The sequence below is a fragment of the Urocitellus parryii genome, chromosome 6, assembly GCF_045843805.1.
Source record: "Urocitellus parryii isolate mUroPar1 chromosome 6, mUroPar1.hap1, whole genome shotgun sequence".
Classification (NCBI taxonomy): domain Eukaryota; kingdom Metazoa; phylum Chordata; class Mammalia; order Rodentia; family Sciuridae; genus Urocitellus; species Urocitellus parryii.
Genome location: NC_135536.1, coordinates 118,741,822 through 118,883,180, shown reverse-complemented (window position 1 = coordinate 118,883,180; position 141,359 = coordinate 118,741,822). Strand labels below are relative to the sequence as shown.

The window sequence follows — 141,359 nt, the reverse complement described above, 5'->3', positions numbered from 1 at the left end:
ACTGCCCGTCCCTTGATGGAATGTGGCTGGATGGGGCCGGTCTTCCCTGGACGTGGGGAGTTGTAGAGTGGGCTTTGAGCTTCTGGTGTTTCTGAAGGTGAAGCACTGATTTATTTGGAAACACAGCTTCTACTTTCTGAAGAGACAGCGCCATTTTCATTCTTCACTGCCTGGGGCCAGGCCTGTTGGAGAATTGGACACAGGCCGGATCTTGCTGAGGGAGAGTGTGGCCCAGCATGTTTGTCAGACCACTCAATCCCGAGCAGCCCTCCCTCCTGCCAAGGGGGCCAGCACAGGAGGCCAGAGATGGGGCCAGACCTGGGGAGACACCACTCTCTGCTCACCTGGGTCCAGGGCTCTCCTATCCTCGTGGAGACAAGGCTCCCCCTGGGCTTGGCTCTCTTCTTCTTCTTCTCCCCAAAGTCCCCCGGGTCTCAGAGTTGAGCGGCTAAGGTTAGGGGAGATGAGAGGGTAGGGGACAGGTGGGGCCGCCCCCTGCCTAGTAATGCTCCCCTCACCTTCCTAAACTCCCAAGGCCTGATTCCCATGGTCTGTCTCCTCCCCCGACCTAGGAACCCTCAAAGGCAGGAACACACCTGTCACCTTTCATTCCTCCCTAAGGTTTTTCTCCCCTGGTCACCTGATTTAGTGAGTTTAGAATGGCCCCAGAGCAGGCATCCCATCCCCTTTCTGTCCAATGTAGGAGGCCCATGTGGCCACGGGGAACTTAAAATGTGGCTGGTCTGGATGGAGCTGTGCTGAGAAGGTAAATGTACCTTGACCTCAGGGGTCCAGAACAATCCAAGAATGGAAGACATCTCATGAATAATTCTTAATATTAATTACACACTGAAATGATCGAATTTTGGATGCATTGGGTTAAATGAAATTTATTTTAAAATGTATTTAATCTTACTTTTTAAAATGAAGTGACGACAAAGTTTAAATTCCATGTGTCTTGCATAGGCGCCTCATTAGAGGTCTTTGTATTGGCCTGTGTGGGTCGGAGGCAGGGCTTTAGACTGCTCCGAACACAGAGGGAGCTTGGGACCCTTCGGTGATGACATTGAACCCCAGAAAGAGTTTCCACGTCTTTTCCGAGAGCAAGTTCTGGGGTTGTGGAGGACCCGGTGGCAGGGCTAGGATCTGCCCAGTACAGAGGAGAGGGCTTCCCCGCTCCTGGAGGTGGGGAGCCTATGCCTCCAACCAAGCCCTGAGCAGGGAGGTCCCAACACACAGGGGTCCCAGTGCTGAAGGGCTCTGGAGCAAGCTCCTCTCAGGGTGCCAGTCCTATCCCCACCAATAGAAAACTGGTGCCGCAGGAGAGGCCAGGGCCTCAGCTTCCTCATGCAATAAATAATAGCTCCATGGGAGAGTTGTGAGGATTCAATGGGTGAATACGTGTGAAAGAATCCGAATACTGTACGGCACCCAGGAAGTGGTTGGACACACAGCCAGTGCTGCCAGTGCCTTTGCTGGATCACTCAGGGGAGGAGGGCACAGACAGGGCAGGCAGGCTTGAGTCCCAGTTCTGCCATGGCCCTACTCTTCTCAGTGTCACCCCCATCTGGTCCCATGAGGGTTACCAGGACCCCACTGGCCCAGGGCAGGCTCCAGTGAGATTGTCCCTTCCTCCTGAGGTGCTTGTCATTACCCCTAGAAGGCTGTGTGGAAGATTGGAGTCCCACACTGGTCTGGCCGGCCAGGGAAGGTGACCTTGAGCCCTGTGGGGTGGGGGTGGGCCAGGCTGGTAAGGGGCTAAATAACTGGAGGACCCAGGAGCCTGTGCTCAGCCAGACCCTCAGAAAGCCTGGTCTTAGCTCTGTTGGAAATTCTTAAGCTGGGATTTCGGTTTAATTACATATTGATTAAATGGAACAAAGGCGCGGGGGCTCCAGGGAGCTGGCTCTGTGAGCGCCTGATGGAATTTCAATCCTGCTCTTTCCCTGCCTCCCACTCTCTCACAGCCTGGAGCTTCCCCTGCTGAGGAGGCCGGCTCCTCGGCTCCTTGTGGCATCTCTAGCCCTGCCTGGAAGAGGGGCAGCAGGTGACCCTTGGCCACAAAGTGCTGGGTTTTCTGCACCAGACCCCAGCACTCACCTGTCTATTATCCCAAACTCCAGTCAGGCCCTGAAGAGCACCCGTGACAGAGCCAAGGTCATGGCCAAGGTTAAAGGCAGATCTGGGCCTTGAATCTGAGTCTTTGACAGGATCTCTTCCTGTGCCCTCCAACACAGAGAGCACAGCTCTCTGGGAGGTATAGGGTGGCTTGGGGACCTGACTCTGTCCAGGTTCTCCGGGACTCCGTAGGGAGAAGTCCCTGAAGACGCCCTATTCAGCCAGTATTGACTGAGCACCTGCTCTGCACAGGTTCTGTTCTAGGCACCGGGGAGTGAGTCTGCTGTGCTCTCTGACCTCCATGGAACCCTCAACCTGCCTGGAGAACCAGGCCTCATCTTCCTGAGCAGATGACCGCTGGCCTGAAGCTCAGGGAAAGAGAAGGGAGCCAGGGCTGGGCAGAGAAGGGAAGGCACGCCCAGGAGAGGGCACAGCACCAGCCGTGGAAGACTGGAGACAAAGGGAGGCGCTTGGGTGGAACCAAGGAGGCCAGATGGAGGAATGAGGCAGGTGGCAGTGGTTGAGCTGAAGCAGGAGCAGGACTTCTCAAGAGAGGCCTGTGGTTGACACAATGGGGCTTCGCAGGCTCCTCCTGTTTTCTCCCAGCAATGCAGTTTGTGCAGTTGATTGCAGACTGGGAACCGAGTTGCTAATTGGTTTTATTCCCTAACTGGTGACTGGTTCAGAAAGGGCTCAAATGGTCCAGTTCAAACCAATGAAAGGCTGAGATGAAGAAGGACATCTCTGAACTGCTAAACCTACAGCTCTGAGACCTATTTCTGAAAATCATGTTTTATAATCCATTTCATTTCTTTTTTTTAATTTAAATTTTTTATTTTATTTTTTAACTACACGAAAGTGGAAACATTACAATTCTTATTACACACATAGGGTACAATTTTTCATATCTCTGTATATAAAGTATGTTCACGCTGATTTATGCCTTTATACATGTACTTTGTTGGGGTTTTTTTTGCATTACAATTCTTAATACACATATATATCACAATTTTTGAATCTTTGTTTGTATACTAAGTAAGTTGACACCCAATTCATGTCTTCATACATGTACTTTGGATAATGATGTCTATCACATTCCACCATCCTTGCTAATCCCCTGCCCCCTCCCTTTCCCTCCCACCCCTCTTCCCTATCTAGAATTCCCATTTCATTTCTTTCTTTCTTTTTCTTAGGCCATTTTTTAAAAATTGGTGCATTATAATTATACAAGATAGTGAGATTCATTATGCCATTTTCGCACATGCACATAACACAGTTTGCTCCCCCACTACCTTCCTTTTCCTCCCTACTCCCTCCCCCCATGTACTCGTTCTACTCTACTGATCTCCCTTATGTTATTATTATTATTATTTTAATTAGTGCATTATCATTATACATATATAAGCAGGATTCATTGCAGTAAATTTGTACACAGATATAGCATAATTTGGTAGATTTTGTTCCCAAGTGCTTTCCCATGCTCATTAATTTCTTCATGGAATAAACTTAATACTAGTTGGATATTTTGTTACTTCCAGCTCAAAGCAGCCCAACCAATGCATCCACTTAGGCCACGGTAAGGACTTTGGAATTCACCTTAAGAGCAAAGTGGAGTCACAGAAGAATTTGAGCATGAAAACATTTTCTTTCTAAAACTATCACTCCAACAATATGAATGTACTTGATACCACGGAACTGTAGACCTAAAGATGATTAGTATGAATTCTGCTGTCATATATAATAAATTAGAACAAATTAATTAATTAATTAAGAAAAATAAAAAAATAAAAATAGTGAGTTTTATGTTGTGTGTATCTTATCACAATAAAAAAAAAAGGGGGAGCTGGGCACAGTGGCTCACAACTGTAATCCCAGTGGCTCAGGAGGCTGAGGCAGGAGGATTGTGAGTTCAAAGCCAGCCTCAGCAACTTAGTGAGGCCCTAAGGAAATCAGTGAGACCCTGTCTCTAAATAAAATCTAAAAAAGGGCTGAGGATGTGGCTCAGAGATTTAAAAAAAAAAATGGAGACAAACATATTGCTCTGAGTGCAAAGTCAAGGAGAAGGAGGGGTGAAATGAGATACCAGCTGGTGGAACAGTCTATCTAGGGAGGCAGTAAGTTCTGCATCAGGGAAGTGACTAAAGAGCGCTACCTACCATCTGTCAAGGGTCTGGGAAGGCATCCCACACCATGGGCAGAGGTTGGGCACAATGGCGCCTCTCAATTCCTACCCACTACCTGTGCTGCCGACCACTTCCCTGCTTCCCTGGGTGTTAGAGGATCCTTGGCCTCAGAGTGGCCCAGGAGTCAAAGGGAAGCAGCACTCCCTTCCCTGCCGTTTCCCTCCACAACACTTATCACCTTCAATATTGGCATCGTTTACTTATTTATCTTGCTTATTGCCCATCTCTCCCACTCAGACTGTGCTCTTCAATATGGTGGCCAGGAGCCACAGGTAGCTGTTTGATCACATAAAAGTGCCTTGTCTGAAGAGCCAAGTGCCATAACTATAAAAGATTTTAAAAACTGTGCAGAAAGCATGTAAAAGAAGCCAGGCATGGTGGCACTCACCTGAGAAACAGGCTTGGGAGGCTGAGGTAGGAGGGTCCTGAATTCAAAACCAGACTCAGAGACTTAGTGGGGCCCTAAGCAACCCTGTCTCTAAATAAAATAAAAATAGGGCTGGGGATGTGGCTCGGTGGTCAAGTGCCCCTGAGTTCAACCCCTGGTACATCCCCCCCACCAAAAATGTAAACAAATTAATTAATTTGAAAATACTGATCAAGGTTGACATGATGATATTATGGATATATTGGCTTAGGTAAGCTGTCTTACAAAAATCAGTGTCATATCACTCTTACTTTTTCAATGTGGCTACTGGAAAGTTAAAGCGCACTATGTGGCTTTCAGTCATTTTCTGCTGAAGAGCATTTTGCCAGATCAGAGGTTGCCAAACTATGGCCCATGGGCCAAACCCAGCCAGCCACCTGTTTCTGGGTAGCCCACGAACTAAGAATAGTTATTACATTCTTAAAGGATCACAAGAAAAAACAAACAAAGTATGCAACAGAGCCTCTGTGTAGACCACAAAGCCTGAAATATTCACTCTCTGACCTTTTACAGAAAACATTTGCTACATTTACTGCTGTACTGGGATGCAAAATCGACCAAGGCAGGAACTTTCATTAGTTTTGTTTGTCACTGTGTCCCCAGTGCCACTGCTGGGCACACAGTAGGTGTTTAATAAATAATGAATGAATGCGTGGCCAGACCTTACCTGGCTGCTTTTTGTTTCTGCCCTGAAAAACTGCCTTCCAGAGATCCTGGCTGCTCCCAAGGGCAGAGCTAGCCTGTACCTGGCCAGGCACCCCACAGCCAGGCCAGATGCAGGGCTGGACCCCGGGGCTGGGGCAGGGCAGGAACAACACACTCAGGGCAGCGTGCTGTCTCCTCTCTGCCTTTCAGAGGTCAAAGTCGTCACCACTGTCCATTCCTGCTGCCAAGAGCCCTAGGGTGGGGTGCGGAGGGCGCATGGGAGTTCGCCCACCCTCTAAACCAGGGCAGTCCAGAGGGCTCTGGATTGAGAGGGACTCAGCCTCGGCCCAGGCTGGAGTTTGGGCTGTTTTATTCCTCGGGGTCCATTCTTTTTCAAGGACATGGAAGGCAAGGCAATTCTAAGGCCACAAAGCCAGGCCCAGCGGTGCTTGGTCCTGCCTGTTCTGGGCAGGGCGCTGAGCTTCAGTGGATTAGACACCAGGACTTGGCCATCATGATCTGTTTTAAAAAGTGGCCTCGTGTTTGGGGACCTTAATGCTAAGCTTTTATATCCCTTGCAGCTACATTCCTTCTGACCCTCTCCACCTTCCAGCATGTGCAGGGGGGTGATTTTGGTGACACTGCCTTGCTTAGAGTCAGCCCAGAAAGAAAAAAAGAGAGATGTGTCCCCTTATTGGGCATCAGAGAGAACGGTGCAAAAGCCCAAGAGATCCTCAAGCCAAGGGGAGGCTGTCGCTGGCTCAGGGGAGCAGAATCACCCGGGTGGGAAGCAGGATCGGTTGATAGGAGGGGCCAGCTTTGCCATCAGACCCACTCCCTAGGGGGGAACCACTTAATCTTTCTGGACCTCAGTTTCCTCCTTTGTGGAGTATCTAATGGTGAGGGCGGTTGTGAGGGTCAGAAGCAGTGGCTGAGCAGAGTGGCTGGTGCATAAAAGGGCCTCCGTAAATGGCCACCGGATTGATTATTCAGGAAACAATTCCCTCACCAGGGGCCAGAGAAGGAAGAGGTCTAGGCAGCTCCTATTGGCTCAGTGCGGCCAAGAAATTCCCCTTGGCTTGGAGAGACCCAGTGAGGTGTACTTGGAGCTGGGGGTGTGTTATTGAGAGAAGGAGAGAGAGTAAGAGAGAGAGGGAGAGAGGGAGAGGGGGAGAGAGTGAAACAGGGAGAGAGAGAGAGAGAGAGAGAGAGAGACATGCATGCTGTTCTCCTGCCTAAAAACCTCCTCCTCATCCTCCCTCTGGGCTCAAACCTCCTGCACAGTGGCAGCAAGAGATGCCCAGCTTTGGTGACCTCCTTCCCTCCTCCCCACACAAGCTGCAATTACAGAAGAAAAATCTGTAAAAATTAAGTGATTCTGAAGGGGCTGAGCAAAGACCTGAAGGGTGTGGGGAGGAGAGAGGAAGGACTGTGCCCTTGCTTCTTGTGCCTTCTTTTTATTGTCTTTCTCTTGCTTTCTGGCCCTTTGGGGACAAGGTGTTGGAAGGAACACCCGAAACTCCCCCCTCTTGCTTCTGCTCCACCTCTCCCAGAAGTCCCCATTGTATGCAAAGCCCTGGGTGAGCCTCATCGGCCTTCCCTGTAGGGACCCCAGCCTGGTGGGGACAGACATCTCAGGAGATTGTTGATGACAGATGACAGGGATGCTGACCCCTGTGCCTGAGGCCCCTTCTCTTCCTCTTAACATGCTGAGAAACAGGAAAGGAAGGACTTTTTCTCAATTTGTCCAAAATATAACCGCCCTCCTTGGTGGTTCCTGCAGGTGACACCAGAGAAAGAGAGCACCTTGCTCAGCTCAGGAAGACTTCAGAGAAAGCTCCCTGGTCCAGGGTGTGGAAGTGTTCTCAGGAATGCAGTGGACTGGGGCAGGGTGAGCCTTTGGTCAGGGGGAAAGCACATGTGAAGGCTGGAGATGCCACTGTTTCAAACATGGACACCTGTTCCGTGTGTGAACATGTGAATCGGGACCTATGATGGGGGTGGGGAAGGAGCTGGGCCAGGAGGCCTCCAGTGCCAACCTCAGGGGCATGGAGTCTTGACCCGTAAGTGACAGGAAGCCTTCTGAGAGGGAACATCTGTGTCCCAGTTTACAGGCAAAGGGATCGGAGGCTCAGGGTGCTGGAGACCTTGACCAAGTTCCCCAGACTGAGGGCTGGGCCCGGAGGGCAAGCGCTGGCCTCAGCCTGCCTCTGATAACAGCGTTAATGACTCTAATTCACTTTAGTCCATTAATGACTCTTTTATTGAGCAGAAGCAGGCGCCGGGAGTGCGTGGGTGTGAGCCGCTGTGCAGGCGCCTCAGAGCTGTGCCCCAGAGAAGATGGCCATCTGAGCCTCCCTGGACAGTGATCTGGGAGACCAGGGTATTGTCCCTGTCCCTGTCACCATCTGGGCTACAGCGCCCTAAGACACCCCTCCAAGCTCATGTAGTCTTCATTTAGAGGGTGGATGGCGGACACTGTAGTTGCCTGGACCTAGCCTCAGTCCTTCTTGGGGTACTGATGTGGTGGGGAACTGGAAAGCAGGACCAGCCCAGTTGAACAAGTGTCTCTTCCCATGTGGCAGAAAGTGCAGGAGTGGCCAGAGGCAGAAAGGGATTCCCCCCTGCATCTGGCTGCCTACCCCTACCCTTGTCTTTGATCCCACAGTCTGGCATGGGGGTCGGGGACAGTATGAGTGGGCTGCCGGGAGGAAAGAGGCTAAGCCATGATGCTCGCTGTTCCAGAAACACTGGTAGTAAACATTGTTAGAAAAAGAGGTTTTATTCTAAGCCAGCTTTAAGGAAGATGGAAGCAACTTAATTGTTTCAAAGTCCCATTTCGGAAATCCCTGAAAATTAGCAGAACTTTGAAAGAAGAGTCAGGGAACTGACAAGAGGCAGGAAATGTCTGTGTGTGGACTGAGCCCGCCTGCGGCAGGCTGGCCTGAGTGGACAGTCTCCGTTTCTTCTGGCGCCTGTCAGGGTGTGGGTTGCAGCCCTCTAACTGCCTTCATTATGTCCCATTATGTCATCACGGCCCCAAACCATCTTACAGGTTTTTGCTACCTTCTTCCCGGGCCAGTGTCTGCATCTTCTTAATTTGGTGGTAGTGGTGGAAATCCCAAAGTCATTCCGTTTCACCAGTGAGAGGTGAGGCCTTGGCCAAGAGCACCAGCCAACAATGAGGATCCTAGGGCACAGGAGGATCCCTAGGTTGAGGAGGGGCTGGCCAGAAATTACTGCCTAACTCAGCCTAGAGTAGAAATAAACCATGCATATGCATGAGGCCTCATGACTATGCATGACAGGAAGAAGCCTAAATGCTCCCAGGGCTTGGGACAAGGTAGGGATCTCCTGCCCCCATCCCTGCAGCCCTAATGGCTTCTGTGGCTGGTCGTTGTTGAAGGAGCAGAAGAAGGTCACTGCCCTGCAGCAGGCCTCACTTTTCCCATCTGCACAGTGGTGACAAATTTCTGCTTACATGGCCTCCTAGAGACGTGCAGAAGGCCTGGCAACAGCCATCACTAAATTGGATTTCTCTAAAAAGCTCAACAAGGGGATTCAGAGGCAGGGATTGCCCAGAATCTTTAGTCAGGGTCCCAAAGAAGCAATACTGCCATGTGAGCCCCATTTCACAACGCTAAAACTGCAGCCCAGAAAGGAAGACAGACTTGACAGAGGTCACACTGGTAGGTTCTAGGGCCTGTGGCCGACTTTAGGACCCCGGACGGGACTGCTTTTCCTCAGCCTGGGCGCCATGTTGCTCCCGTCACTTCACCAGGGCTTTCTGAGCCATTTGTTTTTATGTCTGTACGTCGGGTGGCCTGCGAGCAGGGCTGGCGTCCGCCTGTGAGTATAAAACTGACAAGAGGCGCTGGCAGAGTGTGGAAACTGTCAGCAGAGCAGCCGCCTGTGAAATTAACATGATATCAAAAGCGTCAATGTTTATTTACTGGAAATATCTGGACAGGATGCAAAGCAGGCCTGCAGCTGGTGCCTGAGGGTGAGGGTCACCCTGCTGTCCCTCCTCTGCAGCCACTCGGTCCCGATGGCATAACCAACTGACCCCCATCTGAGACACCCCCTCCCCTTGTCTTCTTGACTTGCTGAGGAACCAGGTCTCAGGGAGAAAGTGAGGCTGCAGTGACATTTATCCCAAAGTAATCCCTGTCATTGTCCCAGAGTTCCAATGATGGTGTCCAGGATCTAGTGAACGGGGAGGTCCTTGCTGAGGCCTGTGCTCTCTGGACATCTCCAGAGAAGTCAAAACTCCTGTTGTGTTGGTCATCTGTCCCTCCCCCAGGCTCAATGGATTGGGTCAGGTTGAGGTCACCCAACTCAAACTTAGCCAATCAGAATGTGTCTCATGGGATTTGAAATCAGGGCACAAAGATTAGGTTAGCTGCAGGGAACTGAAGTCAAAGGTGTGCTGCCTCCAGGCAGGGGCTGCCATTTTGGGGTAGGGAAGTTCAGCCAAGGGAAAGCTTGGTTCATAGGGACAGGAAGGAGGTGGAGCTAACGTGCAGAGGAGACTAGAAATGAGAGCCTTCCAGCTCCAGATAGAGAGAGACACACACAGGCATTTTTCAGCTTGGAGAGGAAGGACGGCAGTTGATTCTACAGTTGTGCTTCTTGAAATTTCTCTGTAACCTTACAAAGGGCACTTTGTTTGAAAGAGGCAGAATTTTCCCTGAAGATGGCCCTAAGACAGACTGACATGCAGAGTAAGATGACAAGAAATAAACTAATGTGGAATTAGTTGGAAAGGAATAAGGGGCAGGGACTGGCCCATGGTATGTGGTAACAGAGCTGCTAATTCTCTTGTGCTCCATGGTTATTGGGACCCAGAACTTGGGCCCAATGAGAGCCAGGCTCAGGGGACCATAGAGAAAGACAGAATCAAGGATTTGGTTTTTGGTTTTGTTTTGCTTTTTTTTGTTTTATTTTTTTTTATTTTTAGTTGAGGAGGGCCACAATGGCTTTATTTTATTTATTTATTTTTATGTGGTGCCGAGGATCAAACCCAGGGCCTCACATGTGCGAGGCGAGCACTCCGCCACTGAGCCACAGCCCCAGTCCAAGGGCCCGTTTCTTGCCAAGACACTCTCCCCACCTGCCTCTGCTCTTCCCAGCATCCTCTGTGAACTGAAATCATGGCTCTTGGTGGCCCAGAGACTCACCTTTTCCAGAACGAACTCAAGAAAAATCTACGTTGGCACTCCCTGGCTCCAAATTCAAGTATCCCAGGAAAGGACTGTGTTTGGCTATACTGGGGGCAAATGGTTCCTCATCCACTCGCAGCAGCGAGAATATGTGGGTGTGACGGGCCCAGCTTGGGTCAGCTGTCCTTCTCTAGAGCAGGCTGTGTCCAGAGCAGTGGGTTCTATAAGAAGGCAGTGGTTCCTACTCAGCCCCTTATGGCTGGGGGTGAGGGTGGAGGAACCCACACCAACAGGGGCTCTCTGAGCAGACCGAGCTATGGATGGCCACTCTGTTTTTCAAGCGTGGGGATCTGAGGAGGGGTCAGCTCAGTTTTCACCACCTACCTCTCTCAGGAGAAGCACAGGGGACTGGTTGGTCTCTGCTGATGACAACTGTGTAGTGCTGGGCTGAAACCTTACCCTCCTCCGCCTTTGCAGTCTGGAGCTTTCCAGTCCCTGGGCCTGGTCTCCCTTCACAATCGCCAAGCTGATGTGCCGGTGCCCAAAGTCTCCTCTTTCCTACATTTTGACAGTAGCCTCTCCTGAGATTGTTTGGGAAACACTGGTTTAGGCCCTGGAGGGTGAACCTCTCCCTTGGCTGGAAATGAGACCAAAGTAGAGGAACGGATGGCATCTGCAAGATAGATTCAGTCACCAGGAAGTCATTACACAGTGTTCTGTACCTTGGCTGTGCATTAGAGATACCCAGGGAACTCCCCAAACCCTCTCACCTTGCCCCAGCAGCACCCGAAAGTGGTGAGAGCAGAGCCTCTGCAAACGGGAGCTAGCCAGCGCAGTTAAAATTCAAGTTCCCCTGGTGACTTGGATGTGTAGCCAGGCTTGACAACCACTAGCCTGGGGAAAACTATCATTTTGACTCCACCTACACTCCTGCTTCAATACATTGCCCCTCCCAAAGTCTGGAAGAGTGGCTCTTCCTGCCCTCTGGTTCTACCTCTGCAGATTGGATCAAGGACACCTGACCTAATCCTGGCTCATCACAATTTCTCTTGGGAATTGGAGTTGACTAGGAAGGCTGTGAGCTCCTGTGGGGGGGAATGGAGGCTGTCATTTTAAGGTAACTGGGTTCAGTCAGGCACCCCTTGATTGACAGTTAAGGGAGCCACTCCTGCAGAAAGGGACAGGTGATCCAAGCTATTGTGCAACCAGAAGCTGAATCAGGAGAAAAGAGAAGCTGTACATGGTGGTACACATCTGTAATCCCAGCAGCTTGGGAGGCTGAGGCAGGAGGATTGAAAGTTCACCGCCAACCTCAGCAATTTAGTGAGGCTTCAAGCAATTTAGCGAGACCCTGTCTCAAAATTTAAAAATAAAATAAAAAGGGCTGGGGATGTGGCTCAGTGGTGAAGCACCACTGGGTTCAATCCTGAGCACCAAGAAAAGAAAAAGAAAAAAGAAAGAAAGAAGAAGAAAGTGAAGAAGTGCATCCCTATCCTCCACTCCCCCAGGCTCAGGCTGGCCTGGGCTTCCCTGAGCTTCTGTCCTACAGGAACCACCTTGTTAGAGGACATCTGTAAAAGGGCTGCTTTCCTTGCAGCCAAATCGTTTTAAATACAGACAGCCCTGAAAGACAACACTTAGCTCAGCCCTGAGTCCCGCTCCATTCTCTGGAGTGTCCAGGGAAGGACAGCAACTGGCACCAGCCAGGTCCTTTCCATGGGCACTGTGTCCAAGTTTCCCAACAACCCTGTAAGGGGGGAATGATTATCCTCCTTTTTTTTTTTTTTTTTTTGCAGAGCCGTGCAGTAATGTGCCCCAGGGCGCCTGGCTGATTAGTGTGGAGCAGAGGCATAAACCAGGGTGCGCCAAATCACTTCCAACCGATCTCACCAGAAGCCAATTATGCAAAGCAGGGCAGAGTGGAGGACCTGCTGCGGTGAGGGAATGGGGGCTGCTGCTGGTCTGCCCCCCCTGCCCCCAGTGGAGACAGGGCTTGAGGGTGGGGCTGACCATTTGAGGATAACTCTCTTGGACCTTGGCCCTGGGCGAGAAGCTGCTGGAGAGGCAGGGTCCACACACAGGGCCTGCCGGACAGCTGCCATCACTCCTGGGTCATCATCATCATAGCTACTGTGTGGGCTACAGAGCAATCCACAGAGACTGCTCCTGCCCTGCCCACTGTGACTTCTCATCACATCTGGTGCTCATGTCGCTCATCCTAATTTTTAAATGTTACTTGAGTGAATCAGTGGCTGGGGTCTGTCTCCCTCACCACACATTAGGCTCCCTAAGGGTAGGAACTTTGCTCATCTCCTTCTTCCTATTGTTCTCGTGCCCATCCCAATGACAGGTGAGAGTAGATGCTCAGTGTGGGAGGAAAGGAATGTTCCAGAACAAAAATATATACCCCATTTTATAGACTGGGAAAGTGAAACCCAGGGAAGAGAAATGGATCAGGGTCACCCAGGGAGTAACAGCTGAGCTGGGCCAGAACCTGATCCAGAGTCTGGGGGTGGAGGAAGCCCCAAGAGACCAGTGGCGGTGAGATTCAGGAGGGATGTAGGCGTACACCATCCTGACAGATTGAACGTGGGATGAGAGAGGTCACAAAGGCCCCGAGTAGAAGCGCTTTTCCACAGTCAAGACCCCTCTGACCAGGAACAAGCTGCCCTTCTGGAGTTAGTGAATGAGCAGTGGCAGCTGTCCTCAAGATTGAGAGCTGTGGCCCTTCCAGAGTGGGCAGCAGATGGGCCATGAGCTGGAGAACATGAATGGCCTACAGGGCCTTAATACAAGGCCTGCTAGAAATTATGCTGGATTTCAAGGTTGAGACAGAGAAAGAGAGGGACAAAGAAAGAGAGCTTGTCCATTCCGTAGGAAAAAGACAAATACGACTGGCTGTCACTATGGGCTCTTAATTTCCACTTTGATGGGACAGATCTCCCTTTTGGATAGGGCACCTGGTCTTGGAATGGGTCAGGTCGCATGGCAGGGACAAACCCTCCTTGTCTGCCCCTGTGAGTTCCAGGGTCCAGGGACCCATGATTGTTCTGAAAGGCCAAGGACCGGAAGCTGTGTAGGAAATCCATAAGAACAATGACACTAGGAGCAGACATTAATTGGCCACTTATTCTGTGCCAGTGCCTGTTCTAAGGAACTCGCAGGCATGACCTAATCTGTTCCTCACAAGCCACATGGGCAGCCTGCCCAACATCACACACTGGTAGGTGGCAGAGCCAAGATTTGGACCCAGCTCAGCTGGCCCCAGCCCCCATGCTTTTGAACCCCTACACGCCACCTGACTTCATGGAATGTTATGTTTCAATGTGATTCAAAACCTCAGGGTCTGGTTTTGCCTGTGGCCATCTTGGTGAGTCCTGACACAGGGGATTGATTGATTTAGAATGGGGGAGAGGGGGCCCTATACCATGAGCTGAAGATTACCAGAAAAATAAAATAAGTGGTGTGTGTGTGTGTGTGTGTGTGTGTGTGTAGAGAGAGAGAGAGAGAGAGAGAGAGAGAGAGAGAGAGAGAATATGAATATGAATGTCCAGTGGGGGGGAGGAAGGAGAGGGCTGGGAACATCCCAGGCAGAGTTTGGAGGGACAGCGGTGGGGCCTGGAGAATTTTGGAGCAGCTTGGGCATTTGAGGAAGAGAAAACGAGGTCAGTGCAATCTCTTCAGAATTCTCTAGAGAGAAGACATCCTGAATCATCCAGGCTCTCTGGAGTCTCTGGGCCAAGTTCCCTGGCAGACCTGGTGCTGCCAGCCTCACATGGAGCCTCTGGCCAGGATGCTCACTGTCCCCAGTCCATCCAGAGGAACCAGTGTGGCTGGGACTTACCTCAGTCTCAATATCTAGCCTCTGAGACCCCCCACGACTCCTGCCCTCAGCCTACCCCTGCCTTCTAACTCTAAGAAGGAGGGCTCAGGGCGGAGGGGTCCGGTGAGGCAGGGTCTCCATGGCCACGCCCCTGCCTGGTCCCTCTAGGCCTTTTCCTAGCAGCGCAGGCTGGTCGCCTAGGAGACAGAGCCAGGCGCGCTCTCATTGGCTGGCAAGGGCAAGGCGGGTGGGAGCGGGGTTCCAGGATGCTGCTCCCGTGCAGGCACGTGTGCGTGTGTTCGTGGTCTCATGTGTGTGTTCAGGGTGACTGAACACAGGGCACAGGGGCCAGACTGGCTGCACTGTGGTCCCAGGAAGGGATGAAGATGCGCTGCGGATGTCTGGGAAACCCCAGTGATTGGAGCTGGGGAGCTCGGTTGGGGTATGGCTCATCCAGGATCCCCCAGGCCGTGCGCCTGTCGGTATCTCTGTGTGAGTGCCGGACAGGGACTGCTTCGTGGGACTGTACATTAGTGTGAATGTACAGGGTGGGAGTGTTGAGTGCGGGGGTTACAATGTGACATATTATCTGGTGCACACCAGTGGCGTTTGCTTGTATGGGTACCTGAAAAGTTCCTGTGTGGCCACAAACTGCAGCATGTGTGTGAGGCTGGACAAATACATGCACATGTGTACCTGCTGGAGTAGAGGAGTGTGTGTGTGTGTGTGTGTGTGAGAGAGGGGGGGGGGGGAGAGAGAGAGAGAGAGAGAGAGAGAGAGAAGACGTGTGAAAACTCACTCTAAAGAAGGAGCACTCACCTAGCACGTGAGAAGCACTGGGTTCAATTCTCAGCACCACGTTAAAAAACAATAATAAAAGTATGGTGTCCAACTACAACTAAAAAAAATTCTTTTTTTTAAAAGAAGGCACTTTGGCCTCTGCCTCCTCTGTTCCCACAACTCAAAGATTTCCTCCTTAATTTCTGAGATGTGCCCTCTCATGGTCACCACCAGAAGCATCCATGTGCTTGGACAGCAAGGCCTCAGGGGACTTTGGTTGTCATAGCTCTAGACCGAGTAGCACCTGAGGCAGGTTGGGGGGGTGAGCGGAGGTGCTGGGTGACCAGAGCCGGGGCTCTATTTCTGGTGATTGATGGTTGTGGCTGGTGTGAGCACCGACAGGGAGATTGATGGCCCAGGCACAGCGCCAGGCTGTAAAAGTCATTCTGCAGAAGAGACCGTGACCGTCTCACTTCAGCAGCAGTGTGATGGGGACATCACTGAGGTCTGGGGTGAACTGTGCAGCTGGAAGGGAGAGGGGGACCCCGACAGTGTAGGCTTCTCTCTGACCCTTGGGAAGGTCAGTCCAGAGGTGCTCAAGGACTGGCATAAGGTCACCCAACAATGCCTTTCCGCCTCTCAGCGCTGAGCTGTGGACAGGGCTGGAGACATGGACGCCCCCACTCAGCACTGGGCACTGCTGAGGGGCAGCTGCACACCCCTCCCACCCTGAGTGTTCCCTGTGTCCTTGGCAAGTCCCAAGCTAGGCTCTGGGGCTGGCAGGCAATGGAAAGAACGAGGCTTTACTGTGCCGGCCTCTCTCCTCTTTACAACGCAATATTATTTTTAACGAGCTAGGTAAATGTCTGTGAGTCAGAGCAAAGTCAGACCCTCCAGCTGCCCCTCCTCTGGGACTGGGCACCTCCCCCCGCCCCACCGGGGCCTGTCTGGCCTTGTGTTTCCCACGGGAAGGTTTTCTGGGTGGTGTGGTGCTTGCCTCCTTATGGTCACCTCTCAGTTTGACTAAATTAGAGTGGGGCTATTTTGTGACCTTGGACCTGTCACTTCTCAGCTCTTTATTTTGAGACAGGGTCTCGCTGAGTTGCTGAGGGCCTTGCTAAATTACTGACGCTGGCTTTGAACTTGTGATTCTCCCGCCACAGCCTCTGGAGCTGCTGGGGTTATAGGCATGCGCCACTGCACCCAGCACATTTTGTGCCTTCTGTGTCACACCTTGGCTGTCCGACTTTGGGAGTGGCTCAGTCTCTGAGACTCGTTCTTCTCATCATCAAAATAGGGGGACAGTCATGCTGATCACTGCCCTTAGGCTGAGCTCTGGGTGCAGCACACTGAGAGAGGCGGATCATGGGCAAGGCACACCTGTTCTCTGTACCGCCTTCAGCTTCCCCTTCCTCTCTGTTCCTCCCAAACATTCTGGCATGTGAGGTTGGGGTGTGAAGGAGCTGGGAGAGGGGAAAGGCTGGGACTGAACACTTGGGTATCCTTGACTCTCTGTGTCCCTCCCCACCAAAGCTCTACCCTAGTCTTCTCAGCCAGTACCACTGTCGCCTGGCATGATGTCAGGGCCAAAATGGTGGGTGCAGGCTAATAGATTTCCCGGGAGGCTGTGGTTTTTTGGCAACTCCCTTGGGCAGACAGAGGCCTGAGCTCCTGGGGACGACTCTGTTCCCTAGGGCTGTGCTCATGGACACTGTGAGCCCTAGTTTCTCAGCAGGTACTGAGACTGCCAGGTCCTCTGATCAGGCTGCTTGTTGTCACCCGGTGTATTAGGCTCTGATCTTGGGGCCCCACAGAGATAGATGTCAGGTGGACTGGGAATCCCGAGGGGAAGCTGACTGACAGCTTTGAACGCGCCCCCATGCCCCAGGTGCTCACCCACCCTGCCTCAGCGTATTCTCCACCACCCTCTCCTCCCTTTCCACAGAGAAGGCCAGGCAGCTGGCTGCGCCTGGCTCACAGAGGAGAAGCTCGAATTGGGAGTTGTTCAGAGGTCCTGGTGCAGCACCTACCTGGAGGTGGGACTCAGAAGTCACTTCTCCTTCCAAGCCTCCGTGTTTCTGTCTGAAAGGGAGCACATCAGAACCTCTTCAAGGTGGGATTCCATAAGAGAATGTTGGGACAGCGACTGGCCTGGTGCCTGGCACGAGCCTTTGATAAGCACTAGCTGTTGGGATTATTGCACTACTTACCCCCTGAACCCGCGTCCCACTTCTGCCCACTGTGGAGAGGACATTGGATGGGGGGAGCAAAGTCGGGTTCAAGTCCTGGCTCTTCACTTACCAGCTGCAGATTCTTGGGCCAGTCGCCATCCTTGACCCCCTGCTCCCGGGCAAACTGTAGAGGTCTGTGCAGCCATGACTGGTTCCTCAAAGGAAAAAGGGAGGAACTGCAGAGGGTCACCTCCAAAGGTGGCTGCAAGGACCCTCGTGCCTGTGTGCTATGTGACTGTGCAGCTCCTCCCATCAAGAGCTGGGGTCCGTCTTCCCTCCCACTAAATCTGGGGAGCCTGTGACTTGCCTTGGCCAATCGACTGCAGCCAGGCGATGCAGCAGGATGTCCTGGAAGCTTCCCTTCTCTCCATGGTGGAGATGAGCCACCAGGAAGTGTCTAGCTCGTCTGGAGAGACCATGTGGAAAGAGAGGAGCCAGCTGTCCTGCAGCCCGTCCAGCCTCCCCCGCTGAGGCGACAGACATATCAGAAGCTACCTTGGATCTTTCAGTCCCTGTCAACACCATGCAGAACAGAGATGAGCTGCCGTCCTCACCAAGCTCTGCCTACGTTGCAGACTAGGAACATAAATAAATGGTTAGGATTTTAAGTCATTAAGTTTGGGGGTGACTGTTGTGCGGAAATAGATAACTGATGCAGTCCCTTAGATCCTCCTGCACCATCTCAAACTTGGCTTGCACAAGGTTGAGCTCCTTGGCAACCTCTGATTGGACAAGGGGATGGACAGCTGACTGTGAGGCAGCCAATCTATTGGCTGGTAAGTGACCAATCACGTTTTTCCTCTGGAGAGTATGAATGAGATCAGAGACTCTAGCAAGCCAGACCAGGAAGGAGGAGGGACCAGGAGACTTTCAATGGGAACTCGGGGTGGGGGAAAATTTCAGCCTTGTGCAGGCTGTTATGTCACCAGAGGACACCAAATTGGGGAGAGAAGTAGGAAAGGCAATAGACCATGAAACTGGGTTCTGTGAGGCTCCATTAAGTCCTTGAACTCCAGCTGGTCCATGCTGTCTCTGCTTCTTGTAACACATGAACTCCAAAGCTCATGGTCCCTTGACCAGCTGGCCACAGAACTTCTGCAGGGACCAGTTAGAGGTCTACACTGATCCTCTGACCCCTTTTTCCTCATCCTTTGTGACACCCCTCTAACCTCCATCCTGCAACATACACAGATTGAGGCCTTGTCCTCCAGGGCCCCAGGTCTGGCCATTCTCTCTGTGCTGGACAGGCAGGGGTGATGGCCCAGAGTCTGCTCCCATTCTCCCCACACAGCCCTAAAGCCTTCAGTGGCAAAGCAGAAAGGATGACCAGGTTCAGGTCTACCCCAACCCCATTTGGGGTCCCAGCTCTTGAGACTCCATTGGTCCTGCACATAGCCCCTTCCACCCCTAGTCCTTGAGTTCAGTCACCACTCCCTTACTCGTCACACTAATAAAAGTGGTCACTAGTGTACCCCAAGCAGGTGCCTGTGTAGGTAGGCACTTTACAACACTAATTTCTGACACCTTGTAAACAGTGTTCTTAACCCTGTTCTTCATACAGGACTCAGTGGTGATGATGGGATTCGAACCAAGGTCTGCCTGACTCTAGAGCAGGTACCATCTGCCACTCTGCTCTGTGACTCTAGGCAGGCTACTTCCCATCTCTAGGCCCAATAGTCTGACTTGTGAGGGTCTGGGTTTGCTGATCCTTCCGGTTTGCTGTGGCCAGGGCCACTTGCTTGATAAAGGCAGGTTCTCACTTTTGTCACCCTTCCTCTCTAAGGTGTGCCTGTCTTTTGGAGGAGCAGGCCGGGGGTTGCTCTCATCTTGCTTTCCTGGAAAGAGGGCTGGACCCTCAGGATTCAGAATCTGCATTTTCCCTAGTAGTTTCTGCCGATCTCACCCCCTTGGCCCCAGGCTGAAAGGTGAGCTGTGTGGCAGGTTCCACATCTCCACCTGGACTGAGCAGAGCGGGGGAGCTGTCAGGACTGTGGGGGGATGTGGGGGCCAAGGACACTTTGTCCCCCAAACCACTCTGGCTTCAGGTTCCTAGACTTGCATGTGCCAGGGGAGAGGGTATCTGCTCTTCCTGTTTCCCCTGGAGAAAAGCCATGGAGAAAGTGGCCTCTCTAGTTTGGCTTCCCAGATGTTCCCCCTTAAACCTGGCAGGGCTCTTACAGGTACTGGGGTCCACCACCTCTTCGAGGGAGGAAGCCAGCAGGGAGCAGCTCTAGGCTGACCAGGCTTCCTGGCTCCCAGCCTGGACTCTGCCCAACAAGCTCCTTTGCTTAGGCCAACCGAGTCCCCTAACCCTAGACACTCACATTCTCCCTAACCTAAAAGCCACCTAATAATTCTCTCAAGGACTTGAGATTCCCCAGGGGGCCGCTTCCCTCCCAGTAGTCAAGAGTGAGTTGGCCTCTTGACTCCCCTACTCTTAGCAGAAGCTTGAAGCATCCCAGAGGGGCTAAGTAATGATCCCATGGGCTTCCTCTTGCCAGGGACCTGCCAGCTGGGGTTTCCAGGGCTGGGCTATTGGGGAGCCGGCGCGCTGGTCTCTCAAAGGTTCGTGGCTTGTTGGTTTCCTGAAGCCTCAGGTGTTACGACTGATGTCTTGATGCACGTGCCTCAGAACCCTTCTTCCTGCCTCTAGGGCTCCCCAAAGTGTTCTCCTGCCTTGGAATGGCTCTAGGAAGCCCTGATCCAGGTTAAGAGTCTGTGGCTCCAGGAGTCTGAAACCAGACACTGGTCCTTCCACTTTGAAACTGCAATTTCAGCTGAGCCCTCTGGTCCTCACCCTCTGCACCTGCACAAGAACTGGACTTGATAATAATCATTACTCCTACTGTCTCAGGAAAGCTTGCTGAGTCCCAGGTACTGCCCAATCAATAAACATACCCCGGCTCCCTCATTTGATCCTCCTAATGACCAAAAGTAGTACGATCGCCTTTATTTTACAGGTGAGAAGACTAAGAGGAGTTAAGTAACAATCCCAAGCACTGGTTTTAGAATTAGAACTTAAGCTTGGACCTGAGGTTCAGACCTCAGGGCCTTCTAAGCACTAGTCTAGGCTGTCACCAACGACCTCACCTTCTCCACGTCAATATTCCAGGGTCCTATAGAAAGATGATTCCGTTTTTTCCCAGGACATAAAATCACAGTCCAGAGGCTTGACCGTTCCCAGAACCAGGAAGTCATGAGTGGTGCTTAGGGGAAAGGGCATGGGCAGGGTGGCCCAGCAGTTGGCTACAAACTACATCAACTGGAGCCAGGAGCAGAGTGGCCTCTTAGAGATGCCTGCAGAATGAATGAATAAGTGAATGACACAGTGCCAACTCCATGTCATCCACTACAGGCGTGGTTTTGAAGGTGCTAGGCATGTGGCTCTCTAGTTCATGCTGGTTCAGGTGGGGAGTAAGCCCTGAGAAGAGTCCTGATTGGAGGAGGCCCTTCTGAAACATTCTGGAAGTTTCTGGTTGCTAAGGGGTCACTTCCCTATTGCTGTCCCTCCTTGTTCAGTTGAGTCTGTGCCACCAGTTCCCACATCTCCCTTGGCCTGAGGATTAACAGGCCACAGGGTCATACCAGGTCTGTAGGATTGAATTCAAGATGTCTCCAGGAGCAAAAGGAAACTTGGAGGAGAAGCCAGTTTCCCACCCCAACCCCGACCGAGTGCATTCCCTGCCCATCCAAGATTAGGGGCATGTAAGCATGTGTGCTGCAGGTCAAGCTGCTACCCAGTTCCTTCAGCCAAGGTCATTGGATTCTGGGAAAGTTACAGGTGACCCATCTGGCTCTTTACTCTGTCACCTAGGCCACCGCTTCTTGTGGCTGAGTTTGGAACATCTAGGTTTGGTCTGAATGGGCCTGGTCAAGGCGGGGGCTGTTGTCTGGCCCTCTTGTTGAGCTCACATGCAAGGACAGGTCCAAAGTATGGCCTGGTGGCAGGAGGGACAGCTGAAAGGTAGGCTAGGTGTGTGGACAGTCCTGAGGGTAGCACACAGTAGATGCTCCATAAATGCTTGTGGAAAGAAGAGGAGGAGAGATCTGTGTGCAATCCCTATATACATCCCGGCCAAAGCTAGCTGGGCTTTGCCTAGGGGCCTCCCAGAATGAGGGTGGAAGAATCCACGGTGCTCTGGGGGTCAAGAGCCTTGTCGCTCAAGCCGATGTGCCTGGCAGTGGTCTAGGCTGGTGTCCTAGGAGGAGCCTCTGGAGCTGCCTCTTCCCCTGGCACCCCGCCGCTCTGCCCCCATGGAGGTCCCCTCAGCCCGTCCCCCAGTGAGATAATAATGACCATAATGAGAACAGTCACCCACACGTGTGCACAGGCTTTACAGGTTACAAAGTGTTTCACATACATCATCTCATCAGTCCCTCACAACAGCCCTGTGAGGTAGGCAGGGCAAGGAATGCTCCCATTTGTACAGATGTGGACCCTGAAGCCCAGAGGAGCCCAGAGGAGCCCAGAGGAGACCTGCTTGAGGCTACACAGCAAGTGAGCAGCAGAGCTGGGGCCAGAGGCCAGGTGTCAGGCCGGCCTTTGGCTCCTGGCTCTCTCCACTGACTGTGCCATCCCCCAGGAGGGCCCCAGTCCCTGTCCAGAGTCCCAACCACACGGGAGCTGAGACTCCCCCAACCTCCACGCAGTAGAGCTGCCTGGCAGACAGGCCCCCAACCCCATTGGGCAGCCCTGTCCCTTCCACTCACTCCCTGCAACCAGCCAGCCCAGAGCAGCGCCCAGACCTGCCACCCTGCCTGCTCCTGATGGCGCCCCAGCATGTGGGCGGGAGGGTGGGGGCTGGAACCTCCTTTCCTGTTTTCCTGAGTGATCCCTCCCCATAGGGGAAGAGAAGAGAAAGGAGGAAGAGAAAAACAAGAAACTGAGTTGGAAGAAGGCCCTGGAGCAATCAGGACGTCAAAAGTTTGCATTCCGACTAGCTATAGGAAATAGTTTTTTTCTCTTTTTATTATTTCAAGTTTTCATAAAAATCCATAACTATTGAAACCCAAGTTACAGAGGAAGTTCGTAACTTTTTTTTTTTTAAATTGAATCATTGACTCTGCTGCCTGTCGTTCGTCGGCTCTTCACTCCAGTTTGTCAATGCAAGCCCCTGTGCAGGTGGGGTCCCCAGGCCTGGACTTCTGAGGTCCTGGTAAAAAGAGGGCAGGTAGTGAGGGCTGGCGGGGGGCAGCGGGGGTGGGAGGGAGAAAGAGTGTGTGGAGGGGCACGGAGGAGGTGGGAAGGACCGGGGAGTGAGCAGCTGCGGCCAGGCCCCTTCCCCTGCCCGGCGCGCCGGGGGTCCCTGCCCCCCGCCCTGTCCTCATATCATCTTCATGTTGAACTTGCGGGGCGCGTCGGCCGAGCTGATGCCCGCGTCTGACTTCCGGGGCACGTACTCTATCTCGATGTTGTGCTTCGTGTTGCCCTTGCCCCGGCTCCAGAGGAACAGCAGCACCAGGCAGAAGAGGACCACGCCCAGGAAGGAGATAAAGCCCATGGTGGTGGCGATGATGAGGGTCTTGATGTCGAAGGGGAAAGGCACGGTGGCGCGGGTGCTGTTGGCCTCTCCCTCACCCGGCTGGTTGGAGATGAAGGCAAACGTCTTGTTGGGCTGATGGGGCCAGTCGGGCGAGTAGCTGCGTACGTGCAGGTGGGCGGGCATGGAGTCGTTGCCACCCGCGTTGGCTGCGATGCACAGGTACGTGCCGTTGTCCTGTACCTGGGCGTAGCGCACCTCCAGCGTGCCGTCGGGGAAGACCGTGAGCCGCCCATTGCTCTTGGCCGAGACCAGGTGCTTGCGGGGTGAGAGCCAGAGGATGGCGGGCGGCGGGTCGCCATCCGCCCGGCACACGAACTGCACCGTATGGCCCTCATCCACAAACACCTGCTGGGCCTTGCGGTCCCGGATGCGGGCGCGGCGGCAGGTGAAGTAGTTGGGCAGGAGCACATCCGGGAAGTCCTTGAACTCCTTGCCCTGTACGAACTCGGGTGTGGCGCACGTGGGCTGCTGCCGGTTGAAGTTGAGCCGCCAGCGGCGCCGGAACACCCACAGGAGCCGGCAGTCGCAGGCCAGAGGGTTGGAGTCCAGGATGAGAGTCTCCAGGTTGCCCACCGAGTGGAAGGCGGACTCCTCCAGGGTGGTCAGCTGGTTGCCAGAGACGTTGAGCACACGCAGGTAGTTGAGGCCGCGGAAGGCATAGGGCTCCACCACAGCCAGCTGCCCGCCCACCAGCTGGATCTCCTGCAGCCGTAGCAGCTCATGCAACATGGAGCCCTCTATGGTGCCGATGGGGTTGTAGGAGAGGTTGAGGAAACGGAGATAGACCAGGTGGCGCACGGCCAGGTAGGGCACGGCGGTCAGATTGCAGTGTGTGATGGACAGGGACGTCAGGTTGAGGCCGTAGAGGCAGTTGGGGGTCATGGTGTCCAGATAGGGCCAATGGGAGATCTCCAGGACCTTGAGCCGGTACAACCTCTTGAAGGAGTAGTCCCGGATGGCGTTGATGTTGAGGTGCCGCAGCCGCAGGACGATGAGACCGTGCAGGTGAGACAGCGCCTCGGTGGGGATGGAGGTCAGATTGCATTTCTCCAGTGTCAGCTGCTCCAGGCTGTTGAGGCCGCTGAAGGCGCGGTGGGAGATGTAGACCAGGTCGTTGTCGCCGACCTCCAGCGACTTGAGGTTGTACAGGTCCTGGAACATGTAGTCCAGAAGGATGACGATCTTGTTCTCGCTGATGTCCAGCTTGGTCAGGTTGCTGAGGCCTGTGAAGACGCCCAGGGGGATGAGCTTCAGGCGGTTGCTGCGGAGCCCCAGCGTCCGGAGGTTGAAGAGGTTGTTGAAGGCGCCGGGCTCCACGGCGCTCACGATGTTCTCATTGAGCTCCAGCTCCTCTAGGTGCGGGAAGCTGGCAAACTCGTCCTGGTTGAGGGTCTTGATGCGGTTCTTGCCCAGGTCCAGCAGGCGTGTCTCCGTGGGGATGCCCTCGGGCACCGCCACGAAGCGCTTGCGGTGGCAGAGCACAGCACGGTCCTGGGCCGAGCACTCACAGCGAGGTGGGCAGCCTGTGGCCGAGCCTGACAGCACCGAGCCCAGCACCAGCAGGAGGATGGGCTGCCAGCAGGCCAGGAGGGGGCTGGGCATGCTCCTTACGCCCCCCGCCAGCATCCTCTCGCTCACCTGTAGCCGGAAGCAAGCACAGGACAGAGGTGGCAATGAGAAGCCAGTATTTGGTAAGCCCCCACCCTGAGCCCTCTGTGCCCCATCAGGGTATCCCTGATGCAGATAGATAGGGTGCAGAGTAACCCAGGACACCTCTTGGGACCCCATAGTGAGGTCCAGATGCCCAGGTTAGAGGGCCTCCTGCTGCCCAGCCTACTTCCCCCTTGCCTCTTGCCCTGCCCAGAGCCCTCTGGGCATCCTGAGGATAAGGTGGGTTCAGGAAAGGGACAGTGCCACCTCCTTAACCCCCCTGCTCCATCAGGAATAAAGTCAGCCCTGCTGAGCTTCCCTGGGGCTCACAAAGGGGATCAAAGTGGCTCAAGGGTAGAGATTTCTGGGGAAAGCCCTGAGAGGAGTGAGGAGGAGCCTGCCTGGCCCCCAGCAGGCTGGATGAGGGCTTCCGAGGCAGCTGGGCTCTGAGAGCAAGGTGGGCAGACACTATTCCCCTCACCACCAGCACTGCGCCTAAGCCCAAGTCCTAGGCACTCAGCACACTTCTAAAAGTACCTCTTATTCTCACCGATCTGCTCCCTGATGGGGCTCCGGGGTCAGGGTTGGGCATCCCCATCGAGAAGCCAGTAGCCAGCCCTGCAAATCCCAGCTGACCACCCTGCGGAATCTCCCAGACTCCCCTTCCTCTGGGCCCCAATGCTGACTCAGCTACGGCTCCTCAGCCCAGGGAACACGTTCTCCTGCATCCTGGCCTTGGCGCTATGGTCCTCCCAGAGGACTGCTCCCCCCCACCCCGCCCACTGAAATCCCCTCTGGAAGGCCTGATTGAGGCCCACTGCTCTGTGAAGCTTTCTTTGACCCCCAATGGGGAGAGTGCTCTTCCAAAGACCCCTCACCCGCTTCTGCCTCTCAGGGCTCTGGTCAGCTCTCCCTAGCACCAGGATTCTGTGTAGCTGCTAGAAGCAGAAAAGCAGCGGGGTTCCCACAGCCCAGGAGGGACAGCCCTGGAGGCTCTGGTCCACACTGCACAGCAAGAGCGTGAGGTTTGCTAAATGTGGGCCCCGAAGAAACGTGGCGCTTAGGCGTGGTGACAAGAGACAGTGCCAGGGATCGAGTACAGGCTGCGGGTGGAGTAAGCTAGGGGTGTGTGGGAACAGCCCCTCATTACTCTCCCATCCCATTTTCAGAAGAATCCCCCAGACTCCTCCTGCCCCAGCCTGCCCCTCCCTTCCCACCTCCACAGTGGCAAGCAGGTTGAGGGGTGTTGGGGGGGCCTAGTTCCCACTCCAGGAGCCATTGCCTCCAAGTGATAGCAGGTGGACCAGACGGTCTGTGGAGACAGAGCTGCAGATCTCCTGTTGCTGGTGGGTAAGGACCCACCTCTGCTCCTCCACCCGCCCCCAGCACCCTTGAAACTCTGCAGCTGTGTCTATTTCCTATACTCCTGGCCCTGAAAAGGGCTCGCTGCATGCCGGGGAGGCCCCGGTTGGGTGTCCCACTCTGGCTCAGCTCAGTCCTTCCTCCACCCCTCCCAAACCTCCCCACCTTCATACAGCCTCTACTTCAAGGCCACAGATCATCCATACTTGTTAGTCAAAACTGTTAAGGCAACTAAGGCTCAGAGATGCTGTGGCTGTCCCAGGACACCTAGCCAGCAGAGGGAGCAGATGTGGGGTAGGAGCTCGGGTCTGTCACATTCCAATGATATAACACACTCTGGAATGCTCCACTGGTCTTCCAGGATTGACAGGTGTTCCTGGTTGTTGATTGACTAAGTGACTGATTAACCAGAGAGGACTCAAGATTTTGTGTCAGTGACGTGTTATGGAATCTGGAAGGCTTTGTTATCCCTAAGGGCTCTGTCCAACTCCCGCCCCCAGTCCTTTCATTCTCTCGCCAGATTCTTCTGTGGTTCAGCTTCTCCCCACCCCACCCCCACCAGGCCATTTTCCACAGTCACACACGCTCCAATGACCCACCAGAAAAGCAAACATCCTGACAGGCGATCAATAAGTAATTGGGCCAGCAGCTGGGACTGGCGCAGGTGTGAGGCTGGGGACCTCAAGAGGTAAATAGGACTTTTAGCACCCAGCTCAGGGCTGAACTGGTGGGTGGTGTGGGAGCTGCTGGGAAGGAGGTTGAGGAAGGAGAGGGACAGTGAGGACACAGGCCCCCTTGAGATGCTGGAAGTCCCTCATACAGAATGCACCCGGCATTCCCCATTTTTATCACCTGACCTTGACCTGCCCGTCAACCTCCTTTCCCACCACTCTCCCAGCAGTGCTATATTCCAACCTTTAAGCTGTCCCCTTTTGGAGAACTGTCCCAGCCCCCGATCCCAGCAGTCTTTGCGTTCCCACTCTAAAGGCCCTCCCTTCCCAGAAACCCTCCGTGCCCCACTCCATCAGCCATCACCTCCCCCACGGCGTTCTCGCTCTTCTTGATAGTGACACCGTGCGAGTCTGCCTAGCATTCCTCATTCCAAAAGTGATTTGAGCCCACTGGCTCCAGTTATGAAAAGTTATGCTACAAAATGATAAAGAAATGAAAGCTAAAGAAAGGAAGCCAGGAAAGAATGCCTCAAAGTCCTGTGTATGACTAACGTGGAGCTTCCTAGTGACCTGGGCAAAGAGGGAAAACTGCTGAGAGGCCTCAGCACTCGGTGCCTCTCCTGTATGTTTCAGACTGGGCCGAATAATTACTGGTGTATTTGTCCCACCTGCTAGGGAAAGGTGCCCAAGGTGAGGCACAGAACAGGCCAGGATGAGTGTTCTTTGAAACAGAGGCATGAGTGAGTTTTTGCAGGGGTAGAAAGAAGCCTCTCTAATGGGGCTGACCCTGGAACAATAATACCTAGGTTTATTTTTTTTCCCCCAGTATCGAGGATTGAACACAGGGGTACTTAACCACTCAACTACATCCCCAGTACCCTCCTCCCCTTTTAAATATTTAGACAGGGTCTCACTAAGTTGCTTAAGTTGGCCTTGAACTTGCAATCCTCCTGCCTCAGCCTCCCGAGTTGCTGGGACTATAGGCATGAGCCACCCTGCTCTGCTGATACCCAGGGAATTTAAATGTGTTGATGGAAAAGCTGGTTTGACTCGCTCTGTCTAGCTGCCACCAACAAGCTAGACAGTTACACGCTCAGTGTGGTGGGCCAGGCTCCACAGGACAGGACAGCCCTGGTGGGCACGTCCTCTGAATCATCTCATCCTCTGTCTTTTACAGGTGTGGAAACTGAGACCTGGAGATCTTGACTATGCTCTTGTGGCCTAGCAAGATGGCAGCACGCTGGGCCTAGTCCCAGGTCTCACACCTCCATGGCATCCCTGTTACCTAGAGATGCTGGGGCCATCGTGTCTGACTGGCAACGTGTGGTTCTTGCCTTCCTGGCATGGTCAGTCCTGCTGGCCACTCCTGCGTTGCTGCAGAGAGGTGTTTTATGCATTTTAATCAGTGCTTTGGTTTGGATCCTTGCCCCCTGAAGGGTTTTCCACAAGGGCAAAAATTTAAAATTGGGCCAATAAATAAAAAAGAAAATATAAACATCAAAGGCAGGCAGGTGGGCAGCAGAGACAGCTGTGCCCAGGGCGTGAGGCACAGAGTCTACAGCAGCCCTGGTCCCAGACCGGGGGTTATTGGAGGGTGCAGAGAAGTGGGGCCATCAACCTGCCCTGCAGAGGGTGAGACCCGGGCTCTGAGCTGACCCCACAGTGGGGACGGACAAGCTCTAGTCACCACCCACACCTTCATGTGCCTGACACAGGCCACAAGTAGTTCTCTGCAGCCACTGGTCACTGTGTGACCTCAGGCAATGCCTGCACTCTCTAGCCTAGTTCCCCCATTGCACAGTGAGTGGCTGGATTCCAGGGTCCCTGAAGGAGTTGGCAACAGGAACTGGACTTCCTCCAACTGGACAAGCAGGGGAAAGGGGCCCAGGCTGCACACTGCAGTGTCACCTGAGCTGGGAGAATCTCCGTGAAGGTGGCCCCAAGTTGGTTGGGGGCTCTCATTCCAGCTGTTGCTCAAGGGCTCAGGATAAGAGGGTGACTGGTGGAGAAGGGGTGAAGGTCACCCATGGGTGGGCTTGGGGAACCTCAAAGGGAGCCACCCTGTTCCATAACCAGCATCTGGAGGCCCCTGGCGGGCAGGATTGTGTCTCCTCACAGCAGCCAGACGGGTGGCCCACAAACGCCTGCCAATCAGAAAAAGCGAGGGACTAGCATTTGGAGACCTCCAGCAATGGGCGGGGTTTGGGGCTTTTCCCACACTGTCTCAGAAACTCTCCAGCAACACCTGTTTTACAGGTGAGAAAACTGAGACTTCAGAGAGGGAAGTCACTTGTCCCAGACCAAGGCTACAAAGCTGGGCAGTGGCAGACCTCTGATCCCTGGTGGGTCTGCCTGTCCTCAGAGCCTCCCGGTGTGAAGTGGGATTCTCCAGGATCTTGCAGGCCACTCCAGGGAGGGGCCAGCATGTCATGGCCGGGTTAGGCTAAGGCCCCAGGGCTGAGGGAAGGTGCCAGTCCTCAGCGGCACACAGGCATCTTGCTTCCCCAAGTCCAGTGGCCAGAAAGCAGTCCCTTCATTGTGTTCAGCTCTAGGTGCGGCTGGCTCCATCATTTAAAGGCATGGTAATGCCCATTACAAGAAAACACATCTGCTCAGAGGCAGCCAGAACCAAGCGGTTGGGGATGGCGTGAGGGCCTTCCAGAAAGCACTCCACAGTCACCCCAGCCTGGGCCCATCCTCCCGCCGCTCCAAGCTAGAGGTCTGTGATACCTTCATGACCCAGCTCAGGGTCCCCTCCCCATCCAGGAGCTCTTCTCAACCTCCAGGTCCTCTCCAGGTCTCAGGCCACCCTCTGCCAGGCACTGCCCATGTGTTTCCTCCCCTCCAGTGGTGCTTCTGGGGCCCCCAGATTGAGAACGCCACGCAGGGCTAGGCCTCGTTCAGCTCAGCACCCCTAGGTCTGGCCTGTCCCACTCAAAGGAACAGTCAAGAGAGCCCATCCCGGGCTGGAGATATGGCTCAAGCGGTAGCGTGCTCGCCTGGCATGCGTGCGGCCCGGGTTCGATCCTCAGCACCACATACCAACAAAGATGTTGTGTCCGCCGAGAACTAAAAATAAATATTAAAAAATTAAAAAAAAAAAAAGAGAGCCCATCCCACGACTGCCCATGAGACTGTGGGGTGGCCCATGAGAATAGTGGGCGCAGGGCTCTACCAGTCTGCCAGCTTATAGTCCAGGCTCCGTGCAGGCCTCCAGGAGGAGGAGCGGCCAGCAGTCTGGGCAGCTCAGATCCCCACGCCAGAGGCAGGGGAGGGTGGCGTCCAGACAGCACAGGGCCAGCAAAGGTGCTCTGGCCGTGGTGACTTGTGGCCTGGTCAGCATCCAGAGACTCTTAATGGCTTCTCTCCTACTCCCAATCCTGATCCTATCCCTTTTCAGGCTTTAGTTGGGCTTTCCCCAGGCTAATCCCTGCTGAGGTGTGAAGGGCTGATAATGGCCAAGGTGTGAGCGCTAATGGGGAATTTCAGTCAGGGCCAAGGCAATCTAGCAGGGCTAGGGTATGAGAGGCAGCAGGGTCACCTCCTGGTATAGCAGGACAGGACGGGGCCCTGGGAAGAGGGGTCCAGGGCCCAGGCAGAGCTCCTGCAGGAGAAAGCCAGGCTGACAGAGCCGAGCTGGGCGGCCTCAGCTCTCTGTTTCCCTCCCTGGCTGGCCTGCCTGCCTTGGCCGGCCCTCCCTGCTCCCCCTCCTCCTCCAGCTGCCCCCCACGGGGAGAGAAAAATCAACCTGGAAGAAAATTGAGGTCATGTCCTTTGTCGTGTATAATTCTTTATTTTTCTCTTGCTCTTGGTTCTGGCAAAGAGTTACTGAGCCCCTGAGGTGTGTGTGTGTGTGGGGGGGGGGGAACACCAGTGTGTGTGGCCTGTGTGTCTGTGTACATGTGCGCATGCGCTGCTCTCCCTCCTCACCCCACTCCCTGGTTCTCCTGGCCCAGAGCCACTAACCCCATCTCTGAGGCGCAGTTGGAAACTCAATCTTCTCCCAACGTGCTCACCTGGTCTCTTGGCTGCCCATGGTCTACTGGAGGGTGCTGACTGGGCCTGGAATGGCTGCCTGCCTGCCTGGGCAAGTGAGGCCTGAGCAGCTACCCGGCACCCTGGCTGCCCTGGACTCCCCACGTCTTCCTGGGCAAGCACCTGGCCCCTGCACATGAGGGGGGAGTGCCCCCACCTTCCCCACACCCACCCCACCAGAGCACAGCCCATTTCTGGAGAAGTCAGCCTTCCGGCCAGCCCGCAGCCCCAGGCCATTTGTGGGATAAATTATGAATTTTAATTGTCAAAGCATCTTAGTGTTTAAAGGCTTCTATATATAGGCTCTGCCCTCCAGGAGTGGCCAGCCTGGTGGAGAGAAGCAGGGGTGGGGCAGGGCCTTGAGGAGGAGGATTCTGGGGGAGCTAAGGGCACTGGGCTTGAGGCCTCCGTCCAGCACATGTGCCTCGTGGCCTGGGGAGGCTTGGACTGCTCATGGCCCTGCCAGCCCCTCCTCAGGCTCCCTGTGCTGGGCCTGCCTCAGTGGACAGCATCCTCTGGACGGGTGCTGTCCCAGAGCTGGAAAGGTAGGCAAGTGTCTTATGTGGGGTGACCTGAGGGGGCCCAAGGAAAACCCAGGTCCTAGGCCCCCACATTTCCCTTCTTATGTCTATAAGACACCAACTCAGGCTCTTGGGGACAAGAAGGCACCCCTGAAGCCCTTGGCCCCATCTCCTGCCCAGGCCAGTGACTCCTCAGGACACTCCTGCTCATATATTCATTCCCTCACACTTTCCTGGGACCCCTGGGCACTCCTCCCAGATGCTCCAGCCCTCAGGGCTCCTCACCCTGGGAACAGCTCAGGCTGGCCTGGAAACTCGCAGCCCTGCCTAGGAGAGCCAAGGCCTTGGGCTGGGAATGGGGAGGGTATCGTCTCACAGACCCAGGGCGGGCAGGGGGAGCTGCAGGAAGTGGGGGGATTAGCATGGGATCTGGGATCAGCCACAGACTTACTATGAAGACCATGGTTGGGGAAACCCCTCTAGAGGCCTCTGGTGTGCCCAGCACTATCCTAAGCACCTTGCCTATAATCCTTGGTCTTACCCCATGCCAGCCCAGTGAGGTAGATGCTGTCATTATCTCCATTTTGCAGGTGGAAAAAACAGAAGCACAGAGAGGTTCTAATTGGCTCAAGGTCACAGAATAGCATGATGTGAACCTAAACAGTTTGGTTCCAGAGTCTACATTCAGCATCACTTCCTTACAGTGCCTGGTAAAACGAACACTCACACAGAGCACTGACTAGGTGCCAAGCACGAGCCTGTTTGATCTTGACAACAACCCGAGGAGGCTGGTTTTATGAGTCCCATTTTATTGACTAGAGAACGGAGGCACAGAGGGGAGACAGAACTTGTCCAAGTTCACACAGTGATAAGTGGCAGAGCTGGGATAGGCTGGAGGCAGTTACTCTCAGGCGGAACCCACCACTCTTGAATACAACCTCTCTCTAATTCAAGGTCAAGGGTTTGATGACCTCCATGATCTTGGGCAAGTGACTTCAGCCCTTGAGACCACAAACTCCTCCTCTGGAAAGGGAGGGTACACTTTATGCTGCCCTCAGAGGGGGAGTTCAGGCAGAGGGAAGGGAAGACATTTACAGAAAGCACACACACCAAGTGTCTCCCGGACGATCTGGCCAGTCCTGCCACATTAACCCCACTTTACTGATGAGGAAACTGAGGCTCTGAGTCATTAGTTCACCTGCTCAAGTTCCTGAGCTTGGCTGACTCCAGAGGCATGACGACCTTAGAGACCATCACACAGTTAAGAAAATAGGCCCAAGAGCATGAGGGACTTGCCCAAGTCCCATAGCATGGGTTTGGGAAGAACCTCAGGGCTGAGGCCTAGGAAGAACCCCAGTCTCCCAACTGCAGCCATTCTCTCCTTAACATCGCACAAGGATCACATGGCCTCTTGACCCAAGGTGGGGCTAGGTCAGGGCTGGGCAGTGATTTGGGTTAATTTCTCTTCAAAAGGGGAAAAAGATTCAAAAACTACCGCCTAATACATCATAAACCAAGGTCCAACAAGTTATTTACAACATGAATTGGCAAACTATCAATAATAACTTTGCCACTGTGGCACTGGCTGTTCAAAATCCTCTCTGTTCAATTGAATCCTGGCCATCTCTCTGCCCATTCTTCCATGTGGGTAAACTGAACTGTGTCAAGGAGGTGATGAGACCTCTGGTCACACACACAGAGGTGCTGTGCCCTGCTCAGGCACAACTGATGTGATCACCCACTTGCCCCATTTAAGAGAAGCTCAGACTTGGTGGGAGGAGCTGGCACCTCTGCAAATTTCCAAGAGGCTCACTGAGGCCAAAGGTGCCAGGTGTCCACTACAGGCCCAGAGAGCACAGCCAAGACCCATGGGTGGAGCCACCCAGGAGGCCCATTCTGCTCAGTGTGAGGAATCAGATGGAAGACTAGACGGCGTAGGAAGGAAGACCTACCTTAGAAGTGAGCAGCCCATCGCAAGCAGCATGCAAGCAGAGACATGGACCAAGAACACTGCAGGATGATACCTCAGCAGCCCCTCTTGACTCTGAGATGCCCCCTCTTGCCCCCAAGTAAAGGGATTTGAGATGACCCCTGTGGGCAGGAGCAGCCCTGCAAAGCCTAGGCAGAGCTTGCTGGCCAGGTCCTGCCTCCTCTCAGGGCCCAGAGCTGGTCTCTGCAGAGGGAGGCAGAGGAGGTGGCAGGGAGAGATTGATTCCCCGAAATGGGAAAAAAATAGAAAAACACACACACACCACACACCCTAATAACATGTAATAAGAGGTTGGAGATGAGGAACAATGCCCTGGTAATGTCACCCTGGCGGCAATCAATTTGGGTGTCACATGAAATAGGCATAATTATTCCGCCAGCCCTGGCGCTCGTCTCTCACCAGCTCCAGGGGCCCAGGCCCAGGCGGAGAAGGCAGCGTGGATTCAATTGTTGGTGCACCAGGCTGGCAGAGGGAGCCACTCCAAATGAGCCTGCCAGCATGGCTCTCAGCTCCTCTGGATGGCCAGGGGGCTTTTGGTCTTGTGACTGGGGACCCTTGAATGCCCAGGAGTCACCTTGCTCAGCCACCCCTTGCTCACTCCATGGGCAGAGCAGTCAGAGGGGACTCCCCAAGGAGGCGAGAGTGAAGGAGGAACTAACACATTTGTGTTGCCTCCAGCATTCATTCCCTGGGTCACCAAACCCTTGTTAAGCACTCACCAATGCCAGGCCCCGTGCCAGGTGCCAGGCTGTAGAGAGACTGGGTTTTCAGAGGGCTGTGGAAGAAGGGGGCCTGTTCATAGAATGAAGCACAGGCTCCCTCCCCCCAGCAAGCCGGGAACACCCCTTTTCATCCTGGGGTGGACACAGAGCCACCACAGGGTTCTTAGAATTTGCTGTTCTCCTTTTGCTTTCAATGTGCAGGGACTTAAGCCCTCTTTGTCCCCCCACCATTCCCATTTCCTTGGGGAGTCCTCCCTGACTGCTCCTGTCCATCCCTGAACTTGGGGCTATACAGACAGCATCTCTACAACTGGGAAAACTGAGGTTCAGAGGGGATGACCCCTAGTGAGCATCACTGCACACTGGCTACTGCCCATCTCAACCCCCATCTTCCACCAGAAGCCTTGAGTCCCAGAAATGCAAATCAAGGCCATAATGAAAGACCATTTTACAGTCAGTCAGTAAAAGCCAAGACGGCAAGAAAGGGGGGCAGTGGGAACACTCATCTCCTGCTGGGGAGATGTAAACTGGTCCAACCAATTCGGAAGATACTTTGGCACATTTCCTAGGAAAGCCAAACATGAACATGCCCTATGACCTGGCAATTCTGCTCCTAGCGAGTTGGAGAGCAGGTCCTGGTGTTCATTATACCATGATTACTACTGTTACTATTACTAGTACTAATATTGCCCTGGGAGATGGGACAAGAAGGTTTGTGGTGATATTGTTTGTAAGCACCAAAAAGGGAAACCAACCCAAATACCCATCAACAGGAGGAAAAGAAATACACTCAATTATGACAGAGCTTGATACATCAGTGAAGATGAATGAACTACAACTACTATTATTTGCAACAATACAGGTGAAGCTTAAGAAGATGATGAAGAAAAAAAAGCAAATTCCAAAGGACCGCACATAGCTGGAACAAATCTATATACATTTAAATGTATGATTTTATTTTATAAAAATGTTTTCATTTTTAATTTTATTTTGCAGTGCTAGAAATGGAACCCAGGGCTTTCTGCATGCCTGGCAGGGTTCTAGCACGGAGCTGCAACCCCAGCCCCACATATATGATTTCCAAGAGGCAGGAGAATGTCAAGTGCATTATTTAGGGTGGCAGTTGCCTCAGAAAAAGGGACCAATGGATGGGGTGTGGAGAAGCCCAGGAGATGGACATCAATATCAAGATGCCAGTGTTTGGGCTGGGGCTGGGGCTCAGTGGTAGAGCACTTGCCTGGCATGTGTGAGGCATTGGATTCGATTCTCAGCACTGCATATAAATAAATAAAAAAAGGTCCATCAACAACTAAAAAAATATTTTAAAAAAAAAGATGCCAGTGTTCGATTTGGAGAGCAGGTTGAGGTGTTCATTATACCATGATTACTACTATTACTAGTACTAACACTAAATACGTGGATTGAGGGCTGGCGCTGTGGCTCAGTGATATAGCGCTTGCCTAGCATGTGAGAGGCACTGGGTTCAATTCTCAGCACCACAAAAATACATAAATAAATAAATCAATAATTAGTTAAAGGTTAAAAAAAATGTGTGGATTGATTAGTTAACAGGTGAGGCCTGAACCAGTGAGCAAGAGCCTTGGCCCAGAGGCCAGGAAGCATTCTAGAGTGAGCTCCAGGCTTGTTGACTGGGGATCTGAGGCAAGTCACACCACCTCTCTGTTTTCTTAGCTATCAAATCAAACCTCTGTATCACCTACAAGGCTAAGATGGAGAGCATCTTACTGTTACCAACTCTGAGTAGCTAGCATTCAGTAAGTGATTGTGTGTACTGGATTCCGTTCTTAAATTGTTTTGCATATATGAGCACATTTAACTGTCAATCCCTTCATAGGTGGTAGATATTGCTGTTGTTGTCCTCACTCTATGGAAAAGGAGACCGACACTCAGAGAGATTAGGTTGCTCAAAGTCACAGAGCTAGGCAGTGGCAGAGGCAGGATTTGAATCCAGGTTTCTGGTTCCAGGGCCCATACTCCTCACAGCATCATTATGAAATGACATTGAATAAACTGAAAACACAGGAGTAGATTGCTGTCACACAGCTCTGCTGGCCTGCAGCACTCCAAGATATTCATTCATTCAATTGATGCATAAACAAAGGCCAATGTCAAGAATGCCTCAGATCCATTTGGAAATGACCCTTCCTTCTCACACTCTCTCCACAGAGAACCTTCCCTGACCCTGGAAGCCCTGCTTCCTGTGTCTCTGCAAAGCCCGCTACTCAGGCAGTCTCCCCTCCTCCTTAAGAACTAGATCACCTCAGCCCCCAGGGAGAGCCCCCTTCTCTGAGAACTTGCACGTGCCACTGAATCCCCTGCCTCGGGTCTCCAGTTCCGGCCTGGAGCATCCTTAGCAATGCCACACTCAGCTCTGGCCATCCATGCAGGCTGAGGACGCTGTAGCCCCTCCAGGTAGTTTTTGCCACGAAGAGCTACTAACAGCTGCTCCCTCCCAAGGTCTGCCCCATCCCAGGGGCCAGGCAGGGGAGCCAGAGGGATGAGTACTAGACTTGAACAGGTTGTTCAAGGCAATCCATGGGAACCATGGGCAGGCCTAGCCCAGACCCAAGCAGGCAGCTCTGACAGAAGGTGCAGAATAAACGCAGGAATGAATGAGACGGTACAATACTAGGTGTGAAGCAGTGAGGTTCCAAGCTGTGGGTGCCTGGGTGAGGAGGACCAGTGACTTTGAGCAGATGGGAAGGCTTCTTGGAGGAGGGGTCAGAAGGAGAGGGAGGACCTTTTGGGTGGGGATGCTAGACCAAACCAGGTGAGGATGGGGACATAAGTAGAGGAACTCTACTTATGTCTGGGAACAGAACAGAGAGCAATCAGAGGGTAAGCCACACACACAACAGCTAGATCAAAAGACCTCTGCCAGCAAACCAAGGCCCCAACCCTGAAACCACTACCACCTACTGCCTCCCCTCCCTGGTCCCTCCTAGCCCCACTCCCTTACTGTGCTTGACAAGCTACCTCATGCCTCTGTGGGACCCTGCCCAAGTCACACAAACTGCCTCATTTCTCAACAGGAATGTCCCCCTCCCCCCTCCAATCCCAGCCACATGGCTCCAGCCTTTTGCTTCCGAAGGAACCCAAGGAGCAGCACCAGCAGAGCTACCCTGGTAGCTTCAAGCTGAACAGAAACCCATTCTGGAAAGAGGAGGGTAGTGCCCCTCCAGAATTCCGTTTTTTAAAAAACAATATCCAGAATAGGAAAAGTGGGTGGAGAAGACCCTTAGGATCAAAGAGGCTCATGGCAGGGTATAAAGTGGTGTCTCAACCTTCCTTCTAGTTACCCCCTCCCCCCCCCCCCGTCCCCTACTCACACCCCCCCTCCCCTACTCAACCCCCCCTCCTCTACTCAACCCCCCACCCCACTCTCCCCAGGTCATTGAACCTTGGTCTGCAGCACACACCCATCCATCCATAAAAGCTCGTCCCTCAGGTTTGGGACCCACCCTAACTCCAGGCCTGGGGAGCACTGAAGCCTTAACAGAACACCACCCAGGACCAGGACCAGAACCCAGCCAGGGCCATCACACACTTCTGATGGCAGGGGGCAGAGACAAGACCCCTGGGGGGGGGCTGTCTCACCTCTGCTAAACGGCCTCCAGGAGGCAGCTAGGTGCTGCCTGGCCCGGTTTCTGAGCTCAAGGAGTTCTCGGCCTCTTCCCTCTTGCCACCCCCTTTTCTCCAGCCATGGGTAGAAAACAGGGACAGTTATGCTGTCCCAGCAGACCAAAGGCTACCACCTTCCCAGTGGTGAGAGGACTCTGAGCCCCTCCCAGGCCACACAAGGACAAACAGCCCAAGAGCAGTGGACTCTCTCTTTCCTTACCAGCGCTCCTCACTGGATCTGGGGAAGCCCCAGGCTCCCTACCTGCTGGATGCCCCAGGTTCCCTGGGCAAGGGAGGCCCCAGTGGTGAAGCCTTTGGCATAATGGCTAGCAGGGCTGAGCAGAGAACCAGGGGCCAGGCTGGGCTGGGTGCCCTTTGGCTACCCAAGCCAAGCAGAGGAGGACCGAGGGAAGGTTGGCAGGAAGGGGCTATCCCAGATGGTACTGCCTCCATCTCAGGGCCTCGGGCACTCCCACCCAACAGGGCAGAGCTGTTTCCATCCTCCCACATGACCCTTCTCCCCCACCCAGACCCCAGGACCTCTGAGAACAAAGGGGAGGTGCAGGCACAAGAAAGCTGGACTGGTACCCCACCAAAAGCCCAGAGGGAACTGTCCACTGGCCTGGCCCCACCCCTCCTCCTTAAAGTGGGATCCACCTAGAGAGAGAAGTCTCCTGGGGCTGCCTTGGAGGGCAGAAAGCACCATAGCCCACCCAAAGAGGTTGTGTGGTGGGGGAGCAGGAGGCTCCTTCCTCACCTCCCTCTTCACAGCTGGTTCCCACCTCCCACCCTCTGCCTCAGAAGGAAAAGTGGGACAGGAGGAGGTGAGAAGCCCGGCTGAAGGCAGACAAAGGGGAGGCCCCTAAAGGGTTCCTGGGTTCTCCTCTGCCCACTCCCTCTCCTCTTTACTCTGCCCCCTCCTCATTTCTCTTTCCCAGGGCTGAAGCTGGAAAGGGGCGGAAGCTCCTGTGGGGAGGGAGCCGCCATCCAGGCTGGAGCCTGAGGAGAACCCCAGTCCCTGACCTGTGTCCACTGGCTTGGGAGTGCCTAGGGAAAGAGAGGACTGCCTGGGGGGATCTGGGGTTCACGGAGACAGGGGCTTCTCCTTTGCATGACCAATGTTCAGAATGGGAGGAATGGGGTGGACACCAAAGCAGGAATGGGATGCTGGTAGGGGACCCTTCACAGCTCCCGGATCCCAGTTTACCAATCTGGAAATGTTAGGGTGGCAGAAATAAGAAAGGAGGAATTATTTCTGAGGCTTAGGAGGGGATCAGGCCTGTGACCCTCCCAAAGGAGGTCTGGGTGGACACTAGAGTGTCCTGCATCCCCAGGAGGTAGAAGCCTGGGCCGCTGGCGGCCCCCAGGGGCACTCGCCGCGGGCTGACCGCTCTTGGCTCACCACGGCAGCGGCAGCGGGGCTCACCTGCATCTCGGGCGCGCCGTCCGTCCGCTCGGCTCGGTCACCAATCGCATGTCTCTCCCGCCGGCCCGGCCCCAGCCCCTGCCCAGCCCCCTCCTCCGTCTCCTCCTCCTCTTCCGACACCTCCGCCCGGCCGTCCACGCGCCCTCGCGGGGCTGGCGGTCAGTATGTCCACCCTACGCGGGTGGGAGCCAAGCCGGACCCGGACCGGGGGCCCAGAAGTGGGAAGGCGGAGGCCGCGGCCCCGGCGGGCGGAGGGGCGGACGCGCTCAGGACGTGCGACGCGGGCTCCACGAGCCTGGTTCTGCCCCCCCGGCCGGCCTGGAGCCGCCGCCGCCGCCTCTGCCGCTGGGGCCGGGGTCGAGGCCGGGCGCGCTCCGCCGCAGGGCCGGGGCCAGGGCTAGGGCTGGGGCCGGCGGGCAGCGGACACGCATGCTGCTCGGAGCCCCGCGTCGGGAGAGGGGCCGGAGCGGCGCGGGTGGGGACTCCGCGCGCTCCGGGACTGGCCGCTGCTGCCGCCCGTGCTGTCGTCCGCCGCCCGCTCCGGCTCCCGCGCCGGCTCCCGCCCGGGCTCCCGCTCGGGCTCCGCGCTCTGCCGCGGCGCGGGGAGGGAGCGCAAGGAGCGAGCAGCGAGCCGGGGAGGGAGGAGGGACGGAGGGAGGGAGGGAGCGAGCGGCGGGAGCTGGGCGGGGGAGGAGAAGGCGCGGCCGCAAAACCAAGGGGGGGCGGGCGGTGAGGTCTCCTTTTGGCGAAGAGGGCGGAGAGCGAGGAGCGCCCCAACCACGGCCCTGCACCGATGGGGCAATGAAACTGGCAAGGGGGGCGCCGTGGAGGGGCGCGCCAGCCTCGCGTCGGAACCGGCGCCCCCGCGCTCTGGTCTTGCACAAAGCAGCGGCCCTCTGGGTTCCTGGCTCCCCGCGAGTCCCGGGTCAGCCCGGCCCAGGAGAATCGGGCCTGCGGTTCTCCCTGGATGTGTGCACCCGTTCGCGTGTGATTGGGTCTGGCCACATGCGTGTGCATATGAGCACCAGTGATCACACGTGTCAACTGGTACGACCGCACACTGCCGTGTGGACGAACACACACACGTGAACAGGCAGCGCTCCCCACCTGGCCAGGGTTGTTTGGAGGGCGGCATGAGAGGGGTCAGACTCAGAGCTTCTGTCCTGCTTTTCTCGAAATGTCCGCGAAACCCTAGAGAGGCCACATCCTAGCTGTCTTGGGACGAAGCCGGCGGAACCAAAAGCGCCAAAGGACACTGAGGAAGCCGCGCCGGCTCCGCGGTTCTAACCCGAAGCCTGGTCTTGCTTCCGCATTTGCGGCGGGGGTCCGCCCTGCCTGGATTCCTGTCCAGCAGAGGGCAGCAGGCTTCTCTGACCGGTTGTGGCCAGGGGGCACTGCACCCAGTGACCAGCAGAGGGCAGTGCAGAGCCTCAGTCTGGACCTGGCCGTTCCCACCTGGCTCCCCAAAGGTCTTGCAGGGAGGGAGAATCCTGGCCTAGGCTTGAGCTAGCTCCCAAGGAATGAGACCTCTCCTTAGAGATCCAAATCCTCCTTGATGCACAGATAAAGAGACTAGGCAGGCAGGATGTCTTGGCAAAGCCTGAAGAGTAGGCTTTGGGACTCTTTGGGACTCACCTCTTTCCACTATACACCCCCTCCATCTACTTGAAGCCAGGTGCCCTTTAATACCAACCAGTTTTATTAGAATCATCATCAATGCAGTCACCGCCAGGCACAGTGGCCCCTTCTCTTTTAGCACATTACTGCTGTCCCCATTAGCACATTAGTGCTCCTGATACCTTGAATCCACAGGGGTAGGGACTCCTGTAGGCAGAGAAGAAGCCGAGGCTGGGAGGGAGACTAGCCCAAGGCCTGTCAGTTTCTGGGGCCGACCCCCAGACCCTGCTCCCAGTGCCTCACCCTTCTCCCAAGAAGCTTGTCTGACATCTGCAGAGATGCAGAGATGCCTGATTGGCAAGGAGAGGTCACTCCCCACCACACCCCCCTAGCACTGTCTTGCTTTCCACAATTAGCCTCACACACACCCCAAAGAGTTGCACAGACCTGTTCCAGCTAAACCGCTTCTGCGTACCTCTCAGTCTCACTGCCACACCACTGCTCTGGACAGTCCGGCCTGATGAACTCTCTTTTCTTCTATGTCTATGTCCATCCTCATCCCAAGCCTAGCTAGAGCCCCTTCCCAGCAGGTGTCCACGCTGGGTCATGACATTCATCTTCCAGAAACCTTGGGAAGAGGCGCTATTGTTCCTTGTGACAGAGAGAAGGAATCCAAGGCTCAGGGATGTTAGGTGACTTGCCCATGGTCACACAGCTTCTAAGGGCTGGGAAGGGAATTTGAATCGCCTACCAGGGCTGAGTAAACCAGTAGGAGGCAGGCTTGGCAGAGGGACTTACAGGTGGGAGAGGAGATAGAGAGGCGGGCACAGGAGTCCCCCTCCCTTCCAGAGTCCAGCGAAGGTGGCTCCCTGGCCCATCAACACCGCTCCCCCCGACCCCCTTCCCGGGCTCCAGCTTCTCCACCCTGGCTGTTTGTGAGTTACCGGTGAGCTCCCGCCCTCCCGCGCCTCCTCCTCCCACCAGCCCGACAGGAATAGACGCTCCCTAGCTCCTGCGTAAAGGCTCCGCCAGACCCGCTGCGGGGCGGGGGCGGGGGCGGGGGCTATTCCTGGTGCGGCGACTGACGCAGGCAAGGCGCGGCCACAGCAGATCTCCGCCCCCGACTCACCTGCTCCCTGCCTCAGTGATCTCGGCGGAGAAATGGGGGAGAGCTCGTCGCCCCCGCCCCCAGACCCAGATGCTGGCTGAGGAAGTTGGTGTCCCAGGGTGGGGTCTTTGGGCGCCCACAATGATCTCTTTGCGTCTTGGAGGCTGCAGGGATGACGCAGAGCTGTGTCTGCGAGGAACTACCCCACAGTCCTAGTCCTCCATCTCAACAGCCTCTAACCTGTCTCCAAAAGAAACGAGCCTCTCAGGTATCCACCGACAGGAGGAATAATGGGGACTGGGAGGCTTTGGGGTGAGAACTTTTGAGGAGATGCCCTTTGAAAGGCTTAGCTGGAACCTGGGCCCTGACCTCCGTGTTACTTATGGGAACCCCCCAATCAAATGCCTCCTCCTGAGCTTCCCAAAAGGCGTTTCTCCATCCTGCCTGGAGAGCACTCTCAGGTGGCCCAGGGCCCTGGACAGCGTAGAGTCAGGAAGGCTCAGTTGAAGACTTCTTTGACACATCTAGGAGATCCTATCCAGAGCTACAGAGGAGGAGTGTCAGCCCCGCTGCCAAGTTTTCTCCTTGGTCCACTGTCTGGGCATGCCTCCTTCCTGGTTTCTGTCCATTCTTCAAGATCAAACCAAGACTGTCTCTATTCCTGCCTCCCCTCCCCAGATGAAGTGGCTTTAGAGACAAGGTCCTCTTCTCCTCCCTCTCTGTCCTCAGATTTGGAGTTCCCAAGAGCAGGTCTGAGACTGCGTGTCTCATGGATTGGCACATCACAGTTTCAGGTGACAACTCACAAGTCCCAATAAAGCAGGGGCGGATGGCTGCAAGGAGCCTGAATGCCTGCAGCAAATCAGAGGCTGGAACGGGACTGCCAGGGGACTCTGGAGGAAGGGACCAGCCCTTTAACACTTACTCAGCCTCTTCTGAGTCTGGCTGTGAGCTGTGCTTGACATTCTTCATCTTGCTGCAGGATTGGTTTTGCTGTCCCCACCATACAGATAAACTGAAGCTCAGGGAGAGCGCTGGTGACTTGCTCAAGTTTATGTATGCCTAAGAGGTAGAGCAGGACCTTGAAGCTCTGTGTGCCTGATGTGGGATCCCAGGCCCTGTTCTCCTCTCACTCTGGGAGGCTGAGGTTGCAGGAGGCAGGGCCCTGGTAGAGACGGGGTCCCTTGGGGCACAGGACAGAGGGTGGCACACACAGGCCTGCCTGCATGCCTGCTCTGGGCTGGCCCTGCCTGCATGCAGCCCAGCGGCTCACAGGATTTTTACGATGATGATTATTTCTGAAGGCACTTGAAATTAATGACGGCTCTAAAATGGCTGGGACAGCGGAGTCATTGCTGAGACCTCTAATTAGCAAGAAAAACGGAGACCAGGAGCTGGGAGGCCAGTGGGGGCTGGGCGGGCAGCACTGGGGCATGGACTGGGGTCAGGGGGTTGGGATGGAATAGGCACCAGACCCCCTTAGAGCTGAGTGCTCAGGCAAACCCTGTGTTCCACTTTATGCCACAAATTAACTTATTACCTTGCTGTGTGACCTTGAGGAGGATGTTGCCCCTCCCTGGGCCACAGCTCTCCCTGTATGCACTGGGGAAGGGGTTGCCCTGGGGTATCTATAAGCTCAGGGTTAGGCTGAATCCCAGAAGCCCAGGGGCCCACATAGCCTCTGGGAGTCACAGTAGAGGCCCCAGCCTCCCCCATGGCTCTCGTAGCCCTTATGCTCAGGTTGCTGAGGTCATTGGTCTAATGAAGTCCCAGAGATTCAAACTGGAGTGAAGGGGATTGAGAATTGGCAGGAAGCCCTGGGCTGGTGCAGCAAGGGATGGGGGTGCCTGATGGGGCCACTAGCAAAGTCCCCGCTTAGAGGTGGACCTGGAGCTGTGACAGGGCTTAGGGCCTTCCTGCCTCCTCCTGGTGAAACACTGGGTCCCACCTAGGTGTGGCTCAGAGGGTCTTTCGGGCAGGTGCCTCTTCCTGTATATCCTTCAAGGGGCAGCCAGGACAGAGAGGGGCACTGGGGCTCAGTAGGTAGGGACTTAACTCCACAGTGGCTGGCCCAACTGAATATATGGTGGTGGACTTGGAGGGACATCCATGGCGGGTCCAGGTGGAGGCCCAGAGTCCAAGGGCCTGGTTGTGGCAGATACACTCAATTAGGGCACCCTCTCCCCTGGCACCTACTGTGGACATTTCTTGTCAACAGGTTTCTCATACCCTTGAATTCTCTCCTCCTCCTTCAATCCAGGACTCTGTGGGGCTCCCTTCTTCCAGAAACCTGCTCTGAAAGCCTCATCTTTTCCACTGAACTGGGCTTCGGGCTTGGAGGACTCACAGCAGAAGTCTTGGTGGAGAAAGAAGGTACCAGGCTGGCCCTTACTTGACCTTACCACAGCCCTGCCTGCAGGGCTGGACTATCTGGTGGCTGAGATGCAAGAAATTTGTCTGAACTCCCACTTGCGCTCACCTCAGGGCCTTGGTCACCCTTGCCTCCACTGGAAAAGTTCCAGTGTGAGTGACCTTCCACCATCTAGAAGCAATGCAGCCCTCTCTCTATGGAACTGCACTGAGGATAGGAGTGCGGGGTCGGGGTGGCGGTCAACCAGTGAATGGGCCAAGTCCGCCCTGCCCACTTTGAAGTCCCTTCAGGAAAATACTTGATGTTCCTAACCTTGAGTGACCACGGGGTGCAGTTAGCTGTCCCTAAGAAGTCAGGGAAGGGGCTGGGGTTGTAGCTCCATGGTGGGGCACTTGCCTCGCAAGGGCGAGGCACTGGCTTCGATCTTCAGCATCACATAAAAATAAGTAAATAAAATAAAGGTGTCCATCTACAACTAAAAAAAGAAAAGAAGAAGTGGTCAGGGAAGTGTGAACTCCATTAAAAAAAAAAGATTAAATTGAATTGGAAGCAAAACAAAAATGCAGAGACAAAAAGCAATTTGTATAAAGAGACCACTCCCTGGCTCTTTGGGACCCTGGGCTCTGTGCCTGGCAAAGCAGCTCCCCCTGAGAGCCCGGGCTCTGCTGTCCCCACGGAGCATGTCAGGGGGAACTCGAGCTAATATGTGCAAACAGGCAGCACTATTAGCAAATCCATTCATTAAGCAGTCGTCTTGAGTTCTGTTGTGCTGGAGATTTGTTTATTAACTTAAGTCACAACCTGTTATTACTAGAGTCAAAGGCAGTGTGGCGGCTTGGGATGTGGCCAGCTTCGGAGCCAAGCAGCCTTGAGTTCCAGTTCTGATTTTGTCTCTAACTGCTGTGTGACCCTGGACAAGTTATTTCACCTCTCTGAGCTTCAGCTGCCTTGTGATAGGCAGCCCTAGGATGTTCCCCAGGGACCCCTACCTTCCCCCTGCTGTGTAATCCCCTCCCCATGAATGTGAGCCGGACCAACTGACTGACTATTCTAAAGAGTAGAATATGGTGGAAGGGATGGGGTGTCACTTCGGAGATTAGATTACCAAAAAGCTATGGCTTTCTCCATGGGTGCCCTCTGTCCATGGCTTCTCTGTCTATTCTGCCACATATGAGCAGCTCTGTTGAGAATTCCACAAGGAAAGGAACCCATGTCAACACCTACGAGCCCTGAGGATTCCAGTGAATGAGCTTAGAAGCAGGTCCTGGGCTAGGGATGTGGCTCAAGTGGTAGCATGCTCACCTGGCATGCATGTGGCCCAGGTTCGATCCTCAGCACCACATACAAACAAAGATGTTGTGTCCACAGAAAACTAAAAAATAAATATTAAAATTCTCTCTCTCTCTCTCTAAAAAAAAAAAAAAAAAAAAGAAGCAGGTCCTCCCTGAGAGGAGCCTAAGGCACGCTCTGCAGCCACCCTGCCTACAGCCTTGTAGGACCCTGAGCCAGGGGTGCTCAGTGCCACCTCTCCTGGATTCCTGCCCTATGAAACTGCAAGACAATACTTATTTGTTCTAAGCTATCACGTTTGGGGGTGATTTGTTATGCGGCACCAGCTAACTAATACATGCTCCATCTGTTAAGTGGCCTAACAGTTCCTTTCTCCCAATGCCTGGGAGCATGGAGATAATTCAGGCAAAGTGCCCCCAATGGCATAGTAACTTGGCAGTTTTCTGGTGAAGTTGAAAAAAATGCACATCTTATGACCCAACAGTTCCCATACTGAGTATGTGTCCCCGAGAAACAAGAAGGCAAGTAGGGGAATGTATTGTCTATAATGGTGGAAAATCAGAAACATGCTACATGCCCATCACCGGCAGGGGGAATGAACACACTCTGGCATAACCACACAAGGGAACAAACACTATGCAGCCCTGAGCCCAGAGACACTGGAGTTATCAATATGGGCCTGGGTGAAATCACAAATGCCATGTGGAGGAACAATCAAAGGTACATACAAGGTGGTGCCATTTACATAATTTGAAAACAAACCCCAACCCCTATCAACCGAGCACAAATACCTGCACCCACAGGAAACGTGCACACATTCATGGAATGACCAGGGCCAATTCCAGGGGACTGCTGCTTCTCAGGGAGAGAAAGGGAGGCTGAGGGGTCAGGCCTGTCCTGAACACACGCTCTGGGGTGGCTCTAAGTTATCTTCTTGCTCAACAACTCATTTGATCCTCTCAACAACCCCGTGGGGCCCATTCTGTTATCTCTTCTTACAGAGGAGAAAACTGAGGCACAGGGTCTCCAGGCAGCTACTCTCAGGCTTTCGAGTCCAGTGGGAGGCCAGGGCTTGGTTCCTCACTGTCACTAATTTAAGGGAGTCCTTGGCCTCTCCCTGGCCTCTATCATTCTATTGAAGGGAAGACCCTCCACCTCATAGGTGTAGATTGACAGATTGGAAAATTCTTTTTTTTCTTTTTTTTTGGTACCAGGAATTGAACCCAGGAGTGCTTAACCCCCAAGCCACGTCCCCAGCCCTTTATTCTATATTTTATTAGAGACAGAGTCTCTGAATTGCTCAGGGCCTCGATAAGTTACTGAGGCTGGCTTTGAACTTATGATCCTCCTGACTCAGCCTCCCGAGTCACTGGGATTACAGGCTTACCCACTGTGCCCAGCTGGGAATTTCTTGATTGCATCAGTCTGGAATGTTTGGAGAGCCCCTGTGAGCCAAGCCTGGCACCAGCTACAGAGCAGGGGAGACTAAAAACAAGGAAGTGTGGACAAGAAAAAGTGCAAATAAGATGATTCAACCCAATTTGGTTCAGTCGTACACAGACTCAGTTCCCAGATGAAGGTGGAGGTTCAGGAGCATTACTGAACCACGGCGATGTGAGAGGCCCTGCGTGGGTGCTTCTGCAGGTTACCTCATGTGAGCCTCCGCCAGGCTCTGTAAAGCAGGGACTTTCACTCTCCCCATTCAACCAATGAAGAAACAGGATCAGGAAGGAGGAACAATCTCCCCAGGTCACCCAGCAGGATTGGCAGGACATATGTCCTCCTTCCCTCTGTCCTACCCTCTGGGGCTGGGGATGGAGATGGAAGGCCCTGGCCTCGCTGCCTAGAGGGGGATCACAGCCCAGATCAGGAGAGTCTGGGGGATCTAAGAGAAGGAGGAGCCATCAGGACAGACTTCCTGGATGGGGACGGGAAGGCAGGTGCTTCGGTGGCCTCACCAGCCTCCATCTGCCCTCTGCCCTGCATACATTCATTTATTCATTCATTCAACACATGTTTTCTACAGTTTTCTCTGTGCCATGACAAACCTCATGGTCTAGCAAGCAAGTCTCAACCCAGGGTGGCACAGGTGGAGGTGAGAGAAGGTGTGCACACACAGAGCAGGTCCTGGGGGTCACAGCAGGTATCCAGGAGGCCGTGAAGGCTGCACTGGAATTGAAGGATGAGAAGGAGCCAGTCAGGTGTACGGAGGTGAGGGTGGCGCTCTCTGCACAGAGACCAGGGGTGCAAAGGCCTGGCCTGGGATGGGGGAGACAGTGGCCCTGAGGAAGGCCCGTGCTGGCCAAGGGGGTCCGGCTTGGCTGAGAGGGGGGTGCAGACTGAGGCTGCTGCACCTCTCCCAGGGAGCATGGCTGCCTGCCTCACGCTCCAGCCTGCTGGTCCCCCTGCCCTGTCGGGTAGACTGGGCCCCTCTCCAGAGGGATCAAGAGCGGGGGGGCTGGAACCGTAACGGCTCATGTAATTATGTGCAAAAACGAAGGAGGGCTTCTTAATAATTGATGGTGGGAGAGAGTAAATATCGGCAGAGGCACCGGGCTGCATCGCCCCGTCCTGTCTGGCTGAGACCCAGGGTGGCCGCCTGGCCGCTAATATGCCTATAAATTATTGAACTTATAAAGAAGAAAGCAGGTGTCACGTCACACCCATAAACAGCTTGTTAGCTAAGACGAACGAAGGGGTGGCCGACGCCTGGCATCCTGTCAGCTCCCCCACACCCTCCCTGATTACAGGGGGGGACAGATGAGGGGTGGGTGTCGGGGGGGCTGAGAGCCTGCTGGCCCCAGGCCCTGCCTCCCACCATTTGACCCATGATGGAGTCAGGTGGTGCTGGAGAGAGGCGGGCCAGAGACACAGAGAGCCAGAAATGGCAGAAACGTGCCATCGCTGGGGCGTGCGATGATGGAGGGTGGCCAGGGGGTCTGGGGAGCTGGGGTTCTGCCAGCCTCCGAGGCTGGTGCTGGGGTCAGACCCAGGGTGCACCTCCCAGGGAAGCCACCTGTCCTCTCTGGCCTGCTTTCCACTCAGGTTCCGGGTGGCACTTGGAGGGCTGTGGGGAGAGTCCCAGGAGTGTGCACACACCTGGGTGACATTGCGGGTGCACAGTAGGCCCTCCAGAGTGGGTGCTCCCCCCACCTCCCCTGCCCACCCCACCTCATAGGGACTCCTAATTAGATCAGGCCTAATGAGGCTTTCCTCTGCCAGGCTGTTTACGCTTCATTAAGGCCTGAGCCCAGGACAGTAGTGGGAGGGGGGACAGCCAAGAAGGAGCTGCCAGGACCTGGTCCACCCGGGCCTCCACCATCCACAGGTCCTTCCACCCCCAGGAGGCAGAGGAGGAAACAAGCAGGCCAGAGCTCGGAGAGAGGCCTGGGGGGGGAGGGGGGACGGGGGAGCGGGGAGCGGGGACTGCTGGTGTTTTTCTCCTCCCTGGTGAAGAGCTTGGAAGCCCACTGCCCCTCAGGCAAGGGCCTGCAGTCCAGCCCCGTGTAGGAAGGGCAGATAGGCCACCTGAGTGGTGCCACGGCAGGCTCAGCTCTGCCAAGGGCCACACAAAGCCTGGGTGGGGGCAGTCTAGGCCTAGGAGAGGCATCCCTGTCCCCTACCTGGTCCTGGGAAGCTGCCAGATCCTCCTTCCGTAACTGACCCGCGGCCACACAGGGCGCAGGACTGGGCCTGTCACTCAGCTGGGTCAGCGGGCAGGCCCCTCTTCCTACTCCTGGATACCCAGGAGAGCATTAGTTCTCTAGGTGGTTTCCTTCTCCCAGAGGAAAGGCAGGAATCCCAAAAGCTCTTATCAAATATGCCATGGGCTGGGCCTCTTCCCCGGGTGCCTCTCCACACCCTTCATGCTGTCTTGTGCAGCCTTGGTCTGGCCCCCAGGCCTGTTTTGCTGATGCACAGAGAGGCCTTGTGGGTACCCAGGGCTGCGCAGCAAGTCAGCACCACTGAGCACGGGAGCGTGGACCTCCAGCTGCTCCCCACAGCAGCTGAACTCTCAGCTCAGCACTCTGCCATCGGCTGGGATGTGGCATTTCCAGGAGCCCTCTTTCTGCCCCGATGCCCGTCTATCACTTCCCTTTGGGGCACGGGCAGTTGGGTTGGGTGCCTGTGGTGTCAGCCAGGATGATCTGGACAGAGAGTAGAGGGAGGCATTTTCTAGAGACCGATCTCAGGACTGGGTGCCCACTCTGGGCCCTAAGGACAACTCCCCACCCCCAAGTGGGGACATCTTTTGTCTAAGATCACAAAGGTCCTGGAATCAGGAACATGCCAGTCTGGTTTCCAAAATTCGATCAAACCGAATGGGACGGGCACACAGAGGTGCAGCAGGGTGGCCATCAGGAGATAAGGGACAGGAAGGGAGGCCAGCTCCCTGGCATGTGACAGGTAGATGTGGCCAAGTCTCTGGATAGTCCTGAGAGCAGGACAGCTGTGTGGACTGGACCAGGCAGGAGAACAAAGACGTCCCTGGGGTCAGGGACACCCAGAGCCCTGAAGCAGGACGGGGTGGGACCCTCTCCATCAGGTAGATGATGTGGCTCGGGCTGGCAAGTCAGAGGGGGAGAGAGCTAGAAGGCCTCCCTGCAGTCTCGGATCACAACACGGTGCGTACACTCAGACGCAGTGTGTTCACACCACCTGCTGGGGCGTGAAAACCAGCCATAAATACCTGCACTGTCGTGGTGGCTCATCAGGCAAGTGGGGAGACAGGCCTGGTGTGCCCTCAGGAAGCTCCCGGTGACTCAGAGGCTGCAGCCCCCTCTGCACACCAGACACCCCTCCCCCACCCTCTGACTCAGAGCAGCTTGTCCAGGAGCCTCATCCACCTCGTCCGTCCCGAGCAGAGCTGGGCAGGGAGGACCACTACCCGTTCCCCAGGCTGAGGGGCTGAGGAGGAGGGAGCTGGCTAACTGCAAAGACACCCCGTGCCAGGAAGCTGGGCACGATGGGATGGTCCCCAGGCACACAGGGTGGTGGGACGGGTGAAGGCGTGGGCCCAGGTCTACTCGTCACCCCTTCTCCCAGGCAGCAGGCAGAAGGTGCCACTCATTTCCTCAGCACCCAGCTCTTTCCACCCTTGAACGTGGCAGTGGTGTTTCCACATTTACTCAACGTGCTGGAGGTTGAGGGGGCTACGAGCCTCTGCCACGGCTGAGAGAAATGCCAGCTCACGCCTGAAGCGTGGGAAGCGTCAAGAACAAACTCAGGCTCCTGTGTTGGTCCTCCCATCCCCAGGCCAGTTGGTCCGTGACAAGCGCAGGGCTGCCGTCTCTGAGGGCCACCTGCACTCAGGATGGGTCCGCCCGAGAAGCTGGCTCTGGCCCCATTTTGGAAGGGCGGCAATTAGTTCTGGGATCCGAAGAGTGAACAGAAGCAAAGTTAAAGACCTCGCTGGTGACGGGCGCTGGTTGGTCTAGAGGAGGGGACAACCCAGGGATACAAGGTACCAAATGCCCCTCAGACACCTCTACTGCTTGGGGACCCAGGAGGCCCCAGTACCACCTCAGCTTGGCTGGCAGCTCAGGGTGAGCCTAGGGAACGAGTGGGTGCTTAGGCAGGCCTCAGTTTCCCCATCTGCAAGTGGAACTGTGCTGCCTGTCCTGCCACCTCCTGGGGAGCTGGGTGGTTTGAGAAGCGTCTGCGTGAGCCTGGTGGGTGTGACCGGCTGCCAAAGGGCCAACGGGGCCCCAGCCCTGCCCTACCTTCCAGTCCAGTGGTTCCCGCCTGCATTCTAGCTGCAGGTCCAGGAAATGTGCAGGGTCCAGGTGTGTGGGCTGGAAGGGACCTCTCCCAAACACACAGCCCCGCCCCATCCCGCCCCACAGCAGCGTGCAGGATGACACCCGCCCACCTAGGCACGTGTTTGTGCACCCAGAGACCAGCACACGTGTGGGATCACTCTGGTTCTGTCCCCACGAGGAGTCGGGCTTCCTAGCACCCCGCTGTCATGGCAACAGAGCTAAGTGGGGGGCAGGGGTGGGGAGGAGAAAAGGGCTGGGAGGAGGGAGGGAAGGCTGGGTAAAGCCAGAGGCTTGAGCTCCTGTCTCCTCTTGGCACCCCTAAAGCAGGTCACCCCTCAGCAGGCAGGTGAAGCAGGCAGGGCCAGAGCACTTCCAAAAGGGTCTCACCCTAGGCCACCAGTCCCCCCTTCTGTGGGTGTAGACTGGCACCAAGGCGAGTCTTAAGGGCCAGTCCCACCCCAGACATCTAGGGGCTGAGGGTCTGCCGCAGCCTGAAGAGCTCTCAGGAGAGGTCTCCTCCACAGAGCCCCCGAGACGCCTCTGTCCCCAGCAGCAAGAGGGAGCGACTGGGGGCTCTTGGGACCCCCACCACAGACCCTGGGGAAGTAACACCGGTAACACAGGCCACAGTTACCAGGCCTTTACCATGTGACAGCAGGTGCCAGGGCCCCTGGATCTATGCGCTAACTCGCTTCATGCTCTCCACGCCCTGCAAGGAAGGGTCTATTGGTCTCCAGCTGAAGAGCCCAAGCCAGGGAGAGGGAGGCCCTACTTACAAGAGGCTTTGACACTAGGTGGTTAGTGAGCAGAGCTGCGAGGAGGAGGGAGGCGGCCAGGGAGGGAGCCATCCCAGAGGTCTCTTTGGAGGAGACTGTCTCTTGGGAGTGGTAGGGGCCTGGCTTGCAGACGCACAGACGTTCTAGGAGGCAGGAAGAGCAGCACACAGTGTGGAGGCTGGCGGGGGGGGGGGTGTCTTGTATGAGGCCCATGGAGGGGCCACCCCACCCCCTGTGGAGTCAGAAGCTGAGTGGGGTCTGGAGCGCTCTCCAGGGTCTCCTCCCCAGGACCAGGTTACACTCTGCTGCAATACCACCTGTGACCAAGAGCCCAGGGGGCTCCCAGGGCCTCCTCCAGGGGCAGCAGGACAATCCCCAAATGCAATTCCAGTGCTAAGGATCACGCTGCCTTCCCTCGTTAGTGCTACCTTTGAACCCAGGCTCCAAGGGGCAGGCCCTGGCTGGTGCTGGCTGCTGGGAGCAGGTGCTGAATGCTGTTCCAGACAACCCAGGAAGGACCCTGGCAAAGCCCTGTCGCCCCCTCTGCTACCCTGCGCTGCATGATCCTCCCGTCTGCTTTGCCCCTCCCTCCTATCACTGTCCCCTCTTCTTTCCTTGTGTCTCTCTATCATTGTTCCTTTATTTTATATTCAGCCCTCAGCATTTTTCTTTGAAAGAGAACAGCTGGGCTGCTGGAGTTGCAGAGGAAATATATTTTTTTACTACTTTGCAGATTCCCCTTCTCTGTGAAAATGGATACCATCATTACTAACTGATGGACAGATGGATGGATGGTGGGGTAGAACTATTTCTTTGCTTCTTCTTTTCCTCCTCTCCCGGGTTTCTATTCTGGAGTATCTAAGAAAGACACGGTCAGACACTGGCTGGGAGGGCAAAGGGAGGACTATGGTATCAGGTGTGGGCCACTGGGGCCCTCAGTATCATCACTGTCCCCTTTTTACAGATGAGGAGACTAAGCCCCAAACTCAGATACAGTTTTTAAAATATTAACACTTAACACTAACCAGAAGAGCAAGTCTTTAAGGAGCAGTTACCGCATGCCAGGCTCTGTGCTAGACACTTCACATGCCTTCAACCTGTGAGGCCTGTACATCACTGGTGACATTATACATAGGGGAGATCTGAGGCTCAAGAAGGGAAGTCACCAGCCAGTCACATGCTGGGCCAGCAGAGCTAGAATGTCCACCTACACAAATATGCACGTGGCCACTCTGCCAGCTATGCCCCTCTCTTAACCCCCAACCAGCTGGAAAGGGGCGGAGCTGAGATTTGAATCCATATTTGTCCGTGTTCTCACCCGAGGCTGGCCACACTCCCATGTCGTGGCTGTTGCCACAAGAACTTCAAGCAGCAGTTCTAATCACAGCCCGACCCAGCCTAATCCTCACCCTAACCTGCTCCCTGTGGCTAAGAGTTGCAGAATGATTGAATGAAACCCCCCCCCCCAGCCTCTGGCCTGCCTCTTTGGGCTTCAGAGACCCTGGTCTAAAAGCAGGGGAGTGGAGGCGGTGAGTCTTAGGTAGCAACATATGAAGTGGGGCTGAGGCCCCCAGGGCCATACCCACCCATGCCCCCTTCCCAACCCTGTGCTCCAGGGATGGAGACCTCAGACAAGCCCCTGCCTCTCTGGGATCCAGCATGCCACCTGCTACCCTGCTGAACAGAGGACCCAGGAGAGGGACAATGGGAACCAGGCCTCAGCCTCAAACCTTCTGTCACACACCCAAGTGGCACCCCCCCTCCCCAGAATCCTGCACTTGCACACATACCCTGGAGCCACCACCTAGGGCTGGGGGCTCTCAGCTCTGCTCTTGTGGGTCTTGATCTGTGGAAACCCAAGTCCAAAGTTAGGGAAGGGCCTTAAAGACACTGAAGGCACCACTCACTCCTTGACGCTGCGAGGTCCGGTGGACAGACACGCAGGGACACAGGATAGCGGTTGTCCCTATTCGACTGACCAATGTAAACCTGTTTTCAGAGCTACACCCGCAGTTGCATAAGTGGCAGCATCCTAGGCAAACGTGTGGTCTATATATATATGTCCATGAATTCAAAGTAAACCTGTTAGGTGGCGATGCCTGTGCTCAGTGTCAATGCCATTCCTGAGGACTTTATGAAAACCACAGTCGGATGGAGGAGATGGATGGTGGAGATGCACCTGTGTGTGGTCAGTGGCAACGCCTGCACTTAACGTGTAAATGAATGGTTGAAGCAACTTCCTGCGGGAATCTATAACATGAGACAGACCATCAGAGATGGAGGTGCCTGGAGAAATGAGGGACCAGTTCCACCCGCACGCGGGGAGAGCAAAGACCAGGGGCATGATGGTGGAAGGACTGAGGGTTTTGAGTGTGGAGGGGGCTGCAGAATGAAGCCAGGGAGCAGGGGACAGTGGCTGCTGAGAGTTGGTCAGCTGGTGCAGAGCAGGTGGCTGGGAAAGGGCTCTGGCTGGAAAGCAGAGGCCAAGGGCATGGGAGGGCGGCTGGGGGCTTTGGAGATCTGGGGTGGCGTGCTGGGCTCTGTACCCAGGCTGGGCTTCCACAGGGTGCCTGGCCCTGAACACAGCAGCCGGCAGCACTGTCCACAGCTGGGTGAAGGGAGAACTGGGAGCAGGAAAAGGAGGGTCCTTCACTCCCCACCCCCAACTCCGCCATCCCAGAAGGCGACAGTGGAGAAACAGAACAAGAGTGTCAAGAAGGCTTAGTTCCAGACCCTCTCAGCCATCACAAATGTCAAAATGACAAATGACAAAATCCCAGTGTCACCAGGTGACACCAGTCAGTGCACCTAAAATCCCAAGCCTCTGTTCTCGCAGAAAAAAACCAGAGGCGTGACAATGCCGCTGGTCCTACATGACACGGGGGGCTTGGAGAGGGCTTTGCAAACTGCAAAGAGGTGAGGAAGGTGAGGTGACGGGGCTGTGCGGTCCCTGGGGACCTGGCTGTCAGCTGACAAGCACCGGGGAGGCCAACCTGATGTCTACAGCGTGGTGTGTACACGCGTGCACAGCGTGTGCGCACAGAGCCGCGAGTGTGTGTGTTCTAAGGCCCGAGGCTCTCAGCCACTCTGCCACGGAGGTTTGGAAGTGAAGCGGGAAAGGAGGAAGTGAGATTTCAGGGTAATCTTAGAAGCGAAAAAAAAATTATTACGTGTCAGAAGGAGTGGGGAGGCTTAAATGGCTCCCAGGTGGGACAGAGAATAAAAGAGTCCTCGCTGTTATTTTTCGATTGTCTCCATGCAGGGAAGACTGGCAGAGGGTCGCCATGGCAACCCTGGGCATCCAGCAGGGGGCAGCCTGGACTCTGCAGGTTGTGTCTGCGCTGAGCCATGAGTCAGCCCATCAGAGCCCAGAGGCCAGGGTGGGGTCCACTCCAGGCGGGACCCTTGTCCTGGATTCCCAGTCCCTCCTGCTCTGGAAGCCACCTCTGGGATGGGAAGAGCACAGACAGGAGTTGTGTAGTGAAAGAGTCAGGCCAAAGACGCAGAAGTCTTGGGGTGGGGATGGGGTGCAGGTGGGGGGCTGGAGGGGTGTTAGGGAACGAGGGGGCTGGGCAGTCTGGTCACAGAGAGTAGAGGCCATGTGTGGCTGACCCAGAGGATGGGATGAGGATTGGAGGGTGGGGAGGGAGGGTCCAGGTGCTGGAGTGGACAGGGACCATGTGGAGGCTTGGGTCGGGGCTCTCTGGGGGGCCATCCCCTGGGAGGCTTTGCTGAGTAGCCATTTTAGAGGTTGGATCTGAGCGGCACCTGGCCCCAGTAGTGGGTTTCAAAGACAGGCAGAGAGGAGTACAGAGCAGGAAGACCAGGGTCAGAAAAAAGCAGCGCTCACGTAGAGGCCCCTTTTGATGGAAAACTGAATTGGGAGAGAGAGTTCTCCACTTGTGGAAAAGTAGCTGTGAGCTTGTTGCCTCTTGCACCGCTGCAACCCGGAGCCTGACATTCAATAAATATTTTTTGAATAAGTGAATAAATGACAGAGGACCAAATGAACAGGGCTCAGAAAGCCACTTGGAAGCTCCGGGAGGCAGTTAACACCTTCTCTGCGATCATTTGCAGACTGGTATTGAAAGAGCTAAACAAGCTAATGAAACCCAAGTGACCTAAAAATGACAAGTGACAAAGTTGCTGGCCTGGGAGGCCACAGGAATCTTAACATCAGGTGGCTCAGGGCTTTTGGTAACCTAAACCTGGAAAAGTGGTAATGGTTCCTTCTTAAGGTCAAATGACAAAAGCCCCAATCAGTATCAAGTAGTGACTGCTAATGGTCTGCTTCTGCCAGGAGGGCACCACCTGTGCCTAGTTCTGATTTCTCCGCGTCATGCTCTGAATGCAATAGCAAGGATTCTGAAGCCCATGCCAGCCTGTTTGAAGGCCTTGAAGTCACACCCTCCAAGTCCTGGCAAGTGAAGAGCAGACACCTACAAATTCCAGGGTGGGTGATGGACGGTGGCCCGGCCAGCAGAGGTCTCATGGAGTCAGCAAAGCATCCTGCTGACCTGTCCACCAGCCAGGACTGGCTGCTTTTGCCCAGTCTTGTGTCCAGGAAAAGGGGCTCTGCAGGAGCTTGGGATTTTTAGGGCTTGGGGATCCTTGGGTCTCGGGGTTGGCCAGGCCCTCAGGGACTCTGGGCTGAGGTTGAGAAAGGCGGGCGCTGGGTCACTTCTCACTGCTCCTTGCAGCACCAAGGAACACCAGGGTGGAAAACGCGAATCCACTCTTCATCTGCGTGGGGACCCTGCTCCATGCACTCACAGGGAGGGGCCTCCCTGAGGACAGCCCATGTGACTGAAAGGCTGACACGGACAGACCCTGAGGTCAACCAGCATGACAGCATGTGTGGCCCCACGAACCCTGGGGGAACCTTTGGCCTTCCCTGTAAATCAAGGAATCAGTGGGACGAGAACACCCGTCACATGGCCAATGTGGGGATCCAGTAAGACAATGGACGGACGCCCAGGGCTTCGTCCACAGCGGGGTCCCGAATCCTACTATTCTTGCTGCTGATATTGACCCACTGGGTAGAAAGGGTCCCTTCCCAGAGTCCCTGGGGACTCGGAGGTCTCTCTAGGCCTTCCAGAAGCATCTGTCCTCTGCACTATGAGACTGTGGCTGATGGCCATCTGTCTTTCCTGGCAGCCCCACCATCTCTTGCCTATGGCTGCAACTGGGGAAGGAGTGCGTGCCTCATGCCTGTGTGCACATGGCTAGGACACCCAAGTCGCATGCCCTGTGTCCATATATCCTCCAGGGGACCCCTGTCTCTGGCACCCACTCCAGAAGCCCCTCACTTCCAGCTGCCGCTCAATGTTCTCCACCTGGAAACTGCTCCCACCAGGCCCCAGCTGGTGCAGGGTCTGCTCCCAATCCCCTCCCCACCAGCAAGTCCTCCGGGATTTCCGGTGGTGGTCGACGGCAGGCCCAGGGAGGGCGAGGGGAGGACGCTGCTGTGGACGCCAACCCAGGAGGCCTCCCGCAGGGCGTGTGCCTCTGGCATCCCGGAGCTCCTGCCCAAGCACTTGTCTGTCTCACCTCCGTGACGAGGGGCTACCTCAGGGCAGGGACCATGACGGGGGAAGCCTTCACTCCCACTCCAGCCATCTCACTTTGAGGAGGGCCAAAGGCTGGCTGCAACATGGCTCTGGGAACCTGGGGTCCAAGGTGCAAGTGGGGAGACTGAGGCTCCAAGAGGAAAAGGGCCTTGTCCCAGAGGCCAGGGACTCAAGGCCCAGAGGCGAGGTGGCTCTAGACTCCAGGTGTCTTGAGGTCCTGACGGCTATTCTGGCCTCACTTAAGCTCCAGTTGCCCAAGTCCCAAGCCCATGTTGTTCCCAGTGTCCCCTCCCTATCAGGCCTTGCTTACTCATCTCATGGACTCCAGGGCAGACCTGTGGCCTCCAGCCAGGGAGGGGACATCTTCCCGAGGGAGGAGGGAAGTTACAAAGTGAGAAGCTGGGTCTCCAGCCAGGTGGGCCACCCCGACCCCCCACCACTCTCAGTGTTGAACGGAACATTCGTTGAACGGAATTGAATTTACTGTTTGTTCGATTGCAGGAGATGTAATTCGATCTGGGTCTTATGAAGCCCTTAATAAAGTTAAGGTATTACTGGTATCTGCTGCTTTTTCATTTGTTAAAGGAGGCAGTGGGGTGGGGAGGGCATTCAGCCAGGAGAGAGGGACTCTATCCATTCTGTCTGCCTCAGCTGCCACCATGCCATGTTCCCCTGGGGCAGCTGCCACCTGTCTCTGTTCCAGAGGGAAGATATTCATCCTCAAGGTACCCACCAATCCTAAAAATCTATCTCAGGGAGATGATCAGGAAAGGAAAGGGAGGTTGGGTCTACTTGGAGTCAGAGACAAAGAGGAAAAGGGCTACCAACCATTCAACAAGGAAGTTCTGTGTGCCACAGCCCCCATTCCCTTTAGTCCTTCTGTGGCCACATTAAAGAATGCCTATGAAGACCCCAGGTATTCAGGTACATGGTGGGGAACTGCACTTCCCTGTCCCCTTTGAAGTTAGGCACGGTCATATGACCTGCTTTGGGCCCAAAGGAACGTTAGTGGAAGTCACAAGCCCACTTCTAAAATGAAGCTTTAAGAGCCAGTGTGGCCTTGGCCATGCCTCTCCCTGCTCCATGGTACATGCAGGCGCACGTACTGAGATGGTAAGTACCACTCAGTCTGGGATCCTGAGTGACAATGAGGAGCAGCTACTCATGTATGTCATAGTGATAAGAAGTAAGCCTGAGTTGTTAGACTTCTTTGAGATTTTTAAGGTTGTTATTGCAGCAAAACCTCTTCTAGCCTGACTGATACAGTGTTCCCATGCCCCACCAACCCAATCCCACCCACACACCCCCGTTTTCCAGATGAGGAAATGGAAGCTAAGCCAAGTTCAGTAATTTGCTGGGAGAACTAGAGGGGGTAAGAGGTGAAGTCAAGAGTCCATCCCAATCCATTTGATGGCAAGGCAATGCCCTTCTCAGGCTGGGCTTGGGTGGCTGCCCCAGGCTGGCAAGGTGTGGTCAGACCCAAGACAGTGGGGATGGGGCCCGGGGCTCAGGATCCATTTCTCCTCATCTTTTTCTCGTTACTGGGAATGGTCCCCCTGTAACCCTCACAGAGGCCCATTGGAGATGCTGGACTGGGGTCTTCAGTCTGTGGGGTCTGGAGGGGTCTGGAAATGGTTCCAGAGCTAGACAGCTCCAAATTCTGATTCTGGCCCTGCTTTCTCTAGTGGGCTGACCTTGGGTAAATTGCTGACCTGTTTTGAAGCCTCAGTCTTCTCAGGTGTCAGACAGGAATAATGCTACACCCCTGGTTATTGTAGAATGGACTGGGATGTGGAGATCTTGGCACATAGGGGGACTTGGGCTCTGCTGTTCCTGGAAGCAGCACCCTGAGCTGAAGAGGCACACTGCCTCCCCCCACCCCCCCACCTACCCCCATGCTCAGTGGAAATAAAGCCAGACTTCACACATCTGGGTCCTCTAGATCCACTCTAGAGGAGGCTTTCCTATCATCACATGGCCTCATACCCAACCCCCGGACAGAAGGACAGCAGTTTATAACCCATGGAAATGAGAGGACAGAGGGTAGAGGCTCACCAGGGTCACACAAGGAGGAAGGGTTTTGTTTTTAACTTTGCAGGTACTGGGGAGTGAACCCAGGAATACGCCACTAGAGAATGACATCTCCAGTCCTTCTGCAAAATTGTATTTTGAGACAGGGGTCACTCAGTTACCCAGACTGGCTTTGAACTTGTAATCCTCCCACCTCAGCCTCCTGAGTTGTTGGGATTTTAGGCATGCACCTCTGCTCCCCACATGGGGGAGTTCTGAGGTGCTAATTTCACAGTGCTGGGCTTCTCCTGGGTTGCTCTGTTTTCCCAAGGTCTGGAGGGGCTTCCTAGAAGGAAGCTCAGACCAAACAGGCAAGGCTTCTGGCGAGAGCATCCAGGAAAGAGCTAGAGCTTCCCCGGGACGCAGGTGTGCTTGAGAGCTGCCCCAACCCTAGTAGGGCCAGGTGTGGCCAGGCTCTCTATCAGTAGACCATCACCTTCTTCCCGTGATCCTACTCTTCTCCCTTCCCAATGTAGCTCTTCCCCAGAACATGGTCCTGCTGGATCCCACAAGATACCTTTGCTCAGAGGGACACTTCCTCCAGGATCAGGACCACATCCCAAAACCCCACGTGATGCTCTGGGGCCATGACTCTGCTCCGGCCTCTGCCCAGGGTGCACGCCACAGGAAGCCTGAAGGTGGTGCTCTCAACCCACCGTACATGGTGGGGAAACTGAGGCTCAGGAGATTCATTTGCCAGAGGTGCTGCAGGTATGAAGAGATGGAGCCAGGAGCAGAGCTCAGTGGCGCACACCTGTAATCTCAATGGCTCAGGAGGCTGAGGCAGGAAGATCTTGAGTTCAAAGCCAGCCTCAGCAACTTAGGGAGACCCTAAGCAACTCAGTGAGACCCTGTCCCAAAGTAAAAAATAAAGTGGGCTGGGATGTGACTCAGTAGTTAAGTGCCCCTGGGTTCAATCCCTATACCAGAAAGAGAGAGAGAGAGAGAGAGAGAGCACGCCAAGTTCATATGCAGGTCTGTTTGTCCCCAGACCACGTTCTCAGCATACAATCCCTGCCCCTGACCAGAGGGGTGGGTGGAAACCACCCTTTCAGGCAGTGCCCACATCCTCCAACACTTGCCTCCTCATGGCCCAACCCTCTGCACAGTCCTCTGCTCCCCACGAGGCCTTCCATGTCTGCTCCAAGCTACTAAAGCTCAGGGCGTCTGCCGTGGATCCTGGTGAGCACAGGCTCCTGCCCTGGACCAGGCGAGAGCAAGGCCGCTTGGGTCTCCACCGCTCCCAGGGGTGCCATCCTCAGGGATGGACACCTGTGGGGCAGGGATAAGGGTAAGGAAGGCAGAGAGTGCTGGGCATTGATATGAAGCCTTAGGGAGGGCACAGGCCCGTGCCACTCAGGAAAGGGTTACGCGAAGCCTGAACCAGGGACCAGGGCAGCAGAGGGAGCCCAGGCCCCAGGTAGGCCCCGGGCTGAGCTCTGGGGAACAGGGGTCCCTGAGTGACCCTCCGCAGCCCCAGACAGTCCCGCGGCACCCTCCCAGCCCCCTCTGTCTGACTCCATTTCTCTCCTCCTTGCCTTTTCCCACCTCCTTCCCCTGCCCTTTTTCCCTTCCTAAAAAACATGGAGAAACGGGATTCAGAAGCCTACACCGCCCGCAAAATATGGTTCAGCCTCCCCAAAAGAGGAAATGCCAGCGTGCGGGTTCCCATGGCAACTCCAGCTCCTCCCCTGCAGCCGCCCCGTGCCCATATGGCAAGATCCGCACGGCACTGACTCAGCCAGGCCCTGGGGTCCAGACCAGGGCTGCAGTGGGTCCCGTCAGCCGCCCTGGCCAGAGCCCATGCGACCACCCTCAGCCTATCCAGGGCGCAGGAACGTGGGGTGATCCCGAGGAGCGGCCTCAGCCCTAAGTGGGAGACTTGGTGTGGTCGGCAGAGAGCAGGTGGCTCCCAAAGGTGGGAAGGGACGTCCCATGGGGGACCCTCTGCCTCCCACTGCCCTGTGCCTCTGCTCTCTGAGACACGCCCTGGGCTTTGGGAGCTCGTGGTGGGTGGGGAAGGAGGCAGAGAGCCAGGCCTCTTCCTCTGCCCCTGGCAGGGGCACCCCAGCTTCAGCCCCATCCCACTCAACCCCAGCAAGCACACAGGGACCCAGCAGCCCTGGCCTCTGAGCTGGGGGACGAGGGAGCACAAGCGCTGGCCCTGGACGCACCACCCTGGGTGCTGCCCCTCATGCCCTGAGTGCCCTGTGCCTGCAGCCTGCCCTGTGGGCTCCTGTCCTTCCAAGCCGGTTGGCGCTTCCACGCCTAATGAAACGGAAGCGAGTGCCAGGCAGGCTGGGGGCCGCAGGGTTCGCGGCTAAGGAGCAAATCTTCTAGGCCTGGCAGCACCCTACCTCCTTTTCTGGGGCCCTGTGGGACCAACAAGCAGAACAGGGCAGTGGAGGGGCACCGGGGTCTCTGGTACTTGCTGGCTCTCCTCCCTTGACTCCAGAGCAGCTGCCCTAGCTCTCAGCCAGCCCTGGGTCACCTTCAAAGAACCACTTTGGATGGGCTAGTCGGGTGGTGGCCCCGGGTGAGGGTGGGGAGGGAAGGATGGGACCAGTCTGCCAGGTTTCATGAACGAGGCTCCTTCTGCCACTTGGGGCCATTCTCTCTGGAGCCTCTGAAGCTCTAGACTTCCAGACCTGGAAGATCAGATCCCTCCTGCAGTCTTCTCATTTCTAATTATTCTGGCCAGACATTCCCATAAGCATTAGAGGAGACAACCCCCAAGGGCATGGGCCTGACCTCATAGATGAAGCCCAGAGAGGGTGAGAACTACACAAAGTCACACAGTGAGTCTGGGGTCAAGGTGGATCCAGACGCAGGTCCTCTGCTTCCCTGACCAGGGTCTTCTCAGAGTCTCCAGCTGCTTCCTCTAATGATGTCTCCCCGGCACTGAAGGAAGGATGGATAGATGGATGTGGGGGGCAGGGAGTAGGGATTGGGGAACAGATGGGTTTGGAGGCTCCGCCGCGGGGGCCTGAGGGAGGGGGAGGAGGCCCGGAGAACCTGGAACTGTTACAAAGTTGCGAGTTAAAACATTCTTCACACTCCCGCCTCCTTTACTGTTCTGATGCACCAAGACGTGACAAAAATGTGTCAGATTTTTAAAAAACCACACACATACACAAATGCCAGTCCCCGTCTCTGCCGCCCGCCCAGGCTTGGGCCATCTGCTTCCTGGGGGTGGGAGGGGAGTGGGGCTTGGCAGTCGGCGCCATCACTCTGGACGCCCCCAACCCTGGGTCTGGACTGACTGCCCGGCCCACAGATGGCCCGAGGTGATGGCGGGATGCCTCCAGAAGTGGAGGCCAGGCTGCACCTACCCTGCGCCGAGGCCCGGCACACCTGCTCTGCCTGCCCCGAGTCCAGCCTTGGCATGGCGCCGGGCACTGGTCTTCCTCTCCACTGGCTGTAGCTGGGGGCTCTGGGGCTGGAACAGCTCTCCCCGAGCCTCCCAGAGCCCATCCTCATAGTACAGATGGGAAATGGAGGCTCAGAGAGAGGAGAGGGGCACAGAAGCCGAGTCCTGACCGGGCCTCCCATTCCCTCAGCTGAGCAGGGGCTTGCGCCTCCCACCGTCTCTAAAGGAGACAGAGGCCTGGCCGAGGGGCCTCCAGAACTGAGGGTGAGTGACACCCCGAGGTGGGGGCTTGTTGGCTTCAACACAGAGAGTTCTGCATCCCGGGAAATGCCTGGTCCTGGGCACACCAGGTCCCTCTGAGGGACTTGAGGCGAGTCCTGAATGTGACGGGGCCCAGTGTGAAGACCTGGGGGACCACCGAAGGTGGGACCCTGGGAGAGGAGGGGAGGCAGATGGCACAGGTCCTGGACAGGAGGGAGGCTGTCCTTTGGTGGCAAGGTCAGATTTTATTATAGTCACAGAGGTCAATTAGAGACCAGCAGGCCCCAAGGTCAGACTACAGAGACTCAAGAGAGATCCACTCAGGCCTGGGGGCCAGGGCAGGGGCTGGAGGCTTGGACAAGTGGGCTCCTGGCTGAGGGCATCAGGAGCCACCGAAGGCACGATGTGGTCAGGTCTGCACCTAAGAAACCCCAAGGCTCCCAGCTGTTAGGTCTCTCTGCCAGACCCCCTCCTTCCACCCACCCTGGCCCTGCCCCAATCCTGAGGAGCCTGGTCATTCTTCAGGGGCCAGTCCAAATGCCACCTGTCCTGAGAAGTCTCCCCTGGCTTGGTGAGAAGCAAGTGCCATCCTGCCCTACCTGGAACACCCCTCCTGAGGACCCCCAAGCAGGGGCCCCCCTGGGTCCTGACATGGCCACCCTGTCAGTTCCCACATATTGTCACACTGACCTCAAGGCCATCTGACCAGACTCACATCCCAGTTAGGGACACAGAGGTTCAGAGAGGGGAAGCAGTTTGCCCCAGAGCACACAGCTGAGGTCACTTCAGAACTCTGTCACCTCTGAGTCCCGAGTCCCAAGGGTTCTGCCATGGGTCTGGGGGTGGGAAGAGCCAGGGCCTGGTCGGTCAGCTCCTCAGAGAGAGATGGAAGAGTGGTCCTGATGGTGGGCGGGATGGAGTGGGCCGTGGGGTGTGGCGGCTGGGGAATTCACAATGGAGGACTGCTGGGTTGGTCATGTGCTACCAGGCAGCCTGACAGCAGGGACAGCAACGGAGGAGCAGGGTCTGAAGTCCCAGAATGGAGCACGGGGGAGGCACACTGATCTGACCCCTGTCGGAGTCGGTGAAGCTTCCCCACTCCACTCCCGAGACGGTGGGGCCCGGCCGCTCAGCTGTCTCCCCAAGGCACAGTGGGGTCCTCCTCCCGGCCCCGGGCCCCCACAGCACTCCCTAGGGCACAGAGTCAACAGGCTGAGAGATGGGCTCTGGGCATGTCCAGCCAGAGCAGAGTCCCGGGTGTGACTCCAGAGGGCCCCCGTGGAGATGCAGCCACCGTGGGACTTGGGGCTTCTCACCACTGAGGACATCTCCTCTGATTCCTAGGAGACTATGTGATGGCCTCAGCACCCAGGGCCTTTCTAAGGGGCATCCTGAGATCCTGGGGTGGGGGATGTCCTGCCTGTAGCCCACCTTCCCCCAGTGGGCTCTGAGCCCTGGGGGAGGGGAGCAGAAGCTCCAGTGTCCTCCCAAGTGACCTCGAACAAACCCCCGATGTGGTCTGAAGCGCCGACACCAGGACTCCCTTCTGGGTATCCAGCGGGAACTGGGAAGCGGGTGGGGGAGGAAGAGGTGGCCTCTCCTTGTCAGCCCGCCCCTCAACACTCTTCCCTCTTCTTCCTACTCATTAGAAAGTCACCTGGTTAATAGATTGACTCAATGACTTAATACAGTACAGTGTGAGAACAGTGTCGGGCACACAGTAAAGACGCTGTTAGTGATTATTAGTAATAGTTAGTGATTATTCGTGATACTATGGCTGGCTCCTCTACTCAAATTACAAATACCATAATGGGAGAACTGCTGCCGGTCATGTACACCTTAGTATGAATTAGTTTACAAACCACCTTGCTCTCCTGCTCACCCGTTTCTGAGGTCAGCCAGTTTGGGGGTCAGAGTGTTCTGGAGCTTGCTGTGTGGAAGGCATAATGAGCAAGACACGGACCTCTGAGCACCTGGCCACAGGGCGACGCCCAGGCCTTCCTAACTGGTGGGGAAGGCAGAGAGCTGGGGGATGAGAGTACCCTCCATTCTCCAGGTGTCTGGCTGGGGAGCTGGTACTGCACAGAGCAGGCCCAAGACACCTGCCTAGGGTGCAGAGCTCTTCCCAGGACAGGCAGGACGGGGGGAAGGTGGGCTCTGGGCTGGCCCTGGGCCTGGCTGCTGCTCACCATGGAGCTGGGCACCATGGAGAGAGGCTGGGGAGAAGGAGACGGGGCTGGGGGTTTTATGGGCAAACAGTGGAAAATGAAGCCCTTCAGCTGGCAAGTGAGTTTACTAAGATGAGATGGCAGCACTGTGATAGGAATGGCAATGCTCAGGAAAGGTGGACGGGTTTCCAAGCAGGCCTGGGAGGGAGGGCCGGGAATACCAGCTTCACCCTTTGCCCACAGAGGCCCACCAGGTTGCAGGAGCTGGTCCAGAAGGCAGAGGGACAGAGGAGAGGCCAGAGGGGCCTTGGGATTGACAGGATCTGAAAAGAATGCAGGACGAAGTTCAAGTGTGAAAGAATGTGGTCAGACTTGTGGAAGAAATTCTTAGCCTGGGGGGAAAAAGGGAAAGCTAGGAAGGCTGGGGTCTGTGGACAAGCATCTGTCCCTCCCAGAGAGCTGGTCCCAGCTGTGCCTCAAGACAGAGCCTCCTCATGGAGGTGTTCAGCTGTGGAAGACACCCCATGGGGACAGGCCACCTTTTGGGTCTATTTGTGAGGCTATGAAATGGGCATAGCAGCGCCTGACTTGCCATTTGAGATCTGAGGCTCCAAAAGAGACCCATTGCAGGTCACTGTCCTCATCCCTGGCTGGGCTGCCATCCTGAGGCAGGGAAGGAGCCTAAGACACTGCTGGGCGAAGAGGCCACCATGGGCCTCGCACCACCCCTGAGCCTGCCCTTCCCCTCCCCCCTCCCCACCCTCTGCCTCTTTTCCCTCCTGGTCTTTCCAGCAGGGACCACGCAAGCCGGAAAGCAGGGCCCCGCCACACAAGGCACACAAGGCCCAGCTTGTTCCTCGACCATTGCTGGACCTGCCTGGATGCGCTGTTCCTGCCCCAGGATGCTACTCACTCCATCCTGCCGAGATGCCCGCCCAGGAACCTGGACAGAGGTGAGATGAGAAGGCAGGGAAGGGGCGGCCACCAGCTCTGCCCAACACCTGATAACCAGCTGACAGACTGAATGAGACCTTTCCGGCTTCCAACCCACGGATCCAGGAGAACGCACGTGTGAGTCCACATGTGAAGGCACGGGTGTCTCAGGCCTGCAGGTCCTGGGGGCTCCCGATGCACGCACAGAGCCAGGCCAGCTTAGCAAAGGAGAGATGCTGTGCTGGCCTCCTGTCCCCTCCTCCTCAGCTGTCCCAACCTCCACATTCCTGGTGCTCAGGCTCTGCCCAAGGGGCCTCTGAGCACCGGGTGCAGTTCGGCTTGGTCGGGGCTGCAGGGAGGGAGAGAAAAGGGGAGCTGGCTGGGACCCTTGAGGACAGAGGGGCAGGAAGCTCCTCCCCTCACCCAGCCCAATGTGTCTACCCTCTCCTGACGCCCTGCCCGCTCCTGACCTCCTTACCCTCCACCTCAAGGTCAAGGACCACCTTCCTGTGCAGAGGGCTTTTCCACCCAGTGGGAAGCCTGTCTGTCCCTCTGTAGCTTCAAAAACAACCCCTTTATCCCTTTGATGGCTGGACGTCTCTGGTTCCAGATTTTAAGATAGTTCAGAAGGCCTCCTACTCCTCAGCTGTCCTCAGCACACAGGTGACACACATGGCGATGCCAACACGTCAACAGCTGACCCCACACACCACACACACCACTTGATAAAGACGGGCATGGCAGAGTGCTCTGCACGTGAAGGTTCTGGGAGAGACTGAGCCCCTGCACAGGGCATTGCCACACTCAGAAGGCAGGCCCTGGCTTTGGAGGAAACCTGGGGTTCCCAGGGCCACCTCCTCCACACACCTGATAGGCCTTTGGAGCATCGGACTCATCTCCATAAACATTAAGTCCTGGGCCAGTGGTATCAGGAGCTCCTCTCTTAAATCTAACTTAAAATCAATTGCCTATGTTTTTTCACTCAACACACATTCTTGACACCAGGATGCCCTGGTAGAAGGAATATGTGCTGGTCGCCCGAGAACAGTGAGCGCAGGTGGGTAAGAAGGATGCGCTGATGGGTGCTGAGGCTTTCAGAGTCCCGGGTGGCTTACACCACAGTCATTCCCCAGGGTCTATTTTTCCCAGCTCAACAGGCCTGGATCCCACAGGAAACACCATTCCTCCCTCTGACCCCTGGCCCACTGAGTCTCCCTGGGCTCACTGTGGGGTGGAATCCTGCCCTGCACTTGGGGCTCACCTCACCATTCAGGGTGGAACCAAGCCCCCACTCCAAGCTGCACCCTGAAACAGCAGAGACGTGGCCAGTGTCTCTCTGCTCCCCCTCTCAGGAGCCCCTTCCCTGACTGAGGCATGCTCTCCAGACCCCACCCCCTGCCACCCTGCCTGGAATGCCACCCCAGGGTCCTCCTCTGCAGCCAGGGGTCCTCTGCAGGGTGCTGCTACTGCATGGCCCCAGCTCCAGGGACACAGGCCTCTGCCCCTCATCCCCCAAGCCCCAGAGGCTGAAGCTGAAAGGTGGTCGTGGGGTGGGGGGACAGGGTTCTGTTGCTCTCCAGGTAACCTGCTCAGTGTGGCAAAAAATGACCCACCATCCCTGGGGCCTCACCCAGGGGTGATGCTTAGGCCCTAGAGTGAGATCACCAAATGGGGAGGCCCAAGAGGGGCGAGGTGGGGTGAGCCTGGGATCCCACTGCCAGGTGTCTCCAGCAGGACTGGGGTCAGCTTCGGCCTTCAGACCACAGCTGGAGTTGACAACACAGAACATCTGCTGGGAAGGTGGGGAGAGGCCGGGAGCCCTCCCTGGGAGGGTGACCCAGATTCTCTCTCCTGCCACACAGGAGCAGTGTGCGTGCATGCGTACATATGCGTGTGTGTGTGTGTGTGTGTGTGTGTGTGTGTGTGTGTGTTTTCTCAGTCCTGGCAGGCAGAGAGGGGGAGGGAGGAGGCTTGCTGAAAGCTCTGGGAAATGAGAGCAAAATCCTCCCAAATCCCTGGCCACTGTCGCTAATAACTGAAATATGCTCTCAACAAGAAGGTGAAAGGCCCTGGACCAGGTCTGGCCTTGCTACCGGGAGCTGGAACCCTGGGCTTGGCTGCCGAATGGGTCCCAGGCTCTGGGTGGTCAGGAGTTTGTGGCCCAGCCCTGACCCCGCTCTGGCCTTCCTGACGTCTCCTCTCTGGGCAGCGTCTCGCAGGTTCTCCTGGAGCTGTTCTGGAAGGCAGTGAGCTCCCTGTCATGGGGACTGTACAAGTGGCAGGGTTGGGAGGGGACTCACCTACCAGAATCTCATGCCGGGTACATGGGATGAGTGGGGAGGGGACAAGCACAAAAAGATCTGGAAGGCCCTCCCAGCCTAAACTGTCCCCTTGGTGTCCACCTCTACCCACAGTGCTTCCCACCAGGAGCCCAGCTCCCCAGAAGTCGGCTAGACCTGTCCCTGGAAGGCCAGACCTCAGGGAAGATCCCATCAGAGACCAGGGACAGCGGGACTCTGGCCCAAGAGCAGCAGGTTCTGGAGCCTTCAGACCACTGAGATGGGCGGAGAAGTGTGTGTGCGCCTATGGGCTGCTGGCTGTGACCAGCTCTTGGGAACACACACACGAATCCTACTGCCAAGGACGCGCTTCAGCTATGTGGACCCAGCTGGACACATCAGGAAACCCTCCACACAGAGACCCGCACAGAGGCGCACCTCTACACACAGGAGCACGGATGGCCCATAGTGGCACCCGTGTGCTCAGTCCCCCTTGGGCTACTTGGGGCCTCGTGGATGTGTGAGCGAGAGGTTCCCCAAGATCAGCCACTGGGCGTCCACATCAGATCCTTAGAACCCTTCCTGGAGGTAAGACTACAGAGGAAGCCCCTCCTCTGCCCCCATCCCACGCTCCTTGTGGACCTCTGCCCCGGGGGCAGGGATGCTGCACTCTCTCCAGTAAGGCCTGTTCCGCACCAGTCCACGCAGGCTGGACACTCCAGCTCTGCCCTGAACCCAGAGGTCCTTGCTGAGGACCTCATCATCCTACTGACCGTAAGAGAGGTTCCTTGTGTTCACTCACTGCTTGTGCGACTCCGCCCTGTCTGGGCCTCCGTCTTCATTCTGCCTGCTGGAGGAGCTGCTCCAGGGGCTGGGGCCCCCGCACAGAGGCAGCCACAGTCATGCCGTCCTCCCGGCCAGCCCTAGCCCCGTGCATCCGCTTCCTGAGCCCACGGCAGCCCCCAGCTGGACAGGGCATCCCTTGTCCTCATACATTCCCTCCATGGCCGGCCTGCTTGGTCACCATGCTGGGGAACGCTGGCCACCCACCAGGGCTGATCTGCCCACTGCTCAGTCGACCTGTGGCAGGAAAGGAGCAACCTGGAGGAGACCCTGCAGCGGGTTCCAGCCCTGCTCTCAGACTCAGGGCCTTTGCACAGGCTGTTTCCTCTGCCTGTGGCACTTGTCCCTCTCCATCAGCCTGAACACGCCTCTTCTTCTGCAGTGAGTCTGTTCCGATGCTACCCCTGGGCAGATGCCTGCTGCCCTCCACCTGTCCTCATATGGTATATGAGCACTGCCTGCTGGCCACTTCGCCCTGTGCTGGTCAGGCTTCCTTCCTGAGTAGACTCTGGGCTCCCTGCGGGAAAGGCCGGGACCTGCTTATGTCCACAGACCCTCCACAGGGCACGCAGCATCCAGCAGCGACACTAAAGGAATGAGTGATGTGGACACCAGGACATCCCTGCCGGGTCCCAGCTTCGAACTGAGTCACAACTTTGCTCCCCTGGCCTCCATGGCCCTGCAGTTACTGGCTGGCCGCTTGTTCAGCAAATGGCATCGCAGCCGTACACTGTGTGAGGGACAACGGGCTTTCAGGAAGTGTGCGGTGCTCCTGGGGACAGTCGATCACACCAGAGAACACAGGAGGGGACCACAAAACCTGGTAACACAGAGCTCAGAACAGTGTGTTGCTGTCACTGCTACCCTCATTTGCTGATTCTGGACACAGCACCTGCTGAGGGACTAGGATTGGGCTGGAGCTGGGGCAGTCACCTGTTCCAGGGAGCTCACAGAGAACAGGTGCAGGTGGAGCAAAGGACGTCGGGGCTAATGATGGAGGCCAAGGAGGGCAGTGACTCAGTGGAGAACTTGGGATCCACGCAGCCTGGTTCATGCCACCCACCACTTGGCTGTGTGATTACAGCAGCTCACTTACTCTCTTTGCACCTGGGTTTTCCTCATGTGTAAAATGGACGTGATGGATGTATTTACTCCCCAGGGTTGTTTCGAGGATTGAACACTTGTAAGATGCTTTTTATTTTTGTTTTGCTTTGGGGTATCTGAGATTGAACCCACTTTACCACTGACCACATCCCCAGCCCTTATTTATATTTAGAGACAGAGTCTCACTGAGTTGCTTAGGGCCTCGCTAAGTTGCTGAGGCTGGCTTTGAACTTGAGATCCTCCTGCCTCAGCCTCCCAAGATACTTTCAACAGGGCCTGGGACACACAAAGCCTTCAAGAAGCCAAAGGTGTCCCTGTTGTTTGTTTCATCCTTCGTTCAGAGCAGCTCCTGGCTGGGCCTGTGGCGGCAAAGCAGGCGGGAGGATGGCGAGGGCCAGCAGCTCCACCGGCCTGGCTGCTGCCTGGCGTGGCTTCCTCTGCTCATGCACCCAAGGATCCCACCAAGCCAGGCAGAGGAGCACAGAGGCAGGCAGAATGGTTGGGGGAGAGGACGATGACCCAAGGATTCCCTGGGGACCCTGAAGTGGATGGACAAGGAGGGTCCCGGCTCTGGAAGCACTGACCGCAGCCCTAAGAGCACATGGACGGGGGCCTTGTGCAGTGCCCCATGGGAAGGGGGTACAGATCGGAGTGTGGTAGGGACCAAGGGAGGGGAGGACATCCTTCCTGCTGGAGGAGGAGGGCAGAGGCTGAGGAATGCTCTCACCTCCAGTGACCTGGGAGGCCGTCCACGCCACCTCCCCAGGATGTGGGTGCCCTGGCTGAGAACTGTGGAAGCGGCTCTTCAAGCCAAGCCATCCTGGTAGAATAGGGAGGGGACGGGCGTGTGGGGGAGGGGAGGGGCGTGTGGGGAACGCGAGGGGCGTGTGGGGAACGGATGGGACGAAGGGTCTTGCGGTGGGCTATGTTCTAGGCATGCCAAGGGCTCCGTGGAGGAGCGGGCGGCAGTGCGAAGAGGGTCTGCTTTCTCCTGCTCAGCCCTCTGCTTCGCTTTGCTTTCTCCCTACTTAAGCCCCCCACCATCAGCCTTGTCAGTGTGACATTAATGGGTGACATTAATAAGCCAGAACTCTCCCACTTGTCTGCCAGATTGGGCCTTAGCCATGGAAAAATTGCTAATTACAGCCACAATAAGGAAATATCAGTGATGGACGTCACTATTATTGCCTCCTCTGTCCCTGTCTGTTTATTTGGAGATGAAAAGAACCCTGGGGCCATCTCTCCAGGACACTGCTGAGTGGTGCCAGAGGGGAGGAGAGCTCCGTGCAGAAGGGACACCCTCCAGCTTCAGTCATTCATTTCCTCAGGGTAGGGTCCCCTCCACCCAGGCCCCAGGGCTGGGGCTGAGGGCAAAGAGGGGGACTAGTGATCTTGCTCCCTGCCCTGGGGCTCCACAGACCTCAGCCACATCTCTTGGCTTCTCTGGGCCTCACTTTCACCTTCTGTCAAATAGGTACAATCATTCTAGTCCTGTCTGTCATGCAACGTGAAAGAGCAAATGAGAGGCCCAAGCCAGGGTGGTCAGGCCAAAGTAGCAGCTTTCTGGACTGGAGAAGACAGGGGGAGTAGCTAAGAAACTGGGGGCGCCAACAAAGGGGTAGACATCTCCCACTCAGTGAACACCTGCTCCTCCGACGCCCACACGCACTCAGAATGTGGTGGGAATCAAACACACAGGACAGAGAGGCAGGCTGGTTTGGCTGTGCAGAAGGTCAGGCGCCTCCTGAGGCCCCGGAGCCCACAAGGACTTGCCAGGCTTCTGAGTCACAGCCACCCGCGGCGTGAAAGGCCCATCACGGGCTGAACTCACACCCAGGGAGACCCACTCCACATCTGGGACCAGGGGCGCAGCCGAGAGAACCTTCAGACCGGGCCCAAGGAGCATGCGCATTGAATGCCGGGACAATCCCAGACAGAGGCACACCCAGGACCCCACGTCCAGGTGTGCAGACCAGAACGAGGCAAGCACAGCCCCAAACACAGGGGCGGAGGCACACGTGTCTGTGGTGTCTGTGTGTCTCTCACGCACGCGCACACACAGCATCTAAGGCCCAAAGCCCGCTTCTTCCTTGGGAACCTCTCTCTGCTGAGAAGGAAATAAAAAGCCCCATGTAGCCTTCAGGCACATGTGGCCTCTCAAGTCGTGGCCAAGCCAAGCAGCAGCGATTAGACTGGCTGGGAAGAGAAGCCCAGCGTGGCCTGAATATTTCACGGGAGATTTTGCTTCACAGAAAATCCCTTCTTGGCCTCTGTGCATGTCAGGGTATAATTACCCATTAGGTAGCCGAGCAAAAACCCGGGGGCATGCCGCAGCGTCCCGCCGTGGCTCGCTCTGCCTCCGCCGCAGGCTTGGTAGTGCTTGGCCAGGCCTGTCCCATCTCTCACCTGCCCCCACCGGGCACAGAGGGAGGAAGACTGATGGGCCTGGAGTGAGTGTCCTAGCTTAGGGTCACTTCTGTCCTAGGTTCTCTGCCAGTTTCCCGCTGAGGAAGGGTGAAAGTCTCCCCTCCTTTTGCCCCCACCTCCTCTTCCTTCTCCTTCCCAATCTTTCCAGCCAGCCAAACTGTAGTTCCAGAGTAAAGACAAGGGGTGGGCGGGGGGAGAGTTAGGGGGACAGGCCAGTGCCAGAGGAAGGGAGGGAGGACACCTCTGTTGGTCCCCGGGGAGCCTGATCCCCACTCCCAGAAGCTCTCTGCCTAGAAAGTGTCCATGCAGGCTAAGCTCAGGTGGCACCCCCTCCAGGGAGCCCTCCACCAGGTTAGGAGCACCCTTAGGTTCATCTCCATCTCTGATCAGCAATCAAGGCTGAAAGCTCAGACTCTTACAGGGGTCCTGGAGGAAATGCACAGGAACAAGGACAAAGGCGAGGCCACAGGGAGGGGGCGGGATTTGAGAACTGCAGAGCAGCACCTCGGCTAATGCACTGAAAACCAAACTGTTTCCTGACCCAGCAAGTCCATTCCTTGGAACAGGCCCCACAGAACTGAAAACACAGGTTCACAGGAACACTGGCCCACAAACATTCACAGCAGCAGTACTCACAGAAGCCCAAGGTCAAAATTATCAGAAGGTCCATGAATGAATGGATAAATACATGTGGTGTACCCTACAATGATTATGATTCAGTCATAAAAAGGAACAAAGTAACCAGTTGAGGGGTTGCACACTGATAATCCCAGTAACTCAGGAGGCTGAGGCAGGAGGATCCCAAATTGGAGGCCAGCACAGGAAACTTGGTGAGATGGTGTCTCAAAATAAAAAGTAAATTAAAAGGGCTGGGGACGAAGCTCAGTGATCAAGCACCTTTAGATCCAATCTCCAGTACTGGGGGGCGGGGGAAGGAGCAAAGTACTGTTACATACTACAACAAAGATGAACCTTAAAACTATTGTATTGGGGCTGGAGCCAAGGCTCAGTGGTAGAGCACTTTCCTAGCATAAGTGAGGCACTGGATTTGATCCTCAGTACCACATAAAAATAAAAGAGAGAAAGAAAGAAGGGTATTGTGTCCATCTACAACTGAAAATATTTTTTAAACTATTTCGCTAGGTGATAGAAGCCAGGCATTAAAGGTTGCATGTGATATGACCCCATTTATATGAAATGTCTAGAACAGGCAAATCCAAAAGGAGGGAAGTTCAGTAGTGGCAGCCAGGGCCTGGGCAGGAGAAAATGGCAGTCACTGCTCCTGGGGACAGGGTTTCCTTCTGGGTGATGACAGTGCTCTGGAGTTAGCTAGTGGCAATGGTTGCACAATCTTGTGAATAAACTAATACCACTGGATTGTACGCTTTAAAATGGTGAGTTTTGTGGCATGTAAATTGTGTCTCAATTTTTTAAAACTCAAGTTGTTCAAAATGGAACAGAAAATATCCACCAGCCATATGCCTGCCTGAGCCCTCTATTTTGTAACCGGTGGTTTACATGTTTGTCTACCTCACAAGAATGGGAGCTCCTAGAGCTGGCCTTCCTGAGGCCAGCTGTGTCCCCAGAGCAGGTCCTTGAGCCACAACAGTGACCACAGCAACAAGCTACCCGGGCCACACTGCACACTTGGCAAACTCCCTCAGGCCGGCTCAGCCCATGTGAGAGTGAGGTGGGGCCACTGAGGTCCAGGTTCAAGGTCACTTGCCGTCAGGTCCTGTGGCAAGCTGGAGGCACAGCTGGAAAGAGAAGCTAGGCTCTGATGCAGTGTGACTTAGGGCAGCCAGCGGCCAGCCCTGGTGGGCAGAGGAGGGTGAACACGAAGGCAGACAGTCCTGCCGTGGCTTCCAGTCTTAGGATTCCCCAAATGCCTGGGGCCTCTGAATCAAACCCACCTGCTGGGTATGGCCCCAACCTCCAGCCCAGGTGCTGTCTGTCTGTCCCACCTCCAGCATTACGCGCAGCACTTTCCTCTGCTCCCTGAGGTCTTGCTTCATTGCTCGCTGCCCCCTCCCTCAGGGCTCCCTCCTCAGTGAGCTCCGCAGCACTCTGGGAGGTCATCTTGACCAGGATGCGGGAATGGCCGGAGGTGTGCTGGCTGCAGGGTCACCCAGTCTCAAGCCAGAAGCAAGGTGTCTGGTGTCTTGTCAAGGGTCTGACTGGCAGGGGAGGGGCAGGGGCGGTGAGGACTGCTTTTGGTCCTGGGAAGGCTAAGCCAGAGACCAACAGTGGGCAGCTGGTCACCTTTAGACACATGCCAACCCCCAAAGGCACAGCTCAGTGCTTCTGAGCAAAGAAGGGAAGGAGAGAAGCCCCAGCACAGACACCGCCCCCCCCCCCTCCCGCACCCTCTGCAGCGGCGTGGGAAGCAGCAGCAGGGTGGGAGACGGTAGCCACCGGGCACTCACCTGGGCCTCCGCTGTCTTAGTTCAGCCACACCCTCTTGGATGACCTCCAAGGTCAGACTGAGCCCTAATCCTGTGCCTGTACTGAACCTTGAACCTGACCATGGTGACAGACCAAGCCTCAACCCTGACAGGGTAGACTGGCTCTCAGAGAACTAGAGGAGGCTTCCAATGCCTCATTAGCTCTTTTCCTGTTCAGGGAAGGGTGTCAGATCTGGTCTGTGGGTGTCAGAGACGGGTCCCAGCTCTGAGTGACTGCTAGCAGCTGGGCCCAGGGTGGCTCACGGGCAGCTGGTTTTCTGACCTTTCTTAGACCAGGACCCGACACGACTTCTCAGGTACCCAACACTGGGGGTGTCTAATGGATGCCAGCTCCCTCCCTGAACCCAGGCTGCTGGTCTCCTCTGAGAGGCGCCCACTCCCTTCCTCGCCCCTCTGCCACGCTGGCCCAGCACCACCTCCCTCTCTCCACAGGGCCAGGGGAAGCTGTGAATTGCTGGGTGTCTGCCCCTTCCCTTCCACCCCACCCTCCCTCAGGCCTTTCCTGACCCAGATGCACATCACACGGGCCCCCACCCAGTGTCCTCAGCTGGCTGTCTGCTAAGCCCTGCAGAGGTGTTAACTGATAATTAAGATGTTAGCTTCTCTGCCAGGAGTATTTTGGATTTAACAGGTTACTTTTGGAAATGGGAAAACCTTCAAGACCCAGCCAAAGGGCGGGCAGGGATGCAAGTGGCGTGTATGGGGAGTTTGTGCCTGCGCCCCCTTCAATCTTACTGAGCCCTGCTCCTCACCACCCCCTTCCCTGAGGAGGACCAGTGCAGGCGTGGGAGCCAAAGCCTTCCAGTCTCAGAGCCACACCAGTGAGGTGATGCCATTGGACAAGAAATGAAACCTTCCCGAATCTCACTCTCCTTGTGTGCAGACGGGGAAATGGAATGCCAACCTTGCAGAATTGAGGTGCAAACTGACAAGCTGACTAGGAAAGCCCCCTGTGCCCAGCACACAGGAGCCCTGAGAAACACGCGAGCCCTCCCATCCCCACAGTGTGGGTAACTCTTTCCACTCCTCCTGCCTCCTCGAGCTGAGCCTGGTCAATCACTGAGTCTATGCTCTCACTTCCTAAATCTCTCCCCAGGCAAAGATCAATGGAATTGAACAGGGAGGTCTGGACAGACATGAGCCTATGGGGACACTTAGCAGTCGGCAGGCATGGCGCTCCAGTTCAGCCAGGAGAGAACACTTCATAAATACCATCGCAACGACTGGCTGGGCGTTTGGATCCCTACCTCAAGCCACACACACCAGCCCATTCCAGGAGAAATAGAGATTTCAATACTTTTAAATCTGCTAAACAACTAGAAAACAATATAGGACATTTTTTTTAAAAAATCGAGTGGTTAGATCAGAAACTCTAAAGAAAAAGAGTTGCAGATTTGAACCACCAGAACAATTTTGAACTTTCGAGGAGTTAAAAAAAAATTAAATTAAATTAAAAGAAAAAAAAAAGCACAAAAATCAAACCTGTAAATAACTGTTAGCACAAGGAGTTAAATCCTTTAACCTCTTATGCATCAATTTGCTCTTACAAATCAATAAGATACATTTCAATGCCTCCCCGCCACATCACTGAAACCAAGGCCACCTGTGACCTCTGTGTTACTAACGCAAGGATCAATTCTCATCTGCACCCTGCAGCCTCTCTCAGCCCATGTGACATGCTTGAAATATATCATGCTTGTGGCTTCCAGTCCATCACTCCTGCCTGGTCTCACCACCCCCTTTCCCGTTCCTCCCGTTTCCCAACCTCTAGCTGATGGAGCTCCCAGGTCTGGGTCTCTGGTCCTTCTCTCTCTCTCTCTCTCTCTCTCTCTCTCTCTCTCTCTCTCTCTCTCTCTCTCTTAAAAATTCATTTATTTATTTATTTTAACTAGGTGTATATGACAGCAGAATGCACTTTGATTCACTGTACACAGTTGCAGCACGACTTTTCACTTCTCTGGTCATACACCATGTAGCGTCACGACGTATGCGCAGTCATACATGACCTAGGGTTCTGGTCCTTCTCTCTCTCTCTCTCTCTCTCTCTCTCTCTCTCTCTCTCTCTCTCTCTCTCTCTCTTTTTTAAATCTACATTCACTCCTTCAATGCTCTCATCCAATCTCATGGCTTTAAACACTATATTCAAGCCAATGACCCTAAGTTTGTATCTCCAGTTGAAAACCCGTCCCCTGAGCTGCAGTCTCTATGTCCACCTGTCCGCTCCACAGCTCTGTATAGAGGTCTGCTGGCATCTCCCCTGAGCACGCCCAGGCAGGGCTAAATCATGATGTGCAACATGGGCCCAGGCCTGGTGTAATTCTCTACTTTGAAATTCTGAATTTTTTTTTTAAACAAAGGGCCACCCATGGCCATTTTGCTCTGGGCTCCACACATCACGCAGCTGCTCCCATCCACAGATGGGTTCGCTCTGCCCACGCAGCCCGCTCTCTTCCACCATTCCCTATCTCTGCTAGTGGCACCCCACCCTACAAGTTCAGAATCAGAATCTCCAAAATTTGAAATGCTCCAAAATCTAAAACTTTTTGAGCATTGAAATGCCACTCCGAGTGAAAAAGTTCACATACTGAAAGTTCATTTCATGCTCAAAAAACATTAAAAGTATTATGTGAAACTACCTTCAGGCTATGTGGATAAGGAGCCTATAAAACATGAATGAACTTCATGTTTAGACTTGGGTCCCATCCCCAAGATACCTCATTATATGCAAATATTCCCCAAGTCTGAAAAAAATCAGAAATCCAAAACACTTTTGGTCCCAAACATTTCAGAGAAGGATACGCAACCTGTATGTGGGCCAGAACTCTAGAAGTCATCCTCAGCTCCCTTCTGTCCCCCCACCACCTCAGCCCATCTCCCAGCAAGTCCCATTGGCTTTACCTGGAACCTGCCCTTGGAATCTGCCCAGTCGTCCCCACCTCCACCCAGACCCCTGGTCCCAGTCCCCACCATGTGCTCCCTGGAGCCTAGCAACCAACAGCCCCCTGACTGATCTCTCTGCTTCACAGCTGCCAGGGGATCTGGGCAAAATGTAATTCAGAACCTTCCGTGGCTCTTCCTACCACCTTCTGAGTAAAAGCCAAAGTCTTCTGGGTGGTTCACAAGGCCCTGCTGATCCCTCTCTTGATCCCTTCCTGGCCACGCCCAGTCTCCCACGTTCACCTGTCCCAGCCACACGGGCCTCTCCACGGGGGTGAGGCAGGGCTGGATAATGGGGATTGAACTCCCCCCCCCCCCAGCCCAGGCCCTCTCGACTCAGGGTCCTCATGCACACTGTTCCCTCAGTCTGGACACGCTTCTCTCAGACATCTACACAACCCTCTCTCTTAAATGCCACTTCCTAGTGAGGCCTTCCCCGACGACCGCATCCAAGTTTCCCATCCCCCGGCTTTTTCCCCCTTTCCTAGCGCTCAGCTCTCACATGCGCAGTGTATTTCACATACTTATCTCTTCTTCCTTGGCTGTCTCCCCTCCACTAGCGCAGAAGTCCCATGGAACAGGCAATTTTTTTTTGTCAGTTTTGTACACTGTGAGGTTCCTAACCAAAACACTGTCCAACACATAGTAGGTGCTCAATAAATATTTACTGAATGAATGGACACATGCAAAGAAAAATGAGTGGAGGACCTGACAGGAACTGGCAACTGACAAATGAAGAAATAGAAAGAGTCCCAAAGCCCACACGACAGTGCTCTGTGATCCTCTCTTTAATGATCAAAGAAATGTAAAGTAAAAGTATTTTTACTCATCAGATTGGCAGGGACTTAAGTGACTGGTGACGTCCATAGTTGGCAAGGACAAATACCCCTTGCACGGTGGGAGCCTAAGCCAGCACAACCTTCTGGAGCTTATCTGGCCGTACGGAGCAGATCAAACGTGGAAACGCACATGACCCCTGACCCAGGCAGACCACTTCCGGAAACATGAAGGACCCACAGGTGCTCGGACTCAGAGGTTCCCTCAGTGAGGGTTATAAATAGCCAACTGCTGGAAACAGCCTAGATGGCCTCCGACGGGATGAATAATTGATGAAGAATTTACAGACCATCCACCCAAAACATAGAGAAGGAGAGGGAAGAACTCTGGACAAGGCTGACGGTCCACGTCGACACGCTGTTCAGGGGAAAATCAAGTGGTGGAGTGGAGGGACTAGCACGAGCCGCGGTTTCCCCTGTGAACGTGTTTATAAGTGCCAAGGGGGAAGTCTGGAAGAATATATATCTAAGTAGTTAGTAGTGGTTAGTTAGCCCTTGGGGGAAAGGATTATGGGAAGGTTTCCAATTGTACCCTTTTAGAGTCTTCCAGGTAGGTAAGTTAGGCAGGTCAGGGAAGGATGTAAATTGGTAGGTCAGGAAGGTAGACAGGTAGTTATACAGGTAGGTAGATAGGTAGGTTAGGTAGTTAAGTAGATAGGCAGGTTAAGCAAGTAGGTATAGAGGTAGGTAGGTTAGTTGGATAGGTTAGGTTGGTAGATAGGCAGGTTATCTAGGTCCGTAGGTAGATTAGGGTGTAGATAGGCAGGTTAGGTAGGTAGACAAGTCGGCAGACAGGTAGGTAGGTTGGTAGATTAATAACATATGGAGAACATATTACTTTAATCTCCAAACAAATGATTCTGTTTGGGGAGAAAACACCTCCTCTGGCCCTGCGGGGGGACATTCCACGCTCCACGTTGGGGCCCTGCCTCGTCTGTGTGGCCTCTCCCCACCTCACCAAGCCAAAGCCAGGTTCCACTCCTGATCCCGTCCAGCTCCACCCCCGCCTCACAGCCCTGCTCACAGCACCAAGGCCCCACCCACCCCACCCCATGACCTCTGCAGCCTGGATGGCCAGAGAGGGACCAGGAACTCTATCACACTCCTGAGGCCAAGGCTGCTGCCCCCACCAGCCTTGGGGACAGCCTGTTGAACCTGGGGCACACAGAAGTGCCCATTGATGAGGGCCTGAGCAGGCCTGGCCACGCCTGGCTCTGGCAGACCTGCCACAGGCACTGGAGGCGGCGGATCTGAGGAGGCCCAGCGGACCCAGGAGAGAACTGGCCAGTTGAGGAAGGAGACTGGAGGTTCGGCCCCCGCAGGGATTGCCAGATTTAGCAGAACTGTATGTGCCATGCGATATTTAGGACATTGTTACATGAGCACACGATCGGTTGTCTGAAGTTCAAAATCAACTGCACATCTGTACCTTTCTCTGGCCACTCCAATCCCCACTCCATCCCTTGGGGGGACAATGAACCAAAAGAGAGCCATCAACTGGGTCGCCCAGGAACAAAGGACCAGAAACAGAGATGACCCGTTCCTGGTGCAGGGAGGAGCATCCCCTCCGGGAGGAGTTCCACAGAGAGAGGGAACTTCCAGAGCACGAGCTGCCAGGCACCATGACGCAGGGCAGCGAAAAGTCGGAGTGAGAGCAGCACGGGGGAACCCGGATGCAAAACCTCCTACAGCCGGAGTACTTGGCAGATGTGGGTCGTGCAACAGATCCCAAGCAACCAGACACGGAGCGTATGAAGAGCCTAAGTGGGCCGCAGGAGCGACGCGTCCCCTCAGTGCCCCGGGATGCAGCTGGTGAGGACAGATGGCTGCAGGCTTGGCCCACCTTCTCAGAGGTGGGAGGTGGGAAGCGCCTCCCAGGGGGCCCTTTGCTTCAGGGGCCTTCAGACCCCACACTGGGTCCCCCTGCCATTGCCCCTGGCCGGGGCTCATTCAGAGGGCCAGCATGGCCCAGGGGACCTGATCCTTATGCTCCGAGCCCTCCCACCCCATAGAGGCACGAGGCATGAAGAGCCCACCTGGATCTCACCCTACCTGGGTCAGATGGTGCCTGGAGGCAAACAGACCGGCCTCTGGGGGCCTGGGGAGCAGCAACCTGTCCTTCGCGGTCCCAGCATGCACTGTGGGGAAGAGCAAGAAGATCAGTGCGATAAATGGCTTCCTGTCACCCGGGGACCCATCTCAGCACGGGTTGCCAGCTCAATCCCACGGCCCAGCCAGCGGGGCTCAGCACTGCCACCACCACAGCACGGGCCTCTCAGCCCCAGCCTCTTTCCTACTCCCTCAGCACCTGGAGCGACCAGCCCTGACCAGTCAGAGCCCAGGAGCATCAACCCCCTGGCCTGGCACACAAGGCCCTGTCCACCTGTCCAAGTCCCTCCCTTCTCCCCGTCTCTCAACACCTGCCACGGGCCAGCCCCACTCCTGCCCGTTCTGGTCACACAGATTCATAGAACGGCCTCCCCTTGTCCTCTCTGAGGCCTGCCAGGCTGCCCATCAAGTCCGTCCTCTGCCTCTGGAAGCTTCGGGTGCATGTCCTCAGCCCCCAGGATGTCTGGCTTCTGCCTCACCACCCTACAACACCCTACCAGCCCTCCTGCTTCAGCCCTTGACTGGCACCCCTCCTGGGGAAATTCCTCATGGTGCACGGCACCCCTCATCACTCCTAGACATGGTCACATCACTCCTAGCACAGTCACTGTCTCCCTTCTCTCTCTTCCTGGACCATCCCACCCACACCCATGCTTCATTCACCCTGCACACCCCCTTGGCCACTTGCTATGCCCAGAAGTCCCTTCACCTGGCCTGCAGGGCGCTAGCCACTGCACACAGACCCGTCTCCCACCCTCTCTTCCTGCTCACTGACTCTGGCCATAAGGCCCCTGCCCCCTGCTGTCCTCTGCCTGGCTTCTCTTAGGCCAGGCCTTAATCCAGGCACCTCGTCAGAAAGCGACCCTGACCACAGAGGGTGGGGGTCCTCCATGACCCACTGCCTGCCTCCGTTACTGATCATGTCCCTGTTTCGACAGTCCCACGGTGGGCCTTCCTCCAGGCAGGCTGACCCAGGTGTAATTCACCCACAGTAAGATCCACCCTTTCTGGTGTGCAGTTCCATGAGCTTCAACAGCTGCCTGCAGTCAGGTCAGCACCACCTCCATCAAGGTATAGAACAATTCTATCAGGTCCCCAAATCCCAAGGGCTGTCCCTTTGCAGTCACGTCCCACTCCCAGCCCCTGGCAACACAGATCTGTTTTCTGTCCCTGCAGTTTCGCCTTTTCCAGTGTCTACCAAGGGAGGCATCTCTATGTAGCCGCGAGCAGGGCTTGGTTCACTTAGCACAAGGCACTCAAGATTTATCTGTGTTGTCTCATGCCAGAACTTCATTCTTTTTTTTTTTTTTTCAATTGCTGAGTAGTATTCCATTGTTCATCCATTCACTAGTTAGTTGAAGAACATTTGGATCGTTATCAGTTTTGGGAGATTATGAACAAAGCCAGTACAAATATTCACAGACGGGTTTCTGCCTGAACTAAGTTCTTATTTCTTGTGGTAGGTACCTGGCAGTCGATGGCCAAGTTGTATAGTGAGCATCCTTTTAACTTTGTAAAAAACTACCAAGCTGTTTGCCAAAGTAGTCGTGTGATTCTCTCACCAGCAAACTAGGAAGGTCCAGTTTCTCTATCTTCCGCAAGGCTCATGGTATCAATTTTTTAAAAATTTTTATTCTTAATTATACATGACAGTAGACCATATTTTGGCATATTATACATATATGGAGTATAGCTTCCCATTCTTGTGGTTGAACATCATGTGGAGTTAACAATGGCCGTGTGTTCATATAGGAACATAGGAAAGTTATGTCCCATTCATTCTACTGTCTTTCCTATTCCCATCCCCCTCCTTTCCCTTCATTCCCCATTGTCTAATCCAATGAACTTCTGTTCTCTGCCCCTCCCCGAATTGTGTGTCAGCATCCACGTTATCAGAGAGAACATTTGGTCTTTGGATTTTGGGGATTGGCTTATTTCATTTAGCACGACAGTCTCCAGTTCCACCCATTTACCAGCAAATGCCATCATTTCATTCTTCTTTAAGGCTGAGTAATATTCTACTGTGTGTGTGTGTGACATTTCCTTTATCTATTCATCTGTTGATTTCTTTATCCATTCATCATTATCTGTTCATCCTATGTTGGTCTAACCAGTTTTTTAAAAGGTCATTGTAATGATACACAGTGGGACCTCAGTGTGGTTTAATTTATATTTCCCTAATAACTAATGATAAGAAACATGTGTTTGATTTTCCTTAGTACCACCACTATTGGAAACGGTCACCTTCAAGTAATTATTCACCTGTTCGTTTTCCATCTCCCCCACCATCTATGGGAGCAGAAGCCTTGACATCTATTCTCCCCACACCTAGAACTATATCTGGAACTCAATAGTGGTGGTGGTGAGGGCTGGCATTTATAAATCCCATCATGTGCCCAGTACAATTCTGAGCACTGTGCAAATAGTAACCCATTTCATCTTTGCAACCACTCAAAGAAAGATAGGTGCTATCCATATTCCCATACAAGGATGAAAACTGAGGCAGAGAGAAGGCACTTGAGCAAGGTTACACATAAATGAGGTGCTGAGCCACACTCGGATCCTGGGGTTCAGCAGGCACAGTCTGTAGTCATAATCAGGACGTTATATGGCCTACAACAGCCACTTGTACACCCCCAGTGAGGACAGTGACCAGGAAGCTGTGGCTTTGGCTCTTCTGAAACCCTCATGTTGACGAGGGTCCTACAACGACCTTGATACCAGAGAATTTATTGCACTGTGCATTCCATGTCAGAATATTCCCTCCCTATCTCCTCAGCTCTTTCACAGTTTGCAATATGAGAAGCTCTGGCCAAAGGTCTGGGAACCAAAGCCATGTGCTTCACGCTGGGCCAAAGCATCTAAGGGCCAGGGCATGACCCCCCACCCACGGTCTCCTCCCCACAGTGACTGGAGAGCACATTTCCAGACGGTAGAGCAGCATCCTGGATCCCCGAGTGGCTGTGTGGACCGGAGGTCTTCTCATTTCCCACACTGGACGTGGAACAGGAGTTCATAAGGAAATGGAGGAAAGAGGAAGGGAACCGTCATTGAGTCCCGACGACAGCGCAGCCTTGCCCGTCCTCCACACCTCCTCTGGCCCCTGGGGGCACATATCTGTGCTAGGTTTGGTTTGACACACGTGTGGATGATTTTCTATGTGACTGAACTTAAGTGGGAGCCTGCAGCTAAGTGAGGTGTCGGGGGAAATAGAGTGATCTCGTTCCCCAGTTGGAGAGAACAAGGGGGAGCCTCCAGGCCCTGCGCTGGGATCCGCCAGCCGGACCCGTCCCACGTGGAGAAGGGAGGTGTGAACTGAGGCTGGCGGTGGAATCTCCGTGACAGTGGGGACCTGGGACCACCTTCAAGGATCTGAGCTGGACTTTAGAAAGGTTGAGGCCTCTTCAGAACTTTCTCTGTGTCTTGGGTCTGGAACCAGTTCTCAGGAAGGCTCTGGGGTCCCCGCTCATCTGCCCTGGATGGGACCTATGGGGTGGGGGGGGACCTACGGGGGCTTGGGGCTGCGACGGCGATGAGCTGCCAGCTTCACTGTACGTCTGCGTGAACTTCCTGGCACTTCTTGGCAAGGATCACTTTCAATGTTGTGAGCTGGGGGTGGGCGGGGGGTAATGAAGACAGGGGAAAGAGGCGGCCCCCCAGGAGAACAGGGGCACTGGCAGCCACCCCGGAAAAGCCCTTAACGTCTGCAGACACCCGGAAATAAATTTGTTTTGCTTTTTCTCAGAAGTGAGACCTGGCTACAGTGAAACACACCCCCCACTCCCCCCCCCCAAAAAAAACCAGGTATAATCCAGGCTCCCCCAGGCCATTAGAAAGACTCTCCTATGGTGATGGCTTTCCAGGCAAACCTGAGTTTCTTGCCTGTGAGCACCAGGTACCGATTCCACGATTTGTCTCTGTTCACCCAAAAGTTTACGTGGGGTTGCCCTTGGGCCAGGGTAGCTGTAAACTGTGGTGCGCAGGGTGCAGGGGAGAGCTGGATAAAAGGGAAGGAGCCCCTGGGACAAAGGCAGGCCCGTGGGACCCTGGGGACAGGGGCTTCCAGAAGAAGACCTAACAGAGGGTGCGGGCTGCTGGGTGCGGCTGCTCCGTGTCGGGGAGGATAAACAGGCTCCAGCTCCGTTTTGGTTAAGAATTAAAGGGCGAGGCTGATGCCCCAAACTGGAAACAAAATCAGACAAGGAAACAGCAGTCGTGGCTCGATATCTTCCTCAGAGGCTTTATGTATCTGGGAACTCGTTTAGAGGATGAGGAATCCACCGTGGTAAGTGAGTAAAGGCGAAGTTGCCACCCAGTTTGGACACCTTGCATCCACGGGTCTCAAGCTACTGGATTTGCTTAGCTGAGCTCAAGAGGAGACGCCCTGCTCTGGAATCTGGAATCTGCTGTGCCCTCCACTTTTTTTCTTTTCTTTTTTATTTAGAGACAGAGTCTCACTAAGTTGCAGAGGCTGCTGGCTTTGAACTCGCCATCCTCCAGCCTCCGCCTCCTGAGCCACGGGGATGACAGGCGTGTGCCCCTGTACCTGGTTGCTTTCTATTTTTATTCCCTGTGGACAGTGCTTTGGCCAGTGATGGAAAGAACGACTGTCCCAGGGTCAGGGATCTGGGGATGGCTCTTGGCTAAATTGGGGTCAGCTGGGCTGGGGTCAGCTCAGATCCCTGGCTCCAGGAGACCCTCCTCAGGGAGGAAGGGGTTTTAAACGTGAGCTTTCTGGTGTGGTTCTCAGGAGTCGGGCAGTGGTGGGTGAGTGCACAGGCTGGTGGAAAATGCCCGAGCAGAACGGCTTGGGGAAGAAGTCCCCGAGGGCAAGGTGAACCCGTTTCCTCTGAATGGTTCCTGCTGATTGGTTGGGCTTTAGTTCAGTGTCCACCAAAGGCTTTGGGGCTGAAAACAGGACAGAGGTTCAAAGGCTCATGGTGAAAGAAGTTCCTGTGGGGACGGAGGAGGAGCTGGCACAGGGATGGGGTGGCACGGATGGGGGGTAGGGAGAGGAGGAGACACCAAGGTGAGTGGGCACGATCGCCATTGCTGCCACTGTCACCGATATCAGGTAGCACCCAAGGAAGCCCCCCTGTGCCAAGGACTCTCTATATACTGACTCAATTCCACAGCATGTCTAGGAGGCCACTGTCGTGACCGTCCCCATTTTCAGAATGGGGAGACTGAAGCCAGAAATGTGGAATGACTTGCCTCATAAAGAATGGGGCTGCACCTCCAGCCCAGGCACCAGAGCTCCAGCAACCGTCCCCAATGACATTGGGTGGGTCACATTGGAAATGAAAGGAAGCTCCTCGATGCCATCGGCAGGAGTCGTGTCTATGGAGGGTTGGATCTAAGTTGGCTAAAAAAATCTTCCCTCTGCCACTGACCAGCTCTGTGACCCTTAGCAGGTTACTTCCCATCTCTGGTCTGGTCCTCGTCCTTCACACCAGACTTCATAAAGTAGCAGAGATCAAAGAGACGGCAAGCGACCCAGAGAGCGCAATGGCTCCCGGTACGGATACTCCCCAAGAAGTGGGCACCCTCCTCCACGGAGCCACAGGACAGATGTACCATCTCCAGAATCCCCCAAGATGCTCTTGGAGCATGTACATGTGTGTGCACACGTAAGGGCTCACATGTAAGTGCCCCTGTGCACCAGTCCTGACTCCAGCTCAGGGTGGGGTGGCCTCGGCTGTCCCCAAGCCAAACACCCGAGTATCACTCCAGGGTCCTTCCTCTTTCCCTCCCTCTGCCTCACGTCCACGGTCAGCCAATTCCAGATCCCGTCTCAAACTCATCTTCTCCCCCATTCTCCTAGCCCCATCCTGCCCCATCCCCATCCAGTGGAGACCTAAGGGTCTCCACTGCATCTGCCCTCTTGCTCTCTGTCCCCCCTCCGCCCACTGCCACTCGTGGGAAATCGGAACAACCTCTCCCAGTCACAGATCTGACCTCATCCCTCTTCTGCTTAAAAACCCCTCACAGGAAGTCTCGCCAGGCCAGATGCAGAACTCAGAAGCCCAGAGGAGAACTCTGGCAGCTTTGACTAAATAAAGATCTACAGCTTCTCTATGGCCAAAGGTACCCTAAACAAAGTTAAAAAGACAAACGGCCGACTGGGGACATTATTTCTGCACACAGGACGGGGGAAAGTTTTAAAATTCCTGATATACTAAAAGCTCCTTTATAACAATAAGGAAAAGGCTAAAAGAAAAGAAAAATGGGCAAAGGATCTGAACAGTCAATTCACAGAGGAAAAATACAGATGACCAATAACTGCAGGGAGAGATGCGCGGCCTCACCGGGGAGAAGCCAACTGAGTGCCGGAACCACAGAGAGAGGGATTTTTCTAGAGAGGCAAAAATTAACCAGACTGATAATGTCCTGGACAGTGTGGGGAAACGGTCACTCTCAGAGACCAAGGGTGGGCTTCTAAACTGGCCCAATCACTTGGAAAAGCAAAACGGCAGTAACTGTCAAAATTTAACAAGCATACTCTTTCCCGGCAACTCCACATCTAGAAATCTATCCTATGGAAATGCCTACGTGTGTCAGTAAGATGTATCTACAAGGATGCTCATGGAAGCATTATTTGCAAGAGTGAAAAATGGAAGCCAACCTAAATATCCATCAACCTGGGACTAGTTACATAAATTACACTCTGTTCAAACAATGGAATATTAGGCAACGATTAAAAAGAACACGGCAGATCTGTGTGTCGTGACATTGACAGATGCCACAATACGCTGGCGAGTGAGAAATGGGACTTGTAGAGTCGTGCTACAAAATCCAACTCCACCTGTTTTTTTTTAAATACATAACCAATTTTTGTAAAGGCAGATAAAAAGTTCTAGAAGGAGACACACCAGACCAATAATAGTGGGACCTTGGCAGAGGGCAGTGTCAGGGCCAAAGGGGACCTTCCTATTTTACAGGATACGCTTCTGCTTTGGGCCAGGTGGTTTTTTGGTTTTTTTGTTTGAGTAAATATCTGCTTGTCCCTCTTCCTGGAATGCCCTCTCCTGCCCCCTGTGCCTCATCTCCCATGTTGCTCCTGTGTCCCCACCTTCCGGAAATCTCTGAACCCTCCACCGCCACCACCACACACCCTGCCTTCGTGGGGCCACTGCTCAGGCGGCAGTGGTGACAGGTGACATCTAGGGAGTGCACGCCATCAGGGGCTGTGCTCTGAGCCTCCCTTGATCCTCCTGCCACCCTCGGGGGGGTCTGTCAGCCCCTCATGTAACAGGTGAGGCCTTTGCACCTGCTGGGCTCTCAGACTGGCCTGAGCCTGTGTGCCCTGCACCTGCCCCAGGCCCTGGGCAGTGGAGGGCACAGGAGTCCCTGGAGCTGGAGGCGTCCCTCTCCCCGGGACAGGGGCTGGTCTCCTCGGGGATGGTGGGCAGGGCTGAGACTAACCCTGCGAGGGGCCAGAGGACCCAGGACAGCAGAGGAGCAGCAGTGAGCAAGGGAAGGGACAGGTCTGTAGAGGACTCCAGTGACCTCCTGAGCACTTACTGTGTGTCAGGCCCTGGGAGTGACTTCCCCTGACCTCAAGTCTGCACAGAGGCCGGATCTAAGAGGGGGCAGGCAGGAAGCTGCAGATGGGGTCCAGAGGAGGGGGCGGCCCTGGGGGGCCCAGGCAGACAGGGTGTCCAGAGAGGCATCAGGACCCAGACTAAAAGGCTAAAGGCACGTGGGTGGAGGGGACAAGGGGAGAGTCCCTCCAGGGGACAGGGACAGCTGGAGGGGGTGCTGGGAGTCACTGGTTTTGTCCAGAGCACAGGACAAGGCGGGAAGTGGCAGGGGAGGCTGGGAGGGAGGAGGATGGGGGGGCCTTGAAGAGAGAGAGGGGGGAGCTGCCCCACCACCCATCACGTCAAGGAGGGGCTGGCTGGAGCCCAGGACCTGGGCAGCCCCACTTTGCAGTCAGCAGTGTGACCTGGCCGAGTTCCCGCGCCTGGCCACCTCACCTGTGGATGTGACCCAGCTTCAAGGCCAGGGGTCAGAGCACCTGGAACCCAGGGAGGGTGGTCCCAGGGGACCCCACTTAAGTACAGAGCGCTCCTGCCTCCCCAGGTCCCCTGTCCCTGGGAAATAACACAACGTGTGTGGCTGAAAAGTCAACTCCAGACAATGCCATCCCAGCCTCAGCCTTCCTGCAACAGGAGAGGCGGAGCTTGTGACCTCAGTTCCTCTGCATGAGGGAGGGAGTGGGGAGGTGGGGGAGGGGAGGGGGGAGGGGAAGGGGGAGGGGGGCGGCTGGGGTGGCTTCAGATAGGTCTTCAGAAGGGCTGAGTCTTGGAATGAGAGAAGGGGTGTGGGGCATCCGGGGGAAGAAAGCAGAAGACGTTCACTCCTGGGGTAGTCCCTCAGCCCCCAGTCCCTGCCCCGCCAAGGCCCACCTCACTTCCCCCACCCTGACCCCAGCTGCAGCCGGAGACCCCCACCCACAGCCCTGGCTGCCAGTCTGACCAGCCAGGCTCCCCTGAGTGGCTCCAGGGCCCAGGCTGTGTCCACCCAGGTGGGGGAGAAGGACGGGCAAGAAGCGAGACCTCAGCTCTCAGCTAGCTCCCCGGGACACGGGACTGGGACACCATGGGCAGCCTGGAACCGCCCCGCCTGGCTGCCTCAGGCCCAGCAGCACCCGCCAGGGCTGCACTCGGTGTCCTCCTCTGTGAAATGGACACACGAGCCTCCCTTGAACGCTGTCCTTACCAGCCCCATGTCCAGTATGTGGTCACCCCTGACTCACGAGTTCCTTGGTTCATCACGACTGAGGGTCATGGCCAGTTCTTGGGTGGCCACCAAGTCCTGCAAGGTGCCACCCTCCTCACTCCTCAGTGGCCCTGATTCAGCCTCCAGCACCTCCACCTCCCGCCTGCTTCCCGAGGACTGCTCTACATGCAGATCCACGGTGCCCTGGGCCACCCCCTCCTGAGCTCTGGTCACTTGGTGCTCTTATCTCTGTTTTATTTGGTAACTTTTTTTTTGGCCTCCCCCATAAGCCTTGTGGGCAGGGACCGTGCCTGGTTCGTCTTGGCCATTTCCGAGTGGGCTCTGGCACAGCAGTCGTGCCCACGGCCAGCAGAGCTGGCAGAATGGTCAGCCAGGGCCACCCACTCCTCCCACCCCAGCACCTGGTCCTCCGCTGGCCCAGTGTGTGGTCAGAGCTCAGCGTAGGACCAGGACCACGGTCCAGTCTGTCCAGGAGCAGGGCCCACTGTGGGGCCAGGGTCAAGCTCAACAAGGACGTTTCCCGCCCACACTGTGCAAGCCCAGGACTCTCCCAGCTTACCGGCTGCTTTGAAAGTAACCCGTCCCCTCTGGAGGGCCAGGGCCTGTCTTCTGGGTCCCTACTCTGCCTGCTCTCACCCTGACTGACCCAAGAGAGTCCCCTCCAGAAAGCTCTGCTGGATTCCCAGCTGCCCTCTGCCCTGGCCACTGCCTGGCCACAGCAGAGGAGCTGGAGGAGGGAGTGCGTCCCCACACCTGCCCTGGGCCTCCAGGAACCAGCGCCTGGCCAGCCTCCGGGGACCTATTTCCAAGCCCAGAGGGGGACGTGCTTTGGGGGTGGTCTCAGATTTCTTCTTACCCTCCCCTACCTCTGTGAGCCCGGATGATCAGGGCCGACCCAGGCCTGGGGGAACCTGCAGGCGAAGTACCCACTGGCTGGTGGCACTGAGATGCGCCACCTGAGCTACCTCCTCCTGCCAGGGACGGAAGTCCTCCTGCTCCCTTCCCGCACCCCTTGCTGACCCTCCTGTCTGACAAAGTCGGGGACTGGATCCTTGGGCCCCGGGTGACAGTCCTTGGTGCTTGTGAGGCTCAGAAACAGGAGCTGGCTGGCCTGAGTGGACATCAGAGCCAGGCTGACTCTGGAGGATGCCACGCCAGGGCAGGGCAGCGTCGCCATGACCCGCTGCCCACTTGGCCAAGCAGCCCACTGCCTCCGCCGGCCGCTCTCAAGCATGGGGTCAAGTTGGTTTGCTGGCAAGACACATGGCTCTCATTTTAATTAATTAAAGAAAAATCTAATCACTGCATTAAACTTCTCATTACTCCACTTGAATACCCGTTAAGTAAATTTAATTACCAGAGGATTGGGTTTCCCAGCCTCTTTCATTAGCTTCTGATAAGACGGGGAGGGAGGAGGGAAGAGGGCTGGGAGCCGAACAGAGCGGTTCCCAGCTCACGGAGGGCAGGGCGGGCATTGTACCAGGACACCATGGTCAGGCGTTGGTGTCTCCTGGTAGACAGGCCCCACCCCGGCCCGGGGAGAGCCCCTACCCCAGCTGGCCCTAGGAAGGCAAAGACCTCACATTTGGCTACAGTCGGTGTCAATATCTTGTTCACCACCACTCTTGGTGATTTAGACCTGCCTCCTCCCAAAGACTCTGAGGCCACTGAGAACCGAATCACAAGCTAAAAAGGAAGAGCAGAAATCAGGACAAGGAAAACATTGGAAGAAGGAAGGCAAAACAAGAGATAAGGTTATTGGGCAACTGCACCCTGAACACTTATCAGAGATGGACCACCAACTGTCTACGAGCTTCCTAGCAGTCAAGGCAAAAAGAGCAACACCCTTCGGCACGGATGCAGGAACCAGTAGAATCTCTGTGAGGAAAGGCACACTGAGCCTTGGTCTTCCTACCTGGAAGGGGAGATAACCACTGGCTGGAACAGTCAGCAGACGCTTCCTGGAAAAGAAGGGACCTGAAGTGGCCCTGGAAAAACAGGATGGGGGCTGGGGCTGTGGCTCAGTGGTAGAGCGCTCGCCTAGCATGTGTGAGGCCCGGGGTTTGATCCTCAGCACCACATAAAGATAAATATAATCAAATGTATAAAAAATACAATAACATTAAAAAAGAGAAAAACAGGATGGGTAGAGAGCAAGAAAGGCATCACAGGTCGGGGAACCACAGGGCCGAGGGTGAGCGGAGAAGAGGATCTCCGGGGAGAGAAGGGCAGGGACAGGGGAGAAGACAGGCTGGAGGTGGACGGGTCTTACCCTAGGGAAGGGGCTGAGGACCCACCCGTCACCAGCCAGGCCCCGATGGCAGGAGGAGCAAAAGGAGACGTGAGGAGACAGGAGCCTGGCCGGGCCGGGGACACAGGCTCGCCATCCTGTGCTGACTGGTGGCCCGGACAGATCCCTCGGCAGCCAGAACACCCCTCCCCAGGGGCTGGATGTGGAGCCTCGCAGCTCACCGTGCCCCCCTCCTTGGAGAACGGCCCTCCACAAACGGGGCTTTCTCAGCTGAGCCACGCAGGGACCCTGCCTTGTGGACACAGTTAAAGGTTCAGGATAATCCAAACACGGCCAGTAAGTCCAAAGACATCTACCATGGATCTTTTATCTGTTCTAGCATGGAAGCAGATTTTTTTTTCCTTCACCCTCCACCCCAGATTTAAACCTAGAAGCACACTGCCCCAGAAACGACATCTTTCCACCAGATCACGTCAAATGTCACGAGGGTCAGCCATCACCAAGGAAAAGGCATGAAGGAATGTAGGCAGAAACCAGATCCCGTTCGCATGAACCACTGGATCAAGCTCTGCCTGAAGCCCAGCCTATCATTTTGGTTACATGAGCTGATAATTTTATTTTATTAAAATAGGTTGTTTTTGTTTGTTTGTTTTTTTTATTTTTGCTCTTTACAACCTAAGGGATTCTGACAGATAGTGTTTAGAAAGGCCCCTCTTCTAGGGACCCACAAGCATAGGTATTCCTTCAAGCCAGGGAGTGGGCAGCCTGGGGAGGTCACCTACCGTGGCTGCTGCTGCTCTCTGCTGTCCTGAAGCTCGCGGAGGGTGGGGAGAAGGGCAGGCTCCGGAGCTGGTCTGGAGATGTGGGCAGGAGGCCGTGCAGCCCACAGGCTCAAGGCCGCCAGGACATGGCCACAGGGTCCTAGAGAAGAGGGGACGGAGAGTGAGCAGTGGAGTCCCCGTGGAGGACAAGGGGCTCATGGGCCCAGGGAGTCGGCGGATGGGGCCACACTTTGGGGGAGTCCCTCATCTGCTCCTCGCCCTGGCGTCTTAGTCCCCCTCCCCAGGTCCCTGCAGGCTGTCCCCGGACTCAGCCCAGAGCGGAGGCAGCCAGAGCGGCCCTGCAGACCAAGGCAGCCCCCTGTGGTCCCTAGTCTGGACTGCCCGAGACGTACTACTGGGGACGGCGCTCCACCTGGGGAACGAGGGCTGTGCTTCTGGCGTGGACAGCGAGTCCTGCGTGTCCAAGTGCCCTTGCACTCGGGGACCAGGGGCCACAGACTCTGCCTCTGCACCAGGTCCCTGGGCCCATCGCGGGCTGGGGGCCACCCTCTGGACCCCATCCTCTTCCCAGCCTCTCTCCCAGGCCACCAGAGGCCTCTGGGAGGGAGACGGGGCGTGGTGATTCCACACCACCCTTCCAGAGGCCTGGCCTTGGGAAGTCACCCCTCCCCAGGTCCCACCAACTCCTTAGGCCTCGATTCGCGCCCTGAGCTCCAGGTGGCTCCCCACCACGGCACAAGGACGGGGATCCAGAACGGCAGCACATCAGGGCTGAGTGGACCTGGGAACGGGCTCCAGCCCAGCCCCCCCCCCCCCCCCCCCCGGCGGGTGTTCTGAACCTGTGCTCTCTGTCCCCCAGGGTCGCCACCAGCCGTGGGCTCGTATGGAAATGCTGTGACTGATTTTTTCTTTCCTTGTGTTAACTTACATTTTGATTTCTACAGCCACAGGTGGCCCGTGGCTACAGTACTGGACAACATAGCTCAGGCCCACACTCGTGCCCTTCCCAGCCACAGGACATAGGAAATGGAGATCCAGAGAGCGGAGGGGACTCTCCCACAGTCGCCCGCGGGATGGTGGCAGAGGCAGATGCAGAACCTGGTTCCTCTGACTCCCACCCCACCCTGCACGGTGCCGACCCCGCTGCCCTGATCCCCACACTGCTGCCCCTGGGGAAGGGTGCTTCTCCCAGCTGCTGCCCCTGGCCTGCACTCAGTGAAAGTCCCCAAGATTGTCTGGGGAAATCGTCCCCAGAGGGAAAGACACCTGTTCACTGCAGGGTTATATAACAGAGTGACACTGGAGCCTGCCTACACAGCCCACACTGGAGGGGACAAGGGAATCACGACCCTCTCCTCTAAAGAATATAGTACTCAAGCCGGGCGTGGTGGCACCTGCCTGTAATCCCAGCGGCTCAGGAGGCTGAGGCAGGAGGATCATGAGTTCAAAGCCAGCCTCAGCAACTTATCGAGGCCCTAAGCAACTTAGTGAGACCCTGTCTCTAAATAAAATATTTAAAAGGGGATGGGGATGTGGCTCAGTGGTTAAGCACACCTGGGTTCAATCCCCAGGACCAAAAATAACCAAAAGACTATTACTCAGCCATTAGAAATGATAAAGAGGTGCTGTTGGGGTGCAGAGCCGTGTTCCCCTAACTACATGGAGCAGGAAACTGAGAAAATGGGTGAAGGTGGGCTGAGGTGCAGGGGGCAGGGGCTCTGCTTGTGGCACTCACACCGTCACCCCCACCCGTGTGGTTGTAGCATGGCACACTCCATTTCTCAGGGGAGGAGCCTAGGCCTGGAGAAGCCATGTGACCTGGAGAAGCTCCTGGTCACAGTGGGGTGTGAGCAGAGTTGGGACTGGAGCCTGGGTTTCTGACCCTAACAGACTTCCACAGCTGGCCCGTCCTGCCCTGGCAGTTTTGAGGTGCCCTGGCGGTTTTGAGGTGCCCTGGCGGTTTTGAGGTGCCCTGGCCTTTCTGTTTATTTCCACGTCTTACCTAAGAAGTGCGTACAGGGCACTTGCTAAGGGCCACGCACCCTCTAAACGCCTTACAAATGCTAACTCCTGCAGTGGCCATACGAAGAGCAACTATTCTTCCCTTTATCATCTGGATGAGGAAACGGAGGCACAGAGGGATGAAGTCATTCCCCTGAGGTCAAGAGCTGCATCTACCTCCCGAACATTCTGCCACCTTCCATTACTGTCTTCCCAGGAAAAGCGCAGGGGTCCCGGAGGGAGCAGCCTTTGCCTTGGAGTGGTGGAAGCAGGAATGTGCTGGGTTATTTTTCTTTTATTTCATGGAAAAATTTTTTTATAGCAATTGAAAGAAAAAAAAAACTGAAGAAATAACTACATCAAAGGGAAGTCTTTGAAAAAAAAACAAGGACACACACACACACAAAATTAAAACTTATCAAATCAAAGCCACTGATGCATCCAAGAGACCTTGACTGTGAGCATGAGCCACCCTCCAGCAGCAAAGCTAGTCTCTGGTTTTTCCACCAATTTCCTGAGCTGGGACCACGCTCTCCTGCCTGGGTGAGATCCTCACCTCAGAGGACAGCAGGGAGCAGCCGTGTGTGGAGGTAGACTTCAATCAACACCTCCAGCCCCTGCAGGCAGGCTCTGGGCCCCGCTGCCCGCAGGACTCCAGCCACAGGCAAAGGCTGACCTCAGGAGACCGTGGCATCTGTGGCATCCGGGCTCCTGCCTCCAGGCAGGCAGCCTCCGTCCACAGGTGACCAACTGAGGCCCCAAAGCTGAAAGACCTCACCCAAGGTCACATGGCTACGGAAGGAACCAGGCATGTGTTCACGCACGTGTGTCTCCCACAGCTGTGGTGCTTCCGGCCCAAGCATCCCAAACCTGTCATTTAAAAGGCAGGTGACTTCCGGCTTATGTGCACATGCACGCACACAATTGTTATATCATTAACTGCTCCAGTAACCACAATTGCATCATCTCCTGTTTCTCCTTTACATGTTTCTCTGTTACTTTTTTTTTTGGTACTAGGGATTGAACTCAGGGGCACTTAACCACTGAGCCACATCCCCAGCCCTATTTTGTATTTTATTTAGAGAGAGGGTCTCGCTGAATTGCTCAGGGCCTTGCTAAGTTGCTGAGGCTGGCTTTGAACTCGCAATCCTCCTGCCTCAGGCTCCTGAGCTACTGGGATTACAGGCGTGCGCCACGGTGCTCAGTTTCTGTGTAACTTTTTCATTCATTCACAAAACTCTTCTGAGCACCTGCTAAATGTAGGTATGTGTATTAGAGGTGCTGGGGTTTCACTGGGGTGCAAAACAGACTCATTTCATATTGTTATGAGGTCAAGGGATACAGAATGAGAAGCAAATCAATAAATAATTCCAAAGAGTGACCAGCGCAATGAAGACCGTAAGACCTGGTGAGGTGAGAGAACACTTGGGGTGGGGCTGGGGGACCCTCTAGCCAGACGATCAGAGACCATCTTCCTGAAGAGTTTGCCTTTGCAGGTACGTGGTGGAACCGAGGCGTGAGGGAGGCTGGGATCCTAAGGGCCAAGGTGAGGGTTGGGGATCTTATATCCCAAGCACCAAGAAAAGTCACTGAAGGGTTTTAACCAGGGACGTGTGGTGATGTTTCCTCCAAGTTTACAGTTCTCTGGAGCTTCTCAGTGGGGGCTGAGCTGCTCCCCAAGAGCTGGGTGCTACAGAGGAATCAAGGATGACTCTTGGATCTCCAACCACAGACGGTGCTGCTTTTACAACCAGACCCACCCCCCACCAAATTAAAAATACCTATTAAAAATACCAAGCAGATGAGCCGCCCATGGAGCCGCCTACCCCTCCTGATTGAGTCTCACATCCCCTGGGGGGGGCATCTTCCTTCCCCAAGACCCCATTCTGTTCCCCCGTCCTGTACATGGCACACAGGGAGGGGCAGATTGGGCCTCACCCTCAGGTGTCAGGAGATAAGACTGCTCCCAGGGACAGGACAGGCGCTGAGGACAGGTAGCAGCATGTGGGAAAGGCCGGAGGAGGGGTCAGGCCATCCTGGTTTGAGTCCCAGCCCTTCCCCTTGCTGGCTGTTGGGCCATGCGTGCGGTCCTTCCCTTCCCTGGGCTCTGTTCCCTCATCTTGAACACACCAACCATAATCCTCCCACACAAAGCTGAGATGAAGATTCAGAGGAATGATGGCCGTCAATAACGGGCCTTTATAAATCTTAGCACCCTGCCCCTGCTCTCAGAAAGGAGCTAAAAAGCTCATTTGGGCTTAAGCTAGTAAGTTTCACATGCATTCTAATAAGACATTTTAGAAATGCTACACAGAACGCTAGAAAAGACGGTGGCAAGCCTCTGAGTTCACCCCCTGGTCTTGCTCGGGTAACTACCCATCAAAGATGACAGGGGCTCCAGCCAGGAGACCTCATGACATTCTCGTGGATAAGACAGAAAAAAAGGCCAGGTGCTCAGTGGTTCATTAAACAGCCACGTCCAAGAACGTCTGAGTGCTGGTCCCTGGTCCTGCCTGGAACAACGTGTTTGTCAGAGACTAGGATAGAGTCTTGCAGGTAGATCCACTCTGGAAGGGGTCAATTAGGGAGGCAGGGTCCCCTGTTCAAAGTCCTCTGCTCGCCCTATGACAGCAAAGTAGACAAGAGGGTTCCCAGATTATGGGGGGCGGGTGGGTCCTGTGAGTAGCTCCAAGGACCAGCTGCTCAGGGTGCAGCTGTGCAAATCATCTGGGGGCCCAGAGGTCCTGGTGCCAGCTGGGACCAGCTGCTCTAGCTTTTGAGATGGTCCAGCCACTTACAGAGAACCATGCCCAGTCGCCAGAAGATGGAATCTGCTTAGAGGCGCCTCATCAGGAAGAGGAGCCCATGTCCCTTGGAGAAGACTCAGGGACCTGGTCAGGATCTCAGGTCCCTGACAAAGTGATATGGCATTGTCAGGTCCAGAGAGCAAACCCGGTGAGAAATAGATTCCAGAGAGAGACATCTCTGTCCAGTTGGTGGAGAAGTGAGTTCCACGTCCCTATAGGCATCCAACCAAGGTCTGCAGACCAGGTGTATTGGGTGGGAATGTGTGCTCAATGGAGAAGCTGCTTTTTGTCCTAGGTGTCTTTAACTGTCAACGCATGAACCAGGATCATATGGGTCAAAGTGGGCGTTACGGAGGGTCAAGGGAAGGGAAGAATGCCCAGAGTGACAATTATTACTATCACTACACTACAGAGCACGGGACACCCCCATCCACTCCCCAGGTGGATCCCCAGCCCCCACTGTGAGGCGACAGGGCACCATGACTAATCTCACTCAGCACAAGAGCGAACCGAGGCCCAGCGAGGGAGCTCTGGGCCCCACAGCACATCAGCCCCAGATTTTCCTGATGGCCTCATACCTAGGGACCCCTCTTCTTCCATGCTTAGGGCCATCCTGCCATCCCGCCATCCCTGCCTGGGAGGAGCAGGAATGTCCCCGGGAGTTCCCCAGCTGCCAGGGCTCCCCAGCCCTGCAAGTTAGGGCTCTCTTTCTCACCCCCCCCCAAAAAAATAAAACCACGAGGAGGCGAATCCCAGCCCAGAAGGCTTCTCTCCCCAGGTTATTTGGGCCCCGCTCCTCTCCCTTCTTCCCCTGATGGTCTTGCCACAGCCCTTAAGTCTGACTCCTTCAAACCAGATCAGGGCCAAACACTGGCTTTGCACCAGAACTGAGCTCCAGAAGGAAAGGCAGAGCCTGCCACAGAGGCAGGAGGAAGGCACCGGGGCAGGAGGTGGAAGCTTCCTGGGGGCTGGGGCTGACCAGGTGGGGACAATGTCCCCCTGATTTGTATCACAGCACACACAGAGCGCTCAAGATGGAAGCTAAGTGGAAGTATCTCACCCTATAGGCGAGGCCATGCAGGCCCAGAAAGATGAAGGAACCGGCCCAATTCACAAGATCAAATTGAACAGAAACAGCTTCTAAGTGCTGAGTCTGGATTTGAACCCAGGACTGACTGCTTCCAAAAATGCTGTGCTTTGCCATCCCCCTGGCCCACTGCCTCTGCAGAAGCACGAGGCAACTCAAATAGGCAGTCTGGTAAGTCGAGGGAGACATAGGGGGTACAGAGAGAGAAATCAAGAGGATATGAGACAACACAAGGGCAGAAACAGAGACCAAATTGGCAAATGGACCCTGCAGGGGCCAGAAGCAGGCAGCTCTGGAAGCGGCCCTCTTGATCAATAGCAGGCCCTTGAATGCAGCCCCTGCTGCCATCTGCCCTCAAATCTAGCCACTAGGGTTCCCTGTCCACCCCCAGATGCCCAGACCAGAGGAACCGCCAATCAGCAAGCATGTCCCCTGATTTGTATCACAGCACACACAGAGCACTCAGTTGGGTGAGCACAAGCCAGGCCTCTGTGGGCCAGCCTGCAGCAGGAAGGTGGGCAGGGGGAGCAGGGCCATCTGCCTGGCCAGAGGGTCCAGGCGCCCCATGTGGCTGAGCAAGTGCTCTGGGCGAGCCTTGTGTCCCCATGCCTAGCTGGCAGCAGAGAACAATCAGCCTGTTCCCAGAGCACTCAGGGCTTAAAGCAACCGCTTTCTGACTGCATATTTAAGAAGAAAATATCTTTTTTTTTTTTTTTTTTAAGAAAGAAAGAGAAAGGGAGGGAGAGAGGGAGGCGACCAGCAAAGCAGGAGGAGGGAAGGAGGGAGGGAGAAACCTACCCCGTTGCTGCTGTCAAGGTCACGGGCACCGGTGCGGGGCGGGCACAGGCAAGGAGCCTTTAATCTGGGAGTTCAGGTCGAGAAAACTAAACGCTTGAAGCCGGAGTACATTACTGCCCTGAATGATCTGTCGGCTCCTATTAGGCTAAATATCTCTGTATAATGGGGAATTATCCTCTGAAGAGCCAACTGCCTGCCTCTCGGGGAGGGGCGGTGGGAACCTTCTAGTCGTGAGGGCTCTCCCACGGTGGGGGGGGAGGACCATCTCAGAAGGCCCCCCCATCCCACACCCCTCCCCGGAAAGTCACTGTCAGCAGCTGCTGTGCCTCTCGTGATAGGCACCAGCCTCCCTCCCCCTTCTCCCCAGATTCTCCCCTGCTTCCTCCCCGAGGGGCCGAAACACGGGCCAGTGCTGGGGTCCAGGTCACCTGGGCGACCCCAGGCACATCTGAGCCCCTCTGAACCTGCATTTCCTAGTCTAGTAGATGGACATAACCAGACCCACCCAAGGGCTGGCCACGGTGGCTAGGAAGCTGGCACTGAGCCCAGCACAGAGGGGGCACCTGGGCCTGCCCAGCTGAGAGCCTTCCTGCCCTCCTCCCCCGCACAGGCCCATCTAGGGCACCTACTCCCCCCAGAAAACCCCTGCGCCCACCCGGGTCTCTTCCCTCTTAGGCTCCTGCTGCCAGAACCCCATCTCTGAGCCCTCCCAGTTTTCAGTGGTTGTGGAGTGGGGCAGCATTTGCTCCTTACACACACTCTCACACTCACTTTCACACACACTCTCTTACACACTCACTCACACATTCACACATACGCACACACACACTCTCTCTCTCTCTCTCTCACACACACACACACACACAGGCCTGGGCACCCAGGACTGCACAGATTTGCAGGCTTGCAGGCAGGAGCTGTGTGAACCAAGAACAGAGGCATGTCAGGTGTGGGCTCCGCCACAGACGGGGTGGCACTCAGAGGAAGGCGGTTGGCACCTGTCAGGCCAGGCCAGGGAGCCAGGGATCCCAGGACGTGGGTCTGGGGGAGTAGGGTGGTGGAGTAGGCCAAACCATCAGCAGGACTGACGGGGGCAACAAGGTGGGGCTGGGACCAGGTCAGAGGAGTATGGAGGTGGTGCTCAGTGCGGGGTCCCTGGGACAGGGCCGTGTGGAGGATTTTTTCTTGACTACTCCAGCCATAAAATGTCCCGGAAGTCAGGAGGGGCAGGGCTGATCTGTGCACTCGGGTGTGAGGCCAGGCGGCTCTAGCTGGGTGGGGGGTTCCTCAGATCGCATCTGACTTCAGGGCTCCCACGCTGTCCTCAGCCGACAGCAAACCCTGGGACAGTTCCAGGTGCAGCCCCTGCTGCAGGCCACATGGCTGGCTCGGGAGGGACAGCCTGGCACTCACAGGTAAGATGCCTACAGTCCAGCGGCACATTCAGAAAGGAAGGCCCCCTAGAGCAGGTAGGGGACATTGTGTGGCTCACTCCTCACTGTGGCCTGAAGGTGCAGCCCAGGGTCCCTGCTGCCTGGGCAGCTGCCTGTTCATGCATCCATCCAGCAAATGCCTCTGATACTGTCTGCGGATTAAGAATACAAAATGCCCAAGATCCTGCAGCAGGGGCTCAGTCCAGTGGGGCCAGGAGAGGGCCCAGGGAGACTGAGACAACCCTGGGGCGGTGAGAGTCAGAACCCAAGGGCTGTGAGAATGCGGTAGCAGGTTGGTGACAGGGAAAGCTTTCAGGAGCAGGCATCCCGTGGGGGTCCTGGAGGAGGAAGGAGTTGGGTTTGCAAGCAGTGAGAAGGGCACTGCAGGCCAGGGGCACCCCCACAGCCAAGGCCCAGTGGCTTAAGCAATGGGCTGGAGAGAGAGAGCGCCCCCCACTCAGGACCAAGTGTTCAGCTCTTATCCCAGAAGCCATCAGGAGCCCGAAGAGTTTTAAGTAGGAAGTGACAGGGTCCAATTTGTGCTTCAGAGACATCACTCAGTTGCCACCGGGTGGAGGATGGATTACACAGGCGAAGACAGGAGGCAGACAGCCACGTTAGGACTGAGACAGTGGCCGGAGGAGAGAGGGTGGGGTCTGGGGTGGAACATATGGATGGAGAGGAGGGGCAGGTGCAGGAGGGAGTGGGGGCTGGTGAGGGCTTGGGGTATAAAACCCTGCCACAGCAATATCCTGCTAAGCGCTGTGGACGCCTCCTGTCCAAATGACACTGTCAAACTTCGCAAGGCTCTTTGAAGTCCATTAGTGACTTTGATGTGCACCACACTCAGGTGAGGCAGACACCCAGGAATTTGTTATTTAGTTCATCGATTCAATAAGCCACTGTTGAGCATTGTTATGGTTTGGATGTGAGGGTGTCCCCCCAAAGCGCAAGTGGGACAATGCAAGAGGCTTCAGAGGGGAAAGAACTGGGTTATGAGAGCCTTGAGCCCATCAGTGAATCAGTCCCCTAGTGGGATTAACTGGGTGGCAACTGAAGGCAGGTGGGGGTGGCTGGAGGAGGTGGGGTTGGGGGGCGTGGCTATGGGGTGCAAATTTGTATCTGGTGAGTGGAGTCTCTCTCTCTCTGCTTTCTGATCACCATGTGAGCTGCTTCCCCCTCATGATGTTCTGCCTCACCTCGAGCCCTGAGGAATGGAGCCGGCCTTCTATGGACTAAGACCTCTGAAACCAGGAGAGCCCTCAAATAAACTTTTCCTGCCCTAAAATTGTTCTGGTCAGATCGTTTAGGCACAGCAACAAAAAGGCTGACTAAAACCAGGGTCTATTATGTTCGAGGCACCATGATGACCTACTCCACAGAAGGGGAAACTGAGACCCAGAAATGCTGCCCAAGAGTTCCAGGAGGATGTCCAGCAGCAGGATGGTTTGGAGATGTTCTCCAGAGTTGGGGAAGGAGCTGTGGAAAGACAGTGCCCAACTAGGAGTGGGTCATGGGCTGGGACAGGATGAGCTTCAGTCGGGAGGGGAACTGAACCTGGGAATCTCTAGGCTCCCCCCTTCATCTTGCTCCCCTCTTCCTCTGGGGACGAGGTGGGAAGACAGAGATGTTTGGGGGAGGGCTCTGGCCTCTGTGGGCCAGAGGCTGAGGCAGTGGTCGGGGGCCCACTTGCATGGCAAGCCACTGGGCGATGGCTCCTGGTGCCCCTGGTCTGCAGGGCAATTAGGCCCAATAGAGGGGACATGCAGGCAGGGCCAGAGGGTTCAGAGTGGGCACATCTGGAGAACTGGAGCTGGGTTGAGCCCCCTAAAGTGACCACAGTGAGAGGGGAAGGTACAGGGGTCAGGGAGTCCCTGAAGACAGGAATAAGCCTCATGGACTGTGCAGGCAGGTGGGTGCTACATGGAATGGCTGAGGGTGCTCCAGGCTGGAGCCGGGTGAAGAGCCAAGAAAGGACAGAACCTCCTCAGAGGCAGTCTCAGGGCCCCAGAGATGTGTCTGGAAAGCCAAGAATAGACTAGCTTCCCCCCAGTGCGGTCACGCTTCCATGACGAGAACCTCGAGTTGGGAGCCGCCTGGATCAAGCTTCTCCTGATTCCCTCAAGTCCAGCCCCTTCTCCTCTCTGCATTAGCATTTTCTGCCAGGGATCTTGAAGTCTCCCCACTTCCCTGGGCCCTACTCCCCTGTCAGAAAGCAGGAGCAGCCCCTATCTCATAGCTCACTGCTCGAGAAAGCACCAACCCCGTGCCTGGCACACAGTAGGTGCACACCCTGTCCCATCCTGGTGGTGCAGCCCCATGGAGTCTGGTCTTCACGGCACCCCAGCCTGGAACACACTAAGTGCTTAGTTAACTTTTTACCAGAGTGTAACCACTAACCTGCTGGTGCTGATGTGACCGGCCCAGAAGGCTGCCTAGGGAGCAGGGGCAAGGACACAGTGAAGGTCCAGTCATAGGGTGGCAGAGACCTGGCTGTCACCATGCACATTAACACTCTCAGTTATTCAGTAGGCCAGTGTGGCACCAGAGGGCAGGGCCACCACTGGGAGGGCCCCAGGCAGATGGAACACCCAGGCCTCCACACAGCACCTGTGGCCCCAAGAGCTGCTCCCTCCAGCTCACCCCATTGAACCTTGGAATCCACCCCCTGTGTGCCAGGCCCTGCCCCAGTCCAAAGCACTGAAGAGAAATGGAACTAAGTCAAAGGAAGGAGAAGTCCACTCAGGAAAAGAAAGCCTGGAAGACTTCACAAAGGTGGTGGGTTTTTAATGGCTTGAGCCTCATCTGGCCCTTCTGTGAAATGGGACAGTTCCACCAGTGACAATGACTCTTACGAAGCACTTTGAGCGTCTCCTCTGTGCCAGGCTCCATGTGAACTCTCTGTGCCCAGAGAGATCAGGGTGGAGCTGAGGCCAAGCCTGCCCTCCTCGGGACTCCAGGTTTTGCTGGACGGGCTGGTGGAGGGCCTGACTGGGGTCTGGGCCTGGAGTGGGGTGGGTGTCACCAGTGGTCAGGGGCTCCCAGTTGCATTACTCCAGGTATTTTCAGCACCACTTCAGTGGCCACTGCTGCTGAACCTTGGTGTGCAGGGCAGGGGTGGGAGGGATTCTTCTAGATTCAGAGGCCATGAGGCCAGAGGCTGCCTACGGCTGAAGCTGCAAGCCCAGGGCTGGTGGGTTGGCAGGGTGAGAGGAGGTGATAAGAGCAGGGGACAGGGAGGTCTCTCCTTGGGCCTTCAGCAGCCTCCTTCCCATGCATCCCTGCCCCAAAGCACCCCACATTCCCGGTGGGGTGAGGCATCAGAGGCCTGTGGAGTTTGGGAAGGCTTGCCCGGGGAGGAGTTGGGGAGATGGTCAAGGAGAGGTGGAAATTCAGCATGGAACTGGGACCCACACCACCTGTGGGCCAAGGCCAGGAGAGGGGTCAGGAAACCCAAGAGAACAGTGTCCCTGTGCCTGCAGCCCCACCAGAGCGTCATTCCTTTGCGTTCTCAAAGGTGTTTAGTTTCCACAGGGCTTTTGAGCCTGGGAGAGTCAACTTCAAGGATCCCTGGCAGTGGGAGGCAGGATCCTGGGGTTCCACCCCCTCCTGTACCAGCACACTGTGTTTCTTGGCTCCAGTGTCTTGCCCTACCTATTCCCCAGCTGTCTATCTGCAACATGAGAAACCCAGGTCTACAGGCTGGGGATGCCTCGGGGTGGATGGAGATGCCCCAGGGAAGCCACTTCTCCCAATTCCATAGTAGATATCAGGTCCTGCGCCAGGGCCCGACATCCTGGTGGATCGCGAGGTTGAGGCTAGGCATCACAGGAGCTTGGGGGTGTCGTGTGCTTTGGTTATTTTTCCATTTGGAGAGCCTCAGCCACAGGCTGAGTGCTTGGTGACACACTCCATGGCCCTCCTGTATTCTCTAAACAAGGCCAGGATGCAGGTATCAAAGGCCAATTTTCTAGGTAGGACACTGAGGCCCCAGGTGCTCCAAGGTGTCCAGGAGAGCGGTGGACACCACACAGGTGTGGTCTGGTTCAGCACCCTGGACAGCTCCCGGGCTCTGTGCCACACCCTTGGCTTTGCAGGCTTTCCCCAGAGCCCTCTGCAGACCTCATTTCCCCATTTCCCTGCTGCCCAGCTGCACTGATCTCTCCTGGCCCCTGTGTGGCTGTGATCTGTGCCACACAGCACTGGGACCTCAAAAGTGTAGCTCCTTCCTGACTTAAATCTCATTCTCCCGGCAGCTCCTTAAGGCAGGAAACAGTCTCCCTCCTGTCCACGACATGGTCGGGGCACACAAGGGACTGGGAGGAGCCCTCTGGCTTTGGATCAGGCAGACGTGGACGGGAACTGAACCTGGGAATCGCTGGGCTCCCCCCTTCATCTTGCTGAATTTCAGACTCCCCCGCTGAGAAGCCAGCTGTCCCTGTCCATCTCACAAGTCCCCGGGGGTTTTCATAAGACAGCGTGGATAAGCCTCGCCAGGGGCCCGTCCTTCCTCAGGTCAGCTGTGGCCTCCTGCTGATACGCCCTCGGTTCTCTTCCTCCTAGGACTTCACTCAAATTCTGGAACACTTCCCCATGAAATTTTCCAAATGACTCACAAATGGGAGACTCTTGTCACTGAGAAATGTCAGGAAGACCCAAGAGAACAGCTGGCACCGTCCCACTCAAAGGACATGATCCCTTCATGCCCACATGGGTTTTCAGATCCTGCTCGGGACAGAGAACGCCTAGGGTATTGACAGTGAAGGGCGGCCTTTCCCCGCCCCCATGAATATGTTAATAGACTGTGTGTCTTCACACAAGTCTCCTCCCCTCTCTGGGCCTCAGTTACCCCATCTGCAACATGGGGTGTTTCAGGCATACAGCACGAAAGGGTGGCACTCCTTCCCCCACTTCTTGAAAGCAAACTTGGGGTAATGTCGAGGGTCCTGGGAAGGACTCTTGAACAGTCTCTCAGATCCAGGACCACAATGCCAAAACTGGGTCCACCAGGGCTGACAGATTCCTTTACCCTCTAACCAAGGGCCAGGCTCAATCCCTGGGTTCCGGGTGGCCCTGCAGACAGGCTCCGCCCAGTGCCCAGCGGCTGGGGATGAGCCCTACCTTTATGTTCAGGCCTCGGGAGAAGGTCTAGTTCACGCTCAGGCCCAGCTGACCTTCCTACTGAGGGTCAGCCTTGGAAAAAGAGCAAGGAGTGGCTCTTCCCCTTAACCAGCCGGCGACCTCAGAAAGCCACCTCACCTTTCCGAGTGCCCATTTCCTGATCTGTAACATGGCAACAATAATACCCACCATCCAGGCACTGAGTGTGTGGCAGGTTCTAGAGGAGGCGTCATGCCCAGGCTCCTGGCCAGGGACTTGAGCTTTTCCTTGCCAGGGCTCAGAGCAGGTGACATCAGTCCTGGGCACTTGGCTAGCAACAGGCCCCACGGGGAGACAAGCAGAGCGCTCACAGGGCGTGCAGATGAGGTGGGGCCTCGGCGCTTCCCAGACACCTGTACTTAGAGAACTGCGCTGAGCTTTGAGCCTGGCCACACACTGGGCTACGACCTAGGGCACCCACCGAGTCCCGACTCTTGCCCTGCTGACCCTGGACACAGAAGGGGCTCAGTAGGTGAGTCACATGATCCCCCTGAGCCATTTCCTCATCTGCAGGATCTTTTCTGCCTCCAAGCTGTGGTGAGCAAGGGCTGGGGTCACAGGTGTGAGTCGCTGGTGTCCTATCCTGGTGGACACAGAAGAGGACGTGACACTGCGTTGCTGCTTATGGCCTCCATCAGCTTCCCCTTCCTCTCCCCACTGACCACGCCATGAGCCACGGGCTTGGCCTGACCCTGCCCTCCCGCTCCCCTTCCCCCATGCCACGAGTGTCCCTCCGTCCCCTCCACAAAACAAGGCTCTCCCAGGCACGGAATGCTCTTCCCCTGACCAGCCCACAGTTCCTTTCTCCTCCTCTGTCTGAGGCCTCCTCACAGAGTCCTTCCCAGACTGCCTGACTCAGTGAGCCAGTATCCTCTCCCACCTCCACAGTCTCTATTATTCCTTTGTCACGATTTGCAGTTATACATCCATTTCTTTGTTTATTTTAGTGTCTGTCCCCATCCCCACTGCAACAAAAACTGTGAGCTTCATGAGGAAAGGGGCCATGACTGCTTGGCTCGTCATATCCCCAGCGTCTAGCACATTACCAGGCACATAGCAGACTCTCAATAAACAGGAATCCCCGCTAAGGTGCAGGCGCAGACCAGCGTCCACGCTCCTTCTTTCTCCACCAGTCCCAGACTACACCCAGAGTCCCAGAGGAGGCCTTGGCAGGCGTAGACACCCAGAGAGGCAGAGACCCGCCTCCCGGCCAATGCCTACAGCTGCAGCTACGCCAGACACCATGCGGATCCCCTGGAGAGACAGCACAGCCAGGGACGAGCGTAGCAGGACCTGCTGCTACTGAGACTGTGCCAGGGGCTGGGTGTTCTTGCAGCAAATCACCTTGGCAGGTGGCAGGCAGTGGGCAGGAGCAGGATGTGCCCACATCGTCTGATGCTCCAGAAAAGACAGAGGGGAAGAAAAGAAGAACAGGGGAAGGAAGAGGAAAAGGAGGAGGAAGAGGAAGTGGAGGATAAGAAAAATACTTCAAGCTGGCCCTCTTGAGCACGCCCATCCTGCTGCTGGGCTCAGCCCAGCCGAGGGCCTGACTCGGGACAACTTGGCTGTGGGGAGGGGGTGGAGGGGCAGTGCTAGCTAGCTCCCCCCCCCACACACACACAGGGTTCGTAGACTTGAATCATGGCACCAAACCACTGTGACCTCTCCTAGAAGTCTTGGAAGAGTAAGGTGCCAACTGGCATCTGTTCCTTGGCATTCGGGGTCCTTGGCATCTCTCAGCCCGATCCCTATCATCATCTCCCAGAAATCTAGATTCCCATCTCCCCACCAGCAGGCCACAGCCATCCACACACACCTCTGGGGCTTCAATGCCCTTGCTCATCCCCGTCTGACTGCCCAAAGTCCACCCTGATCAAGTCCCACTTCTGCACAAAGCAGTGCTGACTGCCCAGCCCCTGGAGCCCACGCTCCTGCAGTCCCCCCGCCCCAGCAGCAGGAAGAGGCCCAGGGGGGCGAGTGGGTACAGAGCAGGGGCAGCAAGCAAGGCCCAGGGAGAAGATGGAGGGAGGAGGAGACACTCCCTTAAGCCTCAGTTTGGGGGAGAGAGGGTCTCTGCCCCTAGGAGTCACTGGCCTCATGAGGAAGGCCAGCGTCAGGTCCAGCTGTGCCGTTCGTCTATGCACTGGAGAAAGCTGCCCGGCTCTGGGTACCGCTGAGGCTCCGCAGTGCTGGAGCGGGGAGCCCAGCACCCCTGCAGGACCCCTGGAGAGGCGAAGACGCCAACACGGTTCCCTCAAGCTCGCCTCTTCAGGCCCCAGGGCCCGAGCAGTGACACAGTGAGTGGAAAGAGCCGTGTGGTGGCCGCCCAGGGGGCTGAGTGGGTGCACAGCAGGGGCACCTGGGCCAGGCCGCCCGGTCAGGAAGGGTCTGTGGGAGGTGCAGGGTGCCGACAGGCGGGAGGGTCCGGGGCAGACTGTGTCTGAGGAGACTCGGGGTCTCCTCCCTCAGGCCCTCCTCCAACTCCTCACCCACAGGCTTCTGGGTCTCCCCCATAGCTGTGCCATCACTGGACAGCAGCCCCACCGCACCCCAAGGGAGCCACTTTACCAGGTTCTGTAGACATTGCTGACATTTCCACATGCTGCCATCCTCTGGCTGTGGCCCATCTGGCCAGTCAGTGGGGACCCAGGTGGTCCCAGGAGCCTGTCAGGGCGATGAACACTGAAAAGGTCAGGGTGGCAACCAAGCCCCACGGCACGGTGGGGGGTGCCCTGGCAGCCTCTCCCCTCCCCCTGCAGCTCCCCACCATATTCTGGCAGCCCCGGGGGAGGGTGGAGCTCGAGGGGTGGCCCTGGCTGTGCCCAAGCTCTGACCTGGCATGTCTTGGGCCAGGATGAAGGAAAGGGAAGCAGCCGTCCCTGCCACCACCTCCCTACACACATGCACACACGACCCGCGGGGCTGGGGCAGGACAGCAGGGGACAGCAGAGGGGAAGCCACAACCACTCGGTGCCACTGAGGGACACTGAGGATCCAGTTCATTATATCACACGTTCCCCTCAGTGGCCACCAGATCCAGCATGATGCAGACAGGAGAAAGAGAGAGACCTCCCCGGCCAGCCACCCCCGGGAACTGGAAGCGGTGCGGATTCACTTCCTGCTCTGTGCCCGACACAGGCACCAGCACCTGCGGCCACCGCCCTTGCTCACCACAGCCCTGAAGCAGAGATGATCCTGACCATTCTGCAGATGAGAAAATAGCTCAGAAGAATCATGTGACTCGCCCACAGTCGCACCGCCAGGAAGAGATGGAGCTTAAAATCAGGTCAGCGCTGGGGCAGCGGGGATTTTAGCCAGATGCCCAGGAAATCCCCCAAACAGGTGGAGGAGAGAGCTTGATCCTAGCCCTTCCCAGGAGGCTGTTGGGCAAAAGGACTGGGCAAGTGGGCTGAGGGCAGGGGACTGGACCTATTGACCTCCAGAATCCACCCAGCTGTGCTGTTTGGGAACGGGTGGGTAAGTTCCATCAGCCTCCAGGAGGGTGGGCTGGGGAAGAGGTGGGGCAGCCTGGGAATGCCCAGAGATGCTCTGACCATTGGGGTCCCCCAGGACACCAGGGGTGTGGTCAGGCAGCTCTGACTTTCTGGGGCCACCAACAGAGACCTGAGTGCCCAGGTCCCAGTAGAAAGGGGGCTGGAAGGGAGGCAAGAGGGAGGGGAGGCTCTCTTCCAGCAGCCAACTAGCCTGTGGGGAGCCGGGTCCTGTGGTTTTGACAGCAGCGACATGAGCTCGTCCAGAATCTCTGTCTTGCGCGAGGTAATTACAGTTCTTCCCGTGTAATGAGATGGTTTTTAAAGGCCATTCAAAAGAAATTTCCCATAATGAGGCGAGGGGGTTTACGGTGTTAGACATCAAGGCGGTTGATAATTGGTGGGACCCGGGCTGAGTCCTGGAGTGAAGCGATGGGAATTTGCGCATCTAGAAGGCGCGAGAGAAGAGCAGGCGACGGCCGAGGAGGGAGGACGGCAACTTGGCCAGAAAAGTTTCTGCCGACATCAGCAGTCCAGTGGGCCCTGAAGAGTGGCCAAGGGCACGGGGAGGCTGGGTCCCTGCTGGACAGAGGAGGCTGCTGGAACTGAGCCGGGCAGGGGCAGAGGGAAGGCCGACGGGATGGGAGTCTGTCAACAAAGGTGCTGGGGTGAAGAGTTTTCCCAATCTGTGCTGACATCACTAGACACTGGGACGGGGACTGGTGTCCTCAGAAGACGTAAATTTGCTCAGAGACACGCACGGGTGAGAGAAGCCACGTGAAGATGGATGCAGAGGCTGGAGTGATAGCCACAGATTGCCAGCACCCACCAGAAGCTGCAAGAGGAGAGGAGAGGTCCTCCCCTAGAGCCTTCAGAGAGAGCGTGGCCAGGCCGCCATCTTGAATCTAGACTTCTGGCCTCCAAAAGTGTGAGGCGTGAATTCTGTTGTTTTAAACTCCCGGGTTTGTGGTCATTTATTATGGCAGCCATCCAGCCAGCGTGGGGAGGTGGGGAGGCCCACCTACTGGAGAACACAAGCATACCCCCGGGGCAGGTGTGTCCTGGATTCCCTGGTGCTCTGAACAGCTCCCAGAGCAGGCTGCCATGTCGTCTCTCATCTGACCTCACTCTAAGCAGCCTAGGGAGCAAAACATGACAGCATTATCATCCCCACCCCACAGCTTTGGAAACTGAGGCAAATGACCTGCCCAAGAGCACAGTGGCCAGTCAGAGCCCCAGTGGGCCTGGAATCCTGGAAATGTGGCAGTCAGTGTGTGGCTCTTTGAGGCTCGTCACCCCTGTCTTCCTTTTGCACCCTGTCTCTAATTCAACTGTGATTTAACGTCTCAGAAGGCAGAGAAAAATCCAGTCTCCCTGCACCCAGCTGCTGCAGACTATAATAACATCGGTACTGAAGGGCCTTCCCGATGTCTCCTGAAGTGGCACTGCAGGCCCACGGCCCTGACGGGTGAGCCCTGGTAGAGTCACCAGGAGCCTCTTAGTCAGCACTTGACTGAGAGATGCTGCACTGGTCAACCAGATCCTATGGAGCACTTTCTGAGTGTGCAAGGAGGGTGGGGAGAAAGCCTAGGGGAGGGCAGGAGCTCACATCTCCTAGGAGACAGAGTCCCCGAAGAGCACAGCACTCAGGGAGACATCCTTGGGAATCCCCAGACCAAGACTGACCTCTGGCTGAGCAGGCCAGTCCCCCTTAGGAGGACGGAGGGAGATGGCAAGTGCCCAAGAGAGTTGGCCTAAGATGGGCACCCAGGGGCTGGAGCAGTCAGCCCCAAGGTCAGGAAGGAGGAGAAGGCAGCCCAGAGACAGCAGCTCCCCCTGCCCCTTCTGGGTCAGGCCGATCACCACACAGGAGCTGGAGACCCGCGCGGAGGCACCAAGTAAAGCAAGAGCGCGAGGCAGGCCGCCAGCCGGGGCAGCCTGGCTCTAAATGCTGGTTAATTGGCGCTGAGTGGCCGAGGGATGTGAGGAGATGACTTTGAAGTCACCTGGTGTGATGTGTCCAGCAGGAACAATGGGCCACCCAGCTAGCAGAGAGTCACGCTTCCTTCTAATTAGGTGCCGCTTTGAACACGGAGGCATCAGATTAATGAGGCTTACAGCGCTCACCCGCGCAGCGTGGCGGGCTGCCTCTGTTCTGTGATCGCAGTCTGTTGCCAAAACCTTGTTCTCTAAATCAAAGTTTCTCCTGAAACTCTGCTTTGGGTTTGCACTGGCGCCAGCCAGAGAGCCAAGCCTCACCTCCCTTCCTTTACTCTACATTCCAGCTTTTTTTTTTTTTCTTTTCTCCCTCTCTGGAAAAGACTTGCAGAGTGGGGACACCTCCTGCAGCCCAGCTGGGGGCAGGACAGGGCTGGGTGGCCCCCACCTTGTGGAGCACGCTGGCTCAGGGCACCTGCGAGCTGGCCCACCACACCCAGGCCCGCAGGCTCCTCCAGCTCCGCTCTTGGCAGCTTGGGGGCGGGCCAGGCCTTAGAGGATCCACTGGCTGAATTCCCACCCCTGGCATCTGTGCGAGCGCCTTCGGGGGCTCTGGTTCACAGATTTTGAGAGAGAATTGAGACATCGGCGGGAGCCAGGCGGCTCGGCCTTCTGCCTCTTCTGCTCTGGTGGGACGCTCCCCTCCCCTGTCCCACATGGGGCCTTTCTCACCCAGCTCCTCTCCCCTGTCCCCTCCAGGAGGCCCCTCCCCTCCATTTCACTAACTGACCTCCCCTTTCAAAACCCAGCCCCACCCTGGCTCCTCCTGGGCCACTGCAGTCACTGGATATTTTTTTCCTTCACCCAGAATTTCCAGGCCCAATCCGTTTCTTTGAAACAGGGATTTTTTTTTTTTTTTTGGCCTGTACTCTATTGTTTAATGTCACTATCTTCGCTTATTATTTTGTCCTGCCTCTGTGATGACATTGTGGCCTAAGGACAGGAGCGTATCTGTGTGACACCCTCCATCAGCACTCTAGGGAGAGAAGACACCACCCTGTCCTCACTCCTCCCATCTGAGGCCCTCGGGCTGCTTCCTTGATGGGGCGGCTGGAACATCCAGATGACACTGGACAAAAGCACATATTCTGGGGGGGGGGGGGGTAGGTGGCAGAGCAGGGGGTGGGGTGTCCCTGGGAGAGTGTGGGAGAAGATGACGGCCTTGGGGCAGGGGCATAGGCCCTGACAGGGAGGCTGGGGCCACTGGGGTTGGAGGAGTTGCTAAGCCTCGGTTTCCCTTTGTCTAAACAGGGTTGGCCCCAGGACTCACAGGATGTGGTTAGACCCAGGCAGCCCTTGCCTCTGGAGTATGTTCTGCCACTAGCTCTAGGAAGAGGGCCCAGCCCACAGGTGGAGGAGCTGGAACTCGAGCCCAGGAGGCACGCGGCTCCAGGATCCAGCCTCTTCCCCACCGAGTCACTTCCCAGCAGGCCGCACTAGGCTTTGGCAGAAGCTGTTGTTTGTGAACCTCCATGAACCCCTCTGAGCCTCCCTTTTTCCATCTGAGGTGTGGGCACTTTGCCGATGATTTCTTCGGGGCGGGGCAGGCTGGCCAGCTCCCCGCTCTCTGGGCCCCTTTCAGACCAGGTCCAAGTCCTTCTCACCCAGAACATTCCTGCCCCTTTCGTGCCCACCCTGTGAGCAGGGCCACCCCCATCTGCCTTGTCACTTTCTGGCCACCTGCCCTCACCTATAGACAGCCACCATCTGTCTCTCTCTGCACCTCAACCCTACCGTCCTCTTGTGACTTCACGGCACCAGAGGTGACCAGGGCAGGGGCTCTCCATTGCTCCGTGACCTTGGGCTTCCATTCCCTCCAGGCTCTTTTTGCAGGCCCCCCGTGGGCCCAGTACCCCACAGCCCTTGGTCAAACCCCAGCTCGGCTCTGCAGCTCCTCTGCGCACAATCCTTCCCCACCCTGGACCTTCCTTCCTCACTGGCCCTCGCTGCCTCCTCCCCACCCACCTTTGCCCACGGAGGGGTCCACAACCATCAGCATCACGAAGCCGCAGATGCCCAGCCCCTCCCTTGGCAGCACCTTCACGATGCCCCAGCACCAACCCAACCAGCCCCCTACAGCAGCCACAGCGGGGAAGCTAACGGCTTTGGGGAAACAGCCCCCACAAAGGCTGTGCCCTCTGTGAGCCCCAAGTCTCCAGCAGCCAGTGGCCCTGGCAGCGGCAGCCCCAGTAGCCCACGTGCCTTCCCCAACAGGGCTGGCGACATGGCCGGCGACATGGCCCGTTCGCGCCCGCTGGCCTCCCAGGCTCTGCCGGCCCGTCACCCTCCACCGAGGAAACAGGAGCCCTTCCAGCAGCCCCTCTTCCCGCCTGCGGAGGCACGTGGCCCATCAAAGGCTATGGCTTCCCTGGGCTCGGAACCGCCCTTCTGGGCCCAAGGAATGTGGCCCCATCGGGTCACCTTTGTCCTCGCCCTGCTCGCCGTCTCCATGGACCCCGCATCCTTCCCGCCAGCACACAGTCACATGCTTCTGTCTGCCACCCTTAGGAACCCCTCCTTTAATTACACGGAGTGTAAAAGAAAATCAATCTCAGAAGGTGACATAGTGTTTCGTTCTATTTTTGTCACGCTCAAGAAATAACAAAATTATAAAGCTGGAGGACAGTCTGTGGGGGAGGGGAGGTGTGGTGTCAGGTCTGTGTCTTCAGGGTGGCGGGAATGACATCAAGCTGGGACAGAACCACAGACACACAGACCCACACACACACCACGCCTGTCCACCTGGTGACATCTGAGCAGGTCTGTGGACTGTGTCAGGGCTGATGACCTGGCCTTGGCCCTGACTGGAGGTATGCAAGAGGCAACCCTGAGGGAGGAGGGAGGTGCCCAGCACCGTGACCGCCACTGGCTTCACCTTCCTTGAGGGGCCTTCTCTTGGCTTCTGGGATGCCGCCGTCCCTGGCTCTCCTTGGTCACCCTAAATGTCTGAGTGTGCCTCTCGGCCCCCCATGGCTCCTCTTCCCTCCCAACTCTGCATGGTGGAGAGCCAGGGTCCAGGCCCTGCCCTCCCCCACCACCCACAGGGCTTCCTGGGGGATCTTAGTATGCTTGTCTGTCCGGGTGTCTGTCTGTCTGTCTGTCTCTGTCTCTCTCTCTCCAGTGCTGGGAACGGAACCCAGGCCCTCTCACACATGCTAGGCAAGCACTCAACCACTGAGCTACACTCCCCTGTCCTGCTACACTAGGTCTTCAGGTGCCATCTCCAGCTGCTGGCTCCCTCACCCCATGCCCTGCCCAGATGTCTCCCCTGAACTCCAGGCTTGTGAACCCAACAGCCTACCAGGCAACTCTGCAGGAGGAGGTCATCCAAAAGGAACTCCCATCTGTTGGCCCCTAGTCCTGACCCTCAATGCTCCTCCTTATCTCAGGAAACCGTAACCGGGACTCAAGCCAGGAATGGAGGGTCCTCCCCTGCCCTCTGCATGGCCCCCCCCAGCCCCAGTTCCACTGGAACCATCTGCCCTTCTCCATGTCAGGGTACCACGTTACCAAGCCTCCATCTCTTGTGCCTTACCCCATGGTCCCTCTTGGGCCCTCCTCAGCAGCCCAAGAGATCTTTTCAAAACTTAAGTCGGATCGTCTGGCCCATGAGCAGCTGCCCCTTGGAAAACACTCCCTGGTCCCAGAGCGCCCGGCACACCTCCCCCACCACAGGGCCTCAGGGTCCTCCTGAGGGTGCTCCCCCCAGGAGTCCAGGTGTCCCGTGCATCCCCTCACTGCCCGCCAGCCTGCACACAGTCAGCCCCCGCACATAGTAGGTGCCTCGTCCTGCTCGTTGAGGGTCTGAACCGGCCTCCCCCATGCTCCCTCCCCGGATGAGGCTGCTCGGTGTGCAGGGGAGGGTGACACATCTCTGACACCCACACACTCCACTCTCCCCAAACAATAACTGAGACCCAGATGACTAGGCGACATGACAATCCCTGTCTTGGCTGGGAACTGCTTTCCAGCAGTAAGAGCTGGGTGTTTTATGGCCCCAGGAAAACATCAGCCGTAACTGGCTAAAATCATCACCCCGAGGCGTCCTCTGTGCAAACGCCCCGAAACCGAGTGCTCGGGGCGGAGAAGGGCTACTCCCCGCTGTCCTGGCTGCCTGGAGCCCGGAGCTCCTGGAACTGGACCTGCTGGAGCAGGGCTCAGCCTACTCTACAGGTGACCATGGTCCTGTGGGCTGGGACACTGCTGTGCCTTTTGTGGGGCACACAGCCGGCGGTCAGGATGGACCCTGTCCCTCCCTTTCTTGCGTCATCAGGCGCTGGAGGAAAGGTGCAGCTGCAGGCCTGCCAGGCAGCAGCAGCAGGACCGGGCAGGGCGGGCTGAGGGGTGAGCTGGGCACTGCAGCTCGGCTCAGCCTGCATCCCTGTAGGAGGAGTGCAATCCTAGGACAGGCCCCGTGGCGTGAGCTCCCTGCCACAGCAGGGCATGGGAGGGAGACGGTTTGGGCTGGTGCCCTCTCTGGTGCTGCAATGCCAGGATGTGAGCCGTAAGGGGGTGGAGCTTCAGAGTCAGGCAGACACCAGTTCAAATCCCCCCTCTTCCACTATCAACCTGGGTGGCCCTGGACAAGTCACAGAACCACGCTCAGATGCAACGTCCTCATCTCCACCAAGAAAGAACACAGGCAAGATGTCTGCATGCAGTAGGTGCCTACTAAACACCCATGCCCTCCCTGTGCATGGGCCTGCAATGGTTCCCTGATTCCTTCTGAGTCATTGTAAATATTTTCAGTTGGCCTTGGTGCTCTCAGATGTCCTCTCTACCTGTCCTCAGCAGGTGACCAGGTCCATCCCTCTCTCCACCACAGAGGCCAAGGGTCATGCCAGCTGCTCCGGGAAGTCCCCCTCACTACTCAACTGGTGCCCGGCTCCCCTCACTTGCAGCAGTGTGCATGCCGGACGTGTGAGGCTGGTGGGCCTGAGCAGGTGTACCTAGTGGGTCCCTGGAATCCCATGGTCATGAGGTCAGGGGATGAGAACATGCCGTGTGTGTGTGTGTGTGTGTGTGTGTGTGTGTGTGTGTGTGTGTGTGTGTGTGTCCTACAGCAATGATCACAAATACCTAACACTGCATTTGCTACGTTATCAGGCACCTTCAGGCAACTCATCAATCTGCACAACAGTCACGAGGGAGGCTCTATTCTTATCTTTATTTTTTTATCGACAGGAGAACTGAAGAACAGAGAGGTTAAGTGGCTTGTCCAAAATCACACAGTAATAAATGCCAAAGCCAGATTTGCACCCAGGCAGTGTATCCCCACAGTTTCTGCTCCTAACCCCACTCCACACACTCACCCCCTCAATACAGATGTTGTGCCTCAGTTTAGGCCCTTTCTGGAGTCCTGCAGAAGTTTGGGAATCATCCAGGGTTGACCGTGGTGGTACTCTACGACCCTGGAGGCCAAAATACAGGCAGGAACACACACACACATACGTACACACCCATGCAGCATTGGTGAACACATGCACACCTGTGCACATGACTTGAGTAAAGGGCCACCTGCCACCAGCTCCGTGCTGAGTCTCCCCCTTGGCAAGCCACGACACACGATGTCGTAGATGTTAAATTCAAAGTCTGGTCCACCACGTGGCAAGATACCTTTGTATAGGTGATGACTTCAATGCTCAGAGAAGGCTGGACACTCCCCTTAGGTCACACAGCAAATGAGGGCAACACTGGGCCAATACCCAGGCCTGGGAAGCTGCTGACAAGTGCTTTCTCACACCATCCCAAGGTCCCCTCGAGAATTCCCAATTCTAGACATTTCCCCTCTTCCTACTTGATTTGAGCAGGACAGGAAATAAGGGGAACAGAAGAGAGGAGAGGAGGTGGCAGGAGGGCAAGGTGGCGCCAAGAGCCGCGGGTGCCTGGCTCAGCCCCTGCCCGCAGCCACCTTGAGAGGAGCGCAGCAAGGCGGGGGTTAACTCTCTGCCGTGGAGCAGAAAATGAGGTTCCAGTTATTAGTTGATTTATTGCTCTGTCCTCAATCTGCGCTCAGGTCCTGGAAGGAAATGTTCCACTCGAAAGCATTAAGCGTCTTCAAAGAGCAGAGGCATTAAAAATTGAAATCATAAAGTAGACACGTAAATACAGTGCAGGTGGGGGACAGCCCCCAGCAGGCTGGGGCAGGGGGTCCCCGTGGTACCAGGTAGCTACATGCACGTAGGAGCCAACTGCGTCTCGGGGTGAGGGGGATGTTCCTTCCCGGGAACGGAGCCCAGAACCCAGGGCAGAGCCTGAGCCCCGCCAGGAGCGCACCCCATCTTGGGCTCCCATTGGCCCTGTCTGAAAACATGGCTCCCTTCAGGTCAGAAGCTCAGCCCAGCCTGTGGGACAATGGGGGAGAGGGATGGGGGGGAGGGAGGCCGACAGCGAGGAGGGAAGAGCAAGGGCAGCCCTACCATGCATGGCTCCAGGCAGGCGCTGCGTGGGGGCAAGGGCAGCTGGGCCTCGGGCATGGACACAGGGCACCGCTGTTATCAGCTCTCCTGCGGTGGAGGCCCGGGAGGCCACGCAGCCCCGCTCCCTGCACACGAGGCAGAGGTCCCCAGAGCTGGGCCCACTGAGCTGGGAGGGGGCCAAGGCCTGCCCAGAAGCTGGCACCCAAGAGCATCCTCGCACCAGCCAGAGGGTGACACCGTCCTCGAGAACGGGGATTCCCAGCCCAGGCCGGGGCCCACACCTCCACTACCCCCACCCCCCTAGACAGCCACCTCTCCCAGCCCCAGGGAAGGGCCTCACATGTCCCTCAGTTGCCACATGTCCCACATGGAATGACACACCTGTGAAAGGTAGGGTCAGAACTGAAGAAACACAGCACCTAACACACGCCAAGCAGCACACCACACACACGTTCACGTACCCATGCACGGGTGTGCGCAGAAGCAGGCATGTGTACACATACACGTTTCTGACACTTGCACACACGGAGAGGCACCCCCGCACACACAGCTGCGTGTGCACGGGCGGACATGCCGCACACGACAGGTTCACACACACCTGCTCAGGTGCATGCCCCGTCCCCAGACCCAGGCAAAACCCTCCACCCCGATATCAGGCCCCAAAGACACAAGCCGGGAGCCAGTCTGTAGGCCTCTCCTGAGAGAGGGACAAGGATCTAGCATCACTTCCTCTGGCAGTGGGGACCCCTGAGACCCAGCCCCATGTTGTTGGCCACTCCTATGACCCCCTGGGGTCAGGAGGCCTGGGCTGGATGTCTTTCCCAGGCCCTGGTTTGGGGCTGTGGGACCTGGACGAGCCCCTATCCCTCTGGCCATGCACTCTGGGCTGCAGGGGCCTCCCCGACTGTGACAGCCTCCGCCTGAGCTGGGCAGCAAGACCGAGGAGAACCAACCAGGGTCTTCATCTCCAGCAGCAAGAGAGGTGCGAAGGGGGCCCAGGGAGGTGGGCAGAGCTACAGTCGCTGTCAGGGACAGGGTGTGGCCTGGCATGAGCTGAACCTGAGCAAAGACCTCAATTACTGGGAACACGGCTGGGAAGGGGCAAGACGGGGACCTGGGAGGGGCATCTCTAGAGAGGGGACCTCAGGATGGCACACAGGCGGGGTCTCCTCCTGCCTCCTCAAGAGCAGCAGGCCCAGCTGTGCCTGAAGCCCTCGGAGGATGTGGTAGGGAATGCCACAGTCTCCTGCCAGCACCTGAGACACTTCCCCTGGGGCCTGTGGGACCCATCTCCACTCCGGGGGGGGGGTCGTAGGGGGCCAGGGCTCCTGACCTTTGCGAGACGGTACAAGCCTGGTTTAGGTGGGAGACCCCTTGGGCTCAGTGGCACGTGGGCCGAGGTGTTTGCCACACACACACACCCCTGCACTGACACACCACGTCTCACCCCTGCACACTTAGCTGCACACACAGCCAGGCTCTGACTTATACACCAACGCTCACAACTCACTCTCCCCACACACACGCACAAGCACCCTTGTACCCGCGTGGACGCCCCCGCACACAGACGCACGCACAGTCACACCCTTCCGTGGCGCAGTCTGCCTGAGCCGCTGCTGTGACTGCCTGAGCCGCTGCTGTGACCACTCACGACGCCAGATGAGCAACCGCGGCAGAGCGAGCGGGCGGTGAAGGCGCTGGCCCAGCCCCTGCTCTCGGCCTCCAAAGCCGCAGCTCAGCTTCCCAGGGTGACCCTGAGGGCCCCTTCCCACCACTGCCCCTGACTCCCTCAGGTCTCACTGGCTCAGCCTCTCCTCAAACGCCTGTGGTTATGGCTGTGACCTGAAGTGTCCCCCAAACTCAGGTGCTGAAGGCTTGGTCCCCAGTGCAGCAGTGTCCAGAGGTGGGGTCTTTGGAAGGTGACTGGCTCCTGAGGGCTCTGACCTCCTCCATGGTCTGATTCATTGATAGAATTTAGTCACAATTTAGTGAACTATCGGGAGATGGCAGAAAGTTACAGGGTGGGGCCTAGCTGGAGGCAGTGGGTCCTTGGGGGTGTGTGTTTGAAGGTTATATTTGTCCCTGGACTGTCTGTCTGTCTCTCCCCGCCACCCTTTCTCTCTGGGCAAGCTCTGCCCTACCACATGCTCCCCACCACATTCTGCCTCAACACAGGCCCAGAGCAATGGGCCAAGCAACCATGGACTGAGACCTCTGGAACCATAAGCTAAAAATATATTTTTCCTCCTTTCGGTTGATTTTCTCAGGTATTTTGTCACAGGAACAGAAAGCTGACTAACACACATGTTGGTCAATGCCTCCCCTTTATTAGGAACCCCTGCTCCTGACCACCAGCTCCAGCACCAGCCCTGGTGCCCTGCCCTCCCACAAGGCCCAGAGGAGCACCTGTTCCCCGCTCCATCCACCCATCTCCACTCCAGAAGCACTCCTGGCCCGGGGAAACTTGTTCCCCCACATGTAATTTTTCTTAATTGGGAGCTCATTAATTATCCCTATGCTTTCCAGAGGAAATAAACAGCAATTAGAGAAATAAGTGCTATTTTCATTCTCCAGCAGACTCAGCATCGGCGCCCGGCCCACCCAGCCCAGCCCGGCCTGCCCCATGGCCCGCCCAGCCGCCTGCTGGATCCCCTTGGCCGCCCCCACTGCCCGCATCCATCCTACGTGTGGAGCCAAGTGCCCGCCACCAGGCCACCCCGGCAGCAGGTTGCCTCTTGGAATCTGCGTGAAGAACCATAAATTGCTGAGAAAGGGCCTCCTTCCCCGTGCAGCAGAAGGTTAGAGTGTTTAAAGAGAGCAGTGGAACTGTTTTTATTAATCAGAACTGCTATAAAGAAAGCATTTTAATTAACATAATTATCCCGATTGAGAAAAGCAGTCCTTATCCCATAGATACTTTTCAGACTAAAGATGCAAGCTGTCACAATCAGTCATAATTAAGTAAAGCGAGCTATTTTTTTCCCCCCTCGCTCTTTTCCCCTCTTGGGCACTGGCTCCTCCTTGGGTTCTATCCTGGAGGAGAGACGCAGCAGATGCGACACCCTCCCCTGCGGGTCCCCAGCTGCATTCCAGAAAGAGCAGCAGCGCCCCACACCCCAGGCAACCTGCCTCGGGCTGCACCCTCCTCCCTCCCAGGTTGGCTCCAGCCGGGCCTCCCTGCCTCCTGGAGGAGGAACACGGCTGCCTCACCCCCGAATCCCTCCTGGACACCGGAAGGGACTTTCCTGGGCCAGCAGGGCCCAGAGGGGTGAATGAGAGACCAGGAAGCCAGTAGGCACCTGGACCACCACCCTGGTCCAGACTGCCAGCCCCGCCCACAGGGACATTCACATTCCCCCCTAACGGGCCCTCCAGGCCACCCTTGACTCAAATCTAGGCCATTTACCCACGTAACACCCAGGAATCTATCCACACCACAAATCTAAGTATATCACTCTCCCTTCCTTCCTGGGCCTCCTGGGGAAGGCGTGGCCCTAGTCCCCTTCAGCCACATCTCCACTACACCTCCCCACACCTGCTCCACTCCAGCCACACTGGCCTTGCAGATCCCCCCTCAAACTTTGGCCACAGGACCTTTGTATGTGCTATTCCCTCCAGCCCTGGCCTCTCACCCTCAGTGCACACATTCATCTGCACAGTCCAGTTGAGTGCCACCTCCTCGGGAAGCCCTCTCCTACCTCTTGGACCTGGTCAATCCTCTCTTAAATCCTCTCTCTTCTGTCCCTTGGTAGTGGGGACACAAGAGTCTTACCACACTACTGTCACTTTGTTTACCAAAGTACCCTCCATTCAACTATAAGCTCCGTGAAGCAGCCAGAGACCATTCTTTTTGTTTTTTTTATCACTTGGTTTTTGTTCACTGTAGTGTCCCCAGCACTCTCTGCCTGAGCTAAGTCCACACCTGTTCTGGCCTCAAGAATGTGTTCTGAATTAGGAGGAGAAGGGAAAGAGAAACGCAGGAGTTCCACCTGTACCATGACCCCCCTTGGGCATGGAGGCCGGGCTGGGTGGCTCTCAGGAACCTTCACCTCTCTTCTGGGCCTCAGCTTCTCCATCTGGGAAATGGGCAGCCTGAAGCAGGTAACGTCCTCTGCCCCTCACCCCAACATCTAACACCCTGCCAAAGCTGCAGGTCTCCCTGCTCCTCCCCTTGCAGAGCTGACAAATCCACCTGTTCCCAAGTACCTGCCACCTCCAAGGCCACCCAGGAAGGGTGAGGCCGGGCGCTGGCTGTTCCCAGCACCACCCCTAGCGTCTGCAGGTGATGCGTGCGTAGGTGACACCACAGACGTATTTCACCCGACATGCCGAAGACGCCTCCCTGGGAAGGTGCTTGTTTTTTTAGTACATCCTAAACAGGAGCCAGCAAAGTGTGTTGTCAGCGCTTTTTAAATGGCTTGTTAATGCCCCCGTAAAGCTCAGCACACCAGCTGGAGGAGACAGCTAGCCCGGCAGCCTGGACATCCTCGCAGCCAGCTGAGCCTCAGGCCGACCCGGGAGTGTCTCCCTGGGAGTCAGGAGGCCCAGGACTAGACTCTCCCCAACAAGCATATGCTCAGAGCCCTCCCAGGGACCCAGGCTTGTCAACCCTTTAGAGGTGGCAGGAGGCAGGCTCAGGCCTTGCCAGTGGAGGAAAGAGAACTAATCACTGGCCTTGTAGTCCCATGGCCCAGGTTCAAATCCTTGTTTGGCTACTTAGTAGCAGTGTGACCTCAGGCCAGTGACCAAACCTCTCTGGGCCTCAAGTGTCCTCATTTACTAAAGGGCAACGCTAACTCCTCCCTCAAGGCTATTTTGAAGTAGGAATCAGGTAACAGATGCCAAGTGCCAGGTAGCACGGGATTTTTTAAGGTGTGGGAGTGGTATGGCGGTTATTACATGTTTTAAACGGCTTTCTCTTTGGGAGATGACACTGATATATTTATTAATAGAATTCTATCATGTCACAATGGCCCAGCAGTGGAGGTCATCAGCCGGCACAGAGGCAGCCAGTCTGGTCACGACTGACGCTTATTGGTGGGGACAGGGGTTCAACAGACTGTCCCCTCAATAGAATGGTCCCTCCCTTCCGAGGGACACACTCTCCTGCCTCAGAAGCCTCCAGCCTCCCACAGGACCAGGTTCAGAGACTGGCCCCAGCACCTGAAGCCCCAGGAAGGGGCCTTCTGGGAGCTGAGCCCTCCAGCTGCCCCCAGAGGCTCCCACAGCCACGGAAAGGAGGCAGTGGGGGAGGAGCCTTGCAACTGCCTCTGGAGCCCGGAGGAGTCAGGCGGCCTCTCTCTTCCAGGTCCGAATTCCACTGTCTCAGCTGTGTGATCCAGGGACCCTCACTTCCCCTCTCTGAGCCTCAGTCAGGGGATTAAGTGGGACAACTAATAGAGCCATGCAGCAGCAAACCTGGCCTGAGGAAGAGGCTTCATCAACCTAAGACTCCCCTGCCTTCCCCATCAAGTTTAAACATGACCCTTGTCACCTGCTAAACGCAGGGCTGGGTGGCTGACCTCTTCCTGGGTACCAGCCTGCAGACCTGAGGAGATCCAGCCTGTCCTCCAGAAGTTCCCAGGGGAACTTTTTTGTGGCCAAGATGAGGATGATAATGATGATGGCATCCGTGGCTGACTTCCTGCCGGCTGTCCATGCGCCCAGCAAAGGGGTATGGAGCCGGCTCCTCCTGCCCCTCTCAGTCCTCACTACCACCTACAGGAAGTGGTCTAAGGACCCCCCAGAGGCAGACATGGGGCAGGTTACAGCAGAGCCAGGGCGGCAGGGAAAGGCCATGCCCCTGCGTGGGCCTCCCCAAGGAGCCGGTGGCCCCCTGAGGCCAGCCTTCTCCGGGTCTCAGTCTCTCCACCTGTGCAATGGGGGCAGAGGGGTAGAGGGGCAGAGGCGCCGCCGGGCCCCGGGGGAATGTGGGGGGAGGCCGATCCGGCGGGTGCAGGAGCCGAGGCTGCGGGAAGTCGGCCGCGGGGGCGGAGGCGAGAAGAGACCGAGCTCCTGGGCGCGGCGCGGCGTTGGGATATTTTTCCCGGTTGTATTTTTAGATGGACTACTTTCTCTCCCCTCCCCCTGCCTCGGTAGGAGGAAGAACACAGAAATAGCCTCGTGTGCGTGTCGGCGCCGGCTATATATAGTGGGCACCAACCCAGTCACCCCGGGCGTCTCCCACTCGCTGCCCTGGAGCAGGAGCCGAGGGGCAGGGGAGGCCCTGCCCATCCTCCACCTACCACGGGGTCCGCTCGGCTCCTCCAGCCCCCTCCGGCCCCCTCGGGCCCCCAGCTCGCGCCCCCCTGCATGCAAGTGGCCGATGTCTCCCTGCACCGACCCGGTCACAGAGACCTTGGGGAGGGCCCTGGGCCATCCCAACGCCTGGCCCAGGGAGGGTGGGCAGCGAGGTGGGCAAGGAGGCAGCTTCCAAGGATCAATGGATGGAAGGTGCTTGGCCACAATCGACTGGTCCCTGGACCTGGACCTCCCCGAGTCTCTGTGCACGCTGACCCTTTGACTTTAGGAGAAGGCATCGATCCCATTAAGCATGTTCCCACAAGTGCATCTGGGTCCCAGTTGTTCAGGTGGGAAAACTGAGCTGGAACTGGCCTAATGTCACCAACCAGCCTGTGGTGTAGCCACGTGCTAGTTTTGCTCTCCCATCTCTGAGCTTGGTTTCCTCATCTCTAGGGTGAGGTTAAGGTCAGTGCCTACTTGTGGGCTGTTGTGAGGATGAGATGAGGTGAGCACATGATGTCCCTAATGGTGGCTTCCATGACTAGGAAGACAGCTACAAGCTCTCAAGGCCATAGGGCCCTGGCCAGAGCCGGGGCTCCAGCCTCACCCCCACAACCAGGTCACTCACAGGCAACCCTTGTGTATCAGGGGTTTCATCCTGATGGCCAGTGGACCCTGTCACTACCCACCCCAGGACACAGTAAGATGAAGACCTGGCACCTCCCTTGCCTCCCTGCTGGTCACAGTGACTATGGGGGAGTATCTGAGCAGAAGGACTTAAACCCCAGACCCACCTCTCCAGGGGGTGGGGCTCCCCCCTCAGTGTCCAAAGCTGGTTTGGATCTTCCCAGACCAGGAGATCTGATGAGCTCCACCAGCTTCCCACACCAGGACGGGAGGGGACAAAGCCCTGGGTGGGGAAATCAGTCATGTGACCTTGGGAAGATCAGTCTCCCCATCTGACTGACTCCCCACAGGGGAATTTAAGTCCATTATCTTGCTTAACCCTCACAACACTCCATGAGAAGGGACCCGTGGTCATCTTACAGATGGAGAAACTGAGGCTAGCCTGGGTCACTTGGAAAGTGACAGGCAGAGCCTGTTAACCCCATGGCTTCGTGGACAGCCCACTCTCCATCAAAGGCGGAGCCTGTGTCTGCCAGACCTGGGAGAGCCAGGACAGGCGCTGGAGGGTAGACTCCTGTGTTGAAGGACTGGCTTGAAAAATTCCTGAACAGTTCCAGTGTCTCGGGGAGCACTGGTCTGAGTGGACTCCAGCCTCAGTGTGTGTGAGCCTCGCTGACCCTCCTCCTGCACCCCTCCGCTGGCCCTTGAGTTTTGGAGATCAAGTGCATAACTTCATTTTTCCATCTGTGAAGTTCCATGTGGTCTGGGGTGGTGTTAGCCCAGAGTTCCCCTCAGCGGAGCACAAGGTGAGAACCACCTCTGGTTGACAAATGTGGCACTCTGCCCCCATGTGACTTGCTGGAAGTGCAGGGCAAGAGGAAGCCAGAGCCCAAAGTGCCCCCTGAGGCCTTCCTCCCACAGACAAACATCCATGTTCTGGAGGGCTGTTGTCCACTGCACAAGTCCTGCTGAACCTCTGTCACAGAGCTCATGACCCCACTCAGAGGCCCCCATAGCAGTGACAATGGGCAGGGAGGAAGCCTGGCTCCCTGAAGTGTGGACTGTCTGCCCAGTCCTGCCTGACGTGGGGAAAAGGAAGGACTCGGGGCCAGGAGGAAGGGACCTGGGCCCTGTTCTCAAGGAAGGCACTCAGATATGCAGACACCATGCAAGAAAGACTGAGCCTGTGCTGGCAGCCGCTGTTTGGTTTCTGAGTTTCCATATGCAAAAGAACAAAGTTGGCCTCTTACCTCACACCACACAGACAACTCCACATGGGTGAGAGGCCGAAACCTAAGACCCGAAACCACAAAACTCCCAGAAGAAAACGGGGAGAAGATTCATGACACTGGATCGGCCAATGATGTCTTGAATATGACACCAAAAGTAAAAACAGAAAAATGGGGTTAAATCAGACTTAAAAACCTCTGGCTCAGCAAAGGAAACAACCTGCAGGGTGAAAAGGGAACCCATGGAATGGAAGAATATATTCAGAATGTATCTGAAAGGGGTTAATGTAAAGAATATACAAAGAGGGCTGGGGCTGGGGCTCAGAGGTAGAGCACCTGTTTAGCATGTGCGAAGCCCTGGGTTCAATCCTCAGCACCACATAAGAATAAATAAATAAACTACAACTAAAAAAAAAAAATCGAAAAAAAAAGAAAAATATATAAAGAACTCCTAGCCAGGGTTGTGGCTCAGTGGTACAGTGCTTGCCTAACATGTGTGAGGCCCTGGGTTCGATCCCTGGCACCACATAAAAAGTAAATAAAATAAGCAAATAGAATAAAGGCATTGTGTCCATCTACAACTAAAATATATATATATATATATAAAATAACTCCTACAACTTTCCAGGCATGGTGGCACATGCTTGTCATCCCAGCAGCTTGGGAGGCTGAGGCAGGAGGATTGTAAATTCAAAGCCAGCCTTAGAAACTTAGTGAGACCCTAAGCAACTCAGGGAGACCCTGTCTCTAAATAAAATACAAAAGGGGCCAGGGATGTGGCTCAATGGTTAAGCATCTCTGGGTTTAATCCATGGTAGCAAAAGAAAGAAAGAAAATATAAAACTTATAATTCAACAAAAATATCCCAAAGTCTGAAAGCAATCTTTGAATGACAACAGAATAACTTTTTTTTTCCAAAGAAGGTAAACAAATGACCAAAAAGCACATGAAAAGATGCTCGAAACTCCTAGTCATCGGGGAAATGCGCATAAAAACCACAATGAAATCAATGAAATATCACCTCACACACATTAAGATGATCACTATTTTAAAAAAAATAGTAAGTGTTGGGGCTGAGGTTGTGGCTCAGTGGTAGAGCACTTGCCTAGCATGTGTGAGGCACTGAGTTCAATTCTCAGCACCACATAAAAAAATAAAGTAAAGGTATTGTGTCCATCTATAACTAAAGTGTGTGTGTGTGTGTGTGTGTGTATATATATATATAAATAGCCATGTTGATGAAGACATGGAGGAATTTGAAGCCTTGCACACTGCTGGTGGGAATGCAAAGGTGTAGCCACTAGGAAAAACAGGATGAGGGTTCCTCAAAGACTGAAAATAGAACCGCCCTGTGATCTAGCAATCCCGCTTCTGGGTATATAGCCAAAGAATGGAAAACAGGATGTCAAAGAGATATTTCCATACCCACATTCACTGCAGTATTATTCACATGGCCAAGGGGTGGAAGCAACCCGAAAGTCTATCAACAGATGAACAGATTGACAAATAGGTATACACAAATCATGAAATGTTATTTGGCCTTAGAAACAAAGGAAGGGGCTGGGGTTATGGCTCAGTGGTAGAGCGCTTGCCTAGCACGTATGAGGAGGCACTGGGTTCGATTCCCAGCACCACATATAAAAAAGTGAACAAGATAAAGGTCCATCAACAATTAAAGAAAAGTATTTAAAAAAAAAAAGGAAATACTGCCACATGCCACAACATGGATGAACCTTGGAGACATTATGCTAAGTGACAAAGGACAAATATCTATGATTCTACTTCAGTGAGGAATCTCAGGTGGTGGGTCTTAGAAACAGAGACTTGAAGGGAGGTTGCCAGGGGCCAGAGACGGGTGAGCAGGCAGTGGCTGTCCGGTAGGTAGAGGTTCACTCTGCAAGGTGAAAAAGTTCTAGAGAGCTACTGAACAATAAAGTGCCCGCAGTTGACACTGCTGCACTTAAAATTGATAAGATGGGAAATTTTATGTCATGTGTTTCTGAGCACAATAAAAAAAAAAAAAGCAAAAATGATCTTCATCCCTGTCCTATAGATGAGGAAACCAACACTCAGAGATGTGAAATAACTTCCCCAAAGTCACACAGCTGGTAGGTAACAGCCATTTAGTCTAGCTCCCGAGGCCATTGCACGTATCTTTGAGGGAATGTCCAGAGCTAACACATGGGCACTTAACATGGGCTTTTAGAGAAGGCAAGTCTTATGTCACTTTTTTTTTTTTTTGCGGGGAGAGGGGGGTACCAGGGATTGAACTCAGGAGCACTTGACCACGGAGCCACATCCCCAGCCCTATTTTGTATTTTATTAAGAAACAGGGTCTCACTGAGTTGCTTAGTGCCTTGCTGTTGCTGAGGCTGGCTTTGAACTCATGATCTCACGATCCTCCTGCCTCAGCCTCCCCAGCTGCAAGGATTACAGCCGTGCACCACCGTGCCCAGCTAAATCTTATGTGTCTTAAAAGGGGGCTTTGCATCCAACAAAGGGGCTGTCCCTGGAAGGTCCTCCTCAGGGAGGACCCCACCTCAGGGCTGTGCTTCCCTCAGTCATGGCTCTGACTGCCTGCCTAATGTGGATGGCCCGGCTGCCTCTTAGTCCCTCTTGGCCTGGTAGTGATAGGTTCTGCCCGGGCCTCTCCCACTGCCCCAGCAGTGTGACCATTCCTCAGCCTGTGAGAAGCCATCCATCCATCACGCCAGGCCCTGTGACTGGCAGGTAGGCTGCCCCAGGGCCTGCAGAGTCCTGGCCCCAGTGCCCACCCAGTTCCCCGCCAGGCTGGAGACCAAAGCCTTACCTTGGCCACTGAGGGACGGGTCCACCCCAGAAGAGCTTGCCGCAGCCCTGGCCGTCTCACCCCTGCCCCTCCCCCGCCTCAGGGAGGGGCCTGGGGGTAGCTCCAGCTCCAGCTTTGGGATTCAGGGAGCACACTGAGCCTTTCCTTTTCCACTCCTCCCAGCCATGTGACCTTGACAGGCTCCATTATCTCTGGGTCCCTGCCCCTGGTGCGTGTCACACTCCCCCCAGCTAGCCTTTGGGAGAAGCCAGTGAGGCCAATGCTTGGAATGTTCTGGAGGTGTCCTCAGTGGGGGGTCCCTGCCTTTTCTAGTGAAGCCAGGCTGCCTGGGTTCAAGTCCCCACTCTGCCTCCTCCGGCTGTGACTCTGGGCAAGTTATTTAGCCTCTCTGTGCTTCCGTTGCTTCACTAAAAACAACTTCTGTGTTGTGGTGAGGATTAAATAAATAAATATCTGCAAAGTGCTCAGAACAGCACCTGGCACACAGCGGGCACCGTGGAAGACCGAGCAGTTATTACCGTCAGTATGTCACTGCTGTCCGATGTCACAGGGCTGTTTCGAGGTCTGGATTCAGCCAAGTATATGGAAGACATCCTGAAAACAGGAAGACCCTCCCTCAGGGGCCCACCGTCCATTCTCTTTGCCCCACCCCCATCCCTAAAAGGCTTACACTGAGCGCCCCGGACCCCCATCAGCTCCTCCAAGAGCCCAGGAGGCCCTGGAAGGGAGGCAGGGAAGACTTCACCCTCCCTTTGGGGGCTCAGAGGCCGTGGGGAGGTGAGGCTGGCTGGCTCAGATCAGCCAGGCCCTGCAGCGTTGGAGAGGCTGCATGGGTGCCTCAGGGGCCCAGGAGGCTCAGAACGAAGAGCCCAGAAGCCAGGCACGGGGAGCCCGAGCCAATGTCCAGGCAAAGTGGAGGCTCTGAGGGTTCTTGAGGAGGGGAGCAGGGTAGACAGAGAAGGCGTCAGGTCCAGCCCTGCAAATGTGCAATCCCTGCTGGACAGAGGCCAGAGCTGGGGGGCTGAGGAGTCCGGGTGGAGGGACAAGCACCAGGGGCTGTGGCCCATTGCCCACCTCACACCTTCTAGGCAGATGTTTGCCCTGCACCCCAGGATCATCCTGTGTGGGGAAAGCGTCTTCCTCCTGGAGCACGACCGAGCGGTGACTGGAGCAGGCCTCCGACCGCCATCCTCCAGACTCCGAGCTGCCACCGACTGCAGGTGGTTGGGCAGACGCAGCCCTCGCCCCATCTCATTCAGATCTCGACAGCACCCCAAGTCTCCTTCCATCTATGGTGGCCAAACAAGCCTGGGTTCAAGCCTGGCTCTGCAGCCTCCACCCATGTGGCCCTGTCACCCTCCCTGAGTTCTGGTTTCCTCATCCATACAGGGTGCTGTTAAGAAGGAAGCAGGCGGGGTGTGGTGGGGCACACCTGTAATCCCAGCAGCTCAGGAGGCTGAGGCAGGAGGATCACAAGTTCAAGGCCAGCCTCAACAATTCAGTGAGGCCCTAAGCAACTTAGCAAGACCCTGTCTCAAAAAATGGGCTGGGGATGTGGCTGAGCGGCTAAACATCCTGGGTTCAACCTCAGGCACCAAAAAAAGAAAAAGAAGGAAGCAGATGCCTTAGGTCATCTCCACGTAGTTGGTACTCAGAATGGTCCACTGTGCCTCAGTTTCCCCTGCTGCAAAATGAAAGGGCTGAAAGAGATGGTCCCTCAAGGGCCTTCCACCCCAGACCATGCCTCCACAGCAGGCCCAGCCCTGCAGGATCAGACCCCAGCTCGCACGCCTGCCCGGCCACTGCTTGCCAAGACCTGCCTCCTCCGGAGCCCAGATGCCAACTGTGAATGACCAGGTGACAGCATGACTTGCAGGGTTTCTGATCACCTCCAACCAAGGACTTCAGGTTCTCTGTGCCTGACCCAGGCTGCAATGTGCACCTCTGGTCTCCCTGGGCCAGGCTGCCAGGGGTGGGTGGTCACAAAGTCAGGGGCTGGCAGTGGCCTCCCATGTCGCTTCCTACTCCTCAGGGACCCTGAGTTGCTTAGCTCCTGTGAACAGTATGGCTCTCGTGACTCCTATTTCCCTTTCCCTTCTGACTACCAGGAAGCACAGGGCCAAATATTCAGCCCAACATGTGACCCTACGTGTCCATGTTCAAATGTTCCCCAAGCCTGTTCTATCACGTTCTATTCTTGACCGCCTTGGATTACGTCTTGATATCGCTCATCTGCTTGGACCCTAAGGCGGGTAGAAGACAAAACAATATCAACATGTAAAACGGCAACCCCCACCCCTGGAAACTTGAGGGCCCAAGGCTGGGGGCAGGAGTGTGGGGGGGATGGGGGGAAGCTGGCAGGCTGCAGCCCGGTCCCTCTTGGCTCTGGTGTCAAGTTGCACATGGGAGCTGGGAGAGTCCCTGCTCTCATCTGAGACCACCCTGCAGTCTGCTAATGACACTGATGACTTTGACTGGAATTTATGAAGTGCCCATTCCAGGGCAGCCGTGGCTCCTAGCACTCTCTGTGAATATGTCACTAATCCTTGCTTGGTGTGATTGTGCCTCCCCCACCACACACCTATCAAAGTTCACATGTGGGAAACTTAGTCCCCAGTGCAACAATGTTGAGAGGTGGGGACTTTAAGAACTGATTTGTCATGAGGCCCTGCCTTGTGAATGGGTGCAGGCCGCCATCCCTGGGTGGTTTGTGATCACAGGTGTGGACTCATTTTCCAAACAGTGAGTTTGCTATAAAAGCAAGTTCAGGTTCCCCACCGCCCTTCTCTTGTGTGTGTGCACACGCACGCCATCTTGTCCTCCTGCTTTCCACAGTGACACGACACTGCAAAAGGCCCTCCCCAGATGTGCCCCTCCTCCTCCTCGGACTTTCCAATCTCCAAACTGCAAAATGTAAATTCCTTTTCTTTATAGATTAGCCAGGCTCTGGCATTCTGTTGTAGTGTCACCAGATGAACTAAGACACGCAGGGAGTCGCTCTAACAAACCCCTGGAAATGTGCAAGAGGCTTCCGAACCGGCTACTGGGCAGAGGCCGGCGCCTTTGGAGGAGCAGCCAGAAAATGCGGGTATGGCTAAAAATGGAGAAGGAAGGGCAGTTCTGGAGGGGACTCGGAAGAGGAAGAGAGCTCCAGGGAGAGCGTGAAACAAGATTGCTCAAGTGGTCAGGACCAGAGAGCAGGCAGAAACGTGGCCGCTAAAGGCCACTGGGGCGAGATCTCTGAGGAACAGGAGGAGCAAGGCCCTGGAAACGGGAGGAAAGGCCACCCCAGTCCTATAGCGGCAAAGGGCCTGCCGGAACCATGTGCGTGTCCTAGACTTTGTGGAAGGCCAGACGTAAGGACAGTGAACGAGGCTACCTGGGCAGCAAAGCGCTCAAGGTGCCGCCTGGCTTCCTGAGGCTGGAAAATGCGAGAAGAGCGAGGTGGTTAAAGGGGAAGCAAAATTTAAAAAAAAAATCTTCAGCCTGGAATGTAAAGATGAAAAAGCACGTCTGGGAGAGAGCGCCCAGGGTGTGGCCAGGCGCCTGTTTGTGGGAGAGAATGTTATGGATGGAAGGTTCTATTCTTCAAGACAAAGGGAGAACCACCCAGAGGCCTTCAGGAGATGGAGGAGGCCAGCCAGGACCTGCAGGGCCATGATTCCAGAATGACACCAGCAGGACCTCAGCATGCTGCCCTGCACCGCCTCGGGCCTCTGCTAACCAAATTCTAGCACAGAACCCTTCACTGCCCTGCTGTGGCTCCAGTGGGTCCGGGTGGTACAGGCCATAAACTTTGGCAGCGTCTGCTGCAGGTTAATTCTGCAGGCATGCAGCACGCCAAAGCTGAGGCCCCCGGTGGCCTGCACCTAGATTTCAAAGGGTGCTGCAGACAGCCTGGAAGCCCAGTCACACGAGTGGAGCTACCCCCGAGAAACCCCCATCAGGGGAATGCCTCCTGGGGCTATGGGGGTGGGGCAGCCTCTGAGACCCCAGAACTGTAGGACCACCAGTGTGCAACCCCAGCCTGGGGAGGCCGCAGGCAGGAGGCTCCAACCTGGGACGGCTGCTGCAGGGACTGAGCCCAGCAATGCCATCCAGGCAGGGATGCTTGTGGCCTTGAGTTCCCAACCCCTGCCCCAGCATGTCCCGTAGACGGGACACAGAGCCAGAGGAGAAGTTCAGACTTAATGTTGGGCTGGGTACAGTGGCGCACGCACGTAATCCCAGCGGCTCTGGAGGCTGAGGCAGGAGGATCCAGAGTTCAAAGCCAGCCTCAGAAAAAGTGAGGCACTAAGCAACTCGGTGAGACCCTGACTCTAAATAAAATACAAAATAGGGCTGGGGATGTGGCTCAGTGGTCGAGTGCCCCAGAGTTCAATCCCTGGTACCCCTCCCCGCAAAAAAAAAAAAAAAAAGACTTATTGTCGGGCTGGGGTTGTGGCTCAGTGGTGGAGCACTCACCTAGCACGTGTGAGGCCCTGGGTTCCATCCTCCGCACCACATAAAAATAAATAAGTAAAATAAAGGCCTATGAGGGAGACAGCCCGGTCCTTGCCCTGGTGAGGGTACAGAGGCTGACCCTGCCTCTGTGTGCAGCCACATGGGCAGCCATCTATAACTTAAAAAAAAAAAAAGACTTAATGTCAGTTCCAATGTTGCCTTTGGACTTACTTGAGACCAGTCCCCTCTTCCGTCTTGTCTGTCTCTCCCCTTTGGCCTGGAAACCTCTCCTACACCTGACCCGTGGGGGCATTTGGAAGGAGATGACCTGTGGATTCCCAGGCCCCAGCGGAAGGAGATTTGCCTCAAAGTGAATTGTGCTTTCAGCCTCACGGGCACCTGACTTAGACGGGACTCTGGACTTGGCACTTTGGAGTTGGTGCTGGGACAAGTTAAGACTTCAGGTCTGATGGGATGGAATGGGCACACTCTGCATGGGAGAGCACGTGAACTGTGGGAATCGGGGACTGTGCCCAGGGTTCCTGTGCTGGAAACTCAAGCCCCAGGGCAACAGTGTGAGAGCTGGGACCTTAAGAGGTGAGCTGGCCTCAAGGGCCGAGCTCTCTGCGTGGGCTCCTGATATTGCAGGAGTGGGTCACTGATGCCAGATGCCAGTTCCTTGATCTTTGGCCTCCCGCCTCCAGAACTGTTAAGAAATCGATTTATATCCTTTATGTACTACCTAGTTTCTGGTATTCTGTTAAAAAGCCACTAAATGCACTAAGAAGACTCCCACGACCTTGAGAGGCAGGTTCTACTATTGTTCTCTCTTCACATAAGGGGAAACCGAGGCAGGGTGCTTACACACAGCTGGGAAGTTCTGAACAGCTACTCATACTGCCTTGAGGATTCGGGCACTTGAAAGGACATCTCACTGGGAAGCAGGGCCCCATGACACCCCAGGCCTAGGAGGGAGACAGCCCGGTCCCTGACCCTGCCTCTGTGTCCAGCCTGGCACTGGCCCTTCCCTTCCCCCCAGCTGCATGGGCAGGCATCAGGCCTGAGATGGGGTAGGACCCACTGACTCCCCAAGAAGCAATGGTGGTGGGCCTCGAGGGGCCGTCCTGAGACTGTGCAAAACCAGAGCTGGGCCCCAGCGGGCCAGGTCAGAATCCTGCCCACCAACTGTGTTGCTGTGTGATCTTGGGCAGGTCATTCCACCCTCCTGACTCTGTATGCTTCACTGCAGATGAAGAGAACAGAAGGACCACTTACCGTGCCTGACGTACAATGTCTTAGTCACTGATCATTTTTATCATCCTAGAGTATCTAGGCCACCCCTGGGTGCCGCTTTCCTCCTGGCAGGTATGTGGGGGTAAGTGGGGCTGGGGAGACCCAGAGAGGCATGTATGGAGAACAGGCTGGGCCTAGTTCCGCTGTGGAACTGCCTTGGATGTCCATGTGGGAGAGGGCAGAGGGCAGTGGAGTCTCTCTCTGGGCTGAGCTAACTGAGGTGAAAACCAACAAAACAAAGAAGCATTTGAAGCAGACACATTCTGAGCTTTTAAGGCTAAAAATGTAGGGTGCTGGCCGAACACTCACTCTATTGCTCCATTCCCATTTCAGAATTTAGGATAATGCAATGGAATATTACTCAGCCACAAATAAGAATGAAATGATGGCATTTGCTGATAATGGATGGAGCTGGAGACTATCATGCTGAGTGATTAGGCCAATCCCCCCAAACCAAAGGCCAAATGTTCTCTTTGATATGCAGATAATAATTCACAATGCAGAGAAGAATAGAAGTTCACTGGATTAGACAAAGGGGAACGAAGGGAAGGGAGCGGGTTGGGAATGGGAAAGACAGTAGAATGAGTCGGACAGAACTCCCCTGTGTTCATAGATGAATACACGACAAGGGTAACTCCAAGTCATATACCGCCACAAGAATGGGATCTGAATTAGAATAAATCGTACTCATGTATGCATAATATGTCAAAATACAATCTCCTGTCAGGTGTATCAAAGAGAATAAATATACACAGAGGTGGGGGTTGGCTCTGGCTCGGGTCAGCACCCCAGGCCTACAAAGGAAACCCAGCCAGCAACCTCAGGCAGCAGTGACGGGGGCAGTGAGTGCTTAGGAAACCCACTCACCCAGCCCAGGCCCTCCCCAGGTGGACCCAGCCCCGCTTCCAGAGCATCCCTCACACTTCTGGTCCCTCAGACAGACGTCCACCCCTCGATTCCCACAAGTGGCCTCACCTAAGGCCACGCATCCCATTAAAGCTGACCACAGCCCACTCCTGTCCTCGACTGCAGAGGGAGCCCACAGGCCCTGAGGTGACCTGAGCTCCTCCCTGGTGCTGCCCTCGGACAGACGTCGATGGGATCGCGGCTCCCACCCGGGTCCCCGGCCCCCAGCGCACACGAGCTCTGACCCAGCACACAGGCTGCTTCTGTTCCAGAGGCTTCTCGGGGCTGTCCCACACGTCATAACTGACCCAACGCGCTCGACACGGTATCCAGGATGCGCTGGCCACCACGGTCAGCCCCGCAGACCTGACCTGCCCTTCCTCTCTCCACCCTTGAATGCTGCGTCCATCTGTCTGTGGGATCCCCCCATGCCCGCTCCCCCTCCTGCCTGCCTCGAGTCGCCCCCGTGTGTGCCACCCCTGGGACAAGGGCCCACAACTTGTCCTCACTGAACTCAGTGGGGCGGGGCCCACCCAGCCGCCCAAGGAACAGCTGCCCAGGCCGGTTCCTGTGTGGTGGCTCTGGGCACGGGGCGCTGGAAGGGCCCCCAAGTGTAGAAGGAAGACAAGGAGGTTGTGTCCCAGGAGGGAGAGATGTACCAGGCCAAGGAGTCCCCCTCAGAGTTCCGCTGGCTGTGGCCTCCTGGTACCTCCACTGACCTAAGGTAGCCTCCAGCTCCCGCCCTCACACCAGGGCTCCTGGTGGCCCGGTCAGAGGACGTGGAGGCCTCTAACCATGTCCCTCCCCTCAGGAGGTCCAACCTGCAGCACAGGGGAGGGGGTGGGTAGATGGCGGAGCTGGAGTGGGACCCAGGTGAAACCCTACCTGACCACCAGGTGTGTCCCCACCTGCAGCCTCATTTCCCCACCTCTACGAAGGGGACACACTACCCGGATGGGGACCCCTGAACTGGCTTCTCTGCCCTAGAATGACAGAAAGGCTGCAGCTGACTCGGGCTACCCAGGGCTGCACGTGTCCCTCTGTCCCCAGGGTCCTCCAGACTCCTCCCCAGGCTCTGATGCTAAGGAACTGATAGGTGCTTTACAATTATTGAGTACCACTGTGTACTTGGTCTTCTACAGACAGCACAATGCCCAGGAGGATGCACCACGAAGAGCAGGTGACAAAATTTGAGGGGAAAGGTCACACAGACAGGGGTGAAGCCAAAGCTGACTCAGGATCTCAGGCACCAAATGCCGATTCATCTCAGAGTCCAAGAGCCTCAAGGCCATGGCCAACCATCCCCACAAAAATCAGGGCCTCAAAGGACACCCTGGCCTGCCCCCCACAGGGAGGCCCAGCTCGCCTGGACATGGCTGTGCGCTCTCCTCGAGGAGGGGCCTCACTTCTGGCTGGTACCTGGGCCATGGACCCACAAGCAGCTGTTTCAAACAGCCCCCCAACACCCCAAACCCTGACCCTCTCTGACCAGGGGCCATCTTCCTCCCCTCCCACCAGAGATGATCCCCAAACCTCACCCCTGCTTCTCCACGACTCAGTGGCCTCTTCTCCATGGCTACTCACCTCCTCCAGCAGCTCAGGGCTCAGGGGCTCTTCGGCGGGACACCTGCAGGGAGACAGCGGGGGGGAGGTGAGAGGACAGACAGGGGTCTGCTGGCCATCCTGTCACCAATCCCATTCAGTCTGGGCTCCCTGGGACAGGTGGGGCAGGAGACCTGGACCCTGCCCCCCGAGGGTCCCTGGGCAGCCCAAAGATGCCGGATCATGCCGGAGTCAGGATGGCACTTTCCATGGAGTCAGCACAAGGACCACAGGTGGCTGGGACCTGAGAGGCTCCCTGCAGCAGCCCAGGGTCCCACATGGGCCTTGAGGGACATACCAATCAGACCAGGAACCAGCATACCCCACCCCCAGGCCTGCCCACAGCAGAAAACACAGTTCCCTGGCCCCTGGGCCCAAGGGCTGGACGTCATATCCTCCCTCCTGGGACCAATGTGGCTCATGGTCCCCAGGAGCCCAAAAAAGCCAGCAGAGGAAGCCCCCAGCCCCTCTGCTCCACCTCTGCCTGGACACTTGCCCTGGTCCAGTCTCAGCTCTGTCACAGGCTCACCCTCACTGTGCCTTGATTTCCCCATCGTTACCGGCAGGTGCATCAGAGCAGGCGGGAGGACCGGGCAAACGCAGCTTGCCCCGCGAGCCAGGGCTTCTGATTGGCAGGTCCAGGGTGGAGCCCGAGAATCTGCACTTCCAGCAAGCTCCCAGGTGACCCTGCTGCCACCAACTAGAATCACACTTTAAGAACCGCTGGCTTTGGCCTGAGATTGTAGCTCAGTGGTAGAGCACTGGACTAGCATGTGTGGGGCCCTGTGTCCCATCCTCAGTACCAAAAAAAACCCCTCTGACCTTGAAGATGTATCCAGCCTACAAAGTGCACAGCCTACTCCCTCAGGGAGTTTGCAGCTAACTGGGGACAAACACACACAAGGTTCGTGCATACACATCTGACTCAAAGTAGTCACAGCAAGAAACATGGCGTCCAAACAATAAGGAGACCTGACAGGTGCACGGCAGGTGGGTGCAGCTGGGCGAGGCTTCCAGGAGGAGGTGAAGACTTAAATTACCCCATTTCACATATTACTGACTTAATATGTATGTCCAGTTACATGAAACTGTTCTTTTCAAAAAAGAAAAAAAAAATCTTCTGGTACTGGGGATTGAACCCAGGGGCACTTTACCACTGAGCCACATCCCCAGTCCTTTTGATTTTTTATTTGGAGACAGGGTCTTGCTAAATTGCTGAGGCTAGCCTCAAACTTGCAATCCTCCTGCCTCAGCCTCCCGAGTTGCTGGGATTCCAGGAGTACACCACTGTGCCTGGCTAGTGTTCTTTTTTTGAAAGCTTCAAATACAGAGGTTTGTAGAGTCAACACTGTCCAGGGGCACAGACTGCTTCCCTCTGGTTTGAAACCTCACTGCACATTGGTGCAGAGAAGTGCACACACCAAGTGGGTATGGACAGCTTCCATGCTGGTGTGTAACTGAGCTCCTTGCTTAGCAATGATTCCGAGACCTCCCCGTGTCTGTACAGAGCTATAATCGTTGTTTGTACTCACTGAGCACCTACTATGTGTCTGCTACTAGGTTAAGCACTTTATCTATTAACCCATATGAACATCAGAACAAACCCCTAAGACAGGTAAAGGCCATTTGGAACCTAGTTTTGTAGAGGAGACAATGGACCAGCTGTGGTGTTAGTCAATGGCGGGGCCTGGGCTTGGTCCCAAGCAGTGGAGCTCCAGCGTCTGCTCGCAACAGAGCCACAGGTGAGCCTGCGTGATGCCACACTAAGCTCCTCTGCGTGGGGGACAGGGGACACCCTCACCTGCTTACCAAGGCCTCCAAGGAGGGGTACTCAGCTGTTCCCCATCTTTTATTTCAAGCATTGCTGGAAAAATAATCTTGTCCCTTGGTGAACATGTGCCAATATTTCTCTGGGTATGTTCCTAAAGGATAGGGCAAAGAGCTACACATGTAAAATGTTGGTACTCGCTGCTGAAATGCCTTCCAAAAACATCTGTACTGAGGGGCTATATTGTCTGTTTTCCCCGAGAGCTTCCATGTAGGAACAGTTCCCATTTACTGAGCACCTATTATGCACCAGATCCAGTAACATCTATGTCATGATCTCCATATTCCAGAAGAGAAAACTGGCTCAGAGAGGTTAAATTACTTGCCAAGGTCACAGTGCATTACAATGTGCTGCAACATCATGAACACAGAAGGAAGAAAAGAAGGAGGGAGGGAGGGAGGGAGGGAGGGAGAGACACTCCTTGACCCCACATGCCCTTCCATTTTTCCATTCCCCTTTAATAGCAAAACTCAAAATCTGTGTCTACTGCAGGGCGCAGTGACACACACTTGTGATCTCAGTGACACGGGAGGCTGAGGCAGGAGGATGGAAAGTTCAAGGCCAGCCTCAGCAACTTAGGCCCTTGTTCAAAATAAAAAATAAAAAAGGGGGGATGTGGCTCAGTGCTTCAATCCCCCATACTGAAAAGTACCTGTCTCCAGTGTCTAGTCCCTCCCCTCCCGTCCTCCCTCACTGCCTGTCCAGCTGGGCATCTGTCCTCACCGCCGCCCCGCCAGGAGCTCTTATCAAGATCCCCAGAAACCTCGGTTCTGCTCTTCCAAGAGTCATTCTCCGTGCCCCGGCTCCCCGAGCTCTCGGCAGCAGCTGGCATGGCTGATTGCCTCCTCCACGGGGGACACTTATCTCTGGACTCCCAGGACTCCTTCTCCTGCGGGTCCTCCCACCCCTTCCTCCCCTCTGACCCAAGCTCCCTCCAAACAGCCGGTGCCCAGGGCTCCCGGCTCTCCTCTCTTTGCTGTCCACGCAGTCCCTTGGCTGGTCTCAGTGGCCCGAGGCTTTAAATCCCAGTTACGTCCCCAGCTCGTGGGCAGCAGCCTGGACTCCCTCCCAAGTGCCAGCTCGGGTTTCTAGAGGTCTATCTGTCACCTCCACTGGCTCCTCTCACTGACCCGTCCAACTCAGCACTCTGTTTTTATTCTCCAAACTACATCTCCCTCGGCGGACTCCCTCCCTCATGGCACACCCAGGCCATCCACCAGGCTGTCAGCCCCAGCCCCAGACGTCCCCAGCCTGGCCCCCCCACCCCGCACTCGGCCCACACCAGATCATCTGCGCTGTCCAGCCCCGCTCCGCCTCACTCAGGGCCCACACTCGCGAGCAGCGAGATGATGGTACAAATCGGGGCCTGTCACTCCCGGCCATGAGCAAGCTCCCTGCAGACCTGCGAGGCCGGCCCCAGCCCCAGAGCGGCTCCTGCGCCGGTCACCTCCCGCCCTGGCCAGTCACCTCCCAGCCTGGCTAGCCTCAGGGACTCTGGCCAGGTGGCTCCTGCTGTCAGAATGTTCTGGACCCCTAAGTCAAATGCCCCATGGGCCCCCCTGTCCCTGCTTTCCACAGTATTCACCCCCCTGACATCATCCTGACTCGTCTGTGCGCTCTCGGTCCCTGTCCGTCACCTCATCTTAACCAGGACCCCATCAGACAGGAGGGCCCGTGTCCATCCTGTCCCCCTCTGGATTGGCCTCTGTGCTGTGTGCAGTGTTGGATGCGCAGTGGATGCTCAGGAAGCATTTGCTGAGTGGATGGATAAATGGATGGACAGACAGACGGATGGACGGGTGGACGGGGCCAGCTCCATCCTGCTCTGAAGCCTGTGCTTCTACCCCCTGAAGAAAGAAGCTGGCTGCCATGCGGAGCCGAGGAGCTGGAGGGCACAGGCTGGGAGGGACAGGCTGACCGGGTGGCCGCAGCAGTGAGGGCACAGGGACGCCGGTGGGGCCTGAGTCTCCCTGGGGGGGACGCCCCGCGGCCCTCGCCGCCCCCCGGGGTCTGGGGCCCTCACACCTGCCAACCTGGCCCATTCAAGAGGGAGCCTTGGGGGCAGCTGGCAGCTGAGCACGGCTGGCGGGGGGCCAGGATGGCTGCCAACAGCTGGCGCTGCTGCCAGGCAGCCAAGTAATCGCGTTAGCCAGCGGAAATTGGTCCAGGGAGTTTTCTTCCTT

At 55.8% G+C, this 141,359-nt stretch overlaps 1 protein-coding gene across 1 annotated transcript; it reads right to left on the bottom strand.

The window, feature by feature from the left end:
- Window positions 1-22,544: 22,544 nt before the first annotated feature.
- On the bottom strand, window positions 22,545-93,089 carry Lingo1 (leucine rich repeat and Ig domain containing 1). Its single transcript, XM_026387797.2, has 3 exons — window positions 93,006-93,089; window positions 81,171-81,256; window positions 22,545-24,550 (listed from the first exon to the last, which is right to left on the bottom strand). The coding sequence occupies exon 3, from the start codon at window positions 24,536-24,538 to the stop codon at window positions 22,694-22,696; it is 1,845 nt and encodes a 614-aa protein (XP_026243582.1). The 5' UTR covers window positions 24,539-24,550; window positions 81,171-81,256; window positions 93,006-93,089; the 3' UTR covers window positions 22,545-22,693.
- Between the last annotated feature and the right edge of the window lie 48,270 nt (window positions 93,090-141,359).

Bases quoted from the DNA above. Each gene is read 5' to 3' on its own strand.
- Lingo1 (XM_026387797.2), bottom strand. From the start codon at position 24,538: ATGCTGGCGGGGGGCGTAAGGAGCATGCCCAGCCCCCTCCTGGCCTGC.